This window comes from Salvelinus fontinalis, chromosome 5, assembly GCF_029448725.1.
Source record: "Salvelinus fontinalis isolate EN_2023a chromosome 5, ASM2944872v1, whole genome shotgun sequence".
NCBI classification, from domain to species: Eukaryota; Metazoa; Chordata; class Actinopteri; order Salmoniformes; family Salmonidae; genus Salvelinus; species Salvelinus fontinalis.
In genome coordinates this window covers 48,561,913-48,664,734 of record NC_074669.1, presented here as the reverse complement: position 1 = coordinate 48,664,734, position 102,822 = coordinate 48,561,913, and the positions used below count along the sequence as shown (strand labels likewise).

Genomic DNA, 102,822 nt, shown 5'->3' with positions numbered 1-102,822 from the left:
CAAAGTCTAATATGTATTTATTTTGCAATAAATAAAAGAAAATGTAAGCACCAAATGCCTTATATAGGTCATGTAAAATCTACCTGGTCTCAGAGCATTTCATTCTATTCTGTATGTAAATCCGAGACACACCATTTAGTATGATATGTTACGTTTTGTATGGGATGTATTCATTTTTGAATGTCCATTACCCAGTTCATATGATATGTTATGAATTACAAGTAATATTATATGTTACAAATTAGAAAACTGTATATGTTAAGAATTTGTAAAACGTACAGTATGTTTCAAATTTGGCTAGTTGGCTAACAATAATGTTAGCTAGGCTAGGGGTTCGGGTTAGGGTTAAGGTTAAGGTTAGGGTTAGTTTAGGAGTTTGGTTAAAGGGTTAGGGAAAGTGTTAGCTAAAAGGGTTATGGTTAGGGTTAGGGGAAGTGTTAGCTAAGGTTAGGGTTAGGGGAAGGGATCCCAGGACTAAAAGGGTTAAGGTTAGGGGAATGGTTAGTTAACATGCTAAGTAGTTTGAAAGTAGCTAAAAAGTAGTAAGTAGTCAAAAAGTTGCTAACATGCTAAAGTTGTCTGTGATGAGATTCGAACTTGCAACCGTAGGGTTGCCTGATGTTCACATTACATGCTCACCCATCCACCCTGACCAACCATCCCACTTTTGTTTTTGCGTTAAGTAACCATCTGTCTTATGTAACCATTCAAAACTTAACATATCATACTAATTTGAGGGTCCCAGATTTACATTCACTATGTTACGTCTAGTCTGTGAGACCAGGCTGGTAAAATATGCCAATAGATTATTATCTGAGCAACATAATACCACCGACAGCAAACACATAGTATTTTCTTAAGAAAATGCACAGTTATTCATTAGGAGTTGAGTCATATTAATTTTCAATCAAGGGAAGCGAAGTGGGCGGGGGACCATTGGGCGATGCAAGCATGGGCGAGAGGGAGTGAAGCTGGCGGAACCAAAGTTGGAGAAAACTGAACTTTATGCAAATAATCAGAGACATAGTTGTGCTATTGACCAATCAAAGCTCACTATAGCTTCCAGCCCCTACTAGCCTAAGTGGAGTTGCCATTTTAAACCTAGCTTCCTTTACCTCTGAAAACCACATGTAGAAACTCTGCTCAGGCGTTTCTCTTACGCCTGCTACGTTAGGTTAAACCCCTACTGGATTAACTGTTGATACCTAACACTACCTAGTATACTTGCTAGCACCCACATAAGGGCAAAGCTATCATGGTGATCTAAATGTTCACTGAAAGTTAACATGAGTAGGGTTGATCCAAGCTTAAACAGTTTAGGTGCAATGGCAGGTTAGAGTTGGTGAAAGGAAGAAAAGATCTAGGCTAACAGCCTGAATCCATGTAAAACAAAATCATATTGGCAGCGGTTGCATCCCACTGGGCACAGATGTCAGTTCAACGTCCAGTTTTGATTCAAATTTGGTTGTTGTTAACTAACGTGAATTCAGCAAAAAATGTCATCCTGTCATTGGATTTAGGTTAAAAGGTGGGTGAAAAAAAATCCCATAAATCCCATAATAAATTGCATAGACTAACTATGTGTGCAATAATAGTGTTTAACATTATTTTTTAATGACTACCTCATCTCTGTACCCCACACATACAATTATCTTTAAGGTCCTTCAGTTGAGCAATGATTTCCAAACACAGATACAACCACAAGGACCAGAGGAGGTGTTCCAATGTGTCACAAAGAAGGGTACCTATTGGTAAATGGGTAAAAAAAAGAAGGAAAAAATATATATTAAATATCCCTTTAACCATGGTAAAGTTATTAATTAGACTTTGGATGGTGTATCAATACACCGAGTCACTACAAAGAGACAGGCGTACTTCCTAACTCAGTTGCCGGAGAAGAAGGTAACCGCTCAGGGATTTCCTTCCTCTCCGGCAAACAGTTGCAGAGTTTAATGGCTGTGATAGAAGAAAACTGAGGATGGCTCAACAACATTGTAGTTTCTCCACAATACTAACTTAATTGAAAGAGTAAAAAGGAAGAAGTCTGTACATAATACAAATATTCCAAAACATGCATCCTGTTTGCAACAAGGCACTAAAGTAATACTTTAAAAAATGTGGTAAAGCAATTATTTTTTTCCTGAATACAGTGTTATGTTTGGGCAAATCCAATGCAACACATTATGATTACCACGCTCCATATTCTCAAGCATATTTTTCATAAATGTAATCGTTACCACACTCCATATTCTCAAGCATATTTTTCATAAATGTAATCGTTACGGACTGAACCAACGGAATGGCTTTAAGCACAGGCAAAATCCTAGAGGAAAACATGGTTCAGTCTGCTTTCCAGCAGACACTGGGAGATGATTCACCTTTCAGCAGGACAATAACCTAAAACACAAGGCAAAATACACACTGAAGTTGCTTAGTAAGAACAGTGAATATTCCTAAGCAGCAGAGTTACAGTTTTGACTTAAATCTGATTGAAAATGTGCAAGACCTGAGAATGGTTGTCGAGCAATGATCAACAACCAATTTGACGGAGCTTGAAGAATTTTGAAAGGAATAATGGGCAAATGTTGCACAATTCAGTTGTGAATAGTGCTTAGAGATTTACCCAGAAAGACTCACACCTGTAATAGCTGCCCAAGGTGATTCTAACATGTATTGACTCAGGGCGTTGAATACTTATCTAATGAAGATATATTAGTGTTTTATTTTTCATAAATGTTTAAGGCGCTGTATCATAATCCCCCTGCATAACGTTATTATTGAATATTCCAGCAAGTACCATCACGTAAAATGAGAATCAACCAATGTTTCTCACTAAGTACAATTTAACATACTAATCAAACGAATGTACTAAACCATTTTTATTTTATTTCATTACAATAATATTCTACTTATATAGGTTAAAAACCTAATTCTAAGAACTGCGCAGGCATATGAGGTAGTCAATATGTTTTCAACCTATTTCTGAAATTATTAGTTGTAGGTATAAAATGATTCTTACAAAACAAAACAAATTCCAGTCCTTATGGTAATGAAGTGTCAACCGCTGGACGCTGTGTTGTCATGCGCTGCGCTGTGACCCGCAATGACCTATCGTGAGTCCCAGACACCAATCCTTTAGCTTCTCGCGCCACCCTGAGTCTGATCTGCCTCAGTTCACACGCTCACCATTGTGTGTGAAAATCAAATAAATAAAGAATACAAAAATAAATAATACATGGTGAAAATAATGATGGTTGAGGCAAATCATCAATGTTATCATATTACTGTTTTTTTTCCCATTACTTTGACACATTTTTAAGATGTATGTGGTACTATATTAAAAAGTACAAAACTCTAAACTGATAACAATTGTAATGCCCATATCTTTTGATTGCGCATTCTTTGCGTTTTCACACAGTTTTCCCCCTGAGTCATTCATGCAAAATCAAGGTATTCTGAATCCATCAGATAATGAATGATAGGCTCACCATTTAGTCATTTTCACTTTGGTGCTATTTTTAGAAGTATGCCTATGTGGGGAATTTTCAAAACTCCAAACTGGTAACCCTTGTAAAACAGCAAGCCTTGTATTCAAAACATGTTATTGTGTATTCATATTGTTTGGAGACATCTTTCACCACACAACCTTTGATCCAAAATATACGTTTACTGTGAAATACCATGAGAACCTTGATTTAATCACCTAAACACAACATAACACATAACACAACATCTTCTCAATTGAGTCCTTTTAACAACCATTTAATCCAATAGCAAAAAATGTGTGTTTAAAAATTGCCCTTTGAATATAATATGCTACAGTACTGTAAATTACAGTACATTACACTGATTTCACATTACACAATTGCACTACCCATAAACATTTCCTGAAAATCTAATTTCCATAATTTCTATGTCATGTGTGATCAAAGCTGTGATTACTAAAGACATCATTCACAATCAGTGATGCAACAAAATACATGTATTGTTCAAATATAGTGACAACATAGGAGAACTGTAATCAAATTAAACAAATTTAAGCCTGACAAGCCTGTCTTGAGGATTAGCAACACCGGAGGGTTTGATTTATTTTTAGGGCAGCCATATTCTACAGGCAGATCCGAACCCAGAATGGGGTAAATGCGGACTGCGTGTTTCCCGACTTTAACAATTGTATTTATTTTTTAGGAACTCAGTCGGGCTTTCAATTTAATGCAGTTTGGGGTTGCATGGGTCGCAAGGTGGGGCTTGGTAACTAAACCGATAAATTACAATATCCATACCTTTGCCACCTAGGAAATTTGTGGCAAAGGTATCTTCTCAAATAGTAGTTGAGTACCCCTTGGTATAGGGGATGCATTTGTTACATACTATACAGTAGACTACATCTCTGATTTGTAAATATATATAAATATTTTACTTACTGTGAAGTAAAATCCTAATAGTTATCATCATAATCAAAATGTGCTTATAGTTTTGAAACATAAGGACACATCGACAGATTTTTCACATTGTCGCCTCCGGTATTCAAACCAGCAACTTTTCAGTTACTGGCCCAATGTTCTAACCACGAGGCTACTGCTGCCTGTAACCCCCCTTGGGTTGTGCCGTGGTGGAGATCTTTGTGGGCTATACTTGGCCTTGTCTCAGGATGGTAAGTTGGTGGTTGAAGATATCCCTCTAGTGGTGTGGGGGCTGTGCTAGGCAAAGTGGGTGGGGTTATATCCTGCCTGTTTGGCCCTGTCTGGGGGTATTGTCGGACGAGGCCACAGTGTCTCCCGACCCCTCCCGTCTCAGCCTCCATTATTTATGTGTCGGGGGCTAGGGGCAGTCTGTTATATCTGGAGTATTTCTCCTGTCTTATCCGGTGTCCTGTGTGAATTTAAGTATGTTCTCTCTAATTCTCTCACTCTTTTTCTCTCTTTCTCTCTTTCTCTCTTTCTCTCTTTCTCTCTTTCTTTCTTTCTTTCTTTCTTTCTTTCTTTCTTTCTTTCTCTCTCTCTCGGAGGACCTGAGCCCTAGGACCATGCCTCAGGACTACCTGGCCTGATGACTCCTTGCTGTCCCCAGTCCACCTGGCTGTGCTGCTGCTCCAGTTTCAAATGTTCTGCCTGCGGCTATGGAACCCTGACCTGTTCACCGAACGTACTACCTGTCCCAGACCTGCTGTTTTCAACTCTCTAGAGACAGCAGGAGCAGTAGAGATACTCTGAATGATCGGCTATGAAAAGCCAACTAACATTTACTCCTGAGGTGCTAACCTGTTGCACCCTCGACAACCACTGTGATTATTATTATTTGACCCTGCTGGTCATCTATGAACATTTTAACATCTTGGCCATGTTCTGTTATAATCTCCACCCGGCACAGCCAGAAGAGGACTGGCCACCCCTCATAGCCTGGTCCTCTCTAGGTTTCTTCCTAGGTTCTGGCCTTTCTAGGGAGTTTTTCCTACTCACCGTGATTCTACACCTGCATTGCTTGCTGTTTGGGGTTTTAGGCTTGGTTTCTGTACAGCACTTTGTGACATCAGCTTATGTAAGAGGTGCTTTATAAATACATTTGATTGATTTGATTGATTGTAATGGCAGGTTGTGAGCAAGTTGAGAAATATGTGTCTTACAGTTTCATTATCCTTATACAGTACATATGTAGGACAAATCATCAGAAATAGGGGTATTGGCTACTATGAAAACGTAGGACAGTTATGTATTCCATTTCTGCCGCATTCAACATTGTACTAGATCACCTTTTCCACATGACTTGTAAACTGATGCTGTATCCCCTGCTTTACATGAATCAGCTTACAGTGTACCATTGACATTTAGATAATGAGTGGGATATATTATTAAATTCAACCCAGGTATTTCCGTTGTGCATTGTACAAACACAACACTATAATTCATAATTGTAGCAACAACACTGTAAAAAATGTGGTGTTCTACAAGGGTTCTTCCAAGATCATTCAAGTTTGAGAGACCTTAGGGTTCTTGGCACTGAAAATTACCCCCAAAAGTTTCTTCAAGAACCCCATAGGACAGGGGTGTCAAACTCATTCCACGGAGGGCCTAGTGTCTGCAGGTTTTTGGTTTTTCCTTTCAATAAAGCCCTAGACAACCAGGTGTGGGGAGTTCCTAACTAATTAGTGATGTTAATTCATCAATCAAGTATAAGGGAGGAGCGAAAACCCGCAGACACTCGGCCCCCCGTGGAATGAGTTTGACATCTGTGCCATAGGAGGTGGGGTTCATTGAGGAACCTCCTTAGTTGGTGGGGGTTCTTGCAGGAACCCAACCACCCAACTGAAACATTTGGATTTGAATATGAAAGGAGAGCAGGCCCAGACACTAAACTGAACAATGTAAAGATCTCCTCAATTTAAGGTAAGGTTTGTGCCTTATATGGTCTAAATTGATATTGTTTTATGATGATACCATCTTTTCATATTTGTGCAAATCTTTGTAAAACAAAAAATTGACAAATTTCAATGGATATCAATCAACAAAGGTAAGAATATGTATGCTATAAAAATATGTTGAAGGCTAGCTGTATTGGGCAGAGGTGACTGAACTGCTCACTTTTGTGTCTGTCTGCAGGTATACAAAGGAGGCATACAAAGGTATGTCAATTGGTATGTACCATCCTTCTCCCTTACCTCTTCAATGGAAATCTAAAATATTGTATTACTGCTATGCATATTAATAATAATACTAATAGGGCAGGGGGGATAGTTCAAAAACGAATCCCAAAAGGTTCTTCTAAATGTTTTTCGAGGATCCATTAAAAGGGGTTCTTTGAAGAACCCATTTAAAGGGTTCTTTGAATAACTTATAGGGGTTATTCCCACAGTTTCAATTTGAAGAACCCCTAAAGGATACTCCAGGAACCTTTTCTTTTTAGAGTGTAGAGTGAATCTTTCCACTTTGTCCTATTGAAGCACACTGGTGGATGGAGAATAATGATGTAGTACTTACAGCCACATCCATATATTCATGTCAAATTTATACATTTATGAGGTCAACATATAGAAATGTACAGTGTTCAGCAGTTATCTACTATACGTTAACTAAGCACTATTTCAAATGACAAGAAAATAATATTAAAAGTAAAGTGAATATTGCATTTTGAAAGGCAGATACTTTCATTGAATATGTAGACTATCCAAATTGAAAGAGGGATTTTGTGCAATGAACAAGTGACTTTGTAAATGTATTTGTTTTACTCAGTCAAAATGTGCTTATAGTTTTGAAACATAAGCCATTTTGAGAATCTACTCAGATTTTTTTGCTTAGAGTTAAAATGTACAACATACTTGCACCAAAGTGTTGATACATTTTTTATCAGAAAAAAATGCCTATTTTGTAGCCTACAGATGTCAGATCTTAATATGACCCATTTTGTCGCAGGAGGAAAACAATCCTGCTGCAGGGGGATTTGAATGAATATTGAATATTTAGAATCGCCAACAGGGGGCAATTAGAAGTGATGTTTGCACTACCGTACGTATGGGTCTATGGTTTAAAACAATTCTAGCATTCACATGTTTATGAATGTTATGCATTTTATTGCAATACCGAATAAAGTAATATGAAGTCAGCCATTCAAATAGATACTCTTCAAATTGACAATGAAATAATGACAAAATGATCCTCTATAGTTTAAGCTTTAGATTAGAACCTTTTATCTTTGACATTTCATTGAAAAAACATAACTGATAGTCTGACATCAATGATTTGCTGAGTCTCACTTTGATGGGTCTTACTCTAGAGTGCGCCATTGGTCTGGTCACATTAAATAATGAGCAAAACATATAATGGGGTTCATCATTTTATCAAATAACAGTTTTCCATAATCAAACATTTATGGTTCGAAAGAAAGGCAAAGCTTTCCAATGATGTAAAATGAAAAGCCTGTAATTGAACGTAAAAAAAGTTGATTGATAAAACACTTTGTACTATTGATGATGTACCTGTATGAAAGAAGCAAATGCTGTTAGGGTTATTTTTGGATATGAAATATTGTTATTACAGTATGAACAGATTCCAGTTATGACAACAATAGGAAGCATACATACATTGTAGACATTTTACTCGTCTGTCACCTGTGTGGCCATGCACGCCTCCAACTCAATCATCAAGTTTGCAGACGACACTACAGTGGTAGGCTTGATTACCAACAACGATGAGAGGGCCTACAGGGAGGTGAGAGCCCTCGGAGTGTGGTGTCAGGAAAATAACCTCATAATCACCGAAAACACTCGCAAACTTTTACAGATACACAATCGAAAGCATCCTGTCGGGCTGTATCACCGCCTGGTACGGAAACTGCTCCGCCCACAACCGTAATGCTCTCCAGAGGGTAGTGAGGTCTGCACAACGCATCACCGGGGGAAAACTATCTGCCCTCCAGGACACCTACACCACCCGATGTCACAGGAAGGCCAAAAAGATCATCAAGGACAACAACCACCCGAGCCACTGCCTGTTCACCCTGCTATCATCCAGAAGACGAGGTCAGTACAGGTGCTTCAAAGCTGGGACCGAGAGACTGAAAAACAGCTTCTATCTCAAGGCCATCAGACTGTTAAACAGCCATTACTAACATTGAGTGACTGCTGCCAACATACTGACTCAAATCTCTAGCCACTTTAACAATTAAAAATTGGATGTAATAAATGTATCACTAGTCACTTTAAACAATGCCACTTTATATAATGTTTACATACCCTACATTACTCATCACATATGTGTATACTGTACTCTATACCATCTACTGCATCTTGCCTATGCCACACGGCCATTGCTCATCAATATATTTATATGTACATATTCTTATTCATTCCTTTACACTTGTGTATAAGGTAGTTGTTGTGAAATTGTTATATTACTTGTTAGATATTACTGTACAGTCGGAACTAGAAGCAGAAGCATTTCGCTAAACTCGCATTAACGTCTGCTAACCATGTGTATGTGACCAATAACATTTGATTTGATTTGATTTGAAGGCAGACCTTGGTGGTGGATGAGTTGAGTTGACACCCATTCAGTTCAAAGTGCATTGAGCACCTCGTGGAAAAGCACTATAGAAATCCAATCCATTATGTTCATAATTATTGTTTGTCATCAGCCTAAGGGGGTGGAACATGTAGACCTACTGTCAGGGATGTCCCCCACATCAGCCCATTTTCCCCCCTTGTAATATTAACCTGAACTGCTCTATGGCAAGTCCATTCAACCTACTGTTTTTCCAAAGTGGGAAAACGTGAGAGATGGGATGTAGTTGTGGGTTGCTTTATGACTTTGCGGTTGTGGCTGCAGACTGGGTTCTGCACAGAACTATTGGCCAGATTTACCCAAGTTTGCACTAGATGCCATATTGGCACCTGTTTCTTTCAGTAATGGATAAAACCCCAAAAACAAATAACAATTATGAAACTGTCTTCATCTACACTATGACTACACATCTACACACATACACGTATTCTTTCTCAAAACTTTTATTTGCTATTCATGTACTGTCCTTTACGTTCGGTCCTCTGCAGCTGGTAGTTGGTAGAGCATGGCTTTTGCAACACCAGGATAGTGGGTTTAATTCCTGGGTTCTCCCATACGTAAAAATTGTATGCACACATTACTGTAAAACTGCTAAATGGCATATATTATTGTTATATTATTTCATAAAACAGGCGGACATGGAACATCCTTTTCTCAGACAAACAGTGTTGTACACAGATTGTACACCCATTTTTTTAAACAAAAAAGTTAAAGCTTTTTAATCGGCCTTTAATGTACATATTTGGACAATAGTACGTTTTCTACTTTACATTCATTCCCCATCATTGGGATCAGCCACTGGCTTGGTTGAGGCACCTGCTCGGGATGTTGTTGACCAATCCTAGGGAATGTCACCAGCTCCCTCAGATTTCTCTGTGCTCTTTTGTTGAATGCTTGCTTCCATGAGTCGACACGTCACAATTGCTCTATTGAATTGGAGATCTGGACACTGATGACCGGTCAAGAACAAGAACAAGTTTGTGTTCCTTTATGCCATATATCAAATGGGATTGAATGTGTTTGATGATGTATATGTTGGTTTGTCAATATGTGATCAAACTTTGGATTCTTTTCAGGGAGCTTTTTGGGACAATAGAAGCACAGGTTTAGGGCACAAGGCTAAAGGGATTTTTAAAAAGGATTTTAAAGCGACATTAAAGCATAAATTAATCCTCTAAATGTTAGTTGTCAACATCAGATCACAGAGGACAGTGTGTGAGTACCTTGACTGCTGACTGACAATCTTAATATTAGTTGGTTGGATGAAGTTAAGTTAGGCTAGACAGCAAAAGCAATTGAGCAGTTGGTTTCATACAATGTCCTTTACATACTGTAGGCTATAATGTCCTTTACCCTGGTGGAATATCATAGTTTGTCCGTATGAGAAAATTAATGGATGTCTGATAATGTGGCAAAACTGTGTTGTCAAAAACAACAAAAAATGTAATAAAATCCTAGGCTACATGAATTGCTCTGTTAAAGATTGTATTGAAATTGAATTTTGAACAAAAATGAACTTGTCTGAACAAACTTGCATCCGAAGCATCTTTAATAAACAAATAGAAGTTGTTTGAGCAAATTTGATCTGCAACTCTTTCGGTGATTAAATATTTATTGAATAATGTGACGTAAATAAAGTGTGGTGGAATGTGCAAAAAATGGACGCGTACGTAACGTTCAATAAAAATTGTCCAATGAAAACACGCCTTTGAAAATGCATGGGGAAAATATTAGACAGCATCACTGATTGGCCAAGCAGCTGCTTTACAAGTGAGATCCACTGTTGAGCGCTACATCCTCTTTAAAGATTGTGAATGGTTCACGCCTAGGAGGCTGCCTGACACAGGTTTGTTGGATGTTTAACTTTATGCTTTGCCTGTTCAATTATATTATTCCAAGTTTGTGCTCAATAACTATGTAAAAATAAGAAATACATTATTGTGTGTTTGTTTGCGCAATAACTGGGTCATTAAAAAAACAACAGTCGCTCAGTTTTCAAAAGGCGTAACGTTAGATGTCTGATGGTGGATTAACTCGTTTTAAATGTAGATAATATCCATCATGTTATCAATACAGATTACGTGCACATCGCTGGCTGGATAGACTACGCATTTTAAGACGTAGGCCTATACAAAAACAATATTTATATTTTACAGGCGTTCCCTATTTCGTAGCATGCTCGGTGAATCAACACGTAGTCATAAAAATAGCTATCTGCTGTATAACTTTTTCTTCCTGTAAACTATATATCAAGTTCTTGCGACCGCAAACTGTAAAGCCGAAATGTCTAAGGCAGTCTAGTGGAAGAGATTGAATAAAAAGGTCGTATGGGTTGTAAACTGAAAGGAGATACTACGTTTGTGAGACACTCAACTTTGTTTAGAAACGTTTATTATCGCGATGCGCGCTTTTAGGACTTGTGAAAGGAGCCCGAATGACGCCATTGTTAGTTAATTCGCTAATATTGTAATATAAATTTAAAAGGAGACAATGTATCCATTGTCAAACTCGTGTTGTGGCATCCCCGCCTTGTCATTTTTCTCGAGACAGTTTGCTGAGTTACTATCAGTGATTCTCGAAAAATATTCATAGGTTAATTGGTATACTTTTTAAAACTTTTTTATTTAAACAAGCAATATAAAATACAAGCAATATAAAATACAATATTTCCATTAGTAAAACAAAAGCGATAGGCTACTCCGATGCATAGAGAAAACAATTAAAATACTTTTGATTATTTTGGAATTAACAGTAACTTTCTTTATCATGTTTAATTTTAAATGGAAAATGGGATACCCATTTAAGTGATCGTGCAAGGTTCTGTTGAAATTGCAACGTAGCAATTTATTTTCAAAGAGTAGCTCAAAGCCCATTAGTGCTGCATTAGGCCTACTCAGGGTTTCAGTCTTAGTGACCTTCTCAAATGAAGGTTTCTGTTTTTCTTTCGCTAAACAGTTAATTCCTACGCATTATTAAGCTTAGTACAGGTGGCAAGGTTTAGACCTGTTGGTGTTACTAAGTCTTCAATGTTCTTTGCCAGAAAGCTGTAATGCACACTTTCTTAACCCTGCCAAGGCCAGTCCAGGGTGGCTTCAAGTTCACAGCTATTTCAAAGACATACACTTGCTACCAATGGTTGTAGCCTACTTATTAGGCCCAAGTTCAAATAATGACAGGTGCCATTTTAAACTTGGTTTGGTAGAACACCTGAACATTTGACGTCATAAGCTAGGCCTATACCTGGCTATTGTGGTACAGCAGACAACCGCATTAGAGGAATTGTGTGGAATGTTGCCTGGAGTCTGTTTTTGACATTGACTCACTGTCTGAGTGCGCTGCTTTTAACCAGCTCTCCTGTTGACAATATTCTTGAGATGCGAACCCTTTTTTTTCACTGGATTGGTCTGCCATGTGCTTATATGGTGTAGCATTGTTCATATACTACAAAGGAGATTTTCTTTTCTCAGTGTATTACAGTACTGCTGTTTTTGCTTTTTTTATAGGTGAAAGGTGAATGTCTCTTATTGATAGTTGACTAAAACCCCCAGGGGCAGTGTGTTCCCGAAAATCTGGAGTAGTCCGCATAATACAAAAAAGTTGCCAGTAGTAGCATGAATTCATGCCTCTTTGAATTCAGATATGAAGTGATGTGTTGACTGACAACCATGTGGCAACTTCTACAGATCTTCTCACGCCTTTTACGATATATTACAAAGGGATTCTGGTTCGTATTTGTATGTTACAGATGATACATCTCTCCAAATGTGCCACAAAAGAGATCCGGAAACATATTTTTTTATGACCGTATGCATGAAGTAGGAGATAGACCACACTGTGTCAATTTATTTATTTTTTATTATCAAAGGTGGAAATCCTCAGGAAGTTTAGGCCTTCTTGTTGCTTAATCTTCAATCTAACTGCAGTTAGCGGTCTAAAGTTAGACTTGACAGATTTTAAATCTACAATTGCTACATCCATTTGTGGACTTAAATTGAGATGTAATAATAACAACGCAAGCCTATGGATACACTTTCCTACTCATTCACTTAACAAGTGTAAATATTTGTATGATCATAACAAGATTCAACAACTGAGACACAAACTGAACAAGTTCCACAGATGTTTGACTAACAGAAATGGAGTAATGTGTCCCTGAACAAAGGGTGCGTGAAAATCAAAAGTAACAGTCAATATCTGGTGTGGCCACCAGCTGCATTAACTTCTTCTGGCTGCAAGCCCGACGTCGGTACACTTATGACAACAGCCAGCTCAAGTGCAGGGCGCGAAATTCAAAATATATATATTTAACTTTCACACATTAACAAGTCCAATACAGCATTTGAAAGATGAACATCTTGTGAATCCAGCCAACATGTCCGATTTCTAAAATGTTTTACAACGAAAACACCACGTATATTTATGTTAGCTCACCACCAAATACAAAAAAGGACAGACATTTTTCACGCACAGGTAGCATGCACAAAGCCAACCTAACTAACCAAGAACCAACTTCATCAGATGACAGTCTTATAACATGTTATACAATAAATCTATGTTTTGTTCGAAAATGTGCATATTTAGAGCTGAAATCAGTGGTTACACATTGTGCTAAGGTAGCATCTTTTTCCCAGAATGTCCGGATATTTTTCTGACTCTCACATATTCTGACCAAATAACTATTCATAAACATTACTAAAAAATACATGTTGTATAGGAAATGATAGATACACTAGTTCTTAATGCAATTGCAGTGTTAGAATTCTAAAAATAACTTCATTACGACATAAGGCTTACGTTATGGCGAGCGAGTGCCCAAAACCTGGGCGCAAACTAATAGTACACAGTTCGACAGATATTTTATGATGCTATTTCATATGGGTCCTACTTTTGTGCTTCCATCAGAATGTTGTACAAGAGGTCCTTTGTCAAGAACAATCGTTGTTTGGATTTAGAACGTCCTTTTTCCCTCTTGAATTAGCAAGCGCACTAGCCAAGTGGCGCGAAGCTCTCCTTCCTGAACAAAGGCACACAACGCAACACGCCTAACGTCCCGACTAAATTTCAATAATCTAATAAAACTATATTGAAAAAACATACTTTACGATGATATTGTCACATGTATCAAATAAAATCAAAGCCGGAGATAGTAGTCGCCTATAACGACAGCTTTCAGAAGGCAATCCCCGGTTCTTTCTCGCGCCTTCCTGAAAACAGGAAATGGGTGACACGTCATTCCAAGAGGATTTATTCCACCTCAGACCAAGATAAACACTCCATTTCTTCTCTCACTGCCCCTTGACATCTAGGGGAAGGTGTATGACGTGCATGTATACTAATACGTATCATTCCCATTTATAGGCAGGACCTAGAACAGAGCATAGTTTTCAGACTTTCCACTTCCTGGTCAGGAAGTTTGTGCCAAATGAGTTCTGTTTTACTCACAGATATAATTCAAACTGTTTTAGAAACTAGAGAGTGTTTTCTATCCAATAGTAATAATAATATGCATATTGTACGAGCAAGAATTGAGTACGAGGCCGTTTGAAATGGGCACCTTTTATCTGAGCTACTCAATACTGCCCCTGCAGCCAGAAGAAGTTAAGTACTGCAGTGCATCTCCTACTCATGGGCTGCACCAGATTTGCTAGTTCTTGCTGTGAGATGTTACCCCACTCTTCCACCAAGGCACCTGTAAGTTCCCAGACATTTCTGGGGGGGAATGGCCCTAGCCCTCACTCTCCGATCCAACAGGTCCCAGACGTGCTAAATGGGATTGAGATCCGAGCTATTCGCTGGCCATTGCAGAACACTGACATTCCTGTCTTGCAGGAAATCACGCACAGAACGAGCAGTATGGCTGGTGGCATTGTCATGCTGGAGGGTCCTGTCAGGATGAGCCTGCAGTAAGGGTACAACATGAGGGAGGAGGCTGTCTTCCCTGTAACGCATAGCGTTGAGATTGCCTGTAATGACAACAAGCTCAGTCCGATGATGCTGTGAAACACCGCCCCAGACCATGACGGACCCTCCATCTCCAAATCGATCCAGCTCCAGAGTACAGGCCTCAGTGTAACGCTCATTCCTTTGATGATAAACGCAAATCCGACCATCACCCCTGGTGAGACAAAACCGCGACTCGTCAGGTAAGAGCACTTTTTGCCAGTCCTGTCTGGTCCAGCGACGGTGTGTTTGTGCCCATAGGCGACATTGTTGCCTGTGATGTCTGGTGAGGACCTGCCTTACAACAGGCCTACAATCCCTCAGTCCAGCCTCTCTCAGCCTATTGCGGACAGTCTGAGCACTGATGGAGGGATTGTGCGTTCCTGGTGTAACTCGGGCAGTTTTTGCCATTCTGTACCTGTCCCGTAGGTGTGATGTTCGGATGTACTGATCCTCTGCAGGTGTTGTTACACCGGGTCTGCCACTCCTGTCTCCCTGTAGCGCAGTCTTAGGCATTTCACAGTACGGACATTGCAATTTATTGCCCTAGCCACATCTGCAGTCCTCATGCCTCCTTGCAGCATGCCTAATGCACGTTCACGCAGATGAGCAGGAACCCTGGGCATCTTTCTTTTGGTGTTTTTCAGAGTCAGTAGAAAGGCCTCTTTAGTGCCCTAAGTTTTCATAACTGTGACCTTAATTGTCTCCCGTCTGTAAACTGTAAACGACCGTTCCACAGGTGCATGTTCATTAATTGTTTATGGTTCATTGAACATGCATGGGAAACGGTGTTTAAACCCTTTACACCTTTACAATGAAGATCTGTGATGTTATTTGGATTTTTACGAATTCTTTGAAAGACAGGGTTCTGAAAAAGGGACGCATCTTTTTCTTATCTCATTTCCATTCTTTTCACTTGTGAATGATGCCCAGCATGTGCAGTTAGGCAACTTTTTCAAATCATAGTCACACATATCATGTAGCCTAGCCCATAGGCCTATATGTTTTGATAAGGTTGGTATCTAACTAAACGGGACAAATAGCTCCAAACGTAGCCTAGGTCCCCTGGAACACCGTTAGAGATCACAGCCTACAGAGCCTAGTGAAACGTGTTCTTCTAAGCCCAGTCACTGCACAAACACATGTGAAAACTGAGCCATTACAATGACAACTAAATGATACCAAAAATAATTTGTCCAATCTACTTAAGCTAAATATGTGTCTGCTCATGGTTCAGATTTTTGTGCAAGTAGAAAAAACATGTTGACTCACTCTACTTGTAGAGAAATGCCAATGCCATCTTCTTTCATGTTGACAAAATGGTCTATGACTGTCATACAGGACACGCCTTTATATTTTGTTGTCCTAGGCTACCTATCTAAAATACTTGCTCGCTAGCCTAATTTCCTTTCATGGGCAACGTTAACTAGCTAACATTAGCCTTCTACATCTAGCTAAATTTTGAACTTCCATCCTCTCAGTCCAGGGACACAATGTATGAATTTATGGTTTGATCAGAGTCGCTGTTTTTTTAATCATTGGCTATTACGGAGACTAAAGTAAAACCACAAGTCCAAATCCCTATCTCCATCCATGGTTAATTTAGGAATGGGACAATTTTAGCTAGCCAGCCACCAGAAGACAATTCAACGAGATGCAACAATTCCAAGTTGTTTCTGTCAACTAAATATTTCTCTCAACGTGATGGTAGTGAAGCCAAATTCCAAACATCTTTTGGGGGAAGCCTGGCTTTTTTTGCATGGCTTATTTCTTTGCATCGGGAAAAATATGGCTTTTCTTTATAAAAAGACATTTCATGCAATTCTACTACACTTTATATGACTGGAGACACTAGCAGAATCTTTTTTAAATGACAAATTACAGGGTAGCCTACTCTGCTGACACAGACAAATGGCTCAATAAGAACTATGTTGTCCATATAATAGGCCTACAAGAAAGGGAGAGACAAAGTATATGATGTCCCTCTAAATAGGAGGAGATCATTCAAAAAAAATAAATAGTAAGTAGCACTGACCTAACAATGATGATAAATAGTGAATGTGCGCACTCACCTGGGATATTGCCGATGCTCTCCGCTGGTGCCAATAAGATGGGCTATACTGTTGTTCGCTCGGTTAAATTGAGAATTTTGATAACTAAAAGACAGATGAGTCGCCTCATTGTCTTCTCTTTACAGCATTTACTTTCCAAACCATGTTTTCCTGCAATTTGTATTATGAAATATTGCGATATGCCTGGCTTGGCCTCTACTTTTCAGACAGTCGCAATTTAACAATAACCTTCCCAAATTACGTCTGCTGCATTTCCTTCCGACAATGCAATACGATTTACTATCAAATGATTTTCTGTGGCCAAATCATGCTTTAGTAGCCTATTTTGAATGATTATTTTTTTAAACTTCTGTATAGACGAGAGTAGGCTATATATTTTTGGCAATTTTAGTTCAATTTACTTTAGCAAAAGCTTCCCCTAGCCTTATGGATGCACTGCCTATGCTTGCATATTAATAACAACATCATTCGCTATTTGAGCACAGGCTATGGATAACTTTTGTTGTTGTTGTAGGCCATTCTAAATAAACTAAATGGTTCCATCCATAGGCTATATGTAAAGACCAGATTAAATTAAGAATAGTCTGATCAGTGAGAATTATCAAGTGCTTGTCAAATTGTGAATGAGAGACTGAAGTGTGTGCAGCCTGCGCAAGAAGCAGAGCTCATGCCTTTCATTACTTTTTTCTCAAATCCTCCTTAGTTGCATCATGCAGGTTTTAGAAGGTATTACAAATCTAAACATATGGCCTAATGCTTGTATCACAGCTGAAGTGTCATAAATGACTCTAAATGAAACAGATTGCCACTCCCACTATGTGGCTTTGGAGCCCAAAATCCCTTTCAGTATTTGATACAGAAGGAGGAACTGTTTCATTGTTAATTGCTCAACACTCCATTGGAAATCTTTGGAGAAAATAGCAGTCTATGTTCATTTGTATTCCTCATATTGTAAAATAATGCCACATAATTCTAAGCAAACTTTGTCTACTAAATTAACTAGTATAGGCCACAGCCATATTGCCAGCAGCATACCACCCTGCATACCACTGCTGGCTTGCTTCTGAAGCTAAGCAGGGTTGGTCCTGGTCAGTCCCTGGATGGGAGACCAGATGCTGCTGGAAGTGGTGTTGGAGGGCCAGTAGGAGGCACTCTTTCCTCTGGTCTAAAAAATATCCCAATGCCCCAGGGCAGTGATTGGGGACACTGTCCTGTATAGGGTGCCGTCTTTCGGATGGGACGTTAAACAGGTGTCCTGACTCTCTGAGGTCATTAAAGATCCCATGGCACTTATCGTAAGAGTAGGGGTGTTAACCCCGGTGTCCTGGCTAAATTCCCAATCTGGCCCTCAAACCATCATGGTCACCTAATAATCCCCAGTTTACAATTGGCTCATTCATCCCCCTCTCCCCTGTAACTATTCCCCAGGTCGTTGCTGCAAATGAGAACGTGTTCTCAGTCAACTTACCTGGTAAAATAAAAAATAAAAATAAATAAAATATGGAATAGCCAGATCAGGGCCTAACATAAGGTAAACTCAGAATATTCTGTTCTTCTGAAATGGGCTACATGTTCTATGTCATGTTTCTTTAGAACTGTCTAAAATAAATAATGGATTTATTGTGATGTAGGCTATATAAAATGGATATATTAGACTTTTTAAAATATAAATGTTCCTAAGGTCTGCATCAGTGGTTTGAAGACTGTGGAAGCCAGGAGATGCTAAACGTGTTTGTTAATTAACGGTCAGTTACTTTGAGACCGACAGTTTCATGACCCTCTTTCCATTTAACCACCATCCTCACCCAAGAGCACTGACCGACACCGGGTGGACGTATATTTTTTTTAAACTCCAGATGTCATAGCTGACACATTCTTTCTGCAGACATTTGTTATTCTTAATTCAGAGCAGATATTTAAGAGTTTATGGAAAACGTGGTCACCTAAAGGGGATTTTACTGAAATTCTGTTACCAAACTTTGTACCTGCACAGTACTTCCCAAAAAATTGTTTTTGTAAATATGTCTGAAAATTAAGTAGTCCTTGTGCATAGAGTTGTATGGTTCGTTACTTTTAAATGATTTTTCTTTTTGCCATAGATTTTAAGTGAGTTGCAATGCCGTTACCGTGGAATTGCCTGTCAGTAACACGGGTCTTAACCAACCATGCTATTTTGTTAGTTTTTTTGCATTGTTCGTATCTTGTTTTGTACATAGTGTTGCTGCTACCGTCTCTTATGACTGAAAATAGCTTCTGGAAATCAGAACTGCGATGGCTCACCTCAAACTGGACCAAGAGTTCTTCTTCAATGAGTCGGAGGGGAAGGATATAATACAGACACCAGGCCCAGATCCCCGTTATTCGCTGGAGAAGGAAACACAGATTTCACAGAAAGAGATCAGGGTGCCTTGTGCGGATCAGGCGAAGAGTGGCTAATCTGCCTTTGCCTTCCATCCTGCTAGCTAACATTCAATTGCTGGAAAATAAATGGGACAAGCTGAAAGCATGTTTATCCTACCAACGGGACATAAAAAAAACGGTAATATCTTATGTTTCATCGAGTCGTGGCGGAACGACGACATTAAGAACATACAGCTGGCGGGTTATACACACTCTCGACAGAACAGCAGCCTCTGGTAAGACACTGGGCAGGGGCCTATGCATTTATGTAAACACAGAGACGTGTTCCAAGCTCTCCCTCGATTCTTCTGATGGCATTGAGGAGTACACCACATCAGTCACTGGCTTTATCAATAATTACATCGATGACGTTGTCCCCACAGTGACCGTACGTACCCCAACCAGAAGCCATGGATTACAGGCAACATTCGCACTGAGCTAAAGGGTAGAGCTGCCGCTCCGACACTCGTCGGATGTGGCAGGGCCTGCAAACTATTACAGACTACAAAAGGAAATGGAGCCGAGAGCTGCCCAGTGACACGAGCCTACCAGATGAGTTAAATATGCTCGCTTCGAGGCAAGTAACACGGAAACATGCATGAGAGCAGCTGTTCCGGATGACTGTGTGATCACGCTCTCCACAGCCGATGTGAGTAAGACCTTTTAAACAAGTCAACATTCACAAGGCCGCAGGGTCAGACAGATTACCAGGACGTGTACTCTGAGCATGCACTGACCAACCTGGCAAGTCTCTTCACTGACATTTTCAACCTCTCCCTGTCTGAGTCTGTAATACTAACGTCAAGCAGACCACCATTGTCCCAGTGCCCAAGAACACTAAGGTAACCTGCCTAAATGACTACCAAATCATAGCACTCACGTCAGTAGCTATGAAATGCTTTGAATGGCTGGTCATGGCTCAAATCAACATCATTATTCCAGAAACCCTAGAACCACTCCAATTTGCATACCGCACGAGCAGATCCACAGATGATGCAGTCTGTATTGCACTCCACACTGCTGTTTCACACCTGGACAAACGGAACACTTATGTGAGAATGCTAATTCATTGACTACATCGCAGCGTTCAACACCATAGTGCCCTCAAAGCTCATCACTAAACTAAGGACCTCAGGACTAAACACCTCCCTCTGCAACTGGATCCTGGACTTCCTGACAGGCTGCCCCAAGGTGGTAAGGGAAGGTAACAACACATCCGCCAAGCTGATCCTCAGCACGGGGGCCCTTCAGGGGTGCGTGCTCAGTCCCCTCCTGTACTCCCTGTTCACTCATGACTGCACGGCCAGGCACAACTCCAACACTATCATTACGTTTTCTGATGACAACAGTGGTAGGCCTGATCGCCGACAACGATGAGACAGCCTTTAGGGAGGAGGTCAGAGACCTGACCGTGTGGTGCAAGGGCAACAACCTCTCCCTCAACGTGATCAAGACAATGGAGATGATTGTGAACTACAGGAAAAGGAGGACCGAGCCCGCCCCCATTCTCATCGACGGGGCTGTAGTGGAGCAGATTGAGCGCTTCAAGTTCCTTGGCATCCACGTCACCAACAAACTAACATGGTCCAAGCAAAGACAGTTGTGAAGAGGGTACGACAAAACCTAATCCACATCAGGAGACTGAAAAGATTTGGCATGATTCCTCAGATCCTCAAAAGGTTCTAGAGCATCCTGACTGGTTGCATCACTGCCTGGTATGGCAACTGCTCGGCCTCCGACTGCAAGGCACTCCAGAGGGTAGTGCGTAGGACCAGTACATCACCGGGGCCAAGCTTCCTGCCATCCAGGACCTCTGCACCAGGCTGTGTCAGAGGAAGGCCCTAAAAATTGTCAAACTCCAGCCACCCTAGTCATTAACTGTTCTCTCTGGTACTGCATGGGAAGCGGTAACGGAGCGCCAGGTCCAAGAGGCTCCTAAATAGCTTCTACCCCCAAGCCGTAAGACTCCTGAACAACTAATCAAATGGCCAGCCAGACTATTTGCACCCCCCCACCTCTGGAATGCTGCTGCTATTATTATCGCTGTTATTATCTATGCATAGTCTTAAAGTGAATATCTACACGTAGGGCTGGGTGATATGACTATATAATATATATATTTATCGTGTGACGATAAAATGTCTATGGTATCATATTATGCTCTATCGTTTATTTCGTTGTTGTAAATCACACTTTACAGCAATATTTTTTGTCAATTGGACTACCCTTTGCATTCTTTCACAAAAAAACACGGAGAGTGAATGTGACACAGAGTACGGCGACACAGAGCTCGTACCAAAAAGAGCGGCTACTTTGGTCAGATGGACGTGGTTTGGGTGTGAAGTCTGACACGGACCAGAAAACCGTCCTCTGCAAAATATTCCTCATGCCGGTATCAACAACGGGCTCAAACACCGCTAACATCTTTTACCACCTACGCAAGATTCATGTGAAACAGTACGGAGAGAGTCTACGGATGAGACCCACAAAAGTACAGTCGAGTGCTCAACACAAACCTCCCAACTCTGTTGCCCACGGCACACCCTATGGCAAAGAATCACGAAGATGGAATGAGAACAGCTGCCGTTACAACTTACATCTGCAAAGTCATGGCCCCAATTTACACGTCGAGAAACGGGGGTTTCGTGAATTGGCGCTAACACCCGACCCAATGTACCAAATCCAAATTGATATGTGACACATTAATGCCAAAATAACACACAAAACAGGCAAGCCCCCCCCCCCCCTAAAAAAAGTGTGTATATATATATATATATATATATATTTTATTTGCAGATTTTTATACATTCGTATTCTGTTCCATGCTTAATTGAAAATTTGCACCAAGGTTCTAAATAAAAGGAGAAAGAATCAAATATGAGAAAGTACCTTTTTACATGTTGAGTAGAATTCAAAAGGTAGTAAGAAGTAGGCCTTTACATGTGGTAATTTTATATCAACTATTTATTCATTGAATTTACAGAATGTGCAATATCGTAATATGTATCGTTATCGGGATATGAAATTACCTATATCGTGATATGAGATTTTGGCCATATTGCCCTGCCTACATGCACATATTACCTTGACACCGGTGCCCCCGCACATTGACTCTGTACCGGTTCCCCCTGTATATAGCACCGCTATTGTTATTTACTGCTGCTCTTTAATAATTAGTTATTCTTATGTCTTATTTTTAGATGTTTTCTTGAACGGCGTTGTTGGGTAAGGGCTTGTAAGTAAGCCTTTCACTGTAAGGTCTACATCTGTTGTATTCGGCGCATGTGACATAACATTTGATTTAATTTGCTGCGATGCACACAGACCGATTGCTCTAGTTTACAAACTTGTGATTTTCATGTGGAGGATTCTTGTCCTGTCAGCTTTGAAGTACAATGACAGCATTCAAGTTAATCTGGAAATGGAGGCTTGTGGCGTGGAGAAAAAAAACTCTTGGTCCTCTCTCTTTCGTCTCGAATGTTCGGCATCTCTCACATGAGAATCTAGCATTTTCCACTTCAGATTACGGAGCTCTCTCTCTCCTGTTCTCTCTCCCTCCCTTCTCACACCACTCTGTGGAACAGGGCCAAGGGTGCACTGCCTCTCCACCGCGACCCGCCTGCTCCGCTCGTCTTTGGCGGGGGTTACTAACGGCCAAAGCCCTCAGGCCACAGCAAGTGTGAGCTTTTATTTACACAACACTTCTACCAAGGCTCTGACCACGGCCTGGTCAAACAGGAAATCGGCACTCGGGCAGGGGTGAGCTGTAAGGTATTAGCGCGTCATTGGCGAGAACCCTATTCCGTTGAGTGGAATTTTAGAGCTTACCTGCTTACCTCTGTCTCTGTAAACGGCTAAATGGGCTAAAGCTGAGGAGATTAAAGGTGTTTAATGCTTTCCATTGATAGTTAGATGCTAAATGGATATTAGTCCAAATTGTTTTGCGTTTGTAGCATTTCGGTGTGAAAGCGTGGTGATTTTAAATTGTTTGCGAAGAAAATCAATAGTCCCTAAAAAAAAAAAGATGATAATGTATAGCCACAGTGGGATCGGAGTGCTGTAACGAACTGTTGATATAAAAATATGTATGAATGTGCTTTATAAATATAACATTTGGGGTTTAGGCCTAATGGTTCTTCACCACTGGATGACAATTTATCCTGTAACATGAAGTCTTTTTGAACCGAGGTATGAACCGAACCGTGAAGCATGGATTTACTAAACCTTTGCACCCCTACATTTTATTTGAATGTTAAGACAGCAGGTTTGGCGCTTTGTGTTTGATGCTACATGTAGAGAGATGCGTACAGAGCTATTCTCTTATGGATCATGGTTATTAATGGCTTTTTGACAAACGCACATGCAGTTTGAAATTGAACTAGGTTTGGGTCTGATTTTATAAAGTATGACTTTGAAATTGTCCTCTACCATGTTTTTAGGATTCATAGCCCAGACTCAGATTCTTAGGTGCAATCTGTAAATATAATTTCCAATTAAAAGTGCTGACCCTGGTTTTGTTTGTAAATGGGCGTGATGGGTCTTGGCAAATAAAGGGATTCTACTATCTGTGGTTGAATCTGCAGTGTGTTGGTGGGAGCCTCATGGAAACTTGGCCAGTTAGGAAAGCCTGGTCCCACATCTGTTTGTGCTATATGGCTACAGTTAGGTGTGAGAATGACCATAGGAGTTGGCAAGATGGCACAAACAGCAGCAGCCAGCAGCATACCACCCTGCATACCACTGCTGGCTTGCTTCTGAAGCTAAGCAGGGTTGGTCCTGGTCAGTCCCTGGATGGGAGACCAGATGCTGCTGGAAGTGGTGTTGGAGGGCCAGTAGGAGGCACTCTTTCCTCTGGTCTAATAAAATATCCCAATGCCCCAGGGCAGTGATTGGGGACACTGCCCTGTGTAGGGTGCCGTCTTTCGGATGGGACGTTAAACGGGTGTCCTGACTCTCTGAGGTCATTAAAGATCCCATGGCACTTATCGTAAGAGTAGGGGTGTTAACCCCGGTGTCCTGGCTAAATTCCCAATCTGGCCCTCAAACCATCATGGTCACCTAATAATCCCCAGTTTACAATTGGCTCATTCATCCCCCTCCTCTCCCCTGTAACTATTCCCCAGGTCGTTGCTGCAAATGAGAACGTGTTCTCAGTCAACTTACCTGGTAAAATAAATAAAAAAAATAAAAAAACAGATCTGGGACCGGGCTATGGCTAGTTTTGAAGCCATTTTAGCAGACTACTGTCTTTCGGTCCTGTTGACCGGGAGGCTGCAGTCACCGAGCCATGCCTGCAGTGCGGACAACCTTCCCTCACATTCACCCCTCCCCAATGTCCCATCTCTCTATGACCCTGTACAGTGTGGTCGTGACCCAGCACATTTGATTTCCTCTCGGGTCACCTGCTGTCCTCATGAATGCTGCTCTCCCCATCAAAGTCACTTTTGTGTCCAAAGCGGAGTGGGGATTGAGGGTGAAAGATGAGGCTGTGTCCGTGCAGGGCTAATTATAGAAGGATGGATCACTTTGCAGTTACCTCCACCTCCCCACCCCCTACACTCATTCCACAACTAGTCACCTCAGTCACACTAGTCTAGATTGACCTCCCTGCTCCCTTGCAGTGAAATAAATCTATTACGCTTCCCCCAACGTGTGTGTGCGTCTCGTATGTTAACAACTTTGTATGTATAGAATAACGATCCCCCTGCCCCTTTACTACAACATCCTCCAGAGCTATTTGTAGCTAATGCTGTTGAATTATCAATGAGGCATCAGCGCTTAACAAATCACAACACGCACGCACACACAGCCTATTCAATAACTGAATAGTGCATGGCGGTTGAGGGGTTTTTCTGTATGCCAAAGGTTGTTGCACTAGGCTAGAGTATCCATACTGTGCTAATTCAGGAGAGAATCAATATGCTACAGGGATGGTGCTGCTGATTTTCTCCAATTTATGGGAATTTTCACATCACAGACTGGAAGCCTGTTGGCTTTGGTCCTGAGAATTCAAGGTGGATTCAAGAGGGGCTTTTCAGGAAGGTGCAACGTTACAGAATTGCATCTTCCTGGATGTTCTTTCTCAAAGTGAGCTCTATTTGAATTAGATTTGTCTGCAATTGCCAGGTTCAGAAAGTCCCACTTCAATGAATACACTGTACATCTAGAAGTGGAGTTGCTGGTATTGTGACAGTGTAAGCCCTCTGGGCATTTCTAACTGTAAACAATTGAAACTGAGCTAGCACGCTGCTTTCATACACCTATAGCAGTTTAAATCCCTAGTCTTCTAAAGAATTCCCTTGACTTTAGCTTTAGAGGATGTGTTTCTGGACCAGGCCTTGGAATGGGCTAGGCATTGTATTTGAAGCAGGCCTAAGATTGGGTAGGGGCTATCGGTTGTATCTGGAACAGGCTTAGGAGTGGGAAAGGTTTAAAAGCCAGGCTTCAGTACTTGGGCTAGTGTGCTTAATACAGATCCCAGTTGTCAAGCTGACAATCTCTGGGGCTTTCACTTCCTTGAAGTCTAACACTCAATCTGAATAGACTGGAGTGTCTTGTTTGCGTGCCTTTTCAGACCTGGGTTTCAAATAATTAAACAATTTCTGTGCCGTTGAGCCTGTCTGGTTCGATAAACCAGTAGAAAAGTCCCAAAACTTAAAATCCCGCCCCATCTGGCACTCCAGGTAGACTCAATCAAATGCTCAAAATTTTTTATATATTTGAACCCTGGTGTGGTACCTGTCTATTGGTCTGTCTCAGGGGTAGGGGAGTTGACTTGGTTCAGAATAAGCTCATTCCTGGACCTAATCATGTTCAATGGAGACTTTCCTTTTAAATGCTATTTGTGTCTTTGTTTGTGACTGGGTGTGAGATGGAAACACTTGAGGTAAACTGTTCAATATTTTTATTTTCTTTTTTAGTAAGACATACTGTACATTTCCATCTCTTTAATGCATTATAAGCATTTTTGTATTATACACTGCATAATGCACCACAATGCATGATATAGGCGCTCATTGTTGCTTCATAGGAAGTGTTACCATTTCAAGTCTTCAATCTCCTTTTCAGATATGTGAAGTTACACTTTCTCCTTTCTTTTTATATATACAGATCATCAAGCATATTTACTTATCGATCTATCATCTTAGTCCTGGTCTCATTGGTGACGTCATCTGGCTTCACTGCCCCGTGTTTTTCTAGAGTTTCTAGATAGAGCTTTCCCTGAATTGTGTACGTTATAGCAAACTCATAGCTTTTATGACAAGGGGAAGCCATTGTCTACAGCCAAACTAAGCTACACTGAACAAAAATATAAATGCAACAATTTCAAAGATGTCAGAGTTAAATTTTGTATAAGGAAATCAGTCAATTGAAATAAATTCATTAGGCCCTGATCTATGGATTTCACATCACTGGGAATACAGATATGCATCTGTTTGTCACAGATACATAAAAAATATAATGATAATCAGAAAACCAGTCAGTATCTGGTGTGACCACCATTTGCCTCATGCAGTGTGACACCTCTCCTTCGCATAGAGTTGATCAGGCTGTTTATTGTGGCCTGTGGAATGTTGTCCCACTCCTTCAATGGCTGTGCGAAGTTGCTGGATGTTTGGGCCTCCCGAGTAGCGAAGCTGAATAAGGCGCTGCATCGCAGTGCTTGAGGCGTCACTACAGACCTGAGTTTGATCCCAGGCTGTGTCACTGCCGCCCGTGACCTGGAGGTTCATGAGGCGGGACACAATTGGCCCAGTGTCGTCCGGTTTAGGGGAGGGTTTGGCCGGCCAGGATTTCCTTGTCCCCTCGCGCTCTAGTGACTCCTTGTGGAGGGTCAGGTGCCTGCAAGCTGACTTTGTCTGCAATGTTTCCTCCGTCACGTTGGTGCGCCTGGCATCCAGGTTAAGCGAGCAGTGTGTCAAGAAGCAGTGCGGCTTGGCAGGGTTGTTTCGGAGGACTCATGGCTATCGACCTTCGCCTTCCCCGAGTCCATAGGGGAGTTGCAGCGACGGGACAAGACTGTAACTACCAATTTGCTATCACAAAATCAGGGAGAAAAAGGTAAAAAATAAACTGTTGCTGGATATTGGCAGGAACTTGAACATGCTGTCGTACAGGACATTTTCAGCTTCCTGGATTTGTGTACAGATTCTTGCAACATGGGGCCATGCATTATGTTGAAACATGAGGTGATTGTGGCGAATGAATGGCACAACAATGGGCCTCATGATCTCGTAGCTTATGCCTGCCCATACCAACACCATGGGACACTCTGTTCACAACGTTGACATCAGCAAACTGCTTGCCCACTTGACGACATACATGCTATCTGCCAGGTACAGTTGAAACCGGTATTAAACTGTGAAGAGCACACTTCTCCAGCATGCCAGTGGCCATCGCAGTCTGTTCTTCGGCGTCGTAACAGTCAGGTCGAGACCCTGGTGAGGACGATGAGCACTCACATGAGCTTCCCTGAGACGGTTTCTGACATTTTGTGTAGAAATTATTTTGTGAAAACCCAGTTTGTCAGCTGTCCGAGTGGCTGGTCTCAGATGATCCCACAGGTGAAGAAGCCAGATGTGGTGTGGCTGGCCTGGTTACACGCGGTTTTTGAGGCTGGGCTGTGTTGCAGCCAGCCGTGATTGGGAGATCCATGAGGTGACGTGTAATTGCTCCAGTGTCGTCCGGGTTAGGGAGGGTTTGGCCGGCCGGGATGTCCTTGTCACATCGTGCTTTAGCGACTCCTGTGGCGGGCCCGGCGCATGCACGCTGACACGGTTGCAAGGTGTACGGTATTTCCTCCGACACATTGGTGTGGCTGGCGGGGTTGTGTTTCGGGGAACGCACAGCTCTCGACCTTCACCTTTCCAGTGTCCCATCGCTGCAACTCCCATACGGACAAGACTGTAACTACCAATTGGCTATGACGAAAAAGGGGGTAAAAAAATTACGGAGGCATCTTATGGTAGAGAAATGAACATTGAATTCTCTGGCAACAGCTCTGGTGAACATTCCTGCAGTCAGCATGCCAATTGCACGCTCCCTCAATTTGACACATCTGTGGCATTGTGTTGTGACAAAACTGCACATCTTATTGTCCCCAGCACAAGGTGCTGTGTAATGATTATGCTGTTTAATCAGCATCTTGATATTCCGCACCTGCGAGATGGAGGGATTATCTTGGCAAAGGCTGCTCAGTAACAGGGATTTAAATTTGTGTGCAAAATTTTAGAGAAATTAAAGCTTTGCGCATGGAACAATTCTGGGATCTTTTAATTCAGCTCATGAAACATGGGACTAACACTTTACATGTTGTGTTTTATATTTTTGTACAGTATAGTTGATCCTTCTCTTGTCAATCCCCTACAGTTATCCTGTATGAATACTTTGTTGCATTGTATTCAAAACTTGTGCAGGGCACCAACAAGTAGCCTACCATTTAACAACCTGAATTTTACAATTTTATACTTTGAACATGGCTCAGGTTAACCCCTCTTCTATGTTCGTTTTCATAAGTAAAAGTAGCTAGTAAGTTATACTCCATATTTTATTAACATCACACATCATATCCAGGAGATCTGCAAGAATGTTTCTGTATAAACCTAGATCGTCTGACTCATGCACTTGACTTGAAATGACTGAACCACATACCGTTTTCTAGCTGTTGACAGCACTGTATTCTGTGCGTTCTGCGGTCAAACAGACCAGCTGGATTGTGACCCCCCCCCCCCCTCAGTTTTTTCCAATGTCTTCAGTTTTCTGTCTGAGTGGGGTGACTGGTGGGTGAGCGCTGCCATTGGCCCATCATCCTCCCAGGCCAATTATGGAGGGGCTGGCTGGAGGGGGAGAAGCAGTGGAGGGTTACCTTTAGCCTGGAAACGAGTCACAGCCAAGCCATGTGATGCCTGTGGCATGTCCCTTTTCCCTGCTCTCCCCGGCCAGCTGACTGAGGCGCGCACACATGCGTCTTACGTGTGTGTGTGGTATACATGCATACACAGACGCTTGTATGCACATACCACACACTTAGGAGAGTGGGCAGGTTGGTATGGAAACAAAGATAAGAGGGGGACTGAGAGGGAAATGGCAATGGTTTTAAGTATAGCGAGCATTCGGCTGTGGAAGTTACCCTAGTCTTAAGAATTCCACCATTTTGTTTGACCTAAGCAGTTTTCCATATCTGGAGGTTGTTCAGTAAAAACAGCAACATTTACCCTCTGTATCTCTTCCTTGTTATAATCTCTAATGTCCCTGGCAGTGTGTGTGCGTCATGCTACCAGCTATTCCCGCGAATGGTATACCCGGGGCCTGTTTACGTGAGATTAGATTTTTCTTCATTAACATGTTTCAGATGTGATGGCTCTGCCATTAACAACATTCACATCCTGGACTACATCTTCAATTACTATGTTTGGGATCTATTGAGGCTTTTGTGGTTAGGGCTGGCACGGTAATTCTATAATCATGTAACCGACGATAATGGATGAATACATCATGAAAATAAAAATGTTTTAATACATTCATTTTAGAATTTATATTAGTCGAAGTTTACATACACCTTAGCCAAATACATTTCAACTCAGTTTTTCCCAATTTCTGACATTTAATCCTAGTAAAAATTCCCTGTTTTAGGTCTGTTAGGATCACCACTTTTATTTTAAGAATGTGAAATGTCAGAATAATAGTAGTGATTTATTTGAGCTTTTATTTATTTCGTCACATTCCCTATGGGTCAGAAGTTTAAGTACACTCAATTAGTCTTTGATAGCATTGCCTTTAAATTGTTTAACTTGGGTCAAACGTTTCGGGTAGCCTTCCACAAGCTTCCCACAATAAGTTGGGTGAATTTTGGCTCATTCCTCATGACAGAGCTGGTGTAACGGAGTCATGTTTGTAGGTATCCTTGCTCGCACACGCTTTTTCAGTTCTGCCCACAAATTTTCTATAGGATTGAGATCAGGGCTTTTCCCTCCAAACATAACGATGGTCGTTATTGCCAAACAGTTCTATTTGTGTTTCATAAGACCAGAGGACATTTCTCCAAAAAAGTAAGTTGGTTGCTTAGACAATACCCCGCCCCTGAAGCAGCAGCACATGCAGTCAGGATTGAAGGAGAGGAGAATGTATTTCATTTAAAAAACAGATTTTTTATAACGATGGTCACTTCAAAACTTCCATGGCAGTCACAGCCCTATTCGTGGTCCTAACACAGACCGGCACACGCTTTTCAATGACTGCCTCCTTGAGCGGAACGCCAATGAGTTGCTCAGAAGAGGGTCAGCGCCTCATGCGCCTGCTGTTTTGAAAGGGGGGGTTACTTTAGCCTGGAAACTGTTATTCATAGTTGTGAGAACTAAGAGGTCTACTGTAGCTCAGTCCCCTCTGGGAGCAATTGCTACTACTTCAGGGATACAAGGTAAAGGTACCTCTACTGATGCAGAGCAGTTAGTCTATCTCCCTTTTTTTTGTGGCTATTTTTCAATGATTGTCACAATGTGAATATCATTTTATTTTATTTTTTCTCTGACAGAAATGTGAACAAAGCCAAAATCATATTTTGAATATGTTCTTAGGCTAAAATGTGACTGCCACCGTTCTTGGAAGTCAAAATTGAGCCATCTCCCTGTGTAACTAACCATTCTCAGTCATCAATAGTGGCAGGCAGTCTAGGGGCAAAGAGCATAGGGTAACCTATTCACTCTTTCCTGTTTCTCTCTACCTCTCACTCTGATCTCTGTAATTGTGCCAAGACAGGATGAAGCACCTTTGAGACTGTAGTGCAGTTTCCCAATGGTAACAAACCTCTGTCCTGCAAAGAAGTGCTTTTTAAGAACAAACAGAATCATCAAAAATATTCTGTCACAATTGAAGGGAAATGAGAGTAGAAGTGTAGTCGTCTTTTTAGTTTTAAAGACCCTTCACGGTTTTAATGCTAAAAGGTGTTGGTTTATGGTGTTGTATAGGATCAAAATGGCTTGCTTCTGAAGCTAAGCAGGGTTGGTCCTGGTCAGGCCCTGGATGGGAGACCAGATGCTGCTGGAATTGGTGTTGGAGGGCCAGTAGGAGGCACCCTTTCCTCTGGTCTAAAAAAAATATCCCAATCCCCCAGGACAGTGATTGGGGACATTGCCCTGTGTAGGGTGCTGTCTTTCAGATGGGTTGTTAAACGGATGTCCTGACTCTGTGGTCACTATAGATCCCATGACACTTATCATAAGAGTAGGGGTGTTAACCCCGGTGTCCTGGCGAAATTACCAATCTGGCCTTCATACCATCATGGCCCCCTAATCATCCACAGCTTACAATTGGCTCATTTATCCCTCTCCCCTGTAGCTATTCCCCAGGTCGTTGCTGTAAATGAGAATGTGTTCTCAGTCAACTTAATGGTAAAGTAAAATAGAAAAGTAATGCAACTTTCAGTTTGGCTGAATGTTGTTGTATTGACAGAGCTGTTGACATTGAACATGTTGTGAGGTGACTGTCCTTCACAGACTGTGACCTATGACGGTCACACTGGTCTCCATGTGGAGAGTGAGTGACTAGAGCCTCAGGGCCTTGTACTATAAACTGCTTCCTTCTTCCTTAATACTGGTAATACTGTTAAAAAAATTATACTTTTTGTATTTTCATTGTTGGACATAAGACTGTTAACAACACCAGGAAATCAATTTTAATTTAGGAAATATGTTCCCAATTATTCCCATGCGTTATAGATGTTTTAGTGAAATATATCTGTTTGTGCTTCTTGTGGTCAATTTGCAGTCTACAAATTATTTTGTTTTTATGCTCCGGCACCCCGACCAGCCGCTCAAGAAACAATCGGCCCGCGGCTGATTATTGTTGACAATCCCTGCTGTAGAAAGTACCCACACAGTTGTCACATGTTGCCTTATACCCTGGACTATCAATCCACCCCCTTTGCTTGGATCAATTAAACCGTGCTGGATCATGAGATTCATGCTGACTTCAAGGAAGTGTTTATACAGGGCTCTGGCCTGGTGTGCAGGGAAGAGGGGATTCCAGTGAGCTCACTATCAAAGCACTCCAAACAGGAAATGTCACCACGTCTTACTTCCTCACTAAAATGAGATGTGCCATGTGCGGGTGTCCTGATATCATGACGGAAACCTGTGTCCAGGATTGGTTTGTGGAATGTTTTGAGTGTCAGTTTGACTCCCCTAAGGCGTTCATTATGTTTGCAAGTCAAGTGTATGGTGATGGGGAAAATAATATAATACAAGGAGCTATGAGGCCTCCCAAGTGACAAAGTTGTCTAAGGCACTGCAGTGCTACTGTAGCTGTGCCACTAGAGATCCTACTTCAAGTCCAGGCTCTGTCACAGCCGGCTGAGATTGTATGCGATGAAGGAAGCCTACTATTACTGTCGCTTTAAGCCGTCTACTTATTATAGGTGAGTGCAGGCAAAGGAAAGGAAGCCATTTTGAGAGTAATGGGACCAACCAATTTCAGTAGTACCTACTATAATGTAACTAGAACCAAGGGGATAAGATGGGTACAAACAATGTTGGTAATAAATGTAGCTCCACCCTCAACCAAAGCTCATTGCAGTAAAACATGTCACCTTAAATATGCTCAGTCCTCAGTGTGCGGGGTCGGCGAATGGAACCGGGCACTAGTCCTCCTTTGGCTATTATTGCTTTCCCCTATGCAGTTCTTTCATGTCTTTACATATTGAGGAGGTAGTTAGGTGCTAGGGGAGATGGAAATGTAACTTTTCAAAGACTACTGATATGTGTTATACTAAATGTTTGTTCTCCTCTCTCTCTACAACAGAGAGAAGATGCAGGCCCAGGAGCTCCTGAGACAGCTGCGGATCCCAGAGATGGAGGATGTGCGCCAGTACATGTACAGCCTGCCCACCAACATGCTGATGGGTGTGGGTGCCCTTGCCGCCCTCACCACCTACTGGTACGCCACGCGGCCCAAGGCCCTCAAGCCGCCCTGCGACCTCAACATGCAGTCAGTGGCCATGGTGGTAAGGGAAAGTTTTCGTTACTTTTATTTCTTTATGTTCAAATCCCAGTTTGCCCCTTTTTTAATGTTCCAGCACAAGTCCAAAGAGCATAGGTTTCCTTCGTTTCTGAGACAACTTGTGTAACAGCATAGGAGGAAGTGATGAGGAAATAATGGCTGGATTTGTCAACAAAAAAAGGTTACACGTGACAAAAGACAACTGTCTATAGATGCATCAGCCTTCATTACTGTATGGCATTGTACTTGTCCACAGGAAGTTATTATTGTGCACATTTCTAAAGAGTGTTGTAATGTTAACTTGGTTTAAGGCGGTTCAAAAGTTCAGACAGTTAATATGGGTGCTTTGGACAATGTGTCCCATGTATTTTTAATACTGTAGCCTTTGGTCTCTGTCGGCACAGGTTTATTTTATTACCAACATTTTGAAGTGTTGGACCTGATTTTTCTCTTTCTACTTTCAAAATATTATATCCCAATAACAGAGTAGGAGGCCAGACAACAAGTGTGCTTGTCTAAGCATGTAGTCCAAGACTATTTACATTTGAGTGAGTCACTGATTGTGTGTACAGATTGAAGCATCTTAAGGGACTCCCCCAATTCAATTGGATACCAAGTAAGTCCCTGTATTTATCTTGCTTAAGAAGTGAGATTAATGGGTGTGTGTGAGTGAGCGCACACACCCCGGTGTTGGCAGTGGGAGGACTTGAGAAAGCTGTTCCTGCTCTGGCCTACGTAAACACGAAGTTCTTTGCTGTGCCAGCACTGCATTCCTACAGTCCTCATCTGTTTTTTTGTGTGTGTGTCGAAGACGATGAAAATGTGTAATAGAATTGTGTGGTGTAATGGAAAACACTTGTGTCTTTGTTTTCTCAGCCAGCCCTCTATTCAACGTACAATACAAAGTCATTATGCAGACACATACTCATATCATGATTCATTACTAATGGTAAATACTGGGGTGGAGGCAGTCTTCTCTTCTAGCATCTGCTGCCTGTTTTTCTAAGTGAAGTTTGAAAAGGTAAAAAGTCTGTCTTTGTCTTGTTTGAGAAGATGTAGCAGTGGTTTGAACACACATACTCAAACCCTAATGATATACAGTTCTCAAAGCTGGTCACAGGAGGACCAGAGTAGGGTGGAGTTACACTCTAGACACTGATCTTGGGTCAGTTTAGCATTTTCCCTACAAATGTTTAAGGTTAGGATTGGGTGAGAGAAAGCAGATCCTAGATCTGTACCTTGAGGAAACTTCACCCAGAGCGGGGAATCAGAGAGACCACAATAATGTAACTGGGCCTGTCAGCATGGGCCTCTTTGTCACCATGACAACCATCTAGGCTGTGTTCCATTCCAGAGAATTAGCCACCCCTCACTCACCCCCCTCTGTCCTTGTTCACTCCACTTCACCCAGCTACAACTTGCCTCTTCTCTGCCCCCCTTCACTCTCACTCATTCACTGTGAGTGGAAGGTGACCAGTTTCTCTAACCTCAGCCACCCCAGGTAGTCTAGGTTACACTAGCTTTACCCTAGCTTTATTTAGTCATTTCAGATCATCAAAGGGAGAGTGAGCTAGGGTAGGAAACAACTTTTTGCAATGAAAAGCAGGCTTGGTGTTTTGTCTAGTGCATCTGTGGCCAACTTCACAGAGCACATGGCAGTTTAGTAGAGTATTTGTTTTTGCTCTGTGGTTGACGGCTACAGAAACGTATTGGCCATAGGGCAGTTAAGACAAATGCCAGATGGACTGGTCCATCTTAAACCCGTGGACATTTGTAAATATATGTTTTGCGTAGAACTATGCTAATTTGGTTAATGGGGGCCCAAAGAAGAAATACAAAAAAAATGTGCCAAAGTATCTGGGCAAATTTTGGGTCCTTGGAGGGAAATGATTGAGGAGCAGGTATTGATAGAGTAGTTTTTGACGTACACACTGTACAGTTGCCCCACCCACATTAATCAAAACAAATACTTGTGTTCCTTAACCTTTTATTTAACTAAATAAAACATTTAAAGAAGGGAAAAAAAAGAGTATACTGATTTTTGAAATGCACTACGTAACCAAAAGTATGTGGACACCTTGTTGAACATTTCATTGCAAAATCATGGGCATAAATATGGAGTTGGTCTCCCCTTAGTCTCCATTCTTCTGGGAAGAATTTCCACTAGATCTTGGAACATTGCTGCGGGGACTTGCTTCCATTCAGCCACGAGCATTAGTGAGGTTGGGCACTGATATTGGGAGATTAGGCCCGACTCGCAGTCGGCATTCCAATTCATCTCGAAGGTGTTTGATGGGGTTGAGGTCAGGGCTCTGTGCAGGCCAATCAAGTTCTTCCACACCAATCTCGACAAACCGTTTCAGTATGGAGCACGCTTTGTGCACTGGGGCATTGTCATGCTGAAACGGGAAAGGGTCTTCCCCAACTGTTGCCACAAAGTTGGAAGCACAGAATCGTCTAGAATGTCATTGTATGCTGTAGCATTAATATTTCCCTTCACTGGAAGTAAGGGGCCAGGCCCAAACCATGAAAAACAGCCCCAGACCATTATTCCTCCTCCACCAAACTTTACAGTTGGCACTCTGCATTCGGGCAAGTAGCGGTCTCCTGGCATACGCCGAACCCAGATTTGTCCGTCAGACTGCCAGATGAGTGATTCATCACTCCAGAGAACGCGTTTCCACTGCTCCAGAGTCAAATGTGGTGAGCTTACACCACTCCAGCCGACGCTTGGCATTGCGCATGGTGATCTTAGGCTTGTGTGCGACTGCTCGGCCATGGAAACCCATTTCATGAAGCTACCAACAAACAGTTCTTGTGCTGGTGTTGCTTCCAGAAGCAGTTTGGAACTTGATAGTGAGGTATGCAACCGAGGACAGATGATTTCTTTTGCGCCTCAGCATTCGCCGGTCCCATTCTGCGAGCTTGTGTGTCCTTCGCGGCTGAGCCGTTGTTGCTCCTAGAAATTTCCACTTGACAATAACAGCACTTAGTTGGCCGGGCCAGCTCTAGTAGGACAGTAATGTAACTGACTTGTTGGAAAGGTGGCACCCTAGGACAGTGCCAAGTTGAATGTCACTGAGCTCTTCAGTAAGGCCATTGTACTGCCAATGTTTGGCTATGGATATTGCATGGCTGTGTGCTTGATATTTATACACATATCAGCAATGGGTGTGGCTGAAATGGCCAAATCCACAATTTTGAAGGGGTGTCCACATACGTGTGTGTGCATATAGTGCCTTCAGAAAATATTCAGACCCCTCGACTTTTTCCACATCTTGTTTCGTTATAGCCTTATTTTAATATGGATTATAAAAAAATCCTCAGCAATCTACACAATACCTCATAATGACATTGAGAATAGGTTTTTATACTTGATTGGACTCCACCTGTGGTAAATTCAATTGATTGGACAGGATTTGGAAAGGCACACACCTGTCTATATAAGGTCCCATAGTTGACAGTGCATGTCAGCGCAAAAACCAAGCCATGATGTCGAAGGAATTGTCCGTAGAGCTACGAGACAGGGTTGTGTCGACACACATCTGGGGATGGGTACCAAAAAATGTCTGCAGCATTGAAGGTCCCAAGAACACAGTGGCCTCATCATTCTTAAATGGAAGAAGTTTGGAACCACCAAGACACTTCCTAGAGCTGGCCGCCCAGCCAAACTGAGCAATCAGGGGTGAAGGGCCTTTGTCAGGGAGGTCACACTGACAGAGCACTAGAGTTCGTCTGCCGCGCTCCACCAATCAGGCCTTTATGGTAGAGTGGCCAGACGAAGCCACTCCTCAATAAAAGGCACATGACAGCCTGCTTGGAGTTTGCCAAAGGGCACCTCAAGACCTTCAGACCATGAGAAACAAAATGTTCTGTTCTGATGAAACCAAGATTGGGAGACTAGTCAGGATCAATGGACAGCTGAAAAGAGCAAAGTACAGAGATCCTTGATGAAAACCTGCTCAGGACCTCAGACTGGGGCGAAGGTTCACCTTCCAACAGGACAATGATCCTAAGCACACAGCCAAGACAACGCAGGAGTGGCTTTGGGACAAGTCTCAATGTCCTTGATTTGTCCAGCCAGAGCCTGGTCTTGAACCTCTCTGTAGAAACCAGAAAATAGCTGTGCAGCGACGCTCCCCATCCAACCTGACAAAGCTTGAGAGGCTCTGCAGAAAAGAATGGGACAAATTTCCCAAATACAGGTGTGCCAAGCTTGTAGCGTCATATCCAAGAAGACTCGAGACTGTAGTTGCTGCCAAAGGTGCTTCAACAAGTACTGCGTAAAGGGTCTGAATAGTAATATTTCAATTTTATTTGTTATACATTTACACTTTTGCTTTGTCATTATGGGTATTGTGTGTAGATTTAGGGGGGAATGAATTTTTATTTAATTTTTTAGAATAAGGTGTAAGAAAATGTGAAAAGTCAAGGGGTCTGAATACTTTCCGAATGCACTGTATAATGTATGTTCAAAGATTCATCCACCCAGGTCTTATCCATCAACATTGAGGAATATGCATTGTAAGTCACAGGCTTCATTAGGAAATGTGTTGGTTATACCCACAATAACAATCCGGACATCATACCCCAACCAAAATCCCTGAATAAATGAAGATATCTGTACAATGCTGAGAGCTCGTTCTGCAAGAGTCAATGTCAGCAGAACGAACTCCAATGACTCGGTGGCGCATGACTCGTACAATGCAAGCAGTTAAGAGCTCTGTAAATCTATTAGGGATGCAAAAAGACAACACATATGTTCGACAGCTAACTCTTGTTGCATGTGGTAAGGACTACAGGCAACAAAAGCAACTCTATCTGTGCGGTTCCCATAGCCTCCCTCCCAGACAAGCTTAACACAGTCTATGGTCGATTTGAGGCAGAAAATACAGAGCCATCCAGGAAGACTCTCGCTGCTCCGGACGTCCAGGTGCTTTTGTTCACCGAGGCTGACGTGAGAAACTCTCAAATTAATGAATGAATAAATACTCAGTCGCCTGCCCAGATGGCATCCCTGGCCAGTGTGTGCTGACCAGCTGGTGGGCTTCTTCTCGGACATTGTCAATCTGTCCCAGGCTGTAGTGCCCACCAACTTTAAGGAGGCAACCATTTTCCCGGTGCCCAAAGAAAAACAAGGTGACATGCCCAAGACTTTCGCACCGTTGCACTCACCTCGGTCGTCATGAAGTGCTTCGAGTGGCTGGTCATGGCCCACATCAAGGCCAGAATGGCAGGCACACTCCAATTTGCCTACCACTCCAACAGATCCACAAGATGAACTCCTATGTGAGAATGTAGTTCATTGACTACAGTTCAGCATTCAACACTATTGTTCCCACCAAGCTCAGAACCCTGGGTCTGGACACCACCCTCTGCAACTGGATCCTTGACTTCCTGACCGGCAGGCAGACCACAAGCTGTGAGGATCGGCAACAATACCTCCTTCACGCTGACTCGTGAAGCAGCGGCCCATCAGTGTTGTGTTCTCAGTCCTCTGCTGTTCACCCACAACTGCGTGGGTTTGCACGACACCAATTCCATCATCAAGTTTGCTGACGACACCATGGTTGTAGGCCTGAACCAACAAATCAGCCTATAGGGAGGAGGTGAGCTGGCATTGTGGTGTCATGACACCAACCTCTCCCTCAACGTCAGCAAAACAAAGAAGTTTATTCTTGACTTCAGGAAGCAGACGAGGAAACATGCCCCAATCCACATCAACGGGACTGCAGTAGAGTCATATGTTTTTAAGTTCCTCGGCATCCACATCACCGAGAACTTGCCATGGACCAATAACACCATCACTCTATGCGAAGGGCATAACAGCGTCTCCTTCCTAAGGCAGCTGAAGAAATTTGGCATGCCGCCCTGGGTCCTCTCCAAATACTACTCCGCGGCAACATTTTAACATACTGACAGGTTGCCCCATGGCCTGGTACAGGAATTGCTCCGTCCACGAGTGCAAGGCCCTCCAGAGGGTGGTGAAGACGGCCCAGTACATCACTGGGACCGTGCTCCCACTCATCCAGGACATCTACTCAAAATGGTGCATGATGAAGGCACTCGCATCAAGGACTCCACAAGCTTACTGTCGGGTAGACTGTATCGGAGCATGAGGTCTGGTCCCAACAGGCTCAGAAGCTCTACAAGCCATCAGACTGCTGAACACTTGAACTGGACTGACCATCTGCTCTGATTAATCGCAACTTATCACACATGCGCTCACTCGTGTCCACGAACACACGAGTTCCCCACCCCTTTTGCCCTCAGAACAGCCTCAGTTTGTTGGGGCAGGGACTACAAGGTGTGGAAAGCGTTCCACAGGACTGCTGGCCCATGTTGACTACAATACACAGTTGTCTCAAGTTGGCTGGATGTCCTTTGGGTGGCGGACCATTCTTGATACACACGGGAAACTGTTGAGTGTGGAAAAACCCAGCAGCATTGCAGTTCTTGACACAAATCGATACGCCTGGCACCCTGTTCAAAGGCACTTAAATATTTTGTCCTGGCAATTCAACCTCTAAATGGCACACATGCACAATCCATGTCTCCGTTGTCTCAAGGCTTAAAAATCCTTCTTTTAACCTGTCTCCTCCCCTTCATCTACACTGATTTGAAATGAATTTAATAAGTAAGGGATCATAGCGTTCACCTGGTCAGTCTGTTATGGAAAGAGCAGGTGTTCTTAATGTTTTTGTATGCTCCATTCATGCTGTTTATATTCATGCTACACTCACAGATCACCACTACTGCTACCAGGCTCTATTTATATTGATCAATTTATATACTTGCCCTATCCTTCTCCAATACACGTGTAAATATTGGATTAAATTGTGCCTTCCTGTATTATACTTTCTGTTCATATTCTTATCTTTTGTTAGTGTTGACTTGTTGAATCAACCTGCAAGTAAGCATTTCGTTAGATGATGGGAACATGGGTTCCCATAAATTTCCCAGACTAATAAAATGTGAACCCATGCTATTTGGAGCATGCTAACATGGGTCCTAACATACCTGTTGTTTTGCACTAAAGCTGTAGCCAAGTAAATAACCTGAAAGCTGTTCTGATTCTCTTGCTCCATAGAATACTTTTTACGTATCCATAAGAAAGGTTGTGTGTGTGTGACCGAACTGCCATTTATAAATATGACACACAACCACAATGATCAAGTTTCTGTCTCTCTGTGTGTGTCTGTCTCAAGTCAGCCTGAATTGTCTCATTGTGACCGAAATAGGATCTGGGGAATGCCTTTGTATGTTTGGCTTATTTCAACAAGCTACATAAAAGCAATTCCTGAGTGTAGCAGCTAGGCCACTTGCAAAATTTTAACACAAGGTTTACACACAGAGCATGACACTATTTACTCTCTTTCAGTTAAGACATGAGACATTTTTTCATGGTTGGTTTGAATGCAGGAGGTTAAGTGGAATTATGAAATGTGTATTCAAAATCTTGGTACAAATATTTCTTGCCTTTTTTTTCAGACTAACATTCTTTATTTTTTATAACCATTGTTTTTGGGATACACACAGTAAGCAAGCATTTTCTTCCTGCCCAGCAGTAACACTTTCATTTCAATCGATCCAGCCCTTGATTCATTGAATCAGGTGTGTTCATACGGTGTTGAACAAAAGCCGGCACATCCTGTGGGCCCCAGGACCAAGATTGAATAAAACTGCTCTAATTGAGTGATGGGCAATGAATCTTCCCCCTGCAAGGACTGGTGTGGATGCATGCCTTTGTTCCAGCCAAGCAGTTACTATTCTACTAATCACCTAACCACAATCTTCAATTAAGAATTTGGTTATTTGAATTAGGTGTGTTGCTGCTTGGCTAGAACAGAATTCTGTACACACACAAGCCCTCACAGGGTAAGACTGTCCTGTCAACCCCAGTTCTAAGTGGATCAGTTATTTCAGTGGCACATACTGTACACCTGGGTCCTGTTTAGTAGAGCACACTGTAGCAAAATGTTTTTTTGCATTTCAAAGCATTCTTAAGACCCAACTTAACTATGTCTCTCTCCTCACAGGGTGACGGTTACGTCAGGCGGTCCATTCTGAATAATGACGATGAGCACATGACACACTACTACAGTGACGCGCGGACCATGTACGAAGTATTCCTTCGAGGCATGCGGGTGTCCAGTGAGTACTCTTCCACAAACAAATCAACAAACACAACGTTTTCTTTTTTTTGGGGGGGTGGGTATATTTTTTATCTTTTCTTTATTTAGTTGAGGTGTAGACTCAAAGGACAACAGGCATGCAGCAACAGACAAGTCAGTCTTAATAGTAAGCAACCTTATTAGTAAATCAATATTTTGAGAGTTCATTTGAATAATATACAGTTGAGGAAGATGTATGTTACACTGATGAAAATAGTCTGTATATATTGCAAAAACATGGCAAGGTAAACCACAACACAATGATTTGGTGATGGTAATGTACCTAATTCAATTGAAATCACCACATTCCATATTATACAGTTGTTATCATAGTCAGAATTTAGGGTTTCTTTTTCGTTAAAGTTGTTCTACTAAAACTGTTTGTCTGCATCATGCTATTATTTTCAGCAGCACACTATTGAGATGTGTGCATTATTCTCTGCAAGAATGATGCAATCCTGCCAACCTATGGTTGTAACCAGACCTAGGTTCAAATACTATTTGAAATCTTTCATACTTTTAGCCTTAGCCTGGAGCGCCAGATGGAAGGATTTACACGTGTGCATACTATTGGTGTCATTGTGCCAGGCAAGCTCAATCAAGCACTGACAAAAATGAGTTTGAATAGTATTTTTACCCTGGTCTGCTTCTAACTGACTTGTGGCTTATCATAAAATGAACTTGTATTGGTCGCGTACACAGATTTGCAAGTTATCGCAGGTGCAGCAAAATGCTTTTGTTCCGAGGGCCAACACTGGTGTAATAATGAGCAATGCAAACAAAATTCTACAACTTTTGTATTAAGTTGTGAGAAGAATATTGTATAAGGACCATGGTTTTCCATCAGTAAGCATATAGAGAACCGCAGTGAGTTTGTTGTCGTAACAAGGGCACTGTCTTTTTACTTTCCAGATGATGGGCCCTGTCTAGGATCACGAAAACCCAACCAGCCTTACGAGTGGCTGTCATACCGAGAGGTGAGCTATACTGCCATTATTTTTTTAGATGGAAAACGTAGTTCCAGTTGATTTCTCTTTGCGCAACGGACTTCAGACATTTTACAGCTAATTTGCTTAATTAGTTCGTTCTCCAGTCAGTTTTAACAAATAACTGAATAGGATATATACGTCATTAACAAATGAGAGATTGCCTAGTGCCCATCTTTATATAGATGTTTTACTTTTTTATCTTTGTAATTCATAACAATGAATTCCCTCAAACCGGTATGGCTCATATGATTGTTCAAATGGGGAAAAGTAAGAGTGTCTTTGCTATTTGTTTTGTGAAGGTTGCAGACAAAGCCGAGTGCATTGGCTCGGCTCTCCTCCACCGTGGGCACTCCCAGACTGGAGACAAGCATATCGGCATCTTTTCCCAGAACAGGCCAGAGGTAAGAGGAATGAGCAGCAACAATTCTTTCTCTCCCTCTTTCTTGCACACTCTTGCTTTCACTTGTGCGCACATCCCCTTGTACATATAGGCTTGTTGTAAGACAGGTCCTCACCAGACATCACTGGCAACAACGTCGCCTATGGGCACAAACCCACCGTCGCTGGACCAGACAGGACTAGCAAAAAGTGCTCTTCACTGACGAGTCGTGGTTTTGTCTCACCAGGGGTGATGGTCGGATTTGCGTTTATCGTCGAAGGAAGGAGCGTTACACCGAGGCCTATACTCTGGAGCGGGATCGAGGTGGAGGGTCTGTCATGGTTTGGAGCGGTGTGTCACAGCGTCATCGGACTGAGCTTGTCATTACAGGCAATCAACGCTGTGCGTTACAGGGGAGACATCCTCCTCCCTCATATGGTACCCTTCCTGCAGGCTCATCCTGACAGGACCCTCCAGCATGACAATGCCACCACGCACAGAACGAGTAGCATTTCCTGCAAAACAGGAGGTGTTCTGCCATGGCCAGTGAGAAGCCCGGATCTAAATCCCATTGAGCACGTCTGGGACCTGTTGGATCGAAGGGTGAGGGCTAGGGTCATTCCCCCCCCCAGAAATGTCTGGGAACTTGCAGGTGCCTTGGTGGAAGAGTGGGGTAACATCTCACAGCAAGAATGGGCAAATCTGGTGCAGTCCATGAGGAGAGTATTTGGTGTGGCCACCAGCTGCATTGACTGTTACGTTTGATTTTGACCCTGTCGTGTCCCCCCCCCCCCCCCCTTTGTTCAGGGACACATTATTCCATTTCTGTTTGTCACATGTCTGTGGAAGCTGTTTAGTTTGTCTGTTGAATCTTATGTTTATACAAAATACTTAGATATGTTCAGTTTGCTGAAAATAAATGCAGTTGACAGCGAGGACGTTTCTTTTTTTGCTGATTTTTAGTATATACTTTTAGCAAGAACGATTTTGGACCTGGCGTCAAACCTTGATAAAATTTTACCCCTGTGCTAATGTTATCCATGTTCTCTCCTACAGTGGACCATTTCAGAGCTGGCCTGTTACACATACTCCCTGGTGTGTGTACCACTGTATGACACACTAGGCCTCGAGGCCATTGAATACATCATCGGCCAAGGTATGTCACAGGGCAACCACAAACACCATTTGGAACAAGGTCACAAAAGTGCGGCCTGATATCCAAAATCCACCCCTAGACTTTTCCTTAGAAATAGAATTACTAGAACAGGAAAAGCCCCTTAGTCTATGGCAATTTTACTCATGGGTACCACACACACAATATTCTATATTATGGCAGTTATTTAGAGCTGAATGGGTTAGATGGATTCAAGTAATATGGTAGAAGTTCCAATTCAGAAAGCATGGTGGGGCTATTACCATAGTTCTTACACCTATTGAATCCTTCCAGATCTACATGTGCTAAGGGGCTACAGTAGCTACATTCCACACTGGAAAACGTGTCTGTCTTGGCTTCCTCACCAGCTGTAGAATGAGCTAGTATCAACCAGCAGACACGGCGGCCCTCAAACATTTGTTTATGATATAGAAGTTATTATTTCAAACATTACTTTAGTTTGTCATATAAACTTATGAAGCATTATGATGCACTGAAATCTCACAATAACACTGAAAATGTAAAAGAGATGTAATCTGCATAAACTGTCATTAGATGACAAGTCATGGTTATTTCACTACTGTAGGCATTATACAAGAACATTCAATTAATGTGTAACTAAATTCATTTCTCAGGACAAAAGACAGGACAATATCTCGCACCCTTACGACTGTCACGGAACATAAAAAAATAATTTGGCAATAAATAACCCAGTGCCATCCCATGTTTTCAGCTGCCGTCTCTACGGTGATCTGCGACTTGGCGGAGAAAGCGCGACTCATCCTGGACTGCGTGAGCGGCAAGGAGCACACATTGAAGACCATCATGCTCATGGAGGCCTTTGATGAGGAGCTGGTGGCCCGCGGGCAGCAGAGCGGCATCGAGATCCTTAGCCTGAAGGATGTGGAGGTAAGTTCTAAAATGTAATGTACTTCTATGTTTACAGTATTCACGTTTAGCCAAGGCTCTTATCCAGAGGATAATTGAGAACCAGCTTGTTCGAGCAGGGTCCTCATTTTGATCTGTTCTCTAGTTTTGTTTGGTTATGCATATCCCAGATATATGTTTTCTTATGTTAGAGAGCTAATGTTTCAATGCGGGAAAAATGTAACTGAATTTTGTGTCATGTTTTCTTTACTGTTTCTTTGTCACCCTCAGGCTGTTGGCAAGGCCCACCACCACCAGCCATTGGTGAGTAGGAATGTACAAATCCATATTGCGGTTCATTCAAACAGTGGTGATTTTAATGAATCCCAAAGAAACAAATAATATAAGTAGTAGGTTATTACTCAGTAAAAAGACAATGTTATTTGTTTGAATATCTGGTATGTCTGTACTGTTAAAATAACGTGCTACTAGTTCTCTCTTAAATCTCTTTGTGGTCTGCTATAGCCCCCAACACCAGAGGACCTGGCACTCATCTGCTTCACTAGTGGAACCACAGGTGTGTGTGCATTAATTCTGCTTTCATGTCATTACTCTGTATTTCAGAATTTGCATATCCCACATTAAACAATCAAATGTATTTTATAAAGTTAGTTGTCACATTGCTTTACAGCTTCTACCCCCAGGGCATAAGACTGCTGAACAATTAATTAAATGGCCACCCGGACTATTTGCTATGACCCCCCCCCCCCCCCCCCCCCCCTACATGTACATACCTACATTCTACATGGCGGGGAAAAAAATCCCAATCCTACTTTTCAATATACTTAAGTATCAAAAATACATGTAATTGATCATATATACTTAAGTATCAAAACTATTCATAATTTCAAATTCCTTATAGTAAGCAAACCAGACAGAACCATGTTGTTTTTTAAAAATGATTTTCAGATAGCCAGGGGCACGCTCCAACGCTTAGACATAATTTACAAATAAATTATAAGATTGTGAATTGGACCATTTTCATGTCCTGCTAAGCATTCAAAATGTAACAAGTGCTTTTGGTGGTCAGGGAAAATGTAAGGAGGAAAAAGTACATCATTTTGTTTAGGAATTTAGTGAAGTGAAAGTTGTCAAAAATATAGACAGTGAAGTACAGATACGACCAAGTAAAAATACTACACCACTGCAAATTACCTCGACTAACCTGTACCCCTGCCCATTGACTCGTTACCGGTACCCCATGTATATAGCCTCGCTATTACTTTTTATTTTATTTAGTAAATATTTTCTTAATTCTATTTCTTGAACTGCATTGTTGGTTAAGGGCTTGTAAGTAAGCATTTCACGGTAAGGTTGTATTCGGCGCATGTGACAAATAAAATATGAATTGATTTGAGATACCCATCCTAAAACCCCATAGAATAAGCAATGCAGAGGTAGAAGAACTGGACTGGAAAAACTCAAGGCAGGAACAGGAAGAAACCTAGAGGAGTGACCAGTCCTCTTCTCGCTGTACCGGGTAGAGATTTAAGAGTACCATTAAGGCCTGATATGTTAAAAGGTTCATAGGGGACCAGCAGGGTCAGAGAATAACCAAGAAATGCTATAGAGTGTTCAAACACTTCAAGACTCTAAGGTCAGGCTTTTCGTAGTCAGGGATTCAAAGTAGGGAGAGTAGACATTTTAAAAGTATGAACAGTCTTATTTCAAAAGCAACACAGTAGAAAAATAGGCCAGTACGCTGACATGTATAATGTAATACAAATAGTATGATAGTCAAGTGTGAAGGAACACTCACTGACATACTGTGTACATGCATGATCAGGAGGATGTGTGTTACTCTTGGACCCTCGTGACAAGAATTATCCTGTTGATAAACTACTAATCCATTGTTTCCATGAATGGAGACTCTCCCACATACATGAATTACTGACTCTTTTTATTAGTGATATTGTGTCCTGAAAACATGAAGCATCTAACCTTCAACAATGGTCACTTGTTTTCTTTTACTCCCAGGAAACCCAAAGGGTGGAATGCTTACACATGGAAATGTTATTGCCAATTGTGCTGCTTTCATCAAGATAACAGAGGTAAACTAACCACCCTTTTGATTTAATTTGTTCCTTGAATGGCTTATCAAAGGAAGTGTAAGCATTGGAAATATAGGTATCGTGAAACTATCAGAAGTATTTTCTTATAACAGTAAGTAGAATTTATTCAACCTGGTAACAATAGAAAAAAAGTTCTTATTTGCAATAACAAACCTGGCTTAAAAACAGCAATTTTTTATCTTAACATTTTCCTCTGCTTAGATGGGCAAGTAAAACAAAATGGGCACTTATTATGCTTAGTGTCATGTTAATATGTACTGTTGTATTCCACAATGTGTGGAAAGCTGCTATTTTCCAAGCCTTCTTTGCACTTCCTTACCCACCCCCCTGCTAAATGCCCTTTAAAATCCAGTCAGTTCTTTTTTTTTTTCTCGCTCTTGTTCCTCAATCTTCATGTTGACTTTGACTTTCCTGTCTGTCCTCTCCTATCCGTTTCCTTTTTTCCCTTCCATATCTTTTCTTTTTCCGCGCTGTCTACTCAGAGCGTACTCAAGCCCAGCACTAAGGATGTGCTCATCTCCTTCCTGCCATTGGCCCACATGTTTGAGAGGGTTTTTGAGGTAATGCAGTGCCTGACGCGGGTGGGTGTGTGTCTTCCGCAGGTGCACTGCATGCTGAACCTCCACGACATTCACATGTCCTACTTACCTCTAGCACACATGTTTGAGAGGGTAGTGGAGGTACGTACTAAAACTGACAGAATGACGAGAAGCAGGAACCCCTCGTTTCCTTTCACCCTTGTTAAAACTGAGACTGCAAGGATTGACCATCCATGATATCAACATTTGAGTTTTAACCTTGTTTTGTTGCTATATAGTGTTTTGTTTACATTTTCTTTGTTTATATTTTGGATTCTGATGGGGTTTGACAGTTGGACTAAGCTCATCAGGCATAAGTTGCATTCAAGAATCATTGTTTGTGTGTATAGATAAATATAATTCATTTAAAAAGCAAAAAGCAATTGCAGATTGCCCCTTTTTTTAATACAGTTAATGTCAAATAATTGAGCTTAGCTTGATTTAGTTTGCCCGCTACCATGGAGCCAATGGAATAGTCACAAAAGTGCAAACTCAAAGCTACATCACCTAAAATGTATTGGAACATATTTGACACGTGTACTTGACAGTTAACGGACACTTCCTTTTTCGTCTGCCTCCTTCTCACACCTCCACCCTTCTCCAGGGAGTGATCCTGGTGCACGGTGCTCGGATTGGCTACTTTCAGGGGGACATTCGGCTCCTGATGGACGACCTGAAGACCCTGCAGCCAACAGTCTTCCCTGTCGTGCCCCGCCTGCTCAACCGCATGTTTGACAAGGTCAGATATACTGTAGACCCTGAGGGATGTTTTCAACAATAATATGACCGTATCATTTAGTACCAGTAGCTGGATTTATTTTAATGGGACATGCATAAAAGACCAATTCAAAAATGTCTTAAAAATAGTTGTACGTGTATTGAAACCTTATTTAAAGCGTGGGTGTGGGCAATGGTATGAAAACCAAGATGCTTCATAAACATTGCAAAGGTGGGTTGGACTGAATTTGACCACAAAGGTTTCAAATGGCTCAGTGGCCTAGATTGCTTTGCGGTTTGATATGTTGTTGAATACTCTTTCTTCTTTTGGAGAAGGGGTGGTGGGTAGCCCAGAGGTCAGACAGGTGGACCAGTAGCTGGACAGGCACTGGTTCAAATCCTGGGCTGGGTTGCTATCCATCCACTCCAGTTTTGCCCATGATGAAGGCACAAGGTTGGGAGCTGGGCATAAGACCAATATCCTTTGCAAGATAAATAAGATTATTTTCTGTCTCTCCTTCAAAGATCTTCGGACAGGCCAACACGCCACTGAAAAGATGGCTGCTGGTTTTCGCCTCCAGGAGGAAGCATGCGGAGATGATGAATGGCATAGTCAGGAAGGACAGCTTGTGGGACAAGCTCATCTTCCAGAAAGTCCAGGTACCCATGGATAGGCACCTGATGGTCGTGCTAGAAAGGATGATGTTTACTTTAATGTTGCAACTTATATGAGCCAAGTTTAGGTTTTGGGTTCTGGGTGAGGGTCAAGGTTAGGAACGGCAGGTACCCTAGTGGTTAGAATGTTGGGCCAGTAGCCGAAAGGTTGCTGGATCGAATCCCCGAGCTGACAAGGTAAAAATCTGTCAAATAAAGGTTAAATAAAAAATACAAAAATTGGATTGTGGGTATCATAAAGATGAGGGTTAATGGTAAAAACAATTGGTGGTAAGTGCCACACATTAGCATTTTTCATCATGGCAAATTTGTATGAAGCATTATAATGCCACCCTTAAAAGGATTATCCCTTTTTTTAAACATTTTTTGCCTGAAATGACATACCCAAATCTAACTGCCTGAAGCAAGGATATGCAAATTGTTGGTACCAGTTGAAAGGAAACACTTTGAAGTTTATGGAAATGTGAAGGGAATGTAAGAGAATAACACATTAGGTCTGATAAAAGATAATACAAAGAAAAACATATTTCAATTTTTTTTTGTAGCATCTTTGAAATGCAAGAAAGGCCATAATGTATTATTCCAGCCCAGGTGCAATTTAGATTTTGGCCACTAGATGACATCAGTGTATGGCAAAAGTTTTAAACTGATCCAATGAACCATTGCATTGGTGTTAAAAATGTTGTATCAAGACTGCACAATGTGCCTAATTTGTTTATTAATAACTTTTCATGTTCAAAATTGTGTACTCACCTCAAACAATAGGATGGTATTCTTTCACTGAAATAGCTACTATAAATTGGATAGTGCAGTTAGATTAACAATAATTGAATCTGTCTGCCAATACCAGATATGTCTATGTACTGAGAAATGTTCTTGTTACTTCATGCTAATGGCATTCGCCTATGTTAGCTCAACCGTCCCGTGAAAGGGACACCGATCCCGAAGAAGTTTGATTGTTTCCAACATCGTCCCCGATTTGAATACCCCCACAGACCCCAAAATCGAAATATACTTTTATCTTAAGGTTGTGTCTTGCAGTGGTTCTCGATTTGGTTTTGCCTCTGGACCCATATTGCACCAGGTTGTCTGTCGCGACCCATTATTTTCATTAAAACTATACTGAAAAAAAATAGACGCAAAAATGTCATTGATTTTACTGAGTTACAGTTCAGATAAAGAAATCAGTCAATTTAAATAAATAAATTATGCCCTGATCTATGGATTTCACATGACTGGGCAAGGGCACAGCCATGGTTCGGCCTGATAAGGCATAGGCCCAGCCAATCAGATTTCTTTTTTTCTCTACAAAAGGGAATTATTATAGACCGACGCAGCCACTCAGATGAACCCGCAGGTGATGAAGTCAGATGTGGCGGTTCTGGGCTGGTGTTACAAGTGGTCTGTGGTTGTGAGTCTGGTTGGACGTACTGCCAAATCCTCTAAAACAATGTTGGATGCGGCTTATGGTAGAGAATTAACATTACTTGGACATTTCTCCAGTCAGCATGTCAATTGCATGCACCCTCAACTACATATTTTAGTGGCCTTTTATTGTCCTCAGCACAAGGTGGACCTGTGTAATGATCATGCTGTTTTAATGAGCTTCTTGATAAGCCACACCTGTCAGGTGGATGGATTATCTTGGCAAAGGGGAAATGCTCTCAACTTGAGAGAGAGAAGCTTAATGTGTGTATGGAACATTTCTGGGTTCTTTTATCTCCGCTCATGAAACATGGGACCAACACTTTACATGTTATGTTTTTATATTTTTTTTCTGTCTGTTTTAAATGCTGTATTGATATTAAATGTAGAAATGTCATGACATGGGGACAACATTCCCACCACTTTCATTGTTAGTAATTACTTTTTGCCCATATTCTTGATCAGTGACGATTTTAGCATGTAAATCTTGGTGGGGCAGACTCCCCACAATTGAATGCTTGGCAGCAAAGCCACAACACAACACAACACAACACAGCACTAAACAATACATTAATTGCACTATAATGGTGAAAAACAGTGCCCACAAACTGTTAGGGCCTACACAAAGCTGTCTCAACAGCAGTCCCAAAGCCAGGTGTAGTAGCAGTGGTAAGGTTGTCTTGAACTCACTGAAGTCTGAAATTTCAAAGTTTCCAGTTGTTTTGAATGCAGCAGAAGTCATGCTGGATTTACAGTATGGCCAATGTTGAATGTTTATCCTTTTTAAGCTTGGAAAAGAGACTCTTAAACCCAGACTTGGCCCACACACCAACTCCACTGAATAGCAGGCCAGTGACTGCTTAGCAGATGCTTGCATTTAGCCACTAATTCCTTCCTAACCACTCATTGTTGAATTTGCGATATTCAACTTGTTGTGTGATGTTTGGCCGATGAGCACCAATTCGCTTTATCAATCATTTCTCTTCATATGACAAGGTTGAAAAGGATTTGCCAGTAGATTGTCGACTTAATTCATTCGTGATGATCAGTCCAATCATAGCTACAGTAGATATAACGTGATTTGACGTAAATATATATGACCTTTTGCCTTATTAGATGGACACTTGTAATATAACTATGGCAGCACCCAAGGGGCTTGAATTTTCGAGCACTCCCCTTAGATTTTGCGGTGATGTAGTGTCCCTATGAGTGACAGAACACTAAGCCAATCACGTGGCAACTAGAGAACATTACCAACCCCTACACTCAGTATTTTCCGCCGGCTGCCACACCACCGCAGATAGCAAAAAAGAGACCATGTTTCTATGCGGCTTTATTAACTCACTGATTTTTTTATATATATTATTTTAATGTTATTTGCTGACATATCAAATGTTATTTGTCGCATGTGCCGAATACAACAGGTGTAGACCTTACAGTGAAAATGCTTACTTACAAGCCCTTAACCAACAATACAGTTTTAAGAAAAATACCAAAAATACAAAATAAGATGTGAATATAAAGTAACAAATAATTAAAGCGCAGCAGTAAAATAACAATAGCGAGGCTATACAGGGGGTACCGGTACGGAGTCAATGTGCGGGGGCACCGGTTAATTGAGGTAATATGTACAGTTGTGGCCAAAAGTTTTGAGAATGACACAAATATTCATTTTCAGTCTACTGCCTCAGTTTGTATGATGGCAATTTGCATATACTGCATACATATACTGCATATACACTGAATTGCAATTAATTTCAAAGTCCCTCTTTGCCATGCAAATGAACTGAATCCCAAAAAACATTTCCACTGCATTTCAGCCCTGCCACAAAAGGACCAGCTGACATGTCAGTGATTCTCTCGTTAAAACAGGTGTGAGTGTTGACGAGGACAGGGCTGGAGAACTCACGCTGATTGAGTTCGAATAAGACTGGAAGCTTCAAAAGGAAGGGTGGTGCTTGGAATCATTGTTCTTCCTGTCAGCCATGGTTACCTGCAAGGAAACATGTGCCGTCATCATTGCTTTGCACAAAAAGGGCTTCACCGGCAAGGATATTGCTGCCAGTAAGATTGCACCTAAATCAACCATTTATCAGATCATCAAGAACTTCAAGGAGAGCGGTTCAATTGTTGTGAAGAAGGCTTCAGGGCGCCCAAGAAAGTCCAGGAAGCGCCAGGACCGTCTCCTAAAGTTGATTCAGCTGCGGGATCAGGGCACCACCAGTACAGAGCTTGCTCAGGAATGGCAGCAGGCAGGTGAGTGCATCTGCACGCACAGTGAGGCGAAGACTTTTGGAGGATGGCCTGGTGTCAAGAAGGGCAGCAAAGAAGCCACTTCTCTCCAGGAAAAACATCAGGGACAGACTGATATTCTGAAAAATGTACAGGGATTGGACTGCCGAGGACTGGGGTAAAGTCATTTTCTCTGAATCCCCTTTCAGATTGTTTGGGGCATCCGGAAAAAATCTTGTCCGGAGAAGACAAGGTGAGCGCTACCATCAGTCCTGTGTCATGCCAACAGTAAAGCATCCTGGTACCATTCATGTGTGGTGTTGCTTCTCAGCCAATGGAGTGGGCTCATTCACAATTTTGCCTAAGAACACAGCCATGAATAAAGAATGGTACCAACACATTCTCCTAACCATCCAGGAACAGTTTGGTGACGAACAATGCCTTTTCCAGCATGATGGAGCACCTTGCCATAAGGCAAAAGTGATAACTAAGTGGCTCTGGGAACAAATTTTGGGTCCATGGCCAGGAAACTCTCCAGACCTTAATCCCATTGAGAACTTGTGGTCAATCCTCAAGAGGCTGGTGGACAAACAAAAACCCACAAATTCTGACAAGCTCCAAGCATTGATTATGCAAGAATGGGCTGCCATCAGTCGATGTGGCAAATATTGACTCAACTTCATGTAATTGTCAATAAAAGCCTTTGACACTTATGAAATGCTTGTAATTATACTTCAGTATTCCATAGTAACATCTGACAAAAATATCTAAAGACATGAAAGCAGCAAACCTTGTGGAAATTAATATTTGTGTCATTCTCAACTTTTGTCCACGACTGTACATGTAGGTAGAGGTATTAAAGTAAAAAAAAAAAAAAAAAATTGTTTTAACACTTCTTCAGGCTGCAGGGTGAATATTGAAAAAACTGGAAAATATGTGCACATTTTCAAACGGCCTCTTAAGAATTTTTTTATTTTACAATATGCATATATTTACTACTGTTGGATAGATAACAGTCTATAGTTTTTAAAAAGGTTTGAATTATTTCTCTAAATCGAACAGAAATATTTTTACAGCCATTTTCCCAGCCGAATTGAGATTTCCAAAATGCGATGTGTCTCTTTAAGACCTTGTCTATAAAAGGTCATTACACTTATGACCGTAGAAACACGTCATACGCCTTCATCAGGGTGTAATGCGGAAGTGAGAATTGAAAGGAGTCGAATATCTCGTCCATGGACTGAATACCACACCTTCTTGTGAGACCTGCGCATTTAAAAAAAAATCCCGGGCGCGAAGCAGAATTTGGTCTCGGCTACTGGAAGAAGGTCGATAACGGTGAATATGATCTCTGACTTCGATATTATTTGATACATGTCACAAAATCATCCTAAAGTATGTTTTTTTCAATATACTTTAATTATATTATTGCAATTTATTCTGGACTTTAGGCGTGATGTTTTGGAAGAATGTTTTGAAGACAGAAAGTTTAGCGCCGCATAGCCGTGGTGCTTGCTAACCAAAGAGGGAAATATTTCGTTCTGGAACCCAACTAAAGACTGTACTGGACATTGGACCCCGTTACAACATTCTGATGGAATATCAACAAAGATAAGGACCCAATTTGGGATGCTTTTTCATATATCTGTCGAACTGTTGTATGCTAACTGTGCTAACTGTGCTAGGCTAGCGCTTGACTAGAATCAATGCTGCCTTATGCTAGCTTATGTTGTTAGCTAATATAACGATATATTGTGTTTTCGCTGTAAAACACTTCAAAAATCGGAAATATTGGCTCTATTCACACGATATCTGTCTTTCATTAGCTAACCACCATATGTTTTTCTGAAATGTTTTATGAGGTGTAATTAGTAGTCGACGTTGGTGTCTGTATTTTCTCTGGCTACTCCCGTCTGGATTCAGACTGTAGCTATGTGGTAGCATTTATGGTAGCATCAATGTAAAACTGATTTATAGCTAAAATATGCACTTTTTATGAACAAAACATAGATTTATTGTGTAACATGTTATATGACTGTCATCTGAGGTAGTTTTTTCTGGGTTCTTTAGGTTGGTTTTAGTTTATTTCGGTTGGCTTGTGCATGCTACTTGAATCATAATTCATACATCATAATCATATTCATACGTGTCTGTCCACTTTTGTATTTGGTGGTGAGCTAACATAAATATATGTGGTGTTTTCTCTGTAAAACATTTAAAAAATCGGACATGTTGGCTGGATTGACAAGATGTTTATCTTTCAAATGCTGTATTGGACTTGTTAATGTGTGAAAGTTAAATATTTAAAAAAAAATTGATTTTGAATTTCGCGCCCTGCTGCTGTTGTCATTTTCGTTCCGACATCGGGTTTGCAGCCCAAACAGGTTAACAAATCCTTATTTACAATGACAGCCTACCGGGGAACAGTGGGTTAACTGCCTTGTTCAGGGGCAGAACGACAGATTTTTATCTTGTCAGGCTGGGGATTCGATCAGCAACCTTTCGGTTACTGGCCAAATGTCTAACCACGGCTACCTGCCACCCCAAAACTAGCGATGGTTTCTGGGATAATGGTGTTGATGTACCAGCATTTCAAAGCACTTCATGCTACAGATGTGAGTGCTACAGGTTGGTAGTCATTTAGGCAGGTTACCTTAGTGTTCTTTGGCACAAGGACTACGGTGGTCTGCTTGAAACATGTTGGTATTACAGATTCAATCAGGGACTGGTTGAAAATGTCAGTGAAAGTACTTGCCAGTTGGTCAGCGCATGCTCTGACTACACGTTCTGGTAATCCGTCTGGCCCTGCGGCCTTGTGAATGTTGACCTGTTTAAAAGTCTTACATCGGCTGCGGAGAGTGTGATCACACAGTCGTCCGGAACATCTGATGTTCTCATGCATGTTTCAGTGTTACTTGCCTTATCGTGAGTATGGAAGTAATGCTGACACACATTAATGCCAAAATAACATGTAATACAGGCAACAATAAAATAACTGGTAGGCTTCAAAACTGGTTGTCACTGCCGTTGAAGGTTAATAAACTCACTGGTTTGAGACCAGAAAATCAACCAAAAATGGCACTGCTTATAGCTCTATATTAAATTGTTCAGAGATTAAATTATTTAAAATTGTAATTTTCATTATTTCTACACACCTTGTTTAAGTTCAGACTGGAGTATTTTTTTTTTCTCGCCATTAATCACCCCCCCAAAATAAATATAATTACTCAGACGTGCGACCCAAATTTGAGAATCGCTGTTCTATTGTGTGAGGTACAACCATGGATGTCAACGCCTTTCCTTCTTTTGTGTTCTCCAGAACAGTCTCGGGGGTCGTGTGAGGCTGATGATCACAGGAGCGGCCCCAGTGTCTCCAACCGTCCTGACCTTCATTCGGGCCGCTCTTGGCTGCCAGGTGAGACTTCCCTTCATGAATTCACAAATTAAACGACAGGTGCAAGAAAGGATCAACTCCCTCTAATCCATGCTTCTACCAATCCAATGCTTATAAATGCGTGGGGAAGAGTGCACAAATGCAACCTTTCTCAGAGAATTTGGATGCAGAGCCTGGTTGTGTTCTAATTCTCTAACCTTCTAAAGAGGTACGTGCACTCATTCACTCCCTCATGCCTTTAAAAGCATTGTTTGGATTGGTGCAAGCATGGCTGGAAGGAGTTTCCCCCATATTCATCACAACTTTCTTTTTAAATCTGTCAGGGGGAGTTTACAGGTAGAGAATCGGAGTATAGCCCATCTCATACCCTAGAGAAGCAGGTCCCTCTTTGGCCTTTCCTGTTTGTTCAACAGGATTCGCATTAGAAAGATTGGCAATAATGTTCTCTTTCTATCAGTCAAAACAATCACTTCATGCTTGAGAGTCAACCTCACACCCAACCAGGCTGCTGTGGTGCCGAAAGATAGGTGATACTAGCATGAGAAACACAAGTTACTTAATTACAATGCTTTCAAATAAATGTCTGCTGCTTCTACTTGACAGTTTTATGAAGGCTATGGTCAGACTGAGTGCACAGCCGGGTGCACCATGTCCATGCCTGGGGACTGGACAGCAGGTAATACACACATTCAATCGTTACTGAAGCATTCAATTGCTACCACATCGCACAATGCATACCACCACATGTTTAATCCAACAAACAAGTCACACAAATGGCTCTACACTCTGATTCTACAATGAACAAGAACAGTTTTACTTATGTGTCTTGTGTGGCTCACTGGAACCTTCATGAAACCTTATGAGACCATGTTGGCATTATGAAAGAACAGCCATATAAAGTGTTACTGGAATGTGACAACTCATCTCTTTTTGCCCAGGTCATGTGGGGGCTCCACTGCCCTGCAACTATGTAAAGCTGGTGGACGTGACTGAGATGAACTACTTTGCTGCCAATGGGGAAGGAGAGGTGAGGTCTTTAGACCAATGGAAGTCCCACCTCGGTCTCAAATTGCTCACTGTCCCTCCCCCTTGGCGCTAACTAGTCGATGTTAGCATATCTGAAGGGTCTGGATAGGTATAAGCACTACAGTGGTAAAGCTTCCACCATACGGATCTGCAAACATTGAAGAATAAGGGCCAAGCCCAGTGGTAGGGTTTTAATACATGCGGTAAAGAGATGTTTGCTGTTTGACAAAACAATGTAAACACCATGGAAATTCCACACATGGGGCCCCCGTGTTGTTGATAGAGCAGAATCTCCTCATTAACACCCATCAAAATTAGCCTGTCAACTCCAATACATGTTAATGTCATCGTCACCAATCAACTGCATTACACTTAAAAACGACTTCATATACCACCATCGATCTCTATATGGCTAACTATGCTACCAGCTTATCTGAACAGGAGTTTTCATTTAGCAGACAGACACTTTTGTATATATAGTATGTGGACACGCCTTCAAATGAGTGGATTCAGCTATTTCAGTCACACCTGTTGCTGACGGGTGTATAAAATCGAGCACACAGCCATGCAATCTCCACAGCCAAACATTGGCAGGACAATGGCCTTACTGAAGGGCTCCGTGACTTTCAACATGGCACCGTGATAGGATGCCACCTTTCCAACAAGTCAGTTTGTAAAGCTTCTGCTCTGCTAAAGCTGCCCCAGTCAACTGTAAGTGCTGTTATTGTGAAATGGAAACGTCTAGGAGCAACAACGGCTCAGCCGCGAAGTGGTAGACCACACAAGCTCACATATTGGGAGTGCCGAAGCATGCAGTGCGTAAAATTGTCTGTTGGTTGCAACACTCACTACCGAGTTCCAAGATGCCTCCGGAAGCAACATCAGCACAAGAACTGTTCGTCGGAAGCTTCTTGAAATGGGTTTCCCTATGGCCGAGCAGCCGCACACGTGACACGGGTCACCAAGCTCAATGCCAAGCGTCGGCTGGAGTGGTGTAAAGCTCACTGCCATTAGACTCTGGAGTGGAAACTCATTCTCTGGAGTGATGAATCACGATTCACCATCTAGCAGTCCGACGGATGTATCTGGGTTTGGCGGATGCCAGGAGAACGCTACCTGCCCCAATGCATTTGGTGGAGGAGGAATAATGGGGCTGTTTGTTAAGGTTTGGGCTAAGCCCCTTAGTTCCAGTGAAGGAAAATCTTAATGCTACAGCATACAATGACATTCTAAACGATGCTGTGCTTCCAACTTTGTGTCAACAGTTCGGGGAAGGCCTTTTCCTGTTTCAGCATGACAATGCCCCCGTGCACAAAGCGAGGTCCATACAGAAATGGTTTGTCGTGATCGGTGTGGAAACTTGACTGGCCTGCACAGAGCCCTGACCTCAACCCCATCAAACACGTCTGGGATGAATTGGAAGGCCCACTGCAACCAGGCCTAATGGGCTCAACATCAGTGCCCGACCTCACGAATGCTCTTGTGGCTGAATGGAAGCAATACTCCGCAGCAATGTTCCAACATCTAGTGGAAAGCCTTCCCAGAAGATTGAAGGCTGTTATAGCAGCAAATGGGGATCAACTCCATATTAATGCACATGATTTTGGAATGAGATGTTTGACTAGCAGGTGTCCATATACTTTTGGTCATGTGGATTTTCTAAACCCTAAAGAGACAACTTCTAAACATTATGCAGCGAAAACAGACAAATCTGATTTTAGTAACCACATTATGGGCCTGCTAGAACATAGAAATCATGACCGATTCAACGAATATCCACGTTGTTAGATAAGCTTTTTTGAATGGGCGCCAATGACTGTGACCTTTGTCTCCCTTCCATTGATCTCTTTACCGCGTGTATTGGGACCAACTGGGGTGGGGGTTTTCCCAGCTTGCTTTGATACTTCACAATTGAATCATTAGCCTTTGAGGAGGTGGGTGTTTATCCTGGTCCCATGTTTGTATTTGATGTGTATATATATATATAATTCTGCTTCTTCGCAGGTGTGTGTGAAAGGACCAAACGTATTCAAGGGCTACCTGAATGACCCGGAGAAGACAAAGGAGGCCTTGGATCAGGATGGTTGGCTCCACACCGGAGACATTGGGAAGTGGCTGCCTGTAAGTACTGTCAACTCGACATTCAGCTAGCTCTGTGTTTCCCAATTCTGATCCTGGAGACCCAAAGGGTTCCGCCTTCTTTTGGCATGATGATGACTTGATTAGTTGAATCAACTGTTAGTGCTATGGCAAAAACAAAAATGTGCACCCCTCTGGGTCCCCAGGACCAAGATTGGGAAACATTGAGCTAGCCTATAAGGCGGGGATGGACAATTGTCCTCTGGTGGGGCTTGCACGGTGACCATTTTTGTGCCAGAATTTGTATTTATTTTTATTTAACTAGGCAAGTCAGTTAAGAACAAATTGTTATTTTCAATGACGGCCTAGGAACAGTGGGTTAACTGCCTTTTTCAGGGGCAGAATGACAGATTTTTTTTACCTCGTCAGCTCAGGGATTTGATCATGTAACCTTTCGGTTACTAGTCCAACACTCTAACCACTAGGCTACCTGCCGCCCCAGAATGCCCAAGAATACTCACCACACATCGGGTGGAGAGGTGAGGAGTGAAATATGCCAGTTAGGAATATGGGGGATGATTAGGTGGCCATGATGAAATGGGGCCAGGTTGGGAGTTGAGCCATGACAATGTGGCTAACACCCCTACTCTTATGATAATTGCAATGGGATTTTTAATGACCACAGAGGGTGAGGACACCCGTTTATTGTCCCATCCAAAAGATGGCACACTACGCAGGGCAATGTCCCCTTCACTGCCCTGGGGCATTGGGATCTCCTTAGCCCTCCAACACCACTGCCAGCATCATCTGGTATCCCATCCAGGGAGCAACCAGGACCGACCCTGCTTAACTGATGATGATTATGATGAAATAAGTACCAGGCAAAAGAGATCAGCAGACATTGGGCCTCAATCTATGACTGACTTAAGAGTGGGAAAGAAGTAATGGGGCAAAATCTGATGTAGTTAACTAAGTAGTGATTAAGTTTGTTTACTCTACTTTCAGAATGGCATTCTGAAGATCGTGGACAGGAAGAAGCACATCTTCAAGCTGGCTCAAGGAGAGTACATTGCCCCGGAGAAGGTCGAGAACATCTACATCCGGAGCGACCCGGTGGCCCAGATCTTTGTCCATGGCGATAGCTTGCAGGTTTGTGACAAACCAAATCGTGTGTGTGCGCGCCCGCATGTGTGCCAAGTCTTCTGCTGTGCGTGTTTCTATTGAAGCACTTTGTTTGTGGTTGGGTATGTACATGCATAATGTTGGTTGTGGATATGTGCACCATCTAATTGAAACTTGTTTGGGTGACACTTATGACTTTCATATATAAGCCACTGCTTGTAAATGTTGATACATTTGTAAATTAGTATAAATGCTTATGGAATTGTAAAAAGCTAAATAATGTTTTAAAAATGTCTTGTTTGACACAGGCATGCCTGGTGGGCATTGTGGTGCCTGATCCAGACTTCTTACCAGGATGGGCAAAGAAGAAGGGCATCGAGGGTTCTTATTTGGAGATGTGTGCAAGCAAGGTTAGCTAGCTTCAATGGTATGGCAGATTTACCTGACAGTGTATTCAGTGGCTGATTTCCACAGTCCATGCTAGCATACCTCTTACACTTCAACAAGTGTTTTCCTCAGCAAAATGTCACTGAAGCTTGCCGAGCCTCTACAGTAACTCATGGTCCAAACACAACAAGACAGTCGTGAAGAGGGCATGACAACGCCTTTTCCCCCTCAGGAGACTGAAAAAATATGGCATGGGTCCCCAGATTCTGAAAGTTCTACAGCTGCACCATTAAGAGCATTCTGACCGGTTGCATCACCACTTGGTATGGCAACTTTTCGGCATCCGACCATAAGGCCTTACAGAGGGTAGTGCGTATGGCCCAGTACATCACTGGGGCCAAGCTTCTTGCCATCCAGGACCTACTGTATATACTAGACTGTGTCAGAGGAACACCCAAACAATGAATTGTCAGACTCCAGTCACCCAAGTCAAAGACTGTTGTCTAGGTCCAAAAGGCTCCTTAACAGCTTCTACCCCCAAGCCATAAGTCTGCTGACCAATTAATCAAATGGCCACCTCCCCTTGTTTTTACACTGCTGTTACTCTCTTCTTATTATCTATGCATAGTCACTTTACGCCTACCTACATGAACAAATTACCTTGACTAACATGTACCCCCGCAGATTGACGCGGTACCAATACCCCCTGTATATAGCCTTGTTATTGTTACTTTTTATTTTTATTTTATTTCTTCAGTTTATTTAGTAAATATTTTCTTAACTCTGTTTATTGAACTGCGTTGTTGGTTAAGAGCTTGTATGTAAGCATTTCACAGTAAGGTCTGCACCTGTTGTATTTGGCGCATGTGACAAATAAGATTTGCGTGTAAAGCCTTAGAATGAAGCAATGTATTGGGCATGCTAGTGTGGATATCGGAACAGAGCCAATCTCATCTCAAACACATCACAGTTTTTGTTTGTACTGAAAGTGCTCCATATAGAAAATGTGACTTCTGATAGACATTAGACTAATGAACAGAATACTGAAAGATAGTTTGAGTGAACTATCCCTTTTTAAGTACAGCCATTAAGATGTATTGTCTACACTGCCTTGTCTGAAATGCCTATCTTTCCAGGAGTTGAAAAATGCCATTCTGGAGGATATTCTGAGGCTGGGGAAAGAAGGGGGGCTGAAGTCTTTTGAGCAGGTGAGGAATCCTTCCTAACGCTCCACACATTCCTTAGGCACCATTTAGACACGATAACACTCACAAGTGATGTTGGCTCCAAATTGTGCATGATTATAATGCTGCCTCTAGCCCAGAGTACTCTTGGAGAAAAAAACGAAACAACATTTGCATCTCAATGGGACTCGGCTTGTTAAATAAAAGCTAAACACATAATAAGCTGAACAATGAATAACATTCTGTCTCGTGCAGGTGAGAGATATCTCGCTGCACGCGGAGATGTTCTCCGTCCAGAACGGCCTCCTGACGCCCACGCTAAAGGCCAAGAGGACCGACCTCCGTAGCCACTTCCGAGAGCAGATTGACCTGCTCTATGCCAAGATCAAGATGTGAACCCCAGGTAGAGGGGAAAGGGAAGCAGAGGGTGACAATCTGGAAACCATAGCCCGCTCCCCTTGACTGTAATTCTCATCGGCGGTGACGGTTGTGGCCCTCTTGTCTACTGTGACAGTGTCTTTGGTCCCCTTGCGCTGTAGAAGAGATGGAGTGTGTGTGAGAGTTGAGTCTGTTATGTTAGAGACCGGGATTCAAACAAACGTAGGTAGACCCATGCACTGTGATTAGACTTTTTTTAAAGGTGATTTCCCAGAGATCACGTTCGCCATAAACGCAGCGCATGTCAGCACAATCACTTTTAGAAGTAGATTGCAGTGCACAGGTCGTTTATCTACATTTGTTTATATCTAGGCCATAGTGAAAGGGGGAGAGGTTCATGCCTTATTGTCCATGTGACTCTGTTAACTATTCCTGTCAGCCATTTCAAGTGCCGATCGAGTCGCCTGTTAGGAGTTTCTCGACTATCTCAGTCGGTAATCCCTCAATTGTCAGTTTCAATTAACCAGTTTTTACTAATCATCTAAGTTCTGACAAACTTTAGTTTTATTCTCTTTTTGTTTGTATATCTGCTTTTTTATGTTTCAAGACCACACACATGCAGACAGTATTTCAACAACTGAAATGAGACAAATCACCATACGCAACATATTAGTACTGTCTTGTTCAACTTGAGAAATACAGTAGCTATTTATAGAAGTCTGTTTGTTTCTTTTAATTTAAGTTGATATTTAATATAATTGATGAATGTTACTGTAAATAGTGTATCTGTAGAAAAAAGTCAGACTTCAATGGGTCACGGTTGATACAGTTCTTTCTTTTTGCTGCATTTCCTTGTTTTTCAATGTTGTACTGTCAGAAGGCCTTGTTTAAACCTTTCTGAAGCTTCCATAACTATTTTAGCACAAGACAAGTAGGAAAATGTCCATTCAGAAAGGTGTTATGATCTTATGAATGGCACAAAAGCCTGGCAAAGGAAATAAGCCTCCCACACAGCAGGGATAAAAGACTGCATGTGCAATACCAGAACGAAAACACACAACTTAAAGTGCCACCAATGTCTCTGCTCTCACACAGAAACATTTATTGCGTAAGTGTCCTTTTAAAACTAGTGGCCTCAATATGCCAAAATGCACACGCTGGGACCTGTCCTATTCATAGAAAACATAGTCCTGTCGGCCAAGGGATACCTGGGTCATATTCAGCAGGCAACAATCAGGAGCCTAGCTTTCCAATTCTCTCACTGAAATGTGCCCCCCCCCCCCATGGATGTAAAATAAATAATTGGGTGTAAAATGGTGCAAGGTCTTTTTAGATAGCCCATGCTTACAAAAATAAAATGCTTTTTCAAATGTTCAAAAGGAGATGGCGAAACTGACTTGTCCAATTGGAATGCACACTCACCATCTGTTTTGAAGATGTTTTCTCCCATTTGATGCCTAATGAAGGATAACCTGATCATTCTCCAGGGTAAGCTGGCCAGTACCAAGCCATGGCTCGCTGGCCCTTTGACTTAGCTTTTTTTGGACAAAAATAGTGACTTATTTGTGTTAGGCCTAACCATCATTTACCTCTATATAAAGAACCACATTATAGACATTTCAGTCTACTTTGAGATCTAACAAAGAAAAAAAGGGTCCTTTATGAATTCAGGTTATTTAACAATGAATTAAGTACTCATGATGCACATTGACCTGTTTGTTAACATTGTTCTGTACATGATTGGGTTTATCTGCTTGATGATGTTTCGAGACACCATCACAGATGGCCAATACTAGGAACTTGAGCTCTCCTTAAATCGACAGTGTTCGGTTTCGATGTGTTTTGTACAGGAGTAAAATTCATACCTTTCATTTACTCCACTGTACCAAATAAACCTGTTTGTCCTACTGTAGCTCTTTGCTTCATTGTACTTTTTGTTGTATACAGACATTCTTTGAGATGTACACAATATGATGAAACTGATTTCAGTCATCAAAAAAAAACATTAAACTTTATTCATTATTTGTTTATTTAGATTCCCATTAGCTTTTTTCAGAAGCCTCTGCTACTCTTCCTGGGGTCCACAAAAAACACAGAACATGACAAGTAACAAAACACTGATAAAGGACAGTGACAATATAAAAGGATATATATATATATATTTAATATAAAAGAATATATATATATATTATACACAGTGGGGAGAAGTATTTGATACACTGCCGATTTTGCAGGTTTTCCTACTTACAAAGCATGTAGAGGTCTGTAATTTTTATCATAGGTACATTTCAACTGAGAGACGGAATCTAAAACAAAAATCCAGAAAGTCACATTGTATGATTTTTAAGTAATTAATTTGCATGAACCCTCAACCAGGATAGACTGGCGTGCATCTTATGTATGTGCTGCTCTGTTTTGAGCCAGCTGCAGCTTTGCTAGGTCTTTCTTTGCCATATTACCGGACGGACAGTAATCAAGGTGGGACAAGCCTAAACAACTTGTACAGTTGATTTTTGTATAAACATTTTTTATAACATACACCATTTCCCCATCTTCACAACTTTGTCAATATGACTTGATAATTGACCATCCAATGTTATACCTACTCAGTGGTCACACCCTTTATGCACAACTCCAGTTGAGGTTTAGGTCTTACTGTTTTGAAGCAAATAAAATTATTTTAGTTGATGTATTTAAGACTAGTTTATTAACCACCCATTCTGATACTAACTCTTTATTTAGAATTTCAGTGAGCTCACTGGCTTTTGAGTGCTGACATGTTAAGTGTGGAATCATCCGCATACATAGTCATTTTAGCTTCGTGTAAGACCTGTGGCAATCATTTGTAACGTGTAACGGACCAAGGAAACTGCCATGTGGGACACTGCACTGTACATATCTGATGTTAGAGAAACATCCAATGAACACTGGGTTCTATTGGCTAAATAAATATCCAACCATGTGATTGCGAAGTCATAGCAAGTGAGTTTCTTCAATAACAATTTATGATCAATCATAGAGGCTACACTGAAATCTAACAATACAGCTCCAACTCATCTTATCCATTTATTTTAACCAATCTTTCATCTTAGTCAATGCAGTACTAGTTGAGTGCCCTACTCTATATGCATGCTGAAATTCAGTAAACTAGTTCTCTGAAGAATGACTTTCTGTGGCTCAGTTGGTAGAGCATTGCAACGCCTTGATTGTGGGTTCGATTTGCACGGGTGACCAGTACAAATAAATGTATCCACCGCTCTGGATAAGAGCGTCTGCTAAATGATTAAATGTAAAATGTATTTGGTCAAACACAATTTTCTCCATCAGTTTACTAAGAACAGGCAGCAAACTGATTGGACAGCTGTTAGAGCCAGCAAAGTGTGCTTTACTATTTTTAGGCAGTGGAATTACTTGAGCTTCCTTCCACACCTGTGGACACATGCTTGGTGACTCGATTTGCAGATAAATGGTTTGCAGTCATATAATACAATTATAATATCACCCATAAAATAATTCAGAACAAACAAGGACCAGAAAACAGGTAAGGAGTTGGTAGTTTATAAATGTTATCAGAAACATCCTATATACAATTCTACGCTATCAGAACAACAAGTAGGGCTGACATTCAATGCAAGGTGCTTTATTGTGCAGCGAACTACACAGCTGACAATGCTCTTTTTAATGGCATATTCCCAGACATTTGTGGAGATTGTCACGCTATAACGCAGGCGTCTCCAACATTTTCTACCATGAGAGCTACTTTTTTATTTTTTATGTTTAGATTTTTTTGCATTTTCACTCTCAAAAATACAATTGTTCATATAGAAACATAATTGAACGTTCTGAGTCCATGGCAATGCTTAAATCGGGAAGAAACAAAAAAATCCATGTTAGTTGTGTAATTACCCTTTTAATTGCGTATCTAACGAGTGAGGAATGTGTACTGCTGCTGCTCATTTCATGGCAAAGTTTGCAAATAATAGATACAAATGATATACTTATGATAATAGAGAAGGTTTTGGGGAAAGTATTTCTAGCTACACACTGAGTGATAGACAAACGCACCACACAGACACAGGCGATATTACTGGAAATGAATATGATATTGTGTTAGGTTTGGGTTTTTAATCCAATAGTGGCTGACCAGGGGTTTGATCATGTCAATGCTGCATTGACTAGATAGTAGCTGGGAGCTTGCGGTGTCTGATACTTGTGAGATTTGTTTATGACCGTTTGCAGTGAAACACATGAAAATTGCATATACTTTCAGAATCGTTTGGCGAGCTACTCATAGGTGGGCTGCGAGCTACTGGCACCTTGCGATCGACCTGTTGGAGACCCCTGCTATAGGCCACCTTGCATTGAATAGGCCTAGGTAGTTAGGAAAAACCTGTTTTATAAAGTGAATTAACAGCCAGTAATTGAAATTGAGGATTGTACTGAATTTCATTTTTTTTTATTTAGCCTTTATTTAACCAGGCAAGTCAGTTAAGAACAATTCTTATTTACAATGACTGCCTACCCCGGCCAAACCCTAACCCGGATGACAATGGGCAAATTGTGCGCCGCCCTATGGGACTCCCAATCTCGGCCGGTTGTGATACAGCCTGGAATCAAACCAGGGTCTGTAGTGACTCCTCTAGCACTAAGATGCAGTGCCTTAGATCGCTGAACTACTCAGGAGCCCAATTACTGTATTACAAATGAGAAATGAACTGTTGGACAAGTATAACCTCCCTCTAATGCAGTCTTCTTCCATTCTGCTCCTGTAGACTCACAGGCTGGCAGGCTTTTGTTCCAGCCCAGCACCTCAACACACCTAATTCAACTAAGCATCAAGCCCTTGAATAGTTGAATGGGGTGGGTTCCCCCTGAGCTGGGGCAAAAGCCTGGTCACCCTGTGTCTCCATGAACAGAATTGAAGTTAAATGCACTTAGTGGCTGACAAGCACAAATCTTTGAGGGACTCAAACTCAGTCATGGTTTGGAGCAGAAGCTCATCTGGGACATCATCCTCTGCCAAATCGCCTGTGCTTCTCTCGACATCCTCCAGGGCCTCCAGGTAAGCCTGGTCATCTCCCCAGGGATCGCGGTCTTCTCCCTGAGGAAGTGTTGCTGCCGAGCCCCCCAGGTACTTCTCCGCTGGGAGTGTCTGGCTGAGCTCGATGTTCCCCAAGTCGTCCATCAGATATGCCTGGTCCTCCTCATCCTGCCGCCAAAAAGACAAACACACAGCTTAATAGCTTTATTTTTACTTTTGTTATTGTGGGATTATTTTTTTGAGATACAGATTCATGTAGCCAGAGGAAGTCAGGTATCTTGTGGTGATGTAATTTTCTATTAAAATGGCCACAAGTGTGACTGAAGCAAATCAAACTTTTGTAGCAGTGAGGGGAACAGGTGCAGAACTCACCATTGTAATGAGGTAGCTGACGCAGATGTCCTGTGGTAATGGGTAACCTGGAAAAGTAATGACAGGTTTAAAAGGCACAATCTGTAAGATTTCCTGCTGTTCCAGTCATTTCAATTAATGACATACTGGTACACCAATCACCTAAAACACAGGTTCTTGATTGTGGTAATAAGACGACTTGTGTCAATAGTATTAGATCTATTCTATTTAATCAAAGTCAGCACCATTTTTACTTCAATACTATTTCAATTTTAACCAGCGCATACTAGAAGATCTGAAGCTCTTGCAAGCAGGGTCATGACACTTCTGGTACCAGACCTCCTGTTTAAGATCCACCAGAATCCTGTGGGGGAAGAAGAGAAAGAAAAGTCAGGGGGACAAAAGTAGGGTAATCTCAAAAGTAAATTCTTTGTGTTGTGAGGAGGATGCAAGAGAAGGTCCTAGGGGAGGAATCAAGGATCTTCTCCTCAGATGCATTTTGAGGAGGTGGTTAAGGAATCAAGGAAAGGAGGAATCAAGAAAACGTTAGAGATTCACTAAAGAGTATCAATATACTGACAAGAGACGAGATTGAGTGCTCTAACAATTGGAGCAGATTTAGAACATTCTAGCCAATGAGACGGCAGATTAGCATGTTAACAACAGGCACAACTCCAATATTAAAAAAAAAAAAATCTCAAAGTTGCCGGGATGCCAAGGCTCCCCAAATTCTATCGGTTCTGCTACCAGGGCTGGCAAAACCCTAGACCATTGTTATATGCGTCGCGGAAGTTAGAATAAGGCCCTCCCCCGCCCTCCCTTCGGAAAAGCTGACCACGACTCCATTTTGTTGCTTCCAGCATATAGACAGAAATTAAAACAGGAAGCTCCCGCGCTCAGGTCTGTTCAACCCTGGTCCGACCAATCGGATTCCACGCTTCAAGATTGCTTCGATCACGTGGACTGGGATATGTTCCGCAAAGCGGCGAACAACAAAATTGACGAATACGCTGATTCGGTGTGTGAGTTTATTAACAAGTGCATCGGTGATGTTGTACCCACAGCGTCTATTAAAACATTCCACAACCAGAAACCGTGGATTGATGGCAGCATTCGCGCAAAACTGAACGCGAGAACCACTGCTTTTAATCAGGGCAAGGCGACCGGAAACATGACCGAATACAAACAGTGTAGCTATTCCCTCCGCAAGGCAATCAAACAAGCTAAGCATCAGTACAGAGACAAAGTGGAGTCGCAATTCAACGGCTCAGACACGAGAGGTATGTGGCAGGGTCTACAGTCAACACGGACTACAAAAGAAAAACCCGCCCCATCGCGGATCACGGTGCCTTGCTCCCAGACAGACGAAACAACTTTTTTGCTCGCTTTGAGGACAATACAGTGCCACTGACACGACCCGCTACCAAAACCTGCGGGCTCTCCTTTACTATAGCCAATGTGAGTAAAACATTTAAACGTGTTAACCCTCGCAAGACTGCAGGCCCAGACGGCATCCCCGGCCGCGTCCTCAGACCAGCTGGCTGAGGTGTTTACAGACATATTCAATCAATCCTTATCCCAGTCTGCTGTCCCCACATGTTTCAAGAGGGCCACCATTGTTCCTGTTCCCAAGAAAGCTAAGGTAACTGAGCTAAATGACTACCGCCCTGTAGCACTCACTTCTGTCATCATGAAGTGCTTTGAGAGACTCGTCAAGGACCATATCACCTCCACCCTACCTGACACCCTAGACCCACTACAATTTGCTTACCGCCCCAATAGGTCCACAGACGACGCAATCGCCATCACACTGCACACTGCCCTAACCCATCTGGACAAGAGGAATACCTATGTAAGAATGCTGTTCATCGATTACAGCTCAGCATTTAACACAATAGTACCCTCCAAACTCGTCATTAAGCTCGAGACCCTGGGTCTCGACCCCGCCCTGTGCAACTGGGTCCTGGACTTCCTGACGGGCCGCTCCCAGGTGGTGAGGGTAGGAAACAACATCTCCACCCCGCTGATCCTCAACACTGGGTCCCCACAAGGGTGCGTTCTCAGCCCTCTCCTGTACTCCCTGTTCACCCACGACTGCGTGGCCATGCACGCCTCCAACTCAATCATCAAGTTTGCAGACGACACTACAGTGGTAGGCTTGATTACCAACAACAACGAGACGGCCTACAGGGAGGAGGTGAGGGCCCTCGGAGTGTGGTGTCAGGAAAATAACCTCACACTCAATGTCCACAAAACAAAGGAGATGATCGTGGACTTCAGGAAACAGCAGAGGGAGCAGCCCCCTATCTACATTGACGGGACAGTAGTGGAGAGGGTGGAGAGTTTTAAGTTCCTCGGCGTACACATCACGGACAAACTGAAATGGTCCACCCACACAGACAGCGTTGTGAAGAAGGCGCAGCAGCGCTTCTTCAACCTCAGGAGGCTGAAGAAATTCGGCTTGTCACCAAAAACACACAAACTTTTACAGATGCACAATCGAGAGCATCCTGTAGGGCTGTATCACCGCCTGGTACGGCAGCTGCTCCACCCATAACCGGAAGGCTCTCCAGAGGGTAGTGAGGTTTGCACACCGCATCACCGGGTGCAAACCACCTGCCCTCCAGGACACCTACACCACCCAATGTCACAGGAAGGCCAAAAGGATCATCAAGGACAACAACCAACCGAGCCACTGCCTGTTCACCCCACTATCATCCAGAAGGCGAGGTCAGTACAGGTGCATCAAAGCTGGGACCGAGAGACTGAAAAACAGCTTCTATCTCAAGGCCATCAGACTGTTAATGTTAGTGATGGCTGTTTGAGTGGCTGCTGCCAACATACTGACTCCACTCCAGCCACTTTAATAATGGAAAAATTGATGTAATCAATTTATCACTAGCCACTTTATATTATATAATGTTCACATACCCTACATTACTCATCTCATATGTATATACTGTACGCTATACAATCTACTGCATCTTGCCATCTTGATGTAATTAAATGTATCACTAGCCACTTTAAACAATGCCACTTCATATGTTTTCATACCCTACATTACTCATCTCATATGTATATACTGTACTCTATACCATCTACTGCATCTTGCCATCTGCATCTAATGTATCACTAGCCACTTTACACAATGCCACTTTATATGTTTTCATACCCTGCATTACTCATCTCATATGTATATACTGTACTCTGTCCCATCTACTGCATCTTGCCTATGCCGTTCGGCCATCACTCATTTATATATTTTTATGTACATATTCGTATTCATTCCTTTACACTTGTGTGTATAAGGTAGTTGTGTAATTGTTAGGTTATATTACTTGTTAGATATTACTGAATGCTTGTGCTTCTAGTTCCAACCATTTTGCTACACTTGCATTAACACCTGCTAACCATGTGTATGTGACAAATAAATTTGATTTGATTTGATGTGTCCACTTACAGTGCATTCGGAAAGTTTTCAGACCCCTTGAATTTTTCGACATTTCGTTACGCTACAGCCTTATTCTTTTTTTTGTCAATCTACACACAATACCCCATAATGACAAAGCAAAAACAGGTTTTTAGAAATGTTGAAAAACTGAACTGAACTATTATATTCAGACCCTTTACTCAGTACTTTGTTGAATCAATCAATCAAATGTATTTATAAAGCCCTTCTTACATCAGCTGATGTCACAAAGTGCTGTATAGAAACCCAGCCTAAAACCCCAAACAGCAAGCAATGCAGGTGTAGAAGCACGGTGGCTAGGAAAATCTTTAGAAAGGCCAGAACCTAGGAAGAAACCTAGAGAGGAACCAGGCTATGAGGGGTGGCCAGTCCTGAAGCACCTTTGGCAGCGATTACAGCCTCAAGTCTTCTTGGGTATGACGCTACAAGTTTGGCACACCTGTATTTGGGGAGTTTCTACCATTCTAATCTGCAGATCCTCTCAACCTCTGTCTGGTTAGATGGGGAGCGTCGCTGCACAGCTATTTTCAGGTCTCTCCAGATGTTCGCTTGGGTTCAAGTCCGGGCTCTGGCTGGGCCACTCAAGGACATTTCTGCGTTATCTTGGATGTGTGCTTATGGTCGTTGTCCTGTTGGAAGGTGAACCTTCGCCCCAATCTGAGGTCCTGAGCAGGTTTTCATAAAGGATCTCTCTGTACTTTGCTCTGTTCATCTTTCCCTCGATCCTGACTAGTCTCCCAGTCCCTGCTGCTGAAAAACATCTCCACCACCATAATTCACCGTAGGGATGGTGTCAGGTTTTCTCCAGACGTGAAGCTTGGCATTCAGGTCAAAGAGTTCAATCTTGGTTTCATCAGACCAGAGAATCTTGTTTCTTATGGTCTGAGAGTCCTTTAGGTGCCTTTTGGCAAAGTCCAAGTGGGCTGTATTTGTATTTATTACGGATGCCAAAGCAGCAGCTAATCTTCTTGGGGTCCAGCAAAATTAAGGCAGTTTATACAACAACAAAAAAAATTACAATACATTCACAACACACTGTGTGCCCTCACTCTCTTTGCTTTAACTCGCACCCATGGGACACTCTGGCTAATTTGTGTGTGTGTGTGTGCGTGCGTGCGTGCGTCTGTACCAATGTTTGTGTTGCTTCACATTCCCCGCTGTTCCATAAGGTGTTTTTTTAAATCAGTTTTTTAAATCTAATTCTACTGCTTGCGTCAGTTACTTGATGTGGAATAGAGTTCCATGTAGTCATGGCTCTATGTAGTACTGTGTGCCTCCCATAGTCTGTTCTGGACTTGGGAACTGTGAAGAGACCTCTTGTGGCATGTCTTGTGGGGTATGCATGGGTGTCAGTAGTTGGTGCATTCAACATGTCAATACTTCTCATAAATAAAAGCTGTGATGAAGTCAATCTCTCCTCCACTTTCAGCCAGGAGAGATTGACATGCATATAATTAATATTAGCTCTCTGTGTAAATCCAAGGGCCAGCCATGCTGCCCTGTTGAGCCAATTGCAATTTTCCTAAGTCCTTTTTTGTGGCACCTGACCACACGACTGAACAGTAGTCAAGGTGCGACAAAACTAGGGCCTGTAGGACCTGCCTCGTTGATAGTGTTGTTAAGAAGGCAGAGCATCACTTTATTATAGACAGTCTCCCCATCTTAGCTACTAATGCATCAATATGTTTTGACCATGACAGTTTACAATCCAGGGTTACTCCAAGCAGTTTAGTCATCTCAACTTGCTCAGTTTCCACATTATTTATTACAAGATTTAGTTGAGGTTTAGGGTTTAGTGAGTGTTTTGTTCCAAATACAATGCTTTTAGTTTTAGAAATATTTAGGGCTAACTTATTCCTTGCCACCCACTCTGAAACTAACTGCAGCTCTTTGTTGAGTGTTGCAATCATTTCAGTCGCTGTAGTAGCTGACGTGTATAGTGTTGAGTCATCCGCATACAGACACTCAAAGTCAGTGGCATGTCGTTAGTAAAAATGTAAAAAAGTAAAGGGCCTAAACAGCTACACTGGGGAATTCCTGATTCTAACTGGATTATATTTGAGAGGCTTCCATTAAAGAACACCCTGTGTGTATTGTTAAACAAGTAACTCTTTATCCACATTATAGCAGGGGGTGTAAAGTCATAACACATACGTTTTTCCAGCAGCAGACTATGATCGATAATGTCAAAAGCGGCACTGAAGTCTAACAAGACAGTCCCCACAATCATTGTATCGTCAATTTCTCTCAGCCAATCATCAGTCATTTGTTTAAGTGCTGTGCTTGTTGAATGTCCTTCCCTATAAGCATGCTGAAATAGCATTGTATCTGGCCAAGCACAATTTTTCCCCAGAAGTTTACTAAGGGTTGGTAACAGGCTGATTGGTCGGCTATTTGAGCCACTAAAGGAGGTTTACTATTCTTGGGTAACAGAATGACTTTAGCTTCCCCCCAGGCCTGAGGGCACACGCTCTCTAGTAGGCTTAAATTGAAGATGTGGCAAATAGGAGTGTCATGTGCCTTTTACTGAGGAGTGGCTTCCATCTGGCCACTCTATCATTGGTGGAGTGCTGCAGAGATGATTGTTCTTCTGGAAGGCTCTCCCATCTCCACAGAAAAACTCTGGAGCTCTGTCAGAGTGACCATCGGGTTCTTGGTCACCTCCCTGACCAATGCCCTTCTCCCCTGATTGCGCAGTTTGGGCGGGCGGCCAGCTCTAGGAAGAGTGTTGGTGGTTCCAAACTTCTATTTAAGAATGATGGAGGCCACTGTCTTCTTGGGGACCTTCAATGCTGCAGACATTTTGTGGGACACTTCCCCAGATCTGTGCCTCGACACAATCCTGTCTCGGAGCTCCACGTACAATTCCTAGATCTCATGGCTTGGTTTTTGCTCTGACATGCACTGTTAACTGTGGGACCTTATATAGACAGGTGTGTGCCTTTACAAATCATGCACAGTCAATTGAATTGACCACAGGTGGACTCCAATCAATTTGCAGAAACATCGCAAGGATGATCAATGGAAACAGGATGCACCTGAGCTCAATTTTGAGTCTCATAGCAAAGGGTCTGAATACTTGTATATATGTAAATACGGTATTTCTGTTTTTAATTAAATAAAATGTCTAAAACCTGTTTTCGCTTTGTCATTATGGGGTATTGTGTGTAGATTGATGAAAATTGTAATTTCATACATTTTAGAATAAGGCTGTAACTTAACAAAATGTGGAAAAAGGGAAGGGATCTGAATACCTTCGAATGCACTGTTTATCAGTACATTTGTAACAACCTAAATATTACGAAACTTCTATTCAATCAAATAAGCCTCAAGTAGCAAATTAGCAATTCAATTGTATGTTGACCAAACGCAACACTCTTCCATTGACCTCTATACAAAAAATTCCCCACTCCCACTGCTTAACGCTATATTTTCGCGCGTACAGATATCTCGCTTCGCCTCTTCCTCTCTGGATGCAGTAGCAAAGGACTTTATCGGGATGCATTTAAAATGGCTTCCTCTCCTTCAACTGCACTGATCTGAAAGAACAGGATAGGTGGAAAGAACATGGTGGCCACCTATAGGGCTATTTGCTTTCACCCGTCTAGTTATTTTAGATCAATACATAATCCAGTAAGGAGAAAAGGAGAGGAAGGAAGGATGACACTTTGGACTACTGAGACAGATAGATCCCCTCAATTCCAAACTAGACACTCACATGACGTTGTTGCTTTTGTGGAACCGGTCAACATTCTGACACCAGCGGTACTTTAGGATGTCGTAGATAAGTAACTGCTCTGAAACAAAGTAATTCCACCGTCGTATGCCTGTTAGGGGAAAAAATTGGAAACGTTTATATTTCAACACTTCAACTTGGTTAATTTGATACACTACAGACCTTTGTAATGCAGCAGCAGTTAGATTGTTTTATTACAGTGCATCTAAAATAATACATATAAAGTATTTATCTAACAGCTGCTTAAAACTTACTTCCTTGGATGCCATCCTTTTTCACCACAGAAAGAACAAAGTTGTCCACTTCTTTGTGGGGAGAACACTGGTAGCCTCCCAAAGAGTCTTACATTGAAGGATGACAAACAAAACAATATCTTTCATAGAAGACAGAAAGGCTATTAAATTCAATAACCGCTGTTTTTTTCAGTCAAAACCAGTATTAGCCAGAAGTTTAACATTGGCAATGAAATCTCCATACCTGGGTCAAATACATATGTCATATTCCTTAAAATGCTAGACGTGAGCTTGACATAGCCTGCTTGGCGCAATGGAATAGTCCCAAAAGTGCAAACGCAAAGTTGTATTCATCTGTGTCTGTATATATACAGTACCAGTCAAAAGTCATCAAAACTATGAAATAACACATATGGAATCATGTAGTAACCAAAAAAGTGTTTAACAAATCAAAATATATTTTATATTTGAGATTCTTCAAAGTAGCCAACCTTTGCCTTGACAGCTTTGCACAAAGTATTCATACCCCTTGACTTATTTCACATGTTGTTGTTACAGCCTGAAAAAAAGTATTAAATAGATTTTTTTCTCACCCATCTACACACAATACTTCACAATGACAAAGTGAAAAAAAAAATTACATTTTTTTGGCACATTTAATTAAAATAAAATGCAGAAATAAATAACATAAGTATTCACACCCCTGAGTCTTTCTGGGTACGTCTAAGAGCTTTCCACATCTGGATTGTGTAACATTTGCACATTATTTTCAAAATTCTTTCAGGTCTGTCCAACTGGTTGTTAATCATTGCTAGACAACCATTTTCAGGTCTTGCCAAAGATTTTAAAGTAGATTTAAGTCAAAAATGTAACTTGGTCACTCAGGAACATTCACTGTCTTCTTGGTAAGCACCTCCAGTGTAGATGTCGCCTTGTGTTTTAGGTTATTGTCGTGGTGAAAGGTGAATTAATCTCCCAGTGTCTGGTGGAAAGCAGAATGAAGGAGGTTTTCCTCTAGGATTTTGCATTTTTTTTTAATTATGTACATGCTTCCTTCTTTTCACTTTGTCATTTAGGTTAGTTTTGTGGAGTTACTACAATGTTGTTGATCCAGCCTCAGTTGTCTCCTGTCACAGTCTTTAAACTCTGTAACTGTTTTAAAGTCACCATTGGCCTCATGGTGAAATCCGTGAGTGGTTTCCTTCCTATCCGGCCACTGAGTTGGGATGGACGCCTTTATCTTTGTAGTGACTCGGTGTATTGACACACCATCCAAAGCCTAATTAATAACTTCACCATGCTCAAAAAATTCAATGTCTGCTTTTAAAAAAAAACATTTTTTAAGACCTCTCTACCAATAGGTGCACTATTTTGCGAGGAATTAGAAAAACCTCCCTGGTTGAATCTGTGTTTGAAATTCATTGCTCGACTGAGGGGTCATACAATTATGTGTGGGGTACAGAGATGAGGTAGTATGGTGTTAAACACCTTTATTGCACACAGTGCGTCCATGCAACTTATTATGCGAGTTGTTAAGCAAATTATTATGAACTGATTTAGGCTTGCCATAACAAAGGGGTTGAATACCTATTGACTCAAGACATTTCAGCTTTTAATTTGTAAACATTTCTAAAAACCTAATTCCATGACATTATGGGGTATTATGTGTAGACCAGTGACAAATAATCTCATATTTTATAGAATGATTCACCTGGTTTGGGTGAGGTCATTAACAACTTTTCTCGCACGTACACAACACACACACAGCTCTGTCTTCTGTGGGTCAGTACCTGAAACACAGTGTGAAGTCGAACCCAGCTGAGCATGAGGCTTGGGGCATATCCCGTCCCTCTCGTCATGGAGGTCCCATGTCAGAATCTTCTGACCGGTGAAACTGCAGACCAATATTGAAATAGACATCATTTATTTACATTAGATTAAACACAAATGTTATCCTAGCCACACATTATGCAGCATGTCAGAATATTAAGCATGTTGAATAGTCAAGCACTTCCATCTCAATCCAAATGTTAATCTTCAACACACACCCCTGCTCTTCCTTCCTCCCACTTAATGTCGCATGACGAAACCAGCATTCCGTGGGCTTGTGTGATAGCATTTTTAAAAAATGATTTCAACCAGCTTTGCCAGGTCAGTACACAGTCAAGTCACCTGTAGTTCTGGGGTAAAGTTTCCTCTAGGTACAGATCTAGATCACCATCCCCTGAGACATCCCAATAAATGCCAACCTGCCCAGTACGGGGGAAAATGCTAAACTGACCGAAGATCAGCATCTAGGGGCAACTCCACCCTTCACTTCATCTGTACCTTACGTTGCTGATTAAGGAGGACTGGAACAAGCTCTCCTCTGCAGAGACATTCCTTTTAGGCTTGGTGATGAACTTGTTGTCCTCTGCGACAGTGAAGGCTGCATTCTTCCCCACCTTAGATGACTTGTAGAGACGGAAGTTTCTGTTCTTGGTGTACACACCTACATTTCATCCATTGTAACATAAATTAACACAAACAAGTAGAATTTACAATGCATTGACAAGATAAATCAAATTCCATACACCTATAGACTGGTTGTAAAATATAAATAGATGGACAAACAGCAATAAAACAGAGATATAATCATCTAAAACAGAACAAAATACAAAGATAACAAAGATTAGTTCTCAATGCTTGTATCTACTATTTCAGCCTCATTTGAAAGTAAAGGTAAAATTGACTTTTCAAGATACTTTAGGTGACACTTACCGAGGTCAACAAAAAGCCCATCCTGTCCGTCCTTGTTTTTCACCAACAGGAAGCTGAGGTCCCTCTCTTCCTGTCTGGGCCTCTTGGTCGGTGGACTTCCAATCAGCCCCCTAATAATAATAATAATAATAATACATAGAATTTACAGTCAGGTCCATAATTATTGGTACCCTTGATAAAGATAACCATAAAAGGCTGTATAAGATAAATAATACAAATACTGAGCTATATTGTATGCTCAATTTAATATATGTATTTTTATAATTATTATATTATTTTATACTAATAAAACTGCACAGGGAAAGATATTTTGTTTTAATAAAAAATATAGGGGTCAAAATGATTGGCACCCCCGTTTTCAATGTATGGAGTATAACAAAACTGAGCCTTTTTCGAAAATATTTAATGAGATTGGAAAACACGTTGAGAAGGATCTTAGACTATTCCTCCATACAGAGTCTTTCAAGATCCTTGATATCCTTTGTCTGCTCTTATGGATTGCCGTCTTCAATCCAATCTTATTAAACATTTTAGAATGAGGCTCAGTTTTGCTATCCTCAGAGTACTGAAAAGTACTGAGTACTGAAAAGAGGGGTGCCAATTATTTTGACCCCTATATTTGAGAATTTTTGTATTACTTGTTAAACAAAATATATTCACTGAGCAATTGTATTAGTATAAAATATAATATCCCCATTATATGGAACATGCAATATATTTCAGTATTTGTATTATTTATTTTATACAGTATTTTTTGCTTATATTTATCAACGGTGCCAATTATTATGGACCTGACTTTTCTAAACCCTTAAGTATTGTGTTGTAGTATTGAATGTATCTATCAATTCGTCTTTTAGTTACTAATTGCGTTAAATCCCTTAGAATTATAAGATAAAGTGTTACCAAAATTTGTTTTAGAACAGACCTTTTGCCACTGTCCTCTGTGACTCCACCCATGTCATTCTCAAGTTCTCTTCCCCTCCTATGCACGCTCAGCACTGGCTGCAGAATCAAATTGATAAATTGCCCTTTAAAAAAGAATAAATGCATACTTGATTTACTGATGAGATATTTTTTAAATCAGCACAAGCCTACATTGATTAGAAAACAATGCATTTTATTTTCTACCTCCAATATAAAGCAATAATATTGTGAAGATGAGTTTAATATCTATACTGAACAAGAATATAAATGCAACATGCAACAATTTCATTGATTTGACTGAGCTACAGTTTTTCATATGAGGAAATCAGTCAATTGAAATAAATGAATTAGGGCCCTAATCTATGAATTTCAGATATGCATATTTTGGTCACACAAGAAATGGGCCTCACAATGTGCCTCAGGATCTCATCACTGTATTGTTGTGCATTCAAATTGCCATCGATAAAATCTAATTGTGTTTGTTGACCGTAGCTTAATGCCTGCCCATACCATAACCCCACCCCCACAATGGGGCACTCTGTTCACAACAGCAAACTGCTCGCCCATACGACGCCATACACGTGGTCTGCAGATTTGAGGCCGGTTGGACATACTGCCAAATAATCTCTAAAAAGACGTTGGAGGCGGCTAATGGTAGAGGAATTAAAATTAAATTATCTGGCAACTGCTCAGGTGGACATTCCTGCAGTCAGCATGCCAACAGAACATTTCTGGGATCTTTGATTTCCGCTCATGAAACATGGGACCAACACTTTACATGTTGCGTTTATATTTTTGTTCAGTGTATACAGTTGAAGTCGGTTGGTGTCATTAAAACTCATTTTTCAACCACTACACAAATGAATTGTTAACAAACTATAGTTTTGGTAAGTCGGTTAGGACATCTACTTTGTGCATGACACAAGTCATTTTTCCAACAATTGTTTACAGACAGATCATTTCACTTATAATTCAAGGTATTGGAGTGGCCATCACAAAGCCCTGACCTCAATCCTATAGAAATTTGTGGGCAGAACTGAAAAAGTGTGTGTGAGCAAGGAGGCCTACAAACCTGATTCAGTTACACCAGCTCTGTCAGGAGGAATGGACCAAAATTCACCCAACTTATTGTGGGAAGCTTGTGGAAGGCTACCCGAAATTTTTGACCCAAGTTCAACAATTTAAAGGCAATGCTACCAAATACTAATTGAGTGTATGTAAACTTCTGACCCACTGGGAATGTGATGAAATAAATAAAATATGAAATAAATCATTCTCTCTACTATTATTCTGACATTTCACATTATTAAAATAAAGTGGTGATCCTAACTGACCTAAGACAGGGAATTTTTACTAGGATTAAATGTCAGGAATTGTGAAAAACTGAGTTTAAACGTATTTGGCTAAGGTGTATGTAAACTTCCGACTTCAACTGTATATCTCTATCTACGGTCTCGTTTCCACTTTTTTCATCAGAGACAGTAGGAGATTACGTACCAACATGTAGGTTATCCTTAAAAGCTGCATTTGGTAAAATGAAGATGAGATGGCGACTGAATTTTTCCTCGGTGCTGGAGTCAAGGTTCAGAACATCTTTCCCAGAGCACTCAATCCCATACACCTCCTCCAGCTTCTCACACACATACTGTAAACACACAGGAGAAAACAGCGTTACCAAATATAAATATTAATAAACATGTTGAATGTATGTACCATCGACATTAAAGGGTCAATCTGTGATTGCTACATCTATTTTTGGACTTTTAAATTAATTGTATACACTACCGTTCAAAAGTTTCAGGTCACTTAGAAATGTCCTTGTTTTTGAAAGAAAAGCACATTTGTTGTCCATTAAAATAACATCAAGTTGATCAGAAATACAGGGTAGACATTGTTCATGTTGTAAATGACTTTTGTAGCTGGAAACGTCTGATTTTTTATGGAATATCAACATTGGCGTACAGAGGCCCATTGTCAGCAACCATCACTCCTGTGTTCCAATGGCACGTTGTGTTAGCTAGACCAAGTTTATCATTTTAAAAGGCTAATTGATCATTAGAAAACCCTTTTGCAATTATGTTAGCGCAGCTGAAAACTGTTGTTCTGATTGAAGAAGCAATAAAACTGTCCTTCTTTATACTAGTTGAGTATGTGGAGCATCAGCATCTGTGGGTTCGATTACAGGCTCAAAATGGCCAGAAACAAATAACTTTCTTCTGAAACTCGTCAGTCTATTCTTGTTCTGAGAAATTAGGGCTATTCCATGCGATAAATTGCCAAGAAACTGAATATCTCGTGCAACGCTGTGTACTACTCCCTTCACAGAACAGCGCAAACTGGCTCTAACCAGAATAGAAAGAGGAGTGGGAGGCCCCGGTGCACAACTGAGCAAGAAAACAAGTACATTGGAGTGTCTAGTTTGAGAAACAGACGCCTCACAAGTCCTAAACTGATAGCTTCATTAAATAGTACCTGCAACGTCAACAGTGAAGAGGCGACTCCGGGATGCTGGGCATTTAGACAGAGTTGCAAAGAAAAAGCCATATCTCAGTGGCCAATAAAAATAAAAGAAGATTAAGATGGGCAAAAGAACACAGACACTGGACAGAGGAAGATTGGAAAAAAAGTGTTATGGACAGACAAATCTAAGTTTGAGGTGTTCGGATCACAAAGAAGAACATTCGTGAGACACAGAAAAAATGAAAAGATACTGGAGGAGTGCTTGACACCATCTGTCAAGCATGGTGGAGGCAATGTGATGGTCAGGGGGTGCTTTGGTGGTGGTAAAGTGGGAGATTTGTACATGGTAAAAGGGATCTTAAAGAAGGAAAGGCTATCACTCCATTTTGCAACGTCATGCCATACCCTGTATGCGCGTAATTGGAGCCAATTTTGTCCTACAACAGGAACCCAAAGCACAGCTCCAAACTATACAATAACTATTTAGGGAAGAAGCAATCAGCTGGTATTCTGTCTATAATGGAGTGGCCAGCACAGTCATCGGACCTCAACCCTATTGAGCTGTTGTGGGAGCAGCTTGACCGTATGGTACGTAAGAAGTGCCCATCAAGCCAGTCCAACTTGTGGGAGGTGCTTCAGGAAGCATGGGGTGAAATCTCTTCAGATTACCTCAAAGAATTGACAACTAGAATGCCAAAGGTCTGCAAGGCTGTAATTGCTGCAAATAGAGGATTCTTTGACGAAAGCCAAGTTTGAATGACACAATTATTATTTCAATTAAAAATCATTATTTATAACCTTGTCAACGTCTTGACTATATTTCCTATTCATTTTGCAACTAATTTCATATATATTTTCATGGAAAACAAGGACATTTCTAAGTGACCCCAAACTTTTGATTCTTGAAGAATATAACTTATGAGCGTAGTCCAACTGTCATACCATCAGAACCTAAAATATAAGCTAGTTTTTCTCCATTGTTTGTAAACAATGTAGTTGTAAACGAACACTGTATAGCCTCAAAACATGATTAAAATTATGCAAGTGAGTCTTTGCATCCCTACCTCTGTCTATGAATTTGAGAGTGGTTACATTAACATTTAATTCCTCAGAATGTACAGCAAAAAAATACTTTCTATGGATCACACTTTATTTGGACCATCAGTCATAAGGGTGTCATAACACTGTCATAACAACTAAATAAAATTTGTCATAAACAGTCTTGGCAGCTGGCTTCACCTTATGGCAACTGACTTTACACTGTCATGCCACAAAGCATTAATTTGATTAGCCAGTTTGCTAGTTAGTTTGCCTAGCCAATAGGCTGATCTAAACATTGTGTGTGTCATGTCAGTGTAAAGTAAATTGTCATAACAATGACATAACTAACACCATAAACAACATATTTGACACAGGTCTATTTTGCACTTGAGAGGGAAGGAAGCAATCAATGTTTGCGTACCTGGATGAGGGAGGCCACCATGCACTTCCCATCAAAGCCCTTATTGGAGGGCCTGTGGAACTCCAAGTCAAAATATAGCTTGCAAACAGCCCCCTCTGGGATCACCTCATAGCAATGCATCAGAGATTGCCTGTAGGTACTAATTACAGTTGAAATTTAAAGGGTTGAAGTGCAGTAGTACCATTGATTAACAATCTTCAGTTATGACAAATAGGACTTTCTTATTTCTTAACTAACTGCCTCTGAAGGTATAAATAAAGTTGTATTGACGTGAATGGTGTAACCTTATACATACCTGTAGTAATGCCATAGCTCACTGTAACTGCTGACCAGGAAGATCCTCTGACCCATCTTTGCCTGTTCCTTCTCAAGTGCAAACACGTGTACGTCCTTTGAATTAGAGGGCAGTCAAAACTACAGTTAGCTGAAAACAATGTCATTTTTTCTGTTATTATGACCCATTGGGGCGGCAGCGTAGCCTAGTGGTTAGAGCATTGGACTAATAACCGAAAGGTTGCAAGATCGAATCCCCGAGCTGACAAGGTACAAATCTGTCGTTCTGCCCCTGAACAAGGCAGTTAACCCACTGTTCCTAGGTCGTCATTGAAAATAAGAATTTGATCTTAACTGACTTGCCTAGTTAAATAAAGGTAATAAAAAATCAAATGGAAGGGCAATAAAACACACACATCACATAAAGTCCTCCGGACATACAGTAGCCTGCTCACAGATCTGTGTGTGCTGTCTTGTCAAATCCTATGGTCAATGTCAAACATGACAGCACAAACAGATCTGGCACCACATTACTCCAGACATGCTGGTACATACCTCTCTGCAACTCTGTGCAAAGTTGATAGCCATACATTGACGAGGGAAGAGCTTCCATATGGAGGACGGCTGCCATGGCCGGGACAGCCTAGGTTTGTAGCATGAGGTCAAAGGACACTGCTGGAAGGACTGAGCTAATTGTTCCACCTTCTTCAATCTGTTTTCCCAATCACCCTTGTTCATCTTCTATGTGATGCTGGCTGCCACCACAGTCATTTCTGCATGTAAGAAATAAAATAAAACTATTTGATTACTTTAATGTAGTAGTGTCAGTGTTATTAATATCTAACTTAGAAATGATCAATATTGAAGGCATTACAATAGACTTATGGCTCCATCTCTGATTTTGAATTCACAACAATGTGATTGTTAAGCCCCATCATTATTAGGCCTAGCAGAGAATGGATGGAATGTGGCTGGAGAAATGTAGCTATTTAGGGCCACCTTTCAAATTCAGACACATTGGATGCAAGGACTGACCGCCCATGAGAATGACAAGATTGTTTTAGCTACATTCATAAATTTGTTTACAAGCATTCGATTGTGTATGAATTGGTACCAATTAAATGTGTATACAGTCTGATTAAATCAGACTACCGTAGCCATACACACTGCACATTTAGCCGGAGTTGAGTTTAATATGTCATGTTGTTAATGCCAGTACCACTAAAATGTATAAAAATAAAATAAAATGTAAACTAAATATGTAAAACCTGCTTAACGTTTGCTAACCTAAGCTAATTAGCTAGCTAGCTAACGTTACAGAATTCGACTTAAAGCAGGAACTGAATCTATCTACTTACAGGAACCCGTGTTGAAAACGTTGTTTTGCAGCGAAATGTTACGTACTTCATGGAAGAACGTATGGTGCGTTCCAGTGCGCTAGAAGTGTGCCTTACTATCCAAATAATTGAGCGCAAGCTGAATTCCTGCAATATGGATATGAAATATTGCAAATGCATATAGCCCACCAATATGGAGCCACCATTTATATGTACACGTTTATTATTATCAATAATATCATATGGATCATATGAGTTGTGTGGAAGTGTGGAAACCGAACGCCCCCTTGCATTGGTTTCGATTGTGACGTGTTCTAATATTGTTTACTCCGGACGCTACTATTGGTTGGTTGCTAACTGTTGTTTGTAACAAAGAACTATAGGAAGACATGCGCATACAATATATTGGCTTGATATAAGGGTGGCAATTTGCACGGTCTGACCAAAACTTTACTACCAACATTTTTATATAGGCACTGACATTTCTTTGAAATCGATTCGCAGAATACCATGGCAGCAGCAAACGAGTTGAGTGCTGGGGACTGCGTTGTCGCTAGGCGGGGCGATGGACAAGAGTGAGATTCTTTGTTATCTCAATGCATGTATTTTACGAAGTAGCCTAGCAAACCGTGGTAAAGTTGTTTTGAGTTGCGATATTCACCAGTCATTCGGACCACCACATGTTATTATACATTTTTGTAATGAAATCAGGACATTAAGCGACATTGTTACTTGATGATCGTGTTGCGGTCATGGAGTTTGATGCCTATATTTGGTCCATGCTAGACCACATACAGGAAATTGTTATTGAGTCACGCCTATAGTTGACACACGCACAGCCATATATATGACTAAAAATAGACGTTTTACAGTAGGAGATCTATTGTATCTCTTTTGAAAAAAGTATTATATTTTTATTCATAGATATTGCTTAACAGTCAGAGAGAGAGAGAAGGCACAGGGTCAGCCACATGGCAACACTCCTGGGAGCATTTTGGGTTAAGGGCCTGCCTGGGAAACTTTTGAAATGCATCCTTCCACCCTTTCTTAAAGTAATCACTGATCTGATGATTCTACAGGTGAAAAGTAAGGGTACCACCTCACGGCTTCCACAAAATCCACATGTCTGATCAGTGATTACTTTGAGGCAGGGATGCTCAAAAGAATTTCAACGGTTCACGCGTATACTTACTCAAAACCCAGTCTGAGATCTGACTTACAGAGTCAGCTTGGCGTATTTCTGTAATCTAACTAGTGGTCCTGTGTGGCTCAGTTGGTAAGAGCTAACAATGACAAAGTCGTAAGTTCAATTCTCAGAGGGAAAACATGCACACACGAAAATGTAAGTGACTTTGGATGAAAGCGTCTGCTAAGTGGCATCTATTTGTTTCCTAGGTCAGAGGGCCCCTGTGGTGGCTCTGGGTCTATGCAGGTGGATGCCACGCCTCAGTCCCATAGCTTCAGGTACAGCCTCCGCTACCCAAGCATTGGCCAGTGTATCATCATTAACAACAAGAACTTTGACAGAAGAACAGGTATTGTGTTTGTTCATTTGTAGACTCCCGGTCTAGGCTATGTCTAATACTTGTTTTGTGTTTGCATAAAGCTTGTTCAGCTTCTTCTCAGTGGGTGAAACTAGTTGAAATTACATCATTATAACCTGATTATGTAAAATGGTTGTAATGACATTACCTCACCCAGCTTTGTCTGCTGGGTTACTACTGTAAGAATATGTGTAAAGGCAGTGATGTAAAGTACTTAAGTAAAAATACTTTAAAGTACTATTTAAGTCTTTTTTTGTGTTATCTGTACTTCACTATTCAGATTTTATACAGCTTTTACTTCACTACATTCCTAAAGAAAATAATGTACTTTTTACTCCATACATTTTCCCCGATACCCAAAAGTATGTTACATTTTGAATGCTTAGCAGAACAAGAAAATGGTCCAATTCACACACTTATCTGACCTGGAGGACTCACTAAACACACATGCTTGTTTTGTAAATTATGTGAGTGTTGGAGTGTGTCTCTGGCTAGCCAAATAAAATAAAAATGGTTCTGTCTGGTTTGCTTAATATAAGGAATTTGCAATTATTTATGATTTTACCTTTTGATACTTAAGTATATATATTTTTTTACCCCTTTTTCATGGTATACAATTGGTAGTTTACAGTATTGTCCCATTGCTGCAACTCCCATACAGACTCAGGAGAGGCGACGGTCAAGAGTCGTGCATCCTCCGAAACACAACCCAGCCAAGCCGCACTGCTTCTTGACACAATGCCCGCTTAACCCGGAAGCCAGCCACACCAATGTGTTGGAGGAAACACCATACACCTGGCGACTGTGTCAGTGTGCCTGGCCTGCCACAGGAGCTTGTGCGCGATGGGACAAGAACATCCCCGCCGGCCAAGCCCTCCCCTTACCCGGACTACGCTGGGCCAATTGTGCGCCGCCCCATGGGTCTCCCGGTCGCGGCCGGCTGCAACAGAGCCTGGACTCGAACCAGGATCTCTAGTGGCACAGCTAGCACTGCGAATCAGTGCCTTAGACCACTTGGGAGGCACCTATATTTTTGTAATTACATTTACTTTTGATACTTAATTATATTTAAAACCCAAAACTTTTAGACTTACTCAAGTAGTATTTTACTGGGTCACTCACTTTTACTTGAGTCATTTTAAGGTATCTTTACTTTTACTCAAGTATGACAATTGGGTACTTTTTCCACTACTGTGTAAAGGCTGTATGTACACAATGATGACACGCATTACATATCCAGAAAGCAAATTGAATTAGTCTAATAACTTTACTTTGTTTTTAAAGGTATGAATGTACGCAATGGCACAGATGTGGATGCAGGCAACGTAATGAAGGTGTTTGGGAAACTGGGTTATAAGGTGAAGGTTTACAATGACCAGACAGTGGACCAGATCAAGCATGTTTTAACCACAGGTAAGCATGTTTGAAAGTCAGCACCACCACGGAGATGGGTTTGTCTTCGTATAAAGATCATACACAGAAGACATTCAGTAAATTACGTTTTAAAAGCAGCCCATTCACAATAAAAACAAGTGAAAGTACATGGTCTCCTGTACTTAAACTGAGAATCAACAATACGACGTTTCCACGAGCAACGGGGTTAAGCAAAGACATTGCAGGTGAACACCATGCAAAACGATCCGCTCTCAGTGTCTGCACATGTGCACTGTCGCACTTCATTCACTCACCTGCAACGTGATAGCTGTGTGAAAACATTGGTGAAGAAAATTAGCGTCTTGTTTCTCACTTCTTGTTGTTCTGGAAATTGTCCCAATATTGCTCTTGTCTACCTTTTTTTTAAAGGGGCAATCCGTAGTTGAAACAATAACAAAACGCCCTCCACACAAATGTTTCGGTAAAAAGTTGAGAGATGTGGCTGAAGAAATGTAACCATTCCCAAACTCATAGACAGAGCTATGGATGCCAGGACTGATCATCCATGATATCAACATTTATAGTTTTAACCATGTTTTAAAATGCTGTACAGTGTCTGTTTACATTTACTTTGTTTACAAACATTGAAGTAATGCAAGCTTATATTTTGGGTTCTGATGGAGTATGACAGTTTTTCAGCTCATGAGGAATTTGTTATGTTCTTCAAGAATCAATGGGTACATCAATAATCAATCATTTATAAGTAAAACATGTATGTAGCATCAGCAGATTGCTCCTTTAAAGAGCCTTTTAAATTCTGTGAAGGACCAATCTAAAACTTGATGTTGTTTCCAGCCTCCAAGGAGGACCACAGTTGCTACGCTTCGTTTGTGTGTTGCCTGCTGAGTCACGGGGATGATGGCGTGTTCTTCGGGACGGATGCCTCCATCGAGCTCAAGAGCCTCACCAGCCTGTTCCGGGGCGACCGCTGCAACTCGCTGGTGGGCAAGCCCAAACTCTTCTTCATCCAGGTACTGTGGCCATCACGTATGTTCCTAGATCAGACTTTTTAAAACTACTCAGGAGCAGATTTACAAAGCCATTGCACCTGTTTATAATTTTATTTCTAGATGGAATTAATGTGAAACCAAAGCACTAGAACAACAATATGAAGTTAAGGTTAAAAGAAGGTATAAGATAGAGGCTAATTGAATCCCCTACTGACAAAACAGGTTACAGTCAAATCAAATAAAAACAGGGTCATGTGGCTGACCCTCTGACACCGCCTGGTATAGAGGTCCTGGATGGCAGGAAGAGGTGAGGGATTGTTCAAAGGGTAGCCTTTGCGTTCGTGTGTGACTGTGACTGATCCATGTCTCCTGTTCCCCCGTGTGTGTGACAAGCAGGCTTGCAGAGGTACTGATCTGGACAGGGGCATCGAGGCAGACAGCAGTTCAGATGGGAGTTCGACCAGGATCCCTGTGGAAGCAGATTTCCTCTATGCCTACTCCACAGCTCCAGGTCCAAGACATGTTCCAAAACCACACACACACACATAGAAGCACTCTCCAGTCAAGTTTCATTGAGGTGTGCACAGATCTATAAGTAATTGGATCTGTGAATGCAAGGCTACCACCCTCTTACTTTACCAATCCATCCAATTTAGATCTGTTATTATCTGAGCATGGATGCATTTTCTGAATTATTCAAACCAGGCCCTTGACTCTTATGTGCTCTCACATGTCTTCCCACAGGCTACTACTCATGGAGGAACACGCAGACTGGCTCCTGGTTTATTCAATCTCTGTGTGAGATGATTGGCAAGTACAGCAAAGAGCTGGAAGTCCAACACATCCTGACCCGGGTCAACCACAAGGTGGCGACAGAGTTTGAGTCTGCGTCAAACTCTCCCGGCTTCGATGCCAAGAAGCAGATCCCCTGCATTGTATCAATGCTGACCAAAGAGATGTACTTTACACCCTGAAAGGAGAAAGGTGTGAAGAAGCTCCTCATTTACCTGGTCCCAGATCGGTTTTAGCTGTCTCGCCAACTCCTATGGTCACTGTTATAGGAGTTGGCAAGAGAGGAAAAACAGACCTGGTACCAGCATCTGAGTGAGGGCAATAGATGTGTGTTTGTTTTGGTTGTGGATTGTATTAGCTGAATTAAACACCACTGCTCAATCGCTCTAGCTCAAGTTGGACTTGGTTTAAACTTGTAGGCTTAAGTATCATATTTTATGTTGGAGGTTGAAACCTCTGTCATGCTTTCAGCCTGATGTCATGCACAGAGAAGTTGACTCTTCTTCAGGGTAGAGGTCAGTTCACGTTTCAATTCCATCAACTGAGTAAGTGTGAAATCCTAATTGTAAATGTTACATTTAAATAACTTCCTAAATGCACTGATTGATTTGAAAGTTGAATTGACCCCAACCCTGTTTCTTACAGAATGATCCCTTGTGTGTAACGTTTTGGGAGTAGATTGCAGGGGTAGTGTGTAGTAATCAAATCATGGATGTGCAACTCATCTACAAGCACCAGCATTTCTCCCTCATTTTACTCATACTGTTTTCTTTAAACATTTTATTTAAAATTTTTACAATGTCTAGAACCACACATTTTGTTGGATACTTGAATGAGTAGTCAAAGTGCATTTCTGAAGGGATTCTGTTGCATTTGTCTTGTGTGGGTTTAAATTGTTGATATTTTTTTAATTGCAGGATATTGTGTAGGTCCGTTTTATAGTTATTCTGTGAAAAAAACAATCTTGTTAAATTAATTCTGCAGAAATAAGGCTTGCTTGCCCTTCCGCCTTCTTTCATGGAATCAGTGTCTCTTTCAGTCCGCTCCAAAGTGGGTCAATTGAAAGCTCTTCCTGACCTGAACATAACCAAATGCTTATTCTGTTTGTAGGTTAGAAACATTTGCTCCTGTCCTGGCGTAACAAATGTATGGTATGTTGATAGGATGTGTATGCTGATAGTAGACAGGATGTGTCCTCTAACTTGGCAGAGACATTTTGTCTATATATTTAAGGCCCAGTTGTAGAAGCTTAAAGGTGCACTCCAGTAGTGATGTGTGGGTCAGCTGTTTGTTCACCCACCCGCAATTGCTAATAACCCATCTGCAACCACCCAACTATATGTGATAAAGTGAAAATGCAATAAGATTTTCAGCGCAAAATGTACACATGACATCAGTTTGACAGGAATTAAAGCTGTGAAAATGACCTAACATGTTTCTGATAAGATTTCAGTTCAGCTGCAAGAACTGCTTAATTCTGCAGGAGTTATATTTATATTATAAATAGTCATAATGGTGCCAGAGGAGATGGCCTTTAACCAATTGTGCATTTTTGTATGTGTTTTTTCACGTTATTTGTAACTTATTTTGTACATAATGTTTCTGCCACCGTCTATTATGACCGAAACGAGCTTCTAGATATCAGAACAGTGATAATTCACCTCAAACTGGACAGCCACACTGATCCTCACCCCTGAGGGGCCCCAGTGTTGTGTGCTTAGTCCCCTCCTGTACTCCCTGTTCACGCCATCACACGCATGTTGATTTTTATCCATCCACACCAGATGCGATCAGAACACACAGGTGGAAATATCAAAACGAATTCTGAACCAATTACATTAATTTCGGGACAGGTTAAGCAAACATTTATGACAATTTAGCTAGCTTGCTGTTGCTAGCTAATTTGTCCTGTGATATAAACATTGGTTTGTTATTTTACCTGAAATGCACAAGGTCCTCTACCTTGACAATTAATCCACAGATAAAACGGTAAACTGAGTTCTTTTTCTAGTAATCTCTCCTACTTCAGGCTTCTTTTTCTTTGGACTTTAAATAGTGGTTGGCAACCAACTTTAAGGTGCATTACCACTACCAACTGGACTGGAGTGTGGACCTCACTTCATCTTTCAATCACCCACGTGGGTATATTCTCCTAAAAACCAATGAGATGACACGTGGGTGCATGCTCCTAAAAACCAATGAGGAAATGGGAGTGGCGAGAAAGATGTAAACCGTCATTGCCTCTTGATCACATTTGTCATACTGTAATTGTTTTGAATTTCACTTAGTTGGTGAGGTTCTCGAAGCTCCAACAATTATAGTTACAGTTTTCGGTTCCGCTTTATGGCGCAAAAATCATATTTACATTATAGTCAGATAGGTAAAGCGTAACTACAGATTAGGCACATTGTTACAGAGTGCAATTTATTGTGATAGCAGTTTACAGTTGTGTCAATACACATTGGGATATTCTCACATTAGATTAGCAAACATTGTACGATGTAGCGATGTGTACTGTTAGGGTTCGTTCCTTTCCTCCTTGTCAATCATTGGTGAAATTAGCATTATGACAATATATTTAATTAAATCTTTCAAATAACTTTATTAATGCAATTGCAGACAGAAGTTGACAATCAGGAACATATCACGCATGTTTCTGAGTAAGTTCTGCATCAAACAAAAAGTCTCAAGTTGTTTTGTTACACCCTCAGTCTAGCCTGGTGATGTCACTACCTACGTCATTAGCTTTTTACTCCTGAGACCAAAACCCTGCCTACCAAGCTATATAAACAATGGCTTTTAGTGTTATCCAAAACTTAGCAATAAACATCCACTCCCCAAAGTTGATTTATTGTGGAATGTTTGACTAGTCTTATCTCCTCCACTCCCCTGCAGAGCTTCTTCTTCACAGTCACACATTACTAGGAGGGGCCTCTTTTTAATGAGGCAGAGAGAGAGAATTAGAAAACAACTGGAACAATATTAAAATCTCATAATGTATATATATATATATTGTTAATCTGTAGTCTAGGACCCTACTAATGTAAGGAGGGTCTTATAACCCCTCCCCTTCTATTAATACAACATAAGAATAATCAATTATTGTAATACATCAAACATCTTGGTACAACCCTTTTCATGACCCCTAGGTGAACCCGACAGTACCTACAAAGTAATTAGGCCTACCATGTAAATAAATGATTATATTGTCATTTTAAAGTAGGACCGTTTTTCATATTTACATTGTCTAATTCAATGCATGGAGTTTTGATGGATTTTTGCTAATAACTTTTTAATACTGTCCTTTGGTGATATGGTTGTCCATAGAGAAAAATGTATGTATTACCTTTGTCCATAAGCTGTCTCTGTACAACATGATTACATCATGTCCAATGTTCCCACATATTTTTTTAATCACTGAGCAAATTTCAGGTCTGCTGAGCGCAAACTTTAATGTTGCGAAAATTCTGTGCAACTTCCGGCGCGCGTTTACTGTGAACACTGTACCTGCTTTAAGTTATTTTTAACAGTGGTCAAGTAGGCTACTGTGGCTATTTGGTAATAATATAGGCCTAACATGCACACAGTCTATTTTACACTGTTAGTTCTATTGAGTGCAATGAAAAAATACTCTGCTCCATTGTCATAGAAACTGTACCATCCTTAATAATTTTATGTCCTCACATTTTGTATAGTCAGTACCACCTGCTGTCTACAGAAAATAAAAGTAGTTTTTTGGAGTTTGTAACATTATTTCACCCTTCACCTGGTAAATGACCATTTAAATATTGTTTTTATTTTACATTTATTTTAACATAAGACATGTTGAGACCTATGCCTCTTTTTCAAATGTGTCCTGCACAATACAACACAAATACGTACATTATACACAAAATATACATATACAGTATATCACAAAAGTGAGTACACCTCTCACATTTTTGTAAATATATGAGTATATCTTTTCATGTGACAACACTGAAGAAATGACACTTTGCTACAATGTAAAGTAGTGAGTGTACAGCTTGTATAACAGTGTAAATTTCCTGTCCCCTCAAAATAACTCAACACACAACCATTAATGTCTAAACCGCTGGCAACAAAAGTGAGTACACCCCTAAGTGAAAATGTCCAAATTGGGCCCAATTAGCCATTTTCCCTCCCTGGTGTCATGTGACTCGTTAGTGTCGCAGGTGTGTTAAATTTGGTGTCATCGCTCTCATACTGACTGGTCACTGGAAGTTCAACATGGCACCTCATGGCAAAGAACTCTCTGAGGATCTGAAAAAAATAATTGTTGCTCTACATAAGGATGGCCTGGGCTATAAGAAGATTGCCAAGACCCTGAAACTGAGCTGCAGCACGGTGGCCAAGACCATACAGCGGTTTAACTGGACAGGTTCCACTCAGAACAGGCCTCGCCATGGTCGACCAAAGAAGTTGAGTGCACGTGCTCAGCGTCATATCCAAAGGTTGTCTTTGAGAAATAGACGTATGAGTGCTGCCAGCATTGCTGCAGAGGTTGAAGGGGTGGGGAGTCAGCCTGTCAGTGCTCAGACCATACGTCGTAAACTGCATCAAATTGGTCTGCATGGCTGTCGTCCCAGAAGGAAGCCTCTTCTAAAGATGATGCACAAGAAAGCCCGCAAACAGTTTGCTGAAGACAAGCAGACTAAGGACATGGATTACTGGAACCATGTCCTGTGGTCTGATGAGACCAAGATAAACTTATTTGGTTCAGATGGTGTCAAGCGTGTGTGGCGGCAACCAGGTGAGGAGTACAAAGACAAGTGTGTCTTGCCTACAGTCAAGCATGGTGGTGGGAGTGTCATGGTCTGGGGCTGCATGAGTGCTGCCGGCACTGGGGAGCTACAGTTCATTGAGGGAACCATGAATGCCAACATGTACTGTGACATACTGAAGCAGAGCATGATCCCCTCTCTTCGGAGACTGGGCCACAGAGCAGTATTCCAACATGATAACGACCCCAAACACACCTCCAAGATGACCACTGCCTTGCTAAAGAAGCTGAGGGTACAAGTGATGGACTGGCCAAGCATGTCTCCAGACTTAAACCCTATTGAGCATCTGTGGGGCATCCTCAAACGGAAGGTGGAGGAGTGCAAGGTCTCTAACATCCACCAGCTCCGTGATGTCGTCATGGAGGAGTGGAAGAGGACTCCAGTGGCAACCTGTGAAGCTCTGGTGAACTCCATGCCCAAAAGGGTTAAGGCAGTGCTGGAAAATGATGGTGGCCACACAAAATATTGACACTTTGGGCCCAATTTGGACATTTTCACTTAGGGGTGTACTCACTTTTGTTGCCAGCGGTTTAGACATGAATGGCTGTGTGTTGAGTTATTTTGAGGGGACAGCAAATTTACACTGTTATACAAGCTGTACACTCACTACTTTACATTGTAGCAAAGTGTCATTTCTTCAGTGTTGTCACATGAAAAGATATACTCAAATATTTACAAAAATGTGAGGGGTGTACTCACTTTTGTCATATACTGTATATACATTCATTAAAATACAAAACCACAGTCATGGGACGCACAAGTAAAACATCACAAATCACTCTGAAAAACTAATAATTACCCAATCAATACTGTCGTGTCTTTGGCTATGCCAGATGAATTGCTATGACATGCTAATCTATAAAATAATTTCTCCGTAATTAATATTACCTGATTGAACTAATCATGTAAATATAATTAACTAGAGAGGGACACCACGAAAGAATATTTATAGAGCTGTTATCTTCCGAATAAATTCTTAAAGATTTAGTAATATTTTACATCCATAGCAGTCATATTAATCGTAATTTTATTCAGTCTCATCTGAAAGTGGTAAATCCTTGGTTATCTGCAAGAATCCTGGCTAACAAGTTGAATCAGCATTACAAAATTTGGTTTAATTATTTATTTACTAAATACCTAACTAATCACACATACACAATTAAATGATAACTTGATTACAAAGTGCCGTCATAAAGAAACGTCCCTAGCAGGCAGAATAGATATGACAGCTTGTTACACAAAGAAAAAGGGCGGGGTTTTAGTGAAAGAGCGGGAGACTGGAACATAGGCGAGCTGTCCTATCGTAAATACAGTACCTTATGCATTCTAAATTACCGCCCATTTGAAGAAGGAAAATGCAATAAATATTTACTCTGAGCTGCGCTTCAGTAGGTTGGTGGTAGATGGACCGTGTCGCCAACCCGAGTCCTCTGCCCTTTGAAGAATGTCTCTGGTAGTCACTGGATACGTTGGAGTAACGTTGTGTGTAGTAGACGGGATACTCGGACTGTCCTTCCTAACCTGCGTTTGTAGCAGCTGTTGCTAACTCAACGGCTAGGAGATATCACTTCTGTAGTGAATACGAGTTCAAAGTTCATACCATTCACAATCAAAGTCCATGCTGCTGTTGGCTTAGTTCTGTAGTTATTATCTGAACCATTCTGACACCGGATCGTCATCCTAGTGTACCCGGAACAGGAAGTTATATTTTTGTCAATGGCTTTTATAGTGGAGGGAGAGGGGTGTGTCTGAAAAGTCTTTTACCCATGTCTCTTCACAGGGGCGGGCCCCTAGTTGAGCAGAAGCCCAAACTTATGAAAACACAAATCTCTCATTTGGAAGCTAAAATTAAATTTAATCTCTTCACAAATAATTTCATATTCAAACATTTGAATTAAACAACAATTCCATGTGAATCTGATACCTCTGACGTTTAGACTTTCCACAGTAGAGTTTATGTCATTCTATCATTGATGAGAATGTGTCAGAGGGCAACCGAACTGACATAATATACCTTAAGTACCACCGCATATGTTCAGTTGGTCGGATTACCAGAATATAGTTAATTTCCCCCCACTTCTGATGTTCCCAGAATCTCTATGTTAACCAAGGGTTTTCTTAGGTCACATCAGTTATAGTAGGGAGAGAGAAAAAGGGGGAAAGAGGTATTTATGACTGTCATAAACCTACCCCCATTGCCAACGTCATGACAATACCGAACGGCACAAGAATATTAAGATGAAATGTATTTAGAATTTTGTTACAGCAATACGGTGCATTAAAACTAAAAGCATATTTACCTAGCTCGGTGGAGACCCTAGGAACATCAAGAGTTCAATCCTGTGAAGGGGTTAGGCAACTCAGGTGTCTATACTTCAAGAACAAAATTAAATAGGATGGAAGTTTATGAAGTAGGGCCTTGTAAACAAAAATGGAGTAATGAAGAGATCTACGGGTCTTTAGGGAAGTCCAGCCAACCTTTTGATAAGCCTACAGGATGCAGTATCAAAATTGACAAAATTGTCACCTGTAAAAAAAACACAATATAAGCCAACAGTAGGAATATTTCTAGAATGTTTGGGGTCCAAACTAGGATGCAATTCAATCCGATCACACTTGTAGATAATGCATTTTTTAAAGGCAATGTTCCGGCTTTCACAAGGATTGCATTAACATTTAAAGGTCATGCTCGCTATAACGCGAATCACATTGAATCCCGGCCCTAAGCAAAATACCTTTCTGATTTTGATGACAAACAATAGGGCACTGGTGCTGTTACTTGTGCCACAAGAGGTTGCTGTTGCTGCAATTTCTGTGGGCTGGAGTGAAGATTACGTTTTAATGGCCACATTCCATTTCAATGCCTAGCCCCTTTTGCCTCCACAGATCTGATAGGGCTGGATATGTGAAAGCAATATGGAAGAATCCCCACTATCTAGTCCTTTCCGTTTTTTTATACTATACAGGTAGGGGCAAGGGACTGAAATGGGACTAGGTCCTCATATTAGTTTAGTCATATGGTACGGGTACATCACTAACCTCTTACTGCAGTAATGGTGATTTCAAGACAACTGGGAACAAGGTCTAATCATGACATCAGCCATCTTCAGGTCGGAGCTTTGGAAAGATGCCTGAGTTGGATGACCGTTCAAAAAAATGTACCAGTCGGAGCTAGTTTTTTCAGAGTTTTCAGTTGTCTTGATTGCACTGAAGTTGGAAGTCTGAGATTTTCCAGTTCTGAGTTCCCAGTTCCCAGTTGTTTTGAACGAGGGATAAGCAGCGTGCTCCTCACGTCACCAGATAGTAGTACGGGAAGGTGATTGGATTTGAGACTGAGGCTGATATTGGTCACATTCCCCGGCTCAGACGCTGCATATATCAACCAATGTCTGCGTGCCATGTCATTGACTGTGCAGTCGGGCTTCAGATAGTTGCTGTGTTCAAAACAACTGGGAACTCGGAACTAGGAACTCGGAAATCTCCAACTTCCGACTTCAGTGCGTTCAAAACAACTGGGAACTCAGAAAAAAAACAGCTCCGGCTGGGAAATTTGAAAGGTCATGCAACTCAGAGTTCCAACTCGGGAACTCAGGCCTCTTTCTAGAGCTCTGACTTTCCGACCTGAAGGTCACTGAAGTCATGATATGACCTTGTATTTTTCTGAGTTCCCAGTTGGTTTGAAAAGCGGCATGCAATAACATATGGATCGTGTTCCCCTGCTCAGACCTTGCATGCATCAATCAATGATTGCTTGCCACGTCATCGACTGTGTCATTGACAGTGTCATCGACAGTGTCATCGAATGACAAATTGCTATAACATAATGGATGTGGTTAGCTGATACTGAAAATACCTATCCAGGTGTTGCAAGATATGGAATGCATCAGCAACGCCTGGGCAGAGGAACGTGCCCTTCATAAGGTTTACTTGAAAAGGGAGTCTATCTGCTATTTTATTACATTACCCCAAAATCATTCTGCTGTTTTATTTGGGTAATAAAGGTACAGTTTATGTATTTGCGTAAAAAAAAGGTACTGCATGTAAGCTTGATTGAAGTGAATCCATATATTAATATACAGTGCATTCGGAAAGTATTCAGACCTGTTGACTTTTTACACATTTTTTTACGTTACGGCCTTGTTCTAAAATTGATTAAATTACTTTTTTTCCTCATTAATCTACACAGAATACTCCATAATGACAAACTGAAAACAGGTTTTTAGGAATGTTTGCAAATGTATAAAAGAAAAAAACAGAAATACCTTATTTACATAAGTATTCAGACCATTTGCTATGAGACTCGATTGAGCACAGGTGCATCCTGTTTCCATTGATCATCCTTGAGATTATTCTACAACTTGGAGTCCACCTGTGGTAAATTAAATTGATTGGACATGATTGGAAAGGCACACACCTGTCTACATAAGGTCACACAGTTGACACTGCATGTCAGAGCAGAAACCAAGCCACGCGGTCGAAGGAATTGTCCGTAGAGCTCAGAGACAGGATTGTGTCGAGGCACAGATCTGGGGATGGGTACCAAAACATTTCTGCAGCATTGAAGGTCCCCAAGAACACAGTGGCCTCCATCATTCTTAAATGGAAGAAGTTTGGAACCACCAAGACTCTTCCTAGAGCTGGCTGCCCGGCCAAACTGAGCAATCGGGGAAGAAGGGCCTTGGTCAGGGAGGTGACCAAGAACCCGTTGGTCACTCTACCAGTGCTCCAGAGTTCCTCTGTGGACATGGGAGAACCTTCCAGAAGGACAATCATTTCTGCAGCACTCCTCAAATCAGGCCTTTATGGTAAAGTGGCCAGACGGAAGCCACTCCTCAGTAAAAGGCACATGACAGCATGAGAAACAAGATTCTCTGGTCTAATGAAACCAAGATTGAACTCTTCGGCCTGAATGCCAAGCGTCACATCTGGAGGAAACCTTGCACCATCCCTACAGTGAAGCATGGTGGCAGCATCATGCTGTGGAGATGTTTTTCAGATGCAGGGACCGGGAGACTAGCCAGTATTGAGGGAAAGATGAACGGAGCAAAATACAGAAAGCTCCTTGATGAAAACCTGCCCAGAACGCTCAGGACCTCAGACTGGGGCGAAGGTTCACCTTCCAACAGGACAACGACCCTAAGCACACAGTCAAAACAACACAGGAGTGGCTTTGGGACAAGTTTCTGAATGTCCTTGATTGGCCCAGCCAGAGCCCGGACTTGAACCAGATCGAACATCTCTAGAGAGACCTGAAAATAGCTGTGCAGCGATGATCCTCAACCAACCTGACAGACATGAGACTCCCCAAATACAGGTGTGCCAAGCTTGTAGTGTCATTCCCAAGAAGACTTGAGGCTGTAATCGCTGCCAAAGGTGCTTCAACAAAGTACTGAGTAAAAGTTTTGAATACTTATGGAATTTTTTTATTAAATGTTCTTCTTTTATAAATGTGCAAAAAAAATTACAACTGTTTTTGCTTTGTCATTATGGGGTATTGTGTGTAGATTGATGAGGGAAAAAAATATTATATCAATTTTATGATTTCACACGCCCCGGGTGAATTATAGGACACAAACCTTTCTGTGAATTGCAAAGCAAAAAAAGTTTATCATAACTCCATCATTAAACTCCATCACTAGTATAATTATTTCATCCAAAACCTGCAATTCAGGTTTTAGCTGTGAATGTGTAACATTAATTAAAACTAAACACCATGAAACCCTTGATAAATACTTTACCCAATTTGACCTCCCCTCTGGTCAACAGCCTGTCAAGTTCAAACAAAAGTCCTTCCAGCCAAGATTTAAAAAAATTGTTCCAAGTAGATGTTTGCAGTGCTAATTCCAAAAGAGTCAATGTAAAAATATATCCACAGAGAAAAGCACACAGGATATCAAAGTTATATGCTTAGTATTTTTATTTATTTAGAGCCAGCACATAAACACCTAAAGTTTCTACAAGCTATTTTTTAAGAGTGTGCAGCACACCTGTCAAGTCCAAACCTCACTAAACAAGTGATTTAAAGGGTGGTCATTTAAAGTGTAATAATTTGCCAAATGAAAGATGTCAAATATAATTGTTTTACATGTGAAAGATCTTGCAACACCCACTGTATATCTTGCTTTACTCTTCAAAAAGTTGGCAGATCTTAACATTCATTTTGTGTATAGGCAGATATCAAGAAAATGTGCAAATCTGATGGCCATGTTTATAGTGTTTTAAAAACAACAGCCACATTTAAAACCTATAACCAAAACCTATAACCAACACTTAAACAACATTTTTACATAAATAGGAACTTTTTTCTAATATTGTAGACATTACGAAAAAAATCCCTAATTTCGCTCATTTACAGTATGGTTCAGTACTGTCATAATTTAGGAATGTTTGATGCGGCTCTAAAATCCCAAATGTTCATTTTATTTCATGGGCTTTCAACACTATTTTTTCCCCCTCTGGGCAAAAACCTGACAATCTCAAATCAACATCAAATTTTTGTGGATATTGAATTGAGAAACTATCTAACCTTTGAAATTCTATTGTTGATTTGTGGTTGAAATCTGGTTGAAATTAGACAAACTGTGTACGTTGCCCACTTTCTGTGAATTCAACCAAAAAATCTGTTGATGTTCAATGTCAGTTTGATGGAAAACTTACTCAACATATTTTTACCTAGTAGACTGTGGGCTAGTCTCACATTACCATACTTCCCAAGTCTCGTTCATTAGGTGAGGAAGCCTGGAATCTAAGGTTACTTAACCAATCTGTATATTTCAGCATTCCGTCCAAATTCTGTGTGACCATTTAGTTTCACATCAAACTACCCTAGGGCTGGAATTACAACAAACCTGCGCTGCAAGAAAGTGATGCCATTACTGCATCACATGAAAGTATATTTTATGAAACATTAAAAAAAAATGTGCAGTGAAAGTCTCCCACAGCCCTAGGTTTGATTCTGCCCAAGTTTCCAAGTAACATCTTAGATGAATAGTCATGCTGTCTTAAAAATGATATATTGTTGCAAACACCTAAAATCAAGTGCTGGTAATTGCAGCAATTGAGGGGAACTGATTTTGAATTTGACTAGTCAACTTTGTAGGGGCTGATATATTTTAATAGATATTTATATATGACTGTGTACCACAGACACAGCACCTAGATGTTGACACTGCTTTGCTCTGCTGTCACAGAGGTGGTGGAGGTAGCTAGGTAAGTGCATGTATGTGTATGAGTCTGGTGCATTGGAGCTAACAAGAGAGATAAGCGACGAAAATATGTCACACTTCAGAGAAAAATAAAAAAGATTGTGAACATCCTTACAGTCTATTCTCATGATTGTGTACAAGAGCCACTCGTCTAATAAAATGCACAGGAGGACAGCATATAGCACCTGGATATGTGAAATGCGGCAATTCCTAAATTAATTTAAATAATTTTCTTTGTGTGAAAAAAAGTACACATTTTTTGTGTGGTTTTTTTTTCAAAGTGACCTTTCCCTTCAAAATGATGACGAAAAAAATCCTACAACTTGCTCCGGCTACAAAGTGAACACCTTTGAGCAAATATGGTGCCAGTTGATATTCAGTACAATCACTGAACTTACTGTGGTTAGTTGCCCGTGAAACTGAGACAGTCAGAATATGTTCTGTGACTTGTTAAAGCATAATGCACCCAAATTACATATTGGTTTCCTTACACTGGCAGCAGTCTATGGACAAGGTATGACAGCAATTCATGCTTTGGTTTTGTTTGGAAACAGTGGCCAGGTAAACATTTTAATTAGGCTTAGATTCAAACAGATCAAGCGCAAGCGTTAACCGACGATAGCCGACACCCGCACAGCTGATGTTTTGGCGGAGTCAGAAGTGGAACTGTGTTGGAGCTGTCAAATCGTTGAGCAGCTGCTCTTGTGATCATTATAACAAAGCCACACCCGCCCCACGCGCATTAGAAGTTCAGAACGAGAAACTGTAGGCAATATAGAAATAAAGAAGCTCAAATTGAAAATAATTTATCAAAATAATAAGGATTTCTATAAGCCTAATCGAGGTGTAGATTACAAGAAGCATCAATAGGCCTTCTAGGAAAGTACATTGTTGGACCTAAATGCAACACTAATAGGTTAAACATCTTCACTTCATATCTGTACTATTCTAGGACTTGCCTCTATTTTTTGTAACATATTCTATGAATGGGAATTCTTAACATACACTATATATATAAAAGTATGTGGACACCCCTTCAAATTAGTGGATTTGGCTATTTCAGCCACACCCGTTGCTAACAGGTGTATAAAATCGAGCACACAGCCATTCAATCTCCATAGTCAAACATTGTCAGTAATGGCCTTACTGAAAAGCTCATTGACTTTCAACATTGCACTGTCAATGAATGCCACCTTTCCAACAAGTCAGTTCGTCAAATTTCTGCCCTGCTAGAGCTGCCCCTGTCAACTGTAATTGCTGTCATTGTGAAGTGGAAAGATTTAGGAGCAACAAAGGCTCAGCCGTGAGGTGGTAGGCCACACAAGTTCACAGAATGGGATCACGAGTGCTGAAGCGGTAGTGAGTTGCAACACTCACTACCGAGTTCCAAACTACCTCTGGAAGCAACGTTAGCACAATAACTGTTCATCGGGAGCTTCATAAAATTGGTTTCCATGACTGAGCAGCCGCACACAAGCCTAAGATCACCATGTGCAATGCCAAGCATCAGCTGGAGTGGTGTAAAGCTCGCCGCCATTGGATTCTGGAGCAGTCTCTGTAGTGATTAATCACGCCTCCCCATCTGGCAGTCCGACGGACGAATCTGGGTTTGGTGGATGCCAGGAACCGCTACCTGTCCCAATGTGTAGTGCCAACTGTAAAGTTTGGTGGAGGAGGAATAATGGTCTGGTGCTTTTTTTA

At 41.4% G+C, this 102,822-nt stretch overlaps 3 protein-coding genes across 11 annotated transcripts; 2 read left to right on the top strand and 1 right to left on the bottom strand.

The window, feature by feature from the left end:
• Window positions 1-8,394: 8,394 nt before the first annotated feature.
• On the top strand, window positions 8,395-64,260 carry acsl1a (acyl-CoA synthetase long chain family member 1a). 5 transcript variants are annotated; one of them, XM_055923747.1, is made up of 22 exons: window positions 10,807-10,899; window positions 14,883-15,196; window positions 33,260-33,461; window positions 41,497-41,611; window positions 42,544-42,608; window positions 42,920-43,021; window positions 44,056-44,155; window positions 44,886-45,061; window positions 45,311-45,343; window positions 45,545-45,596; window positions 47,057-47,130; window positions 47,754-47,831; window positions 48,334-48,468; window positions 48,972-49,106; window positions 56,098-56,193; window positions 56,776-56,848; window positions 57,111-57,199; window positions 59,203-59,319; window positions 60,283-60,426; window positions 60,708-60,809; window positions 61,923-61,994; window positions 62,226-64,260. In XM_055923747.1, the coding sequence occupies exons 2-22, from the start codon at window positions 15,141-15,143 to the stop codon at window positions 62,364-62,366; spliced, it is 2,157 nt and encodes a 718-aa protein (XP_055779722.1). In that variant the 5' UTR covers window positions 10,807-10,899; window positions 14,883-15,140; the 3' UTR covers window positions 62,367-64,260. The 5 variants fall into 5 exon arrangements, with proteins under 5 accessions (XP_055779721.1, XP_055779720.1, XP_055779724.1 ...); XM_055923746.1 differs by lacking the exons at window positions 10,807-10,899; window positions 14,883-15,196; window positions 47,754-47,831 and adding exons at window positions 8,395-8,512; window positions 47,634-47,711; XM_055923745.1 differs by lacking the exons at window positions 10,807-10,899; window positions 14,883-15,196 and adding an exon at window positions 8,396-8,512.
• A 1,630-nt stretch (window positions 64,261-65,890) lies between these two features.
• Window positions 65,891-84,639, bottom strand: primpol (primase and polymerase (DNA-directed)). Of its 5 annotated transcripts, none has more exons than XM_055923750.1 (14): window positions 84,416-84,637; window positions 83,613-83,830; window positions 83,080-83,174; window positions 82,785-82,923; window positions 80,360-80,507; window positions 78,864-78,966; window positions 77,939-78,048; window positions 77,507-77,669; window positions 76,969-77,072; window positions 75,200-75,286; window positions 74,928-75,036; window positions 68,028-68,104; window positions 67,762-67,808; window positions 65,891-67,557 (listed from the first exon to the last, which is right to left on the bottom strand). In XM_055923750.1, the coding sequence occupies exons 2-14, from the start codon at window positions 83,793-83,795 to the stop codon at window positions 67,273-67,275; spliced, it is 1,650 nt and encodes a 549-aa protein (XP_055779725.1). In that variant the 5' UTR covers window positions 83,796-83,830; window positions 84,416-84,637; the 3' UTR covers window positions 65,891-67,272. The 5 variants fall into 5 exon arrangements, with proteins under 5 accessions (XP_055779725.1, XP_055779728.1, XP_055779729.1 ...); XM_055923753.1 differs by lacking the exon at window positions 84,416-84,637 and adding an exon at window positions 84,172-84,409; XM_055923754.1 differs by lacking the exon at window positions 84,416-84,637 and adding an exon at window positions 84,210-84,409.
• A 74-nt stretch (window positions 84,640-84,713) lies between these two features.
• LOC129855754 (caspase-3-like) lies at window positions 84,714-92,854 on the top strand. Its single transcript, XM_055923757.1, has 6 exons — window positions 84,714-84,969; window positions 85,790-85,929; window positions 87,223-87,351; window positions 88,168-88,343; window positions 88,719-88,833; window positions 89,067-92,854. The coding sequence occupies exons 1-6, from the start codon at window positions 84,905-84,907 to the stop codon at window positions 89,294-89,296; spliced, it is 855 nt and encodes a 284-aa protein (XP_055779732.1). The 5' UTR covers window positions 84,714-84,904; the 3' UTR covers window positions 89,297-92,854.
• Window positions 92,855-102,822: the final 9,968 nt, after the last annotated feature.

Coding starts and splice junctions, on each gene's coding strand:
- acsl1a (XM_055923746.1), top strand. CDS start 8,427: ATGTCACAGGAAGGCCAAAAAGATCATCAAGGACAACAACCACCCGAG. Junction 45,344..45,544: donor CCCACCACCACCAGCCATTG/GTGAGTAGGAAT, acceptor GGTCTGCTATAG/CCCCCAACACCAGAGGACCT. Junction 57,200..59,202: donor CTGCCAATGGGGAAGGAGAG/GTGAGGTCTTTA, acceptor GCTTCTTCGCAG/GTGTGTGTGAAAGGACCAAA.
- primpol (XM_055923750.1), bottom strand. CDS start 83,795: ATGAACAAGGGTGATTGGGAAAACAGATTGAAGAAGGTGGAACAATTA. Junction 75,287..76,968: donor GACTTCACACTGTGTTTCAG/GTACTGACCCAC, acceptor CTTCAATGTAAG/ACTCTTTGGGAGGCTACCAG. Junction 68,105..74,927: donor CACAAAAGCAACAACGTCAT/GTGAGTGTCTAG, acceptor CTTCCCCCACAG/GATTCTGGTGGATCTTAAAC.
- LOC129855754 (XM_055923757.1), top strand. CDS start 84,905: ATGGCAGCAGCAAACGAGTTGAGTGCTGGGGACTGCGTTGTCGCTAGG. Junction 85,930..87,222: donor GAACTTTGACAGAAGAACAG/GTATTGTGTTTG, acceptor TTGTTTTTAAAG/GTATGAATGTACGCAATGGC. Junction 88,834..89,066: donor TGCCTACTCCACAGCTCCAG/GTCCAAGACATG, acceptor GTCTTCCCACAG/GCTACTACTCATGGAGGAAC.